The sequence below is a fragment of the Populus trichocarpa genome, chromosome 8 (assembly GCF_000002775.5).
Source record: "Populus trichocarpa isolate Nisqually-1 chromosome 8, P.trichocarpa_v4.1, whole genome shotgun sequence".
Classification (NCBI taxonomy): Eukaryota; Viridiplantae; Streptophyta; class Magnoliopsida; order Malpighiales; family Salicaceae; genus Populus; species Populus trichocarpa.
Window position 1 is genome coordinate 4,264,146 of NC_037292.2, and position 141,366 is coordinate 4,405,511.

At 35.1% G+C, this 141,366-nt stretch overlaps 16 protein-coding genes, 1 long non-coding RNA gene and 2 pseudogenes across 23 annotated transcripts; 13 read left to right on the forward strand and 6 right to left on the reverse strand.

Moving 5' to 3' along the window:
- The first annotated feature begins 2,563 nt into the window (after positions 1-2,563).
- On the forward strand, positions 2,564-5,129 carry LOC7488027 (gibberellin 2-beta-dioxygenase 1). The gene is made up of 2 exons (XM_002311194.4): positions 2,564-3,388; positions 4,628-5,129. The coding sequence occupies exons 1-2, from the start codon at positions 2,597-2,599 to the stop codon at positions 4,949-4,951; spliced, it is 1,116 nt and encodes a 371-aa protein (XP_002311230.4). The 5' UTR covers positions 2,564-2,596; the 3' UTR covers positions 4,952-5,129.
- Positions 5,130-8,979: 3,850 nt separating this feature from the next.
- On the forward strand, positions 8,980-13,054 carry LOC7494503 (xylan O-acetyltransferase 1). Its single transcript, XM_002311195.4, has 5 exons — positions 8,980-9,797; positions 9,896-10,067; positions 11,489-11,688; positions 11,786-11,944; positions 12,393-13,054. The coding sequence occupies exons 1-5, from the start codon at positions 9,205-9,207 to the stop codon at positions 12,739-12,741; spliced, it is 1,473 nt and encodes a 490-aa protein (XP_002311231.2). The 5' UTR covers positions 8,980-9,204; the 3' UTR covers positions 12,742-13,054.
- A 153-nt stretch (positions 13,055-13,207) lies between these two features.
- Positions 13,208-15,854, forward strand: LOC112328508 (xylan O-acetyltransferase 1-like; annotated as a pseudogene).
- Positions 15,855-17,077: 1,223 nt separating this feature from the next.
- LOC7494505 (xylan O-acetyltransferase 1) lies at positions 17,078-19,402 on the forward strand. The gene is made up of 5 exons (XM_002311196.4): positions 17,078-17,788; positions 17,887-18,061; positions 18,257-18,459; positions 18,573-18,734; positions 18,956-19,402. Exons 1-5 carry the CDS (start codon positions 17,337-17,339, stop codon positions 19,302-19,304), a joined length of 1,341 nt encoding a protein of 446 aa, XP_002311232.3. The 5' UTR covers positions 17,078-17,336; the 3' UTR covers positions 19,305-19,402.
- A 133-nt stretch (positions 19,403-19,535) lies between these two features.
- LOC7494506 (protein trichome birefringence-like 30) lies at positions 19,536-22,060 on the forward strand (annotated as a pseudogene).
- A 2,384-nt stretch (positions 22,061-24,444) lies between these two features.
- On the forward strand, positions 24,445-29,221 carry LOC7494507 (protein trichome birefringence-like 30). The gene is made up of 5 exons (XM_002311198.4): positions 24,445-24,960; positions 25,130-25,301; positions 25,518-25,723; positions 25,865-26,023; positions 28,672-29,221. Exons 1-5 carry the CDS (start codon positions 24,548-24,550, stop codon positions 29,006-29,008), a joined length of 1,287 nt encoding a protein of 428 aa, XP_002311234.4. The 5' UTR covers positions 24,445-24,547; the 3' UTR covers positions 29,009-29,221.
- A 1,638-nt stretch (positions 29,222-30,859) lies between these two features.
- LOC7494508 (anaphase-promoting complex subunit 1) lies at positions 30,860-51,040 on the reverse strand. 3 transcript variants are annotated; one of them, XM_052455183.1, is made up of 38 exons: positions 50,708-51,040; positions 50,330-50,393; positions 50,144-50,228; positions 49,320-49,603; positions 49,081-49,186; positions 48,824-48,984; positions 48,290-48,477; positions 48,112-48,181; positions 47,182-47,352; positions 46,123-46,625; positions 45,447-45,906; positions 44,859-45,197; positions 44,442-44,525; positions 44,032-44,124; positions 43,875-43,934; positions 43,476-43,574; positions 42,899-43,039; positions 42,472-42,552; positions 41,893-41,964; positions 41,376-41,447; positions 39,709-39,802; positions 39,545-39,627; positions 39,325-39,381; positions 39,156-39,233; positions 38,909-39,030; positions 38,660-38,820; positions 37,413-37,489; positions 37,220-37,333; positions 37,023-37,124; positions 36,192-36,332; positions 35,654-35,827; positions 35,296-35,359; positions 35,075-35,214; positions 34,827-34,984; positions 33,537-33,615; positions 32,708-32,806; positions 31,501-31,929; positions 30,860-31,354 (listed from the first exon to the last, which is right to left on the reverse strand). In XM_052455183.1, exons 1-37 carry the CDS (start codon positions 50,932-50,934, stop codon positions 31,531-31,533), a joined length of 5,502 nt encoding a protein of 1,833 aa, XP_052311143.1. In that variant the 5' UTR covers positions 50,935-51,040; the 3' UTR covers positions 30,860-31,354; positions 31,501-31,530. The 3 variants fall into 3 exon arrangements, with proteins under 3 accessions (XP_052311143.1, XP_024462831.2, XP_024462832.2); XM_024607063.2 differs by having other exon boundaries at positions 30,860-31,929; XM_024607064.2 differs by lacking the exons at positions 30,860-31,354; positions 31,501-31,929; positions 32,708-32,806; ... (1 more) ...; positions 34,827-34,984; positions 35,075-35,214 and having other exon boundaries at positions 35,654-35,796.
- Positions 51,041-55,509: 4,469 nt separating this feature from the next.
- LOC7494509 (probable protein phosphatase 2C 2) lies at positions 55,510-57,735 on the forward strand. Its single transcript, XM_002311200.4, has 4 exons — positions 55,510-56,278; positions 56,366-56,704; positions 56,816-56,995; positions 57,085-57,735. Exons 1-4 carry the CDS (start codon positions 55,820-55,822, stop codon positions 57,247-57,249), a joined length of 1,143 nt encoding a protein of 380 aa, XP_002311236.3. The 5' UTR covers positions 55,510-55,819; the 3' UTR covers positions 57,250-57,735.
- A 5,785-nt stretch (positions 57,736-63,520) lies between these two features.
- LOC7494511 (clathrin heavy chain 1) lies at positions 63,521-75,108 on the forward strand. The gene is made up of 30 exons (XM_002311202.4): positions 63,521-63,999; positions 64,366-64,570; positions 65,637-65,725; positions 65,848-65,926; positions 66,095-66,222; positions 66,779-66,877; positions 66,974-67,082; positions 67,319-67,398; positions 67,479-67,706; positions 67,793-67,858; positions 67,962-68,078; positions 68,197-68,394; positions 68,521-68,637; positions 68,817-68,876; positions 69,031-69,117; positions 69,281-69,364; positions 69,461-69,595; positions 69,675-69,737; positions 69,818-69,922; positions 69,998-70,110; positions 70,209-70,461; positions 70,566-70,702; positions 70,781-71,059; positions 71,160-72,162; positions 72,532-73,017; positions 73,127-73,297; positions 73,377-73,562; positions 73,941-74,063; positions 74,216-74,326; positions 74,532-75,108. The coding sequence occupies exons 1-30, from the start codon at positions 63,955-63,957 to the stop codon at positions 74,691-74,693; spliced, it is 5,118 nt and encodes a 1,705-aa protein (XP_002311238.4). The 5' UTR covers positions 63,521-63,954; the 3' UTR covers positions 74,694-75,108.
- A 3,736-nt stretch (positions 75,109-78,844) lies between these two features.
- On the forward strand, positions 78,845-81,340 carry LOC127903920 (uncharacterized). 3 transcript variants are annotated; one of them, XM_052455302.1, is made up of 3 exons: positions 78,845-79,233; positions 79,915-79,979; positions 80,323-81,340. In XM_052455302.1, the coding sequence occupies exon 3, from the start codon at positions 80,480-80,482 to the stop codon at positions 81,077-81,079; it is 600 nt and encodes a 199-aa protein (XP_052311262.1). In that variant the 5' UTR covers positions 78,845-79,233; positions 79,915-79,979; positions 80,323-80,479; the 3' UTR covers positions 81,080-81,340. The 3 variants fall into 3 exon arrangements, with proteins under 3 accessions (XP_052311262.1, XP_052311261.1, XP_052311260.1); XM_052455301.1 differs by lacking the exon at positions 79,915-79,979; XM_052455300.1 differs by lacking the exon at positions 79,915-79,979 and having other exon boundaries at positions 78,846-79,233; positions 80,429-81,340.
- A 149-nt stretch (positions 81,341-81,489) lies between these two features.
- On the forward strand, positions 81,490-84,028 carry LOC7472439 (transcription factor bHLH51). Its single transcript, XM_002311204.4, has 2 exons — positions 81,490-83,178; positions 83,513-84,028. Exons 1-2 carry the CDS (start codon positions 82,885-82,887, stop codon positions 83,996-83,998), a joined length of 780 nt encoding a protein of 259 aa, XP_002311240.1. The 5' UTR covers positions 81,490-82,884; the 3' UTR covers positions 83,999-84,028.
- A 2,884-nt stretch (positions 84,029-86,912) lies between these two features.
- LOC7472440 (transcription factor MYB73) lies at positions 86,913-88,005 on the forward strand. Its single transcript, XM_002311205.3, has one exon. The coding sequence runs from the start codon at positions 87,046-87,048 to the stop codon at positions 87,823-87,825; it is 780 nt and encodes a 259-aa protein (XP_002311241.1). The 5' UTR covers positions 86,913-87,045; the 3' UTR covers positions 87,826-88,005.
- A 1,731-nt stretch (positions 88,006-89,736) lies between these two features.
- Positions 89,737-90,363, reverse strand: LOC112328382 (uncharacterized). The gene is made up of 2 exons (XR_002983231.2): positions 90,089-90,363; positions 89,737-89,973 (listed from the first exon to the last, which is right to left on the reverse strand). It is a non-coding gene; the product is annotated as an uncharacterized LOC112328382 (long non-coding RNA).
- A 740-nt stretch (positions 90,364-91,103) lies between these two features.
- On the reverse strand, positions 91,104-91,598 carry LOC7472441 (RING-H2 finger protein ATL66). The gene has a single exon (XM_002312131.1). It carries the CDS (start codon positions 91,596-91,598, stop codon positions 91,104-91,106), a length of 495 nt encoding a protein of 164 aa, XP_002312167.1.
- Positions 91,599-96,045: 4,447 nt separating this feature from the next.
- LOC7462081 (ethylene-responsive transcription factor ABI4) lies at positions 96,046-97,132 on the reverse strand. Its single transcript, XM_002312132.4, has one exon. It carries the CDS (start codon positions 97,024-97,026, stop codon positions 96,046-96,048), a length of 981 nt encoding a protein of 326 aa, XP_002312168.4. The 5' UTR covers positions 97,027-97,132.
- A 17,488-nt stretch (positions 97,133-114,620) lies between these two features.
- LOC7462083 (alcohol acyltransferase 9) lies at positions 114,621-116,110 on the reverse strand. Its single transcript, XM_002312134.4, has one exon. The coding sequence runs from the start codon at positions 116,079-116,081 to the stop codon at positions 114,774-114,776; it is 1,308 nt and encodes a 435-aa protein (XP_002312170.4). The 5' UTR covers positions 116,082-116,110; the 3' UTR covers positions 114,621-114,773.
- Positions 116,111-124,117: 8,007 nt separating this feature from the next.
- LOC7462084 (trihelix transcription factor ENAP2) lies at positions 124,118-127,451 on the forward strand. 3 transcript variants are annotated; one of them, XM_024607863.2, is made up of 3 exons: positions 124,119-125,104; positions 126,342-126,409; positions 126,994-127,451. In XM_024607863.2, exons 1-3 carry the CDS (start codon positions 124,366-124,368, stop codon positions 127,009-127,011), a joined length of 825 nt encoding a protein of 274 aa, XP_024463631.1. In that variant the 5' UTR covers positions 124,119-124,365; the 3' UTR covers positions 127,012-127,451. The 3 variants fall into 3 exon arrangements, with proteins under 3 accessions (XP_024463630.1, XP_024463631.1, XP_024463633.1); XM_024607862.2 differs by lacking the exons at positions 126,342-126,409; positions 126,994-127,451 and adding an exon at positions 125,264-125,643 and having other exon boundaries at positions 124,118-125,104; XM_024607865.2 differs by lacking the exon at positions 126,342-126,409 and having other exon boundaries at positions 124,124-125,104.
- Positions 127,452-128,720: 1,269 nt separating this feature from the next.
- On the reverse strand, positions 128,721-129,357 carry LOC7472442 (LOB domain-containing protein 21). The gene has a single exon (XM_002312135.4). The coding sequence runs from the start codon at positions 129,312-129,314 to the stop codon at positions 128,823-128,825; it is 492 nt and encodes a 163-aa protein (XP_002312171.2). The 5' UTR covers positions 129,315-129,357; the 3' UTR covers positions 128,721-128,822.
- A 6,599-nt stretch (positions 129,358-135,956) lies between these two features.
- On the forward strand, positions 135,957-138,396 carry LOC7462085 (U-box domain-containing protein 1). The gene has a single exon (XM_024606817.2). It carries the CDS (start codon positions 136,121-136,123, stop codon positions 138,185-138,187), a length of 2,067 nt encoding a protein of 688 aa, XP_024462585.2. The 5' UTR covers positions 135,957-136,120; the 3' UTR covers positions 138,188-138,396.
- The last annotated feature ends 2,970 nt before the right edge of the window (positions 138,397-141,366 follow it).

Genomic DNA, 141,366 nt, shown 5'->3' on the forward strand with positions numbered 1-141,366 from the left:
ATAATTCTTATGTGATAAGAAAAAAATTATTCTTCGACAATGGAACTATCCTTGAACTCTTGATTTGTGTGCAAGTTATGACAAAAAGTGGTGAAGAAGAACGATAAAACTATTTTAAAATAAACGGATATAATTTTAATATATATTAAAAATAAAAATAATTTATTATTTTATTATTTTTCTCTCTCTAGCATCATATAAATTGTTGAACTTAAGACTAATGTTAACATTTAAAAAACGTTCAAGAAACAAAATAGGGGGGGGGGGGTTGTTAAGGATTTTTTTGTTAAAAATTAAAAAAATCATTTTAACTTAATAATTTTAAACTATTAACTAAAATTTTAAAATATAATTTATATTATTTTAAAATAATATTGATGTGATAATAATCATTTTATCATGGTTGCTGATGAGCCTTCATTGCTTGGGCCATGATACGTCCAAGTCTCTCTTCCCGAAAAAAATCCAAATTGTTTTTTTACTGTGATTTATCGATATTGGATTGGGCGAGGACCTTGCAAGGATCATTCTATTTGGCGCGTGCGCTTTGAATTTCTTTGGCGGTTCTATGTTTACCCTCCACGTGGGAGAGGTCTTTCTTTTCCATTGTTTTTGGGAATTTCTTTCTTAATGACGGTAGCAAGCATACTAGTGATAGAGTGTATTTTCTATTGATATAGCTGTTGTGGTTGTGGTTTGAAAAAAATTGTTTTATAAAAAGTACTTTTAGTTGAGGTTGGTTTTGAAAAAATAGATGTTTGGTTAAAACTGTGATTGAAATTGAGGTTGAACAAAAAGTAGTTTAATGTGTTTGGTTAAGAATGCTTTTGAAATTGAGGTTATAAAATAATTAAAAAAAAAATATATTAATATTTATGGTTTTTAATTTAAATATTGTAGATTTAACTATTGTTATTACATCGTGAAATAAATCATACTTTATATATATAAAAAATTATTGTTTCATTAAACTATCTACAATTCTATTACATATAAAATTCATCTGACAAAAACTACAGTTTCCATGATTTTTTTAGCGTGCAATAAAATTAGGTAAAGTATTATCAGGAATAAAATTGAGATTACAGTACGAATAAATTTAATTCACCTTAAACTAAATTTTTTTTTTAAAAAAATTATTATTTTTTGAAAAAGAAAAATGTTAACTGATTTTTTAAAAAAAAAACTGTTCAAAAAATCAGCATCCCTCCACACTGTTCACTAAAATAAATAGTGTGTAGGGATGCTGATTTTTTAAAAAAAAAAAAGATTTAAAAAACAAACACTGTTCACTTTAGTGAACAGTGTACGCGCACTGTTTACTAAAGTGAACAATGTGGAGGGATGCTGCATGGTGCAGCAGCAAGAAGCACATAGAACCTGCCTTTATTTTTCAGCGTTTCAAATGTGAAATTGGATGGGATCCATGATTAGTATTTAATGTTTTTTTTTGGTTACTAAATATTGTTGCATCTGTATTTTAAGTAAAATACAGGCGCAACAACGTAGACAAACACTATCATAGTGGAGTCAAAATGGGCATGGCCGAGACAGCAGAAAAGGCCACGCCACGGCCCATGATTCGGTGTCTCTTCTGCAATATCAATGCAGTCGATTCATCTGGACATGCGGTGGGAAATATTATACAGTTGATTTATTAATAATGAAACTTTACATACGAGCATGTCTCTGTCGGAGGCACACGAGTACTATATATTATGGTATTTATGACACACATATGGTACGTTTCAATAAACAAACAGCAAAGAATAGTTTTGTGTACCCGTGTAACCCGAACCTGCTACCACCAGAGGCCCGCAGCTCTCCGCACAACAAGCCAACAGCCTGCCACCACTATAAAAAAAGATCACGGGTTTGTTGGAGTGATAAAACGATGACTGTCATTTCACGAGGTGTGATGGGTAGAGATATGAGTTGTGATTGGGTTTCATTTTTTTTTCCCTTCTTGAAACGATTCAATGAAAATCCAATTAAAGACTTATCTCGCACCCCCCTTGATTGTGATTGGGTTTCATTTTTCAAACATGAGGTGTGATGGGCAAATTAAACAGTTGGCTAAGGCTGTATGTCACAAGATCGAACCTAATTTTTGACTATTTTCATGCAGCTACGTTTATGCAAGCTTTATTATTATTATTATTATTATTATTATCTGCCAATATCACGAATTAAACGCGACACATCCAAATATGTACGCTACCTTGTTTAATTAATCGGACCAAAAACATAAATAGGCCCAATATCCAACATGTTATGTCAACATCGATCTGCTGTCTTTTCTGGTTTTGATGATATTTTTTAATTTTATTTTTAAGAATTGTTTAAAAAAATAATTTTTTATTTTAAAAAAATAATTTTTAATATTTTTAATTAGTTTAATATAAAAAATAATTTCTTAAAAATAAAATAATTTTATTTTAATAGATTTTTAATAAAAAATATTATAAAAAATAACCACTAATAAACTCCAAAAAATAACACAAAAACCTTAGGCGTGGCATGCAACCAACATCCATATATAAGCAAACAACACATCTGCACATTATTCGAATATTTATCTTCTGTTCTCCATATCATGACCTCCTCAGCTCTAGAGCAAACAAAACATCTGTCAAAAATGGACAGCACGACAGCAGCCCCGCCACCAACGCCATCAGCACAGCCGAACAGCCAACTTGCCTCTTCAGCAGCATCTGCCGATATCCTCTCTCGTCTCCTACATCGCCTGCCCCCTACTCTCTCCCTCCCCACTCGCCGTTCCAGTCCTGCCACGTCTTTCCCTCTCATCTCTCTCTCTGACCCAAACCTTCAAGACCTTATATTCTCTGCATCCTCTCAACGCGGTTACTTTCAACTCACAAACCACAACATACCTTCCAAACTCGCGACCTCAGCGGAGTTGGAATCTGTTTCTCTCTTTGATCTCGCTAAAGATAAAAAAGAATCGTACTTTCCTAAAAACTGGCCTCTGGGTTTCGAAGGAGATGAAGATGGAAACGGCGAGTCGTTTTGGTTGGACGCTGAGTGTTCCACTGTTTCAACTGAGTTGGTTTTAGCTTCCCTGCGCGAGCTAACTCGGGCTCTAGAGAAACTGGGGTTAGAGGTAATTCAAATGCTTTCAAATGGAGCGGGGTTCGAGAATCCGCTAAAGGAGCATCCGACCAGGAATTATTCATTGTTATGTTTACATGGTGGTTTGGATGGGAATGATGACAAGCCTGGTCTGTCGGGTGGGTCTTATCCTTACATAGTCGGGTTGCAGTATCAAATTCGGTGCCAGAAGTATTCCCTGCTGACGGATTCGGGTTGGGTTACTGTGCTGCCACAGGTGGACTCAATTATGGTTACAGTCGGCGACATTGCTCAGGTGAGCTTTAATTAACCTCCTTATATCCATTCTAGATTAGCAGCAGTGGTTCAGAAATTTTAGGTGGTTTGTTACTGGTTACATTTGTTTTTGGGTCCAAATTACGGGTCGGGTTATCTTTGAGGATGCCCTAAGTAAATGGTCAAAGTGCTCCATACTTTATAAGTTAAAGCAAGCTCCAAAGTTAAAACAAACAGATGGCTCAAACTTTTGGGTAACTCTTTCATCATTAAACATGTAATTTTGAATTTCTGTGCCAATGATGGGAGTTACTTGGACCAATTACTCCATGTTACTTTAATGCATGAAAAATATAAATTTTAGGAGGCAGCACAGAGCTACACGTACATGCTGACTGGCTTGTGGGGCAGGAGTTTATGACAAAAACACGTTACTAAAGGCTTCGACGACTCCAGAAAACAAAATGCCATGGCCCATGGGATGGGTTGGAATGGACCAGCTTGAGCTCCTTACAGAGGATGCTCAATTCAAATATAAATGGTTTATTTAAACTATTTTTTTAATGTATTGTGGTATTTTTTTTTAAAAAAATATTTTATTAATTAAATCATTTTTTTTTACGCTGGATTCTATAAATAATTACTCTTAAAACTTAAATTTTATAAAAGCTAAAATAATTTTATTTTTATTAATAAAAACCTTTTTTTTTTACTTACATGTATCATTTCACAATGTTAATTTTTAATTAAACATATTTTTTAAAATTATAACTAAAAATATTTTTTAAAAACCTATTTTTTTTCTAACATTAATTTTTAATTAAATATATTTTTTAAAATTATAACTAAAAATATTTTTTAAAAACCTTTTTTTTTTTCTAAACTGTAACTGTAAAACCTATTATAATGCCAAACACATATCTAATGGAAGTCAGCAATTAGGCTTTATATGGGTATATATGGAGGCTTGGAGCTAGGAACCTAATCAGACTACGCTAAACCTATCCGGGGGCTTAATTAAGTTAGACCTTTAATGACCTTAACGAGTTTACCATTGATGCAAGCTATTTTCGGCACTCTGATCTTAATGAATAAAATACCAGTTCACGCTTTATGCAGCGAACATGTCTCATGATCTCGTCCATTTGCGTTGTGTACTTCAATAAATTGACACACATTTACGAGTAAAATATCATCTTTTATTGACTCACCTTATGCCCATCTGAGGAAGTCAGTTGTGTATATGTTTTTTTTCCCATTTGGCATGAACGAACGGTAGGTGTGGAGCAATGGCAAATTGAAGAAAGTAAGAGGAAGACCAAAGGCATGCTTGGGAGATTGTGAAAACTCGAGATGCATATCGATGTCACTACTAGTTACTCTTCCCTCGGAAAGTACAGTCTCTCCCCTCCTTCCTAAAGTGATTACTGATGGAATTAATGCAAACGAGGATGAAATCAGAGAAGATGAAGAACAAGATAATATTCACAGTGTATGTAAGACGGGAAGGAGATTTGGCTCGTTTCCTTTCGATGACTATGCTTGGAGAGTGTATCATGGACCTCTCCTCTTCAAAGACCCTCTTGACAAATATCGCATCTAGATTCATAATTTTTTTGGTCTCATTTTTCTTTCTTACTTTTTATTCAGAGAATTACATTGATGGTTATGTATTCCCATACTGTGTGTTGTTTTCTCATGTTGATTTTTTTTTTAATTCCTTGCTTTATGTTAAACGTGTCAAGATACTCAACCATTATGAATTCTTTTTTTGAACACCATTTATTGTAGAGTCGTTATCATCATGCTTGTAGTTTGTTTAACCTATTTACGTGGCTGGTATTCTATTATAGGATATTTTTTTTTATAAAAGAAATTGTATATAGATATTTTTTCAATGGATTTCTATAGTATAAAAAATTCAAATTTAAATAATTTTTTTTATACGTACATATAATCAAATAAATCTAGAATTATGTGTGTAAATAAATACATAAAAAGTCATCAACGATATCTAAAATTAAAACTTAAAAAATTAAGAGACAAGTGTAGATCAAGATATTTAATCTCGAAATACATAATATTTACTGTTAAAGAACCAATTTAACTCAAAAGCTTAAGCTATTAGGTGAGGTCCCATGATATGATTTATATTATTTTCTAACACACCCCCTCAAGTGAAAACCCTTTGGGCTTGAAACTTGCACATGTTCATATTACCTTGTGTTTTATTTTTTTATCAAATAAATGAAGGTGGTGAGATTCGAACTCGTGACCACTTGGTCATCAAGGCTCTGATACCATGTCAAAGAACCAATTCAACCCAAAAGCTTAAGCTATTAGGTGAGGTCCCAGGATATGATTTATATTATTTTCTAACATTTACCCGGTTGTTTTTGTTAAATTTATATATTAAAATAATTTTTTATTTAAGCAAATAATAATAGAAATAGAGAAACAAATAAAATTGATCAAATAAAATAAAAGGGGAAAAAATCATGCAAGGCTACACATATTAGAAATATTATCTGAAAATAAAAAAATTATTTTAAAAAATAAAGCCCATCAATACAAAAGATAAAAAAAATTATAGACGAATCAATAAAACTCTTCAAATTAAATGCATAACTAAAAAAATAATTATAATTTAAAAGAGGCTTTTCAAATAAAATAAAATAGAGAAGGGGTACTAATTTAAATCTAAATTAAAAAAATTAGAGAAAAAACCATAACAAAATCATTATTTAAAAAAAAATAGAAAAACATTTGGAAAAAAAACCCCAAAGGCCACGCGTTGCTGAGTCTGACAAGTCAAGTCAGCCCACTCGATTCATTTTGTTAGGGCCCACGTGCGGGCCTACCCTAGCTTGCCCGCATGATGGGACCTTTAATTTTTGTTTGTTTGCATCGTCCACTCTAATTTTTTTTTTGAAAAAATATCACACGATGCATCATCTGATTTGCCCAGATTCCAGCCGTTGTGGTGGCTAAAATATTGGGATTTAAGTTTTTTTTACTCAAAAACCTATTTTTCAACCCTTTTTTTTTTTTTTACCTCAAACACCTATAGAACACCATAGAAATCGTGATAAACCTATTTATGACCTAAAAAACCACCTAAAAACCAAAATCAACCCGAATTCAAAAATCAACCTGAGCCCATATATGTTTTTTCACAAACTTTAAATGTAAAAAAACACATAATATGAACTTTCCTCATCAAATAAAATCATTTAACATAAATATCGTCCATTTTGATGGTTTAAATAGGTGTCAACAACATTTTATTCTCTCTACCGCTGGAATTTGACAACCTCTCTTTCTCTCCTCTCTCAACTAGAAACTAAAAAATAATAAAAATAATTTGAAAAAATATTAAGGTACTGAAATTGCATAATTTTTAAAGTTCAAAGATCAAAGTATATTTTTTGCGAAACTTATGGCATGTCACCTATGTTTGACGTCTTTTCATTTTGGAGACACCAAAGTTTCGATTACGACACCACTTATACCATTAGAAAGATTTTGATGAGATAAATCCAATTAAAAAAATATCAATTATGACCCGAATGGGCCACATTTGAAAAAAAAAAACAATTGAGTCACCGACTACCTTTGGGAGGCAAGTATAGCACACTCAAGTTAATGTTGATAGCTTTTATTGTTACCATTAGATTCATCTCATAAAGATATTTTTATGATAATTAAAGCTTCAATGCACCTCCAGAGATTATTTTTTAATTTTTTCTTTCCTCTTTTTTCATGCATAACAAGTTTGAATATCGTGCTTTTCAATCGTAATATTTAAAAACTATGCTATTTCATTATTTCTTTTAAATTGTGTTATTTGATTGATTTTTTCTAAAAAAATGCTAAGGAATAAAAATAGCCGGAAAATCATATAAGAAAGTTGAGGAGCATTTCTACTCTTCTTCTTTCAAACCAACTTCCCAGATTTAAAGAACATTTTGTTATACATGTATATATATTACATATGTGTGGATATACATAAATAGCAAAACAAGTTTTTTTTTTAGGGTTATATATATTTAAATTTTCATTGATTTATTGTATATGTTCTGGCATCAATTATTAGTGACTAATTCGTATTGAGGAGATTCGAGATGCTACTGTCTCAGCATAATAGCTCCCTGTAATGGTTGAATTACTAGTTTGTCAACAAAAAATGTGATATAGTTATTACAAATAAATATGTTAGTATTTTTATATTCGTTTTCCTATGACCTTTTCCAAATTCTCAATCTTTATGCGAGCATTATCAACACCGGTGGGGTTGCTCCCCGCTAGTTCTGAGCAATTCGTTTGGAGTATGCATTGGCTTAGAAACTGACAGCAGAGGCCGTAAAACTCCATTGTTGAAGCTCTGTGCCAAACCTTGAGTACTGTTGCCTTAACTTGGAAAGAAAGCGTTGTAAGACCCAGAAGAAGAAAAGTGAGAAAGTACACAATATTATGATGTTGGTGTACTTACTACTATAGCGAGGTTCCTTAGCATTTACTTTTCTCACACATAAAGTTACTACTAAAACGGATTTGGTCTTGCCCCTGCAACAAAATCATCGTTAGTGAAGAGCCTTAATAATTCATCCACTGACTTGGGGTGGTTGTTGGTGACAAAGAAAGATATCACATGCTGCTCATCACGGGGGTAAAGTGAAGAGTAGAAGCTCAATGTTTATAATTAAAGTAGATAATTAACCAGCACCAACTTTAAACATTGACATTTGGAATAACGATTTGGTGCCGTTTGCCTGGATGACCACACAGTTGTCTATAGACTCTACACTGGGAAAATGAAGTTGAAACTTTCGGGAAGAGTTGGAATATTGAATAAATTAGTAATGTGATCATATCTGGGGTGGATCTTTCTATTCTAACTCGGCTAGGTAGAAAGAAAGAGGAATATTGAAATTAATTTTTTTTTTTAATTCATGTGGGCTTGAACGGCTCAAACTTAAAATCATATAGGAACAAGCCTTTTAATTCCAAGCTCTTATCATTAAACCAAGCAGTTGATGGTTAGAAAATTGAAATTAATTGAAAGCCTAGGTAATGTTGTGGATAATTTAGGTGAAAATTAAATTAATTGGCTGGTCATCTTTTATTGATTTATTAAGATTGTGCATTTTATATTTACTATAAGAACCTCCTTTTGTTCCAGCAGGCTGGTGTAAAAAAAATAAAAAACTAGATTAAACCGTCCTATCCTCATCTAATTGAATGGCGATAGGACACCGATTATTACTTCAATCATATTCTGAATCCAGTTTGATCATTTTTTGTGGCCTAATGGTCTAATCTTCAGGATGTCCAACGATAACCGACTTCCACATTATACTCGAGTTAATGCACATATAGCAAATTTAGATATACCCTATTGCACGCCACCGCTTGGTCCTTAATTTAGAATTGTGTTGGCCTCGAAGAGCTTAATTTACCTTGAAGCATCGACACCAGCATCATAATTTAAATCCTTGTCATTAACCATATAAGACCATATACTCACCAAAATTTTTGTTAGACAAAGACCAACTAAGAGACTTCGAAACTACTACTCCCTTTTCGTTTAATTCTCTCCGATATGTTATTTTTTGGAACGAGCTGGACAAAGTAGTTAGAAAAATGGATTCAGAAGGGGAAAAAGAATTGAGAGAGACAACTCTCCATCCACCAGAAGACTAACCGGTTACTTGAAGAAAAACCCATCTCACCAAATCCAATATTAAACAAACAAATTAAAGAAACTGATAGAACATAAGTTTTTCTCTGTCATATCTAGTCAATGCCTCTCTATATTTCCTTGTCTCTCCCTTCTCTTCTCTTACCATTCTACTCATGCAGACATCAAGGAGGAAGTCGCCTCTCCTCTCTTCAGTAACCATAGCCATGAAACACAGGAAGAACAACAATCTCTCTGTATTTGTTGTGGTATCCTCTATCTTTATCTTCGGAGTCTTCATGTACAATGAGGACGTGAAGTCAATTGCCGAGTTCCCATTTTCATGGCCTAAATCTCAAGAAATCCAAGAAGAGCTATCAAAAGGAACCACCCCAGTTCAAGAAACCCTCAAGAAGGACCGAGAACTCCCAGCTTCGGTTGGTTCAAGAACTTCACTGGAAGAACCTCAAGTTGATCAGGAGTTTGAAGAGAATCAAGAATCTGATAAATTGAAGTCTAGTGGATCAAAAGAAGATGAGGAAAAGATTGAATTGCCAATCATCGAAGAAGATGATGTTGATGTTGAATTGCCACCAGAAGAGTGTGATCTTTTCACAGGAGAATGGGTTTTTGACAACGAGACACGCCCTTTGTATAAAGAGGATGAATGTGAGTTCCTTACAGCACAAGTGACTTGCATGAGGAATGGAAGAAAGGATTCTTTGTACCAGAATTGGAAATGGCAACCTAGAGATTGTTCTTTGCCAAAGTAAGTACATATTTCATCAATTCCTGAATTTGCTTTACATGTGTTTTCTTGATTTTAGCTCATCTGTTTGATGGTTTTTATGTCTTCGTCTGTTTAAGGTTCAAGCCAAGGCTACTGCTAAACAAGTTAAGGAATAAGAGGCTTATGTTTGTTGGGGATTCGTTGAATAGGAATCAGTGGGAATCAATGATTTGTTTTGTTCAATCCGTAATCCCTCCTGGAAGAAAGAGTTTGAACAAGACTGGATCTTTAGCTGTGTTCAGAATCGAGGTACCTCTCCCCTGCTCCTGTTCTCTATCTGGAGACATCAAACAAATATACGGTGTTATATCATTGTCCATATTCACCTTCACTAAATCTTTTGACAAAATTTATTTAATATTTAAATACCTTTTTACTGCTATTAATGATGATTTATCATGACAATGAATCCATTAATTCATATTTGTTTCATGAAAAATAATATTTAAAATTTTTCTTGTTGTTTACTATTAAAAAATTAATCAATAAAAAATATTATTTTTCACTAAAAAATCTGATTTGATTTTTAGAAAATTTTTGATTAAAAACATTTTCTAAAAGTTGCAAAAAATTCGCAAATATCTTGTTATTTATTGATTATATCAAATTTGATTTTTAATTTTTTGATTACTATGTATTTTTTTTTTAATTTCATCCCTTATTAGAATTTAATTTAATTTGATTTTTATATCAATTTGATTTTCATTCTTTTAATTGTTACTTTTTATCTCTTATATTTTTTAATTAATTTTTTATCTATCATTTTTTGCTCCTATTTTTTATTTTTATTTATTTTATTTGAAATAATTTATGATTTTTTTTAATTTCATCATCTTTTAATATTTTTAGATTTCGTCTTAATTTTTTTATTAGTATTTATTTTATTTGAAATAATTTATAAAATTATTGTTTTTATTTTATATTTCTTCAACTTTTTTATCAATTAGATTTAGTTTTATTTTTTGTATAGCTATTTTTTATTTGAAATAATTTATAAAATTAGATTTTCCTTTCAATTCCATTCTATTTCAACTTTTTTATCCATCAAATTTGACTTCTAATTTTTTATAATTTTTTTTAAATATTGATAAGTTATTTATCAGTTTATTTTTTATATTATAGTAATATACTGAAAGTGTTTTATAATTTATTTTTTAATATTCTACTAAATATTTAAAATAATTTACTGTTTAGAAAATTATTTTTTGACAAAAATTAGAAGCACTCATCATGCATGCTTTCCTATAAAGATATCGAAGATACCAAAGAACGTGTAAAAGTGAAGATACTGCCAGTTGGCAGCGGAAATTTTCAGCTTGCTTTCATATCAAGAAAGTAAATTTGCAAAGCTTTTAAAAGTCTCGTGTCTGTATTTCTAGGTGAGTTGAAAATGATAGCGTCTCAAAGCTCCCAGATTTAACAACAATTAATTTTTTTAAATGATCATATAATTTTTTTTAAAAAAATTAATCTCCATATAACAATTTAATCTTTTGTTATCAATATTTCGAGTAAAACTGCCTGTTGGACATCTTTACATACTGTTCATGTCTGTCAAATTCATCTTTGGGATAATTGTTACAAATCACGTCTGGAACTCGATCCTTCCTTCTTATGACAGTACTATACTCATAATGCTTTGATGTTTTTTTTCCCCTCCTTCTCCGTAGGACTATAATGCAACAGTGGAGTTCTATTGGGCCCCGTTTTTGGTCGAGTCAAACTCCGACGATCCAAATATGCACAGCATCTTGAACAGAATAATCATGCCTGAATCAATTGATAAGCATGGTGTCGACTGGAAGAATGTCGACTACCTGATTTTTAACACATACATCTGGTGGATGAACACTTTCAGCATGAAAGTTCTGTAAGTTTATGTCCTTATAGATCTTGCTTTGATGATTTAGTGTTTCAACTCAAAATCATGCACGGAGTTGATTTGTTATTTGATGATATTGGGACAGACGTGGATCGTTTGATGAAGGGTCCACCGAGTATGACGAGATCGAACGGCCAGTAGCGTACAGGAGAGTTTTAAATACGTGGTCGAAGTGGGTGGAGAAAAATGTGGATCCCAATCGTACCACCGTCTTCTTCAGTAGCATGTCTCCTCTTCATATCAAGTAATGCTCATATCTGAATTTTTGTTACATACTAAATTTATTGCTGTTCGCCTTTATCTTGGCATTACTGTTGATTTTGAGGACAAAAAACAAAAAGACTGATAACTCCCAAGCCTTCACTTCAAATCCAACGTGGCTTTGATTAAAAAAATAATTTATGTTTTTTTTATTGCAAATAATAAAAAAGGCATTTTAGTTCAACCTCTACAAGTTTTCTCTAGTTGTCGATTAGTTCCAGTGGGTGGATTGTTGTACCAAATCCTCTAATTTGGCATTCGGTGATTCTCGGGTGGTTGATATGGGTCCTATGATCACTAATCATGATTTGACTAGTTAATAATTAATTAAGAAACTGCATTTATTCCATGATGGTTACTTTTCGGTTTTTCTAGTTGATCATTTTATTTTCTCTCTGCGATAACGACACCGATGGAAATGCATGGAACAGGAGCTTGGACTGGGAGAACCCGGATGGCATAAAATGTGCCAAGGAGACAGCCCCAATTCTGAATGTAAGCATGCCATTGAATGTGGGCACGGACCGTAGGCTCTTTGTGGTTGCAGCTAATATTACTGGATCGATGAAAGTGCCTGTCCATTTTCTCAACATTACTAAACTTTCCGAGTACAGAAAAGATGCACATACTTCAGTCCACACCATCCGTCAGGGCAAAATGCTAACCCCGGAGCAGCAGGCTGACCCGGAAACATATGCCGACTGTATCCACTGGTGTCTGCCCGGGTTGCCTGACACGTGGAATGAATTCATTTACACACGTATAATTTCTCGCACGTGACCCCTAGGAATTAACACGTGCAATGTTTTGTTTTCTACTTTGTAATTTCTCCTGGTTTCCTCTTTTTTTTTAGCCTCTCATAGCTTGAATTATAGGTCCGGACCGTCATCAACATTGTTCTGGAAATTTGTTCTGCTTCATTTGACAGATGTGGGAGAGGGAGATGATTAGGCATGCCAAATCCCGAGTAATTAGAGCAAAGCATGCCAAATTAAGTTTAAAAACGGACAGCTTGATAAACCCATTTGAATTGTATAATGAACATGTGGGTCGTGGGAAGAGAATAAAGAACAAATACAAACTTGTATGTGAAGTTCGAATGCATTCATGGCAACATTTTTAATCTTCCTTTTCTATGGCTGGCTTATGATTTCTCGCTGGTTGCTCGCATTTCTTTCTTGAAAAATATAAGAAATTCAGCAATAATTAGCCTCCACGGGATTGATCAGAGCAGTAAAAGAACAAATTAGCAGTCTTCATGTTTAAACCACAATTCCAAGAAAGAACGGGTGGAAAAGAAGCAACAAAGAAAGGAAAATTGTAATTTTTTTATAAAAATCAAATTTTTGTTACGATTTTACGTACAGTAAGCCAGAAGGCTTGGTCCCCCAATATGATGTATAGCATATGATTCAATCATAAAACTTTGTCATTTTTCTAATCTTGTCTTGTCCCTCGTTTTTCCCTACTGGTTAATAGTAACTTCTAATCAAAGTAAAACAAAAGCTCTTCCCTATCGCATTCTCTTTTTACTTCCATCCTGCCAGTTATAGGTTCCTGTGCTCAGCTATTCAGCAACACTAATCGAGTGCAGATCCAACTTTAATGGCTTACTTACACAACTATTTTCTTCTTGTGGTTTTCTTGATACTCCTCTTCAAGATCTTTTATGTGCAGTGAGAACATCAAGCCAGTATTAGCAGGGTCATTTTTGTTATCAAGAAGTGAACTTAAAGGAATCAGAGAGAAAGATGAGGAGGTTATATTGCCACCGAAGGACTGTGATCTTTTCACAGGGCAATGGGTTTTCGATAATGTGACTCATCCTTTGTACATAGAGGAAAAATGTGAGAAACTTGTCAGTATGTAGTATGTTTTCAAAAGGAGGTCATTTTTGTTAGTATGTTTTCGTAGATCAAGATTCAAAGCAAAATTGTTGCTTGAGAAACTTCGTACGTGGAAAGAGGCTTATGTCGTCGGAGATTCATTAAATAGGAACCAGTGGGAATCTGGTTTTGCCTGGTTCAATCTGGTGTCCCTTTGGCAAAGAAGAGCCTGAGCGATTCTGGCTCTGTATCTATTTTCAGGATCGAGGTATCTATCTCTTTCAACAAGCTTGCGTTTTCTTTCACTGGATTAGAAGTGAACGGATGATATAATTATGGCATTCTTTCCAGTGACTTCGCCTATTTAATTTAGTCAACTCTAAGCCTATCTTTTTTGTGAATAATTTTGAACCTGCAGCTAATTAATTTCTTCTTTAAATAATGTACCACCAACTAATTAATATGCACATCCATATTCAATGTTGCATTTGCATTTGCACGTGAAGGCTTATCAATTAAGAGATACAGATTTCATTCAGCTTCCATGTCTATTGAAGTCAAAGGTTGCATGTATACAATGCAATATACATAGGTCTCATGCACTTGTTTCTGTGGTTAATTAACACCCTCAGGTATGGTTGTTTGTTCCTCCTTTTGTTGATTTAGGAATATAACACGACAGTGGAGTTTTATTGGGCACCGTTCGAATAGAATTCAGATGATCCATTGAAGCACAGTGTATTAGACCGCATTAGTATGCCAGAATCAATCAAGAAGCGTGGAGACAAATGGAAAGGTGTGGACTACCTGATTTTCAACACGTAAATATGGTGGGTGAACTCCGATAATATGAAAGTTTTGTAAGTAAATCAGGCTTTTAGTCTTCTTAATTAAATGCGGAAAGAAAGTAACGAAGTTTGACATGTTTCCTATCTTGAATTTGATGGAACGCTGGAAGAAAGCAAGGAACATTCAATGAAGGTGCCACAGAATATGATGAGATAGAACGGACAGCAGCTTTCGGAAGAGTTCTGAGGACATGGGCTAAGTGGGTTGAAGAAAATGTAGATCCTAATTTAACTTCAGGCTACTTCATCAGCATGTCCCCTATGCAATTCAGGTAAGCCAAGTTCTTAAGGCTTATACTCCTTTTCTTTTCCTGGTAGTAGATATTAGTGAATTGATGTCTTCTAGTCTTTTAAACCACCTAGATACAGTGAAAGATCTGAAATGACGTTTAATATGGATGGATACATGCAAATGGAACATTAGGAGCTTGGATTGGAACAACCCTGATGGGATCAAGTATTCTTAGGAGACTATCCCAGTTCTCAACATGACCACTCCGTTGTATGTAGGTGCCGATCGCAGGCTAATTGTGATTGAAGCATATGTGACTCAATCGATGAAATTGCCTGTTTACTTGATTAACATCAGCACCCTCTCGAAGTACAGAAAAGATGCTCATTCCTCGATCTAGGCCTCTCGTCAGGGCCATCTGCTCACAAAAGAGCAGCAAACCAACCCGATGTACGCAGATTGTATCCATTGGTGTTCCCTGGTTTACCTGATACTTGGAACGAGTTCCTACACGCACCCATCATTTCTCACGCTTGACCCTTTAGCATTTTGCTTTCTCCAAAGTCTAAAAACCGGATAATAAACAAATGAAATTTTGATAGGTCTCATTTTTTTTTATTCTTACCTCGGAGGAAAGAAAATGACCACTTTGCCAAATTGGCAGTTGGCGCACATACAAAACAATTCAATCTGTTGCCTTGGGAGCAAGCAATTAGACTTTTTCATGTGAAACAATGTTCAGAAGGATTAATTGATGGCATGACAACTCCGGAACTACAGCCTTTTGTTCTTATTTTCCAGAGTAGTGAAGTGCAGTTTGGTCTCTTCAGCTGTGTTTATTAACTGACGCTCAATTACCATGTTTTCTCAATCTGGCAGTAAGCTCGATTTTGTACTAGCATTTACATTACAATCAACACTGCTGTATAATCAAATCCTTGTTGTAATATTTGTCACATATTCTGAATAAGCTATTTTGAAAGGAAAAAAAAACAGTATATCCTTGTAATCCTGCACGCTGTCAATGCATCTCAAGCCAGCAACCACAGTCCAAATCTTCCAAGACTCAGAAAACCTTATCAAATTATTGTTTTGGAAAGCGTTGTGCTGTATTTTTTAAATTTATATTTAAAAAAAAATTAAATTAATATTTTTTAATCATTTTAATTTATTGATATAAAAAAAATATTATTAAAAAAAAACACTTTAAAAAATAATATTTACTAAATTTACTGCAAGTAAGGTTCACTGCGTCACTTGTTGCTCCTAGTTGCTGCTTATTTCAATGGTTTTGGAAGAAACTTCTACATCGGGTATATTCCGTTTGGATATATATGTTTTATTTATTTTTGTGTTTTAAAAATAATTTTTTAAAAAAATATTATTTTTATTTTTTATTTGCTTTAAATTAATTTTTTTTAGTATTTTCTGATTATTTTGATGTGTTGATATCAAAAATAATTTTAAAAAAATAAAAAAAAATATTTGTTAATATTTTATCAAATAAAAAATAATTTAAAAAATAATTATAACCATACTCACATGTAAAATTTAGCACGATACCAGTAAAATATTATGCCACCACACGCCATTGAATAAGGTACCCTTTGATACAGCCATTTAAGATTTTTTTTAAAATTTCTTTTTAAAAATTCAATTTTTTTTAGTAGTTTTTTATAATCTTAATAGGAGAATGTTAAAACATACAAAAAAATCATTAATCAATTTAATATTTTTTTAAATAAAAATATCACTAATCACATTATCAAATACACTATGTCAGCATTTCAAAAAATCTGTTTAAACTGCCAGGATTAAGAAAAATATATATTGCATCTCAAGACATTATCTTATTTATTATAATGAATATGTTCATACGAGGCTATATTGTTTTTTAAAAGGCCAAGACTCGAATAGAAAATATAAAAATTATTCCAAGCCAGATTTACCCGTGTAGTTTATCTCCATCAACCTGAAGTGACAAATGGGGACAGAGGTTCCTGTCGGGGGACCACTTCTTGAATGCGACACCATCCCCTGTAACTTTTGTGGGGACGTCAAAGAATTGTTGAAATTTTCGTATATTAACGGGGGAAAATCCTGTGATTTTGTAAGCTAAAATATAATTTTATTAAATCCCTAAGCTTCACACATTGGAAATTTGGAATCACCAATCACGGGATCGCATACCTATCTTTTTAGTCCTCAAATTCAAGTCAACATAGAAAAAGTCATCAGAAAAGCAAAAACAATCCACGTGTTGATGAGCTTAGTGAGAAAACCTCAGATCAACTTCTTAAATTGGACAAATCAGTGAGTTTTATGTTTATTAACCAATGAATCGTGTGCCAGTATATTGTTTCACTCTTCACAGCAACTTGAAAGGAAACAAGACTGTCATTTCTATGGCCACCGCCATTGATTGTCTTTTTATGGAACTGAAGTGAGATCATTTTCAGAGAAGACACCATGAAGGATGGAGGTGGCCTTAGAAGCCAGAGCTGTAATTACCCCTCAATCTTGGTATTTTTTACTTTCTCTATCGTTGCGTGTGTTCTTTTCAATGAAAATTTTGTGGCACTCCCATATCCAAGATTCAAAGGGATCTTGGAGGAGTACCCAGCAGTTCAAGAAAATAGCAATATTGATGATGTTAGGCCCTCAGCAAAGGGTACTAAAGAAAATGTAAATATGGAGCTGGTTTCTGTTGAAGGAGATCATGAAGATGAAGAAGTGGTGTTGCCACGGAAAGAGTGTGATATCTTCCTAGGAGAGTGGGTTCTTGATAAGTTGACTCATCCTCTATATAAAGAAGAAGACTGTGAGTTCCTGACTGATTCAGTGACTTGCATAAAAAATGGAAGGAAGGATTCAATGTATCAAAATTGGAGATGGCAGCCCAGAGATTGCTCTTTGCCCAAGTAAGTACTCTCTTTACTTTCCTGATCAGCTCAGTTTCTAGTCTCTTCTAATTAGTAAATGATTGTATATATATGGTTTCTACTTTGGTCTAACTCAGGTTCAAAGCAACGTTGTTGCTGGAGAAACTTAGAGGGAAGAGGCTTATGTTTGTAGGAGATTCATTGAATCGTCAGCAATGGGAATCCATGATTTGTCTGGTCCAATCTGTGATTCCTCTAGACAAGAAGAGTTTGTCAAGCAGCTCAAGTTTTCTCAGTGTCTTCAAAATTGAGGTATCTCTTTACTCCCTCAAATTAAGATCACTTTTCATACCTAGAATAAATCACATCGACACAGATTTAGCTTTTGCTTTGTAATCCCTCAAATTAATGTGTAGAATGGCAGTAAAGGTGGTGAATTATGCCATTTATTAATCAAGTGGAGAATTTATCATCATTATATGATTTGATTCATCTGTAAATTTGAAGGACTACAACGCTACCATAGAGTTTTACTGGGCTCCTTTTTTGGTCGAGTCCAATTCGGATGCTGTATCAAATAGGAATGGCCAATCGGACCGCGTTATCATGCCCGAATCAATCTCAAAACATGGAGATGACTGGAAGAATGTCGATTACCTTATATTCAACACTTATATTTGGTGGATGACGTCTATTTATTCAAAAGTATTGTAAGTATCAAGTCTTTTTTTTTTCCCCTTTCAATCCAGCTTCTGTGCATATTTAATCAATAGTTTTAGCATAACCAAGAGGTTGATTCCCTTCTTGTGGAGTTATGGAAAAGGCGAGGAGGATCATTTGTTGAAGGCCCCATAGAGTATGATGAAGTTGAGTTGCCAATAGCATATGAGAGAGTTTTGAGGACGTGGGCCAAATGGGTGGAGGAAAATGTTGATCCCAAGCATTCCTCTGTTTTCTTCAGCAGCATGTCTCCTACCCATGCCAGGTGCAGCAATCTAACTCAGAGTCCTTGTTTTGGCACCAGATTGTTGTTCATTTCATACGTTTTGTGTTCTTTCTTCTTACTTTTTTCATCCATAATGCATCTTGCCCCTGCCAATTGCAATTTTCTTCTTGACTGCGTTTATGGATGCATTAGGCACTAAAATTTTATATGTTAGAATGATTTCAGTTTTAAGCTGACAATGTGCACGGAAAATGCAATAGGAACCTGGACTGGGACAATCCTGATGGGATTAAGTGTTCTAATGAAACTAAACCGATCCTAAACAAGTCCAAGCCATTCGATGTGGGAACGAACCGACAACTTTTTGCGATCGCAGTGAATGTGACTCGTTCAATGAAAGTACCAGTCAACTTCCTCAATGTAACCACACTGTCTGAATATCGGAAAGATGCACACACGTCCATTTACACAGCTATTGAAGGCAAGTTACTCTCGCCGGAGGAAAAGTCTGACCCACTCAAGTATGCCGATTGTTTGCACTGGTGTCTGCCTGGACTTCCTGATACATGGAATGAGCTGCTCTACACATATATCATCTCTCGTACTTGACTCCAACAGATTACATTCTGGTTTTTTCTTTGGTAATTTAATTTAATTGATTCTTAATGAAAGCATATAATTGCTATATAACCTCTGCAGTTTGATTATTTGTTGATGTTGAGTTAATATTAAAGGTAAAGATGTAATGAAATTGAAACAGCGCAATCAATATATGCTCGTGTGTATAACCCTTCGATTAAAAACATTTCTCGTTCCTCGTGAACTTTAGTTGAAATCGAAAAGGTGATTAATAAAAATGAGTGACACCTCAACTAAATGGAATTTATTGAGGTATAAAGATGTCATGCCATCCACTCTTAGCTGGTGATAAAGGCATCTTGTGAAGTATGAAATAATTATTATTTCCTTGTCTCTACAAAACAAATAACTTCAGTACTTGATTCATTTCTAAAAAAGTGTTCACTGATAATGTTAATACAGGATAATCTACAAGCTCATACGCTACAAAATCTTGGGGTCGTTGCAAATTTCGTAATTCATCTAAAAAATTCACAATTATCTATCAGAGTCTTCCTAATTAAGGCAGTTGTTGAAAGACCAGATTGCATACATTTTTTAAGAAAACTTGGAAACTTCAATGAACGTGAATAATATTGGAAATGCAAAACATTTCTCCATTAATTAGGGGTATGATACATAACATATATATGTTAATTACAGCTATTAAAGTAGATATACTAAACATTGATCACATTACTTTTGCACTTCTTTAGTTTCATCTCCATATCATTCATTCACAACTCAAGGCTTCAAATCCAATTGGAAACAGCCGCAATGAAGCATGTCAGTGGCAACCTGAAATATTGCCGTTCAATATCCATATTAATCGTTTCAGTAATTTTTTTGTTTTCTTTCCTTGCTTGCTATGTGTTCAAGGAGCATGTATACTTCAACTTGTTTTCATTCGATCGGAAAGGGCCAGCAGTTAAAGAAACTCCGAAGAATGTCAACAATGATCATAAAGTTGAAGCAGAAAGTGATCAAGATGTGAATTCATCAGTCCCTAACAGAAAAGCTGAAAAAACTATAGAACCATTAGAAAGTTGTGACATTTTCACAGGAGAATGGGTTTTTGATAACATAACACGTCCTTTATACAAAGAAGATGAATGTGCGTTTCTCAGAGGGGGTTACCTGCATGAAAAATGGGAAGCAGGATTCCACGTACCAGAATTGGAGATGGCAACCGAGAGATTGTTCTTTTCCCAAGTAAGGAAACATTTTTCTTTCTGTATATCATCTCATCGTTTTTTACTAGTATTCATGTATTCTTTGAGGCCTTTTGTTTTGTTTTGTTACTCGTTCATGTATCATCATCATGACACCAAAGGTATTAACAGGAATTGTCTCCCGGTCATAATTGCCACCCCATGTTCGCTTTCCTGGGAAAGATGCTAATTATTTTTATGCACCTCTGATCAGGTTCAGTGCAGAATTGTTGCTGGAAAAACTTGGAGGAAAGCGGCTTATGTTTGTTGGAGATTCAATAAATCTAAATCAGTGGGTATCACTATCTTGCTTGATCCAATCTGCCATTCCACCAGCCAAGAAGAGATTGAGATATTCGGACTATATCCAGGCCTTTATAATAGAGGTAATGATTAAAACGCAAATACCTACTTCCATTGGCAAGTCTTTTCATTTGCATGCAAAGAAGCCTGAAACCAAGAAAATCAATTTAATTGGGAAAACAAAGGAACATAACTTTTGTTGAGACAGAAAGTCAAGAATTACTAAATTACTCTGATTACTCTGCTGTTTTAATTATCTTTTTTCAGGAATGCAATGCATCCATTGAATTTTACCGGGCTCCATTTCTGGTTGAGTCCAATTCAGACCCTCCAATGTCAAGGGACGGGAAAAGGGACCCCATAATCATGGCTGGATCAATTTCAAAGAGCACTGGTGATAATTGGAAGCGGATAGACTATCTCATTTTTATACCTATATATGGTGGATGAGGTATCCCACCATGAAAGTATTGTAAGTACTAAGTTCAACCGTGTTTCCAATTCTCCATCTCTCTCTTTTAGATAAGAGTAATTTTCATCAGTTAATTTTACACTTGTGATTTGATGAAAAAGGCAAGGCGCCAACAATATTTATGATGAAATTGATCGGCATATAGCATTTGAGAGAGCTTTGAGGACATGCGCCAAATGGGTTGAGGAAAATATTGATCCTGATCGAACGAAAATCTTCTTCAATAGCATGGCTCCTCAACATGTCTGGTAATTTATTTTATGTATTGAGCGAACTTGATATCTTGTGTAGTCATCTTCTATCAATCAACAATAACTTCTTTATAAAAAGTATGGAATAAATTGTTTCTGCTCTTCAACAATTACGGATACACTGTCACTGTAGCCATCCACAAAACCTAGCTCACTTCATTTTCTATGGTGCTCGTGGGAGCAAGTTACTCTCTCCAGAACAAAAGTCTAACCCAGCCATGCACGCAGATTGTGTTCATTGGTGTCTCCCGGGAGTGCGTGACGCATGGACTGAATTATTGTACACATATATTGCTTTCCTCTCTTGAGCGACATCAGTTCCTTTTTCCTCCTACAGGTTTTTTTTTTTTCCTGTTATCTTCGTGTAATGTACAAGGTGTGTTACGGATTCAGTTCTCTTAGGAGAAGTAGATTAGAAATTGTCGAAATCAACTTTGTTATTACAATTTAATTTAGAAGAGCACATTCATGATCTGTTTGACAATTAAAAAGAGGCAAACTTTCAATTGATTTCCGGAGGAAAGAGGGCATTTTTTCAACTGCCCAGCTCATGAAATTTGGTAAGCAATTGATGTGACAAAGTAGCATAGAACCGCAATGAAATTGAATTTAACCAAGCATGTAATATTATGTCATCATATTCTAGACTGGTAAAAAAAATACAATGAAAAATCCCAGTTATAAGTAAAATCTCGACGGCTTATCATTTCACATCATCACATTCATGATTGGATTTTATTTTTATATAAATGTATATATCTAATCAACGCTTGAAGAAGAAGAAGACAAAAGTGTTCTAAAATTGAAGACATCCCAACATTTTTTATGGTCGTTCCTAAAACACTTTTGTCTCAAGGGAACCTATGAGAATGGGGAAAATGTAAAACGAGCCATTTAGAAAGCTTAATCCGACAGAAAAGTTATGAGGAATCTTTAATAATAATAATAATAATAATAATGTGGGCTTCTTTAAAGTAGATTTGTTGATGGGCAGGCTCACAAAGTACATCTATAATGGACCTGAAAGCATTTTGGATCATTGGGCCTACTAAAAAGAGATCTTATCGATAACCTTAGACATTCCCGAAAGTTCTACTAGAGCACACTCTCGGAGGCTGCTGCTAATCAAAAACCATCTTATTAAAAATCTCTGAAAACTGGAACCTTTAAAGCGCTGGCATAGAGATGCTGCCCGAGACAACTTGCTGCTTCATTGGCTGATCCAACCTCATGTTTTCGATCTCAAGTTTGTCCGAGGCTCTTGTTTTTTCTTAAATTTCTAGCTTGATAGCAGGCTTATTGGATATATTATTGGACTGCGAATCTAGGACAATCGATCCCTCCTTTAATCTACCTCGTTCTTAACACGAGTTGGATTTGATCTCAGATTGCTTAAGCTTTAAATTCTCAGATGGTCACATGTCCCGCACATTCTTTCTTCAAGGAGAATCTGTCGGGTTTTTTTTTTCTTTTAATATTGCACGATGAGAAAAATCCAAAACTTTAAATAGTTAATCATGACGCTCCCATGCGTAGACTTTAAGAGTTCTGAAGATTGGATAGGAAATACTCTACGCCCAAAATTATAACGTTGGCACGTGATATTGCTGCGTCGGCATTCTGGTAAATATGCTTGCCTTGCCTTGAATTGATTGCTATTTGCTAATTGCTAATTGCTAATTGCCTCACTGTGAGGTTGCTAGTGCTAGTTCCAAAGGATGCTATTAGAAGGGCAGCAATGAGACTGTCTGGGCCTGAATATTTTAATTAATCAAATAAATCTCATATCCATCAAAACAAAACCATAATGAGATAAGTAGCTTGTCTGCACCAAGGAGTTGCATCTCTATGATTTCAAGGAAGAAAAGGGTTTTTAATCTAGAGTAGTCAGTAGTAGTGCCCTGCGAGTAGCTGTCATGGCAAATTATATTCATTAGTCAATAATCACGAGAGTTGCTAGGAGCACAGCTTTGGTAGGTAAGGACATGAGACGTTCGATTTGACATTTATACAAATAGCATAACACATAAAGTATTGAGATTGACGCGTGAGCAATCGAGTTTATACGGACCATATAATCATTAGTAGAATCACAGCGTATGCAGTAGCCAAACACTTTAAACTTCAAAAGGATTTTTCATTTTAATTAACAATATTTCAAGATATTCTTATTTATATCTATTACAAAGTATTTAACAAGATTCTTTAGGTACAGTGGCATGCCAAAAGGGGAAGACTCGAATTAAATTAATGATCACAGGTCAGAGAAAGCAGTTCTACAGAAAGCTTAAGAGATTCTAGCTAACAGGAGGGCACATGGGAATTTCATGCATTAAAAGTAAAAGATAGAAACAAGCTTGTGAAAAAAAACAAGAGATTTACTGTGTGTTTGATAATGTACTGTAGAGTATTTTTTAAAAGTATTTTTAAATTTAAAATGAATCAAAAATAATTTTTTTATTTTTAACATTAAAACCATTAAAAACATCTAAAAAAACAACAATTTAATATTTCTTCTAATTATATATATTAAAACCTGAACAACTTGCTAAAATCAGGTTCAAGTGGAACACGGCAGGTCTTGCTTTCTCTCATCAATCAAAAATATATTTAGAATTAGTCAACACACGATTTCTTCCCCTTATAATTTTAATGGTGTTCGTTGGTTTGGAGGAACTGTGGAAAGACAAAGCTGCATCAATTTTATGGGCAAGGCTTGCCATTATTAAAGGAACGTGGATGCTAGCTAGCATTGCTACTAATAATCAAATAACTATATTTCCATTATGTATAAAAAAATTGTACATATCTTCACAGCACTAATAACTTATCATAAACGGGAAGACTAATGGTTGAAAAAAGAATAAGAAGGAAAACTAATGATACCGACATTAGTTTTTTTGCTCTTTTTTTTATTATTCTTTTTCAGCACTCTTTCATAATTCGTAGCGTATATAATTGGCCCCAAGGCAAACCCAGTTCCTCTAAACAGTCACGATGAAGCAGGGAAAATTTGGCAATCTGAAACTCCAACACTCTAAACTCGTATCAAGTACTGTAGCAATATTCTTGATCTCTCTCCTTCCTTGCTTTGTTTTCAGTGAGCACACAGATTCGGGATCAATCCCGTCCCACTTAAAGAGTGACAAGAGTCATCATCGAACTGAAAGAAAACAAGAAGACAAAGAAGTGTTTGTGTCAACCAAACAAGTGGAAAAGCTTCGATCGGAACCGAAGGATTCTTGTGATATATTCACAGGAAAATGGGTTTTTGATAACAAAACACATCCTTTGTACAGGGAGGATGAATGTCCTTATATCCAACAATGGATTTCATGCACAAAGAATGGAAGGCCGGATTCCATGTACCAGAGTTGGAGGTGGCAGCCAAAAGGTTGTTCTTTACCAAAGTAAGTATATTTATTTCTTTGTTAATTATAACTTATAAAGTATCATGATCAATATGAATTCATTAATTGTTTGTAGTTTATTCTATTAGTTATTCGTAATTGATACTCTTTAAGGAATGCTGCTGTTAATAAATAAATATGTAATATATTTTTTTTACGGGGGATGAAGGTTCAACGCAAAATTGTTCCTCGAGAAACTTAGAGGGAAAAGGCTTATGTTTGTTGGAGATTCGATACATCAAAATCAGTGGATGTCCCTGGTTTGTTTGGTTCAATCCGCCATTTCACCTGGCAAGAAGAGGACGACCTTTTCCACCTATAGCAACCGTTTCATCATTGAGGTAACACATACGTACATTATCGACCTACTTAAGCTTTTCTTTTTACTATATATTCATTGCCTTGGGACGAAAAAAGAAGAAGACGACGAGGACGACGAGGATAAGAGATAGAAATCAAGGGGGGAAGGAATTCAGGAGTGTAAGTTTTTCCATGAGGCAGTAATTAAGTAAGGGATTTACTGGCAATTACAGCATGATTTTTGTTTTCTTGATCAGGAGTACAATGCTACCATTGAATCTTACTGGGCTCCGTTTCTAGTAAAGTCGAACGGAGACCCTCCAAAAATGAGGAACGGAGCATCGAACATTTCAATAATTTCTGATTCAATTTCGGAGAAGGGACAGAAGACTTGGAAGAGTACAGACTATCTCATCTTTGACACGTACGCCTGGTGGATCAAGCATCCCACTGTGAGACTGATGTAAGGACTATATTATGCTATATATATATGTATGTGTACTCAAGAATAATTAATTCTTGAAGTCTCCATTTTTTAGATAAGAGTAATCTCGATCATAACAGAGAGCAAGCTAACTCTTTACCTGTGTAATCGATGACAAAGACGAGGACCATTTGACGAGAGGGCCAAGGAGTATGATGTAATCGAAGCACATGTAGCGTATGAAATATCGTTAAGGACATGGGCCAAGTGGGTTGACGAGCAAGTTGATCCTAGTCGTACCGAAGTTTTCTTCAACAGCATGGCTCCTCTACATGTCAGGTAAATAACAAGGAATTCCCTTTTTTTTATGGTTCAATACCTAGACGTATTTTATATTAGTTTAAACATTAATCTTAATTATTTTTTCCCTCAAATTATTTTAAAAAAAAGAAGAAGACTTCTATATCAGCCCAGTTTATTCAAGGGATAAATTCTCTCGAACCTTACGTTCAAATTCAAAAGGTAAACGAAGAAATTAAATCTCTTTAATCACCAACCTATCTTTGAAATTTTGTTTTGTATATCATTTATTTTAAATAAATACAAAATAGTTTTATTACTTTAATAATAATAAAAAAAGATATGATAATTCTTTCAACGCATGCAACGCACGTGATCAATATATAACCCACCTTGAAATTTTTAAAATTAGAAGTATTAACTTAAAAATTCATCAAAAATATAAGATTAAATTATAATCCACTCTTGGCCTAGTTTAAAAAAAAAATAGTGTCCTTAATTTGTTTGTCGGTTGTTTAATATTTACCTTATCAGCAAGAATAATATAAAATTATAGCCTTCCGTACAATTGACTAAATATAAAAATACACGATTAAAGTCAATAACTTTTAATCGACATGTGAAAGAATTAAAATTTCAATTAAAATAATTATACATGTACTAGAAATGATGTTTTCCTATTGAAATTGCATAATTGTAATTTAATATTTTTATTATTTTACATTTATCCTATTTATCATCTTTTTTTATCATTATTTTTTTGTAATATTTTTTTAGTTTTCTTTTTTTTCTTTAAAGCTTTTTTTTGAAAAAAAAATTATTTTTTATTTTTTGCACTTCGAATATTTATCACTCTACACTTGGCATATTTATGTTATTCTTTTTGTTCTTATCCTTTTTTTTTGTAATTTGTGTTAATTTTTTTTCTTAACACTTTTTGTTTTTGAAAAATCATTATACAAAAAGCTAAGAAAATGATGCTTCAATATAGCAATTACAATATTATTCCATTCTTCTATCGTATTAAAATTAGTTTGAGATCTTATATGTTTTTATTAACACTTATGATTTTTACTATATTTTATTATATGTAAGCATCGACTTTTTAATTCATAATTATAATTTTTACTCGATGTCAAAAAATATGTTAATAACATCTACACATTAATTTTTTTTGTTAAAAAAATTATTCGACTTGTGGAGAGACGAATTGAATAAATGCGTTAACACTTTATTTTTTGTATTTATTGGCATAGATGGTTCTTGATATATTTAACTAAATGCATGCATAGAATTTTTTATATAATAATTATATTTTAAAAAATATTAAAAAATTTACATATTTATTTTTATTCTTGCAAAAAAAATTATCCAACTCCAGCGAATCATAATCTATATGGAGTCTAATCAATTCATGATATTCTTGGAACGTGAATTTTTAAAGATATCTGCATTCTTTCTCCATGTTAATTCCAGTCATAGAGAATAAAATCTTAACCTTGAAAAAAAAATTCATACTCTCTAAATTTGATTCCTGTTGTCTGAAAATTAATTAAAATCCTCTCACTGTCGGTTCATACCTCTAAATTGATTCTTACGTACTTCCAAAATATGTATCATTATCCATTGAGTTTTAAACTCTAATTTCTGATATTGATAAAACTTGAAATCAAGTCTTGTTCTTGAAAATCAGTTCTTAACCTTTGAACTTGAAATCTTATCATTTGAAATTTAATCCCAACCACATTAAATCAATTAAAATATACCTTGAAATCAACTCCTATCATCCAATTGCTAATTCCTATCCTTTGAAAATCAACTTATATCCTCAAAATCTGAATTCCCACCTTATGAAATTGATTCCCATCACAGGTATTAACAATGTAGAAATTTAATGACAGCCTTTTTAACCTATAAAATTCGATTTCATCCGATATCAGTTCTTTTAATATTAATTTGTACATACCATCTAAAATTAATTTCTAGTCTGTCTATAAAATTTAATTTGACTCAGAAAACTATATTTGTATCATTTAAAATTGATTTATACTAATTGATAATAACTTACAGTCCCTTCAATATCAATTTTTTACATTGAAGTTGAATTCTACCTTATGAATTATGGTGTAAAATTGATTTCAGTCTTTTCAAAATCATATCCCATCCTCTAAATATGGATTTCTACCCCCTCTAATTGAATTGCTACCTTCTTTGTAATCGACCCATACCCTTTAAACGTTAATTTCTATCTTTCCGATGACCCACTAGTGATTTTATTCTTCTGATAACCCACCAATGAAAATTATTATCCTCTGAAATTGATTAATAACCTTTAAGAATGGATCCCTGCCATCTAAAATTCAATCACACTCTTACAACATCAATTTTTATCGCCTGAAATTGATTCATATATATCACCTAAACGTATAAGCATATCCCTTGATAGAGATTTATAATTCATTGTTTATACACACACACACACACACACATGCACGGGCTTTCGTGGTCCACAGCACAACGAAAGGGAAAAAGCAAAAATAAGTTTACTGTTCCTTTCAGCAACAGCATAATAATAACATGGATTGGAAATGGAATATCTTGATGGGGACTGTAACTCTTGAAGTTGATTAATTAGAAAGATTGGCGATGGCGGATTACAACTTACAAGTGAATGCAATGCGTTACAGGGCCTTGGACTGGAACAACGCAGATGCGGTTATGTGTGAGAAAGAGACTACTCCAATTCTGAACATGTCCATACCATTGGAGGGTAGCAATGACCATCGATATTTTGCAATAGCAGAAAAGGTGATCCATTCAATGAAATTTCCAATCAAGTTTCTCAATATAACCACCCTCTCCGAGTATAGAAAAGATGCACATCCTTCTATTTATAACAAGGTGCCCTCACCGGAGCAGAAAGCAAATCCAGCCAAGTATTCCGACTGTGTTCACTGGTGTGTCCCTGGGCTGCCTGATACATGGAATGAGCTGCTCTACGCATACATCACCAACCAATATTGATTTCTATGCCGTTTTCTTCTATACTAGTATTGGTGTTTCCATGAATTCTTGTTCATCATCATCATCACCTAATTATATAGTTGGCAGCTCATTAAAATGAGGAATTAAATTGCCTTTTATTTGAATATCCTGAAGCAAATGTGAACGGTGTATCTCTTAAGGGTATTGCTAAATTCACTATGAAATTTAATATTTTCACTGCTTGCTCTTCAAGATGGACTAGCGTGGCCTCTTCAAATCAACACTAATCTGGAATATTGTAAACATTAACGGAGAGAGTATATTGGCTATTTTAAAGAATAAGCAGTGATAATGACAAAACTGTCGTTGCATTTAGCAGCACCCCTCTGGCCCTCTCTTAATAATAATATATCTAGAATCTAGAATGTGTAGCATTTTGATGTTATTGCCGTAATTAATATCAATATCCTTTTATTTTATACTTATTTTGTTAATATGCTTGAAAAGTTTCGTTTGCCAAAGTTTTCATAGATTCCATAGCTGTGCAAACGGGGGATTTTCTAGTCGGGCTGCCAAGCATCACATCACCTGATTTGAATTTCGGCGTAAAAGACAACGCCCTCTGAAAATAGGGGGATTTTCTAGTCGGGCTGCCAAGCATCTTATCACCTGATTTGAATTTCGGCAGTAAAAGACAACGCCCTGAAATTAGGGGGATTTTTTAGTCGGGCTCCCAAAAATCATATTATCTAATTTGAATTTCGGCCTGCGACGCGCTAAGCGCCTCACCTGCACAAGAACGTTGAGAGCTTTTCGTTTTTGGGTCTGTGACACATCGAGTCCAAGCATTAGAGAATACTATGGGTTTTTTATTTTGGGCTTTCATCATGAACTTATCGAGGTTTTTTGGATTTGGGCCTCTGACACAATTTGTATGGTTCAATCTGCCATTCCTCCTGGCATGAAGTGCTTGGACTATTCAATTTCAGGCTATATCACTGCTTTCAAAATTGAGGTTCTCTCTGCTTCATACTAGGCGTACTCGGAAAGAAAGAAGAACGATAAAATTGAATGAATAACATTGTGAGCATACTGCAAAAACTATTCAGCTGTTCACAAGTCCCAAGTTTTTTCTACCAGCAACCAAGCTTCTATATCTCGAATTTTATAGCTTGACAGCTCAACTACCTTTTAGATTTATGTTGGCTATAACATTAGGTTGTCAGCGATACTTTTCGTAGCCTTGGAAAATCCTGAGAGCTTCATGGATTCAAATTTTGTTTGTTTTCTACGACATTCAAATTGGGCAAGCTACGTTGAACAATTGGCAAGTCCTTTCTCATCCCATCTGTTTTCGGCTGGATTTGCACCATAATGATCTTGATAGCATGTCCAATGCAGATAAATAAATAGTAGAAACAATCTCTGAGATAGAGACTCATTATTTTCATAACATGATCAAATTCAAAGAAAAACATCACTTATTAATTAAAATACTATACATTGAACAGGTAGAGAAGTAGTTGCTTGAGATCGCCCCACATGGCCAATTTATTGTTTAACTTGAATTTCCAGGACTATAGTGCTCCCCTGAAATTTTACCGGGCACCATTTCTAGTCGAGTCCAATTCAGACCCTCCAACCATGAGAGCTGGCAAATCAGATGCCATTGTAATACCTGAACCAAAGTCCAAACATGGACGTAACTGGAAGGATTAAGACCACCTAATCTTTAACATATATACCTGGTGGTTCAAGTATCCCACGATGAAAGTGTTGTAAATCCTATCCTATGTGATTTTCTTCTTCTTAAACTTTGGAGAGTTTTGCTAGTGATGTGAGAGATTCAAACCCATCTGTTGGCAAAATGGATAAACAAGACAAACTTCATAGAGGCAACGAGTTTATCCAGCTATTTGATTGAAATCATAAAAAGAAATTTATGCATTCAATTGGATGCTAATAATGTTGTGGAGGCAAAACACTGGAGATCAACGTTAATTTAGCAGTGAATTTTGTAACGAGGGGCCAGGTAATGAAGGAAATATAGGATGGGAGAGGGGAGGATTTCATCATTGGAGTTTTCATGTATGCTCTAATGTTGCTAATAACGACAAAAAATATACAATAGACTAATGCAGATAAATATAATCTACAAACAAATTTCACATTGAAAAACACCTCCGCGTGCCAAAAGGAGAACCTCTAGTAGGTTCCGTTTCGAGACAGGTGCAGTTGCTCCCCACTTTACTCCCTGAAGCATGATGAGCCGATATCAATTCTCTGCCATAACCACTTCGCTGGATGACATAGAGGTTCCACTTTGGTTAGACTTCCAGTTCCAACTTCTTGATGAACTCGTGCCTTTTTCCAACTTCACAAAACCTTGCATTTTGAAACAGCTCAAGAGCGAAAGAAACAAGAAACCAAACTACAGTCCCGTTTCTCACTTCCTGAAACCTAACGTCGAACAAATTTAAAAGTAGGATTTCGGAAGTTGCAAAACTGTGGAGTTGGACGCGCTACCTTACCTTCCTTTGAAAGAACACAGCATCCATACCTCATCCACTGACTTGGGGAGAAACCAATAATTTATCTATCTCACCAATTGCATTGATGTGAGTTCTTGGCAATAACAAACGCAGCAAGGGAACCGAAGATGCTGACACAAGCTTGGGCTTAACTCTCTCCATCGCTGTCTTGATTATGGACGATGATGGTACTGCAAACCATTGAAGATACCAAGATAGAAGCACAGAATTTTTCTCTCCCTCTGTTTGATCATTGGGCCATCTCCCAAAATTCAAGTAGTTGCAAAAATCAATTTTCAATCCCTCTGAACAATGTAGCAGCTCTTCCACCCGCTTTTTAAGTGATCCTAGAAAGACAGATTGAATAATGCTACCTCTTGGTGTAGTCAGTCTTCCACTGAGAAGGGCCTCGTTATAAGTTAAAGCTAGCTGCAAACAGAACAACATTATTTCAGTATTGTTATGCACAAACCCTTCCATCTAGAAGCTTCCAGAAACAGGTTCTGTAAACTCCATTAGTTTTGCTTTCTATTCTCAAAGGGAATCCCCTAATAATTTTTTAATGGCCTTTATGTATTTCTGATCTCTCCATCTTCTGGCTTATAAAAGTTTGGCATCATGGCCTATGTTATCTCTCATATTTCACTATTCTTGGGGCCCCACATATCATACCAATTTTATCAGGTCAAGCCTGTTTGTTGTGTTGCCGTCAAGTATATCATGTTAAACATAAGTTTGTTAGGTATAAGAACCCATTGTAATGTATACCAGCTTATGGTGATTGTCATGAAGTTCTAACATGAAGGAAACCTGATGAGACAATTCTGAATGACTAATTAATCAATTCAACCTTTAGCATGTTCTACTTGAGTGATTCCAATTATGTGATCTGCCCACTAACCCACCAACCCCAAACATTGGTCAGCTTTGGCCCCATGACCTAGATGGCATCCGCACTCGGTATGCTATACAACGTTGCAGGAATTCATGTTAGTTTCACATATCATTCACTTTCAAATGACAATAAATACAAGTTTCTTAAATACTGTGCCTCATCATTCTGCAGTTATATTCTAGGTCACAGCCAGATCTTTGTTGTTTAATCAAGGCATTATTTTGTGAAGCAAATGGTATGCAATCAATTATATGGAAGAAATGACCTAGTTCAATTAGTAGGTGAGATGCTAGGACTAACAAAAAAATTTACCTTTAAGCTAGACAAAGCGAGTGAATCTCCAAGAATAAAAGTACCATTTGTAACTTGGTCAGTCATTGAACCAATTGTAGTATATAATGATAAATATACCTGCAAGAATTTGAGGAAAATAACCTTATTAGAATGACAATACATCGAAGCAGGATCGTTTCAGCAAAATATTCCATTCAAAAAGACTTCAAATCAATCTGTCTGTCGACACCTTGCAAACACATACCTAGATAGAGTAAAAGATGGTTTAGGTACAGCAAAGTGTTTTCCATAGTATGGTGGACTGTGTTCCACAGCTCGTTGTTCTTGGGGCGCCTTATTTATTTATTTATTCTAGTATCTAACAGGCACTAATTGTGTCCAATAAATTGATTTAAAATTAGTTCTAGAAACAAAAAAGAAGCCATGAAATTTACAAGAGAACAGATCCACCGAGGAAATCAGTACAATATGCATTCTTACTGGCTCTTAATTTTCTACATGGTGAATTTTCCATTAAAAAATCATTTTATTTTATATTCTACTCCTATAAATCATGCATTCCAAATATTTTATTTAGTTGATGTCTAACAATACTTTATCTAGATAATTACACTAGAATTCAAAACTTAAAATTTTTAATACAACTGTGAAAGAAATTTTCCCTGCATGGATCAATAAAAATACTTGGATGAATGAACTTTTAAATATTCAAGATTTACATGAATGAAGCATCAATCCCGAATTTGCAATGATGGTTTAACAAAAATCAACTTATGCAAAAAGTTATCGATCGATAAGCGAGATTGTGTATATTACACTTAGGTAAGCACTCTCCTGCAATTATTACCTGTAGAAGAGCTGGTCTGTCTTTGCTAATGCACTCAAATAATACTTGCAAGCAAAATTCCTGGAATTCAACATCAGATCTGCAAATAGATGGATGACTAATGTTAAGGGGGTAAGATATTTTGGACGAAGTGATAAGGGTGTAAAAAGAAATTAAGGGATGAAGTGTTAAAGATATTTGCTAGAAAGTAGAAAAAATAAGGATAATAATAGGTCCTTATAAAGATAAATATATATATATATATATATAATTGTAAAAAATTAAATATCTTATATTTATAGTCTAAAATGGTAGAAGATGAAAGAAAGGAATATAAGTGTTAAATTAAAAAAAAAAAAAAAGGAGGTAAGAGCACAGAACTCAAACTTTTTCCCTCAAAATTTCTTTACCTCTCACCCCACTAGGTGAACATTTAACCCCTCTTTTGAGGTTAAATTTAAACCTCCATTAAAATTCCTCTCACCATCAAACTTGTACCAAACATAAGTAAATGGGGTGAGAAATTACAAGGGTAAGTTTTCGCCACCTTTACCCTCCTATCTAACATGTCCTTAGACATACAAGAAGCCTTGGATGGTTTAGGCACCAAACCAAGCAAGAAACTAACTTCTTACGCCATTTAATTTCCAACAGTTCAAACACTCCAGCACATTTTGCAGTCTTCTGAATGTTAAATTGAATTCTAAACCTAAGTCATTGTAAAAATCTTTCATGATAAAACAAAGCCTCTTCAGCTGTCCCAATAGCCTACATCTTAGCCTCTAATTCATTACCTAAAAGAGCAAAGGCCATTTCCTATTTTTTGTTCCCCCAAATCAAGGTCCCAAGAGGAGTAATCTAGACACAATTTTACCCTTATTGCATGTGGTTAAAGCATCCAAATGAAAAACCAACCAAAAATATATCCCTTGCTTGGCCATCCATATTTTTCTATGACAACTTATTTGCCCATCCCAGTATAAGAATGTGATTTGTATAAAAAAAAGTCCAAGTGATTTCCAGGGAACACCTCAATAGTTTCAATTTTCAAATTCCAAATTCAAACTTCGAGGTCTTGGTCAAATTTGACAGGGATAAAAGTGGGCAATGTTTCAAAACTTGAAGGACATGCCGACTACCAGATGCACCACTGGGACATTTCATTTATGGTACCCAACTAGATCCAAGATTGTGGTGCTACAATGGCTAAAATAAAATTAAGGTGTAGATCAAAGGAAGCATTAATGTATAGACAAGAAGAAAATACCACAGCCAACATTGACGCATAGATCTTAAGTTCTGCAAGCTTACTTGCAATTCCAAGACGGGTCACAGCAGAGCTGTGCAAAGGCAATTAAGCTAGGATCAGAAGAGAAGGCGCTGACTAGCTGATCAACTGTAACAGAACCTGGTCCACTATGGTCACTGGTACTTGGATCACCCACTTTTATATTCGTCAAACCAAAAACCTGGAAAAGGACATGTTGTTTTGATATCTAACATATAGTAAGGCACAGTCGAGGTAAGTGTCGAATCTGATAAAACAATGTTAAGACAACCTTGTGCATTGCTCGTGATAACAGTGATTGGCACCCTATGGGATCATCAACATATGAACAAGCTCCAACCTTCCGTTTGATGTAGATGACACCAGAATTAAATGGGTCATTCGTTTCCCCAATGCTCCACCAAGGTTTATCTGTCCATTAGTAACAGTGATCATATAAAGCATGTTAAAGTAATATTGAATAGCAGAAATTGTGCAGTGGCATACTCTAACCTTCAGGAACAAGCTCCATTACTTGAGGCCAATACCGAGGGCCACAAACACGTACACTCTTCAACTGCAACCAACATTAAACAACACATTAAGAAAAGAAACCATTCTGGAGCTTCGTGGAAGGAAAATCACTTGTGTTCAGGGAGTAGATAACCCTGCATCACTAAACAAAAACTTCATGTTCTTGTCCTAAACCATTCCAGGTGTGGATCTGTTTGAGCAGTCACAAGAGCAGCAGAAAAATTCCATGTCCAGTTCATGAGAGAGAGAGAGAGAGAGAGAGCATTTGCTACAGTGTAAAAGATAGAAAAGGATATTGCAAGAATCATAATGTCATCAGTGAATCTGCAAAACTTACAATAGCACGTTCTGGCAAAATACAAGGGGTAACTTCACAAAAACTTGTTTCTGAATAATGTTCAGTTTCCCTGACAGTAACTTCAACAGGGGCATAGACAGGCAGACCACTGTCAACATCAACAGTCTGAAGCAATCGAGCCTCTGTTGCAAGGACGTATAAATGCCTGAATGCCTGAAAAACACACCATAAGAGAAATAGATGGTACGACACAAAAGAGGAGCAACAGACTCAGACTTCAGGGCTTCCAATCACACAACATCTTTGTTTTACACTAAAACTAAATAGCCATTTTTTAACCAATTAAATAAAACTGACAAGCCATTTTTCTTCAAATATTTTCTGAAAGACAAAGCTTTACATTTAGTACCACAATCCCAAAAACACACTGATCAACCATGACCAGGCAGCATCATTTGGCACCTGCTAAATTTACTGTTTGAAGCCAGTAAAACTCTTACAACAGGTTATTAGGAGGTTTCCATCCTTCATGATGTTCACCATAATAGTTGTTTCTTATAGCATATAATCATGTTACCTGAAGGTGGCAACGATTATCATTTGGTACAGTGGGCAAACGTGGATACAGAGTAATAAGTAAAGCAGCAATCGAACTGTTGCTTGTGGAAAATGTCCGCATCCCTCCCCCGAGAAACAAAAAACCAATTGCCAAGCTTACCTAAATGCAATTCAGAAAGGCAAACATTAAGTTCGTTGATATTCCTAAACTTTTTATAAAAAATATATAATTAAAATACAGCAAGCTAACTGCTTTATTTATCTCTCAATTGAATTTGTTACAGAGGAGTAGATTTAATGGTAAATCATTTATCTCGAGCAAGAAGCACACATGGAGAATTTGAATGCACAATTTATCTTAAGTCACCAATCTTAATAATCAAATTAACCTTGCATGACTGGTGAACCGGAAGTCAAGAGCCTAAAGTATTTTGGAACTCTTTTGATAGTAATGCAGCTCACAGATATAATTTAAATATTTCATCGAGAAGTGATTGCAAATTGATTTATTTTCATATCATGCTAAGCTGTACAGGAAATTTAAAGGCAGGGAGCTAAAACCAATTTTGCAACTTCCATCCATATAGTTTGAAAAGCTGATTCCAGATACACTGCTAAAACTAAAAGCATCAGTGAATACGGGCACTTATCCACCAAGTTAGATAAATTTACATATTAATGGCCCACATTGTACAACCAGACCATGTTTAGCTGGCTCACATGACCGTAAGTTTTTAGCATGTTTGAGAAGCTCGTGTTTTTTAACCAACAAATAAGTTCAGATAGATTATGATGGAAAAGTGGAATATGACTGATCCATAGAGGCCAAAGGAAATCTCAGGAAACTTACAGCCATCTGAGTGCCATAATTAGCATGACCATCTGCAGAGTTGCGACTGCGGAGAAATCTCAATAATCGAAATGTTTGTAGATGTCCAGAACCAGCCATAACCTACTCTCCAAGAACACACGACAAACTTAAAATTTATTTTTCCTATATTACAGAGGATGGTGAGAAAACAACATCAATAATCAAATTCCACATACCACAGACAATGAAAGAACAATGAGATGAAGGCATATTTCCAAAGTGCCACGGTCAACATAACGAGACAATCCCTTTGGAAAGGCATTTCCACTTGTAGCACAAACATGCTTGATCTGCAAAATTTCATTAACTTTTCTATCAACAAACTAATAGATATTAGTACAGCACTATCACACATGGTGAATGTAGGACCTCATTTAGAAAGTAAACAGCATATTCATAGAGTAATTCCTGCGCATTCCCATCCTTTGTGCCAGCAAATCTCAAACCTGCCCATAATTAATGATAATAATGGTCAGGATTTACAGGGGGGGGGGAACAATACAAGAAAAGCAATGGGAAAAAAAATTCAGACTGGCATTAATTAACATGCCAAAAAAGATAAATGCAATAAGGAAAGTAATCGTGACAGACATTCAATTATGTCATTGTCCACGCACATAATTAAAAAAAAATTGTATGTGCACCCATAATTTCAATTTATATATCTTTTACGATAATTTTGTGTGCCCAGAACTCAACTTCAAGTTATTGACGATGAAAGATTATATGCACCAATCCAGTGTCTTCTGGACAATTTTCCTTCCGTCAAGTTGATCAACAAAAGCAAATATAAATAACAATTTAGTCTGAATGTAGTCAGCACAAGACAACCTTATGAAACTAAATATGGGCCAGTACTAAAGCTAGATTAACTATGCATTAGAGTCCACAGTCATTGAGTACCACTTAAGATCTATTGCAGTATGTGACAACAATTCTTCAAGTTTTACCATTTAACACAGAATGTTTACAGCAGTTCTGCCACCAGTTAGTCATAAAATCAAACTTCATTTTCATTTTATGTAAAGAACGGGCATTTTTCACAAATAAGAAGTCACCACAGAAAGTCCCAGCTTCAGCTGATCCCAGCTTTCCAATAAGTCTAGGCTACTACTCAGATGCTTGAACAGACTGTATTGATTGCTTATGCAAGTTCTGTACATTCATAATGGCAATCATTTCTAAAGCAATGGATGCATTGACTCACAAAACTGCATGCATGAGTTTCTGGATATATGATTTTTTGATCTGGAAATAATGATTTCCTTTAAAATTGAGGAAATGAATTAATATTGCCTTGGCTAGCCAAAACAAAGATTTTAATTGCACTTTGCAAGAGGTGGCTTTGTTGGTTTTATCTGTCACAGGAAGCTCAACTTCGACATAACTTGCTAAATTTTGATTTTTTTAAACAAAATTCTCTGTGCATCTGCATTGTCATTTTATGCTCAATAATTTCAAATTCTTCAATTTCTTAAAATAAAGCCACGGGCAAGTCCATACAGCAGATACCTTGGTGACCCAAAATGCAGGATCACATTTGATATGAAAATCATTTCAGGAAATAAGTCTTAGAAGAATAATCATCCAAATCTGATCAAACAACAATTACTTACCAAGAGAAATACACGCTCCAGCCACAATATTGACATATGCCTGGACAAAGGTTTCTGCATCCATTTCATCCATGTCATTAACATGATCTTCAAGGCCATTAACACCACTTTTGACAATATTAGGAATCTGGGACTGAATCCAATCATTGGATGGATGCACCCTGAATAAATGGTATGTGAGCTTTGAATCAGAGTCTTAATCACATAGAGATTAAGCTTAAATGCAGCAATTTACATGACTAGCACTACCTGCTCCACATTATCAGATTCCGAGCTATGACACGAAGCATTATGAAGTCAGGTCTCACATATTGCAAATCAAAATGGGTCTGAGGAATAGAAAGCCTTGATACAACTGCCTCTGACTCGGTCTGCAAGACAAGGAGAACCAAAATTCTTTATAGATGATACAGCCATTTGCAGGAATTTCTTTTTAGAATCCTATGATCCTTATTAATCCTAAAACGCACTTGTTGCACGTTTCAAACTAAAGTACCTTCAAAAACATTAATGCAAGAGCAATGATAGCTCCAGGTGCAGTAACATCAACATTGACTGCAGTTCCATCCATCATCTGTGCACAATAGAGAAACAGTAAGAACGATGTACTAGGGAAAAGAAAAAGGTCCTGGAAACATTGCTGTGCCAGAGGTAGTGGAGATGACCTGTCCAGCACCGTGGTTTTGTTCATCCATTGATGGTGTCAAGAAAAGGGGTCTTTCCTGATTAAGAATAGAACAGGAAAGAGAGAAAATCAAAAACTCAATTAAGCATTCCAAAAGTAAAATTGCTCAAGGTGTTCATTTTAGTTACACCAAATTTACAACACAATTATAGGAATCCATAACAGCAGTAAAATCATCAAGAGAGAATTAACAGCCCTACGTTATGCATCTCCTTGCCACCAATGTACTGGAACAATCGATCAACCAAGCTGTTCAAGAAACCAAGTGCATCTTCACCTCGACCTTCAGTTAGCATAACATAGTTATTCAAATGAAGTTCAGATTCTCAATATTTAATTGATCAAAGTATTAAATTATCCATACCCAAAGCAACAAGACCCAAAGAAAATCCTGCAGAAACAGCATAACCCTCTCTTTCAAGTACATTATCGCCTCCACTTCTACGGCCTATTTCTCCCTGCAGAAGTAATTTATGTAATCATAACTGAAAGGCATCAAGTGCGTGTGTTGTGTGCACGAGTGCGCCCACAAGAGAGAGGAGGAGTATCAGAGGACAGTTAAGAAAAGACTACACAACACTCCACACTTGTAGCTGAATGGGGCATTAACAAGAGTACTTTTCATTCACAAGAAGAAGGTTTAATGGCTATATCATTCATTGTCTTGCAATCCAAAGCAATTAGTTAGTACCACATAATTGAATAGTTCATATTATTAAAAACATTATTAAAATCAAACAATTGGGAGTGCACCAACCCACTCAATCAAATCCCAGCCCAACCAACCTCGCCAATTATTTGAGAGAAGGGGTAGGTTGATCAGTAGATTTGTGATACCCAACTGATCAAGTCATTGAAGATTATAAATTTGAAACACCTGTCCAATCCAACCTGAAACACCAATACAAAAAATTGGATCTTTTAAACATTCCAAAAAATTCAGGCTCCTTTTTCTATATAATTCCAATTCCCACACCTTAAATAGGAACCTAATTTCCACAGATCTAAGATCTCATCTGCCATCTCCTTAGTTCTTTCATCATCTCTATGTCTCTCTCAAAGAATCTCCTCATCTTTGAGGATATCTTGGTTCTCACGTCATGAGAGCACAAAACTCTTATTTTCTGTCTGGCTTTGGTGGTTTTCTCCTCTCGACTTCTTATGACATTTCAGTAATCTGTCCCTAACATACATTTGTTTTCTTTGTAATATGAATGTGGTTTGTATTGGAGAAATGAGCTGAACTGGAGAGTGGAAATCAGTGGCTGGTTTTGATGATGCTAGTTTTATACTTTAATGGTTGAACATTTTCTCAGTAATGCAGTAGGGTAAGAGAAATATGAAACTGGAGGTGGTTGTTTCTTCATTCTATTAGTGCTAATGGTTATCCATTTGTAACAGGCGGTTGACTTAGGATTAGAATTGGGGTTGTATGTGATTCACATAAGTAGCATTTGATGATGGAACCCGGGTGAAAAACTGGTGATTTCCACATTACAAGCAATGCAAAGTGGGCTTGTTTGGGATTGTGAAATACGAGAGAGAGAAATTTGCAGGATGCAGTTTAGCAATGCCAGGAACAATTATGCAGATACTCATCCAAACTGCCAACAGCAAATCAGATCCTGTTTAACCTGGCCCTACCAATTTAGAACGTTTGGACCATTTCTCGAATATTCATTACCACAAGTTTCAGAAGGTAAAAAATATAAGGTCAAAACCAATTTATCCTACTTGTGAACACTCCTAGTAAGAGTATTGAGCCAATAAGGCTAATGTGTGATGATATGTTTAGAAAGCACAGGCAAACAGAAAGGATCTAGTTATAATAGCCTCACTAGACTTGAGAGAGTACAATGAAGAATAGATGATTTTCTGCTGTCCAATTACACATGCCATACAAACTTCACTCACAATTTCCAATGTCATGAAAAATAATTTAGTGGTTGACCACATTAAGCAGAAAAGGAAATACATGAAACTAATAGTAAAAAAATGAATCTACTACCATAGCATTAAGTAAAAAGTTACCAAAAGAATCTGCATTGTCGGCGGGTGAACTGATCCCTCATAGAGAAGCCCAGCTGAAACTAGTGCTGCTGACTGGAATGCAACAGAATAGAATGTGAGGTCAAATCAATATTCCAACTACTGCCAAATAAATCTCATGACTATTTTTTACACCTTAGCAAATTGATCAATCATTCAAGACTCAATTTTAGCAACAACTGTAACCAAGAAGAGAGTCAACTGCAATATGATGAAGAAACTGGAATTCACCAACTACAGCAAGGAAGTCCACAAAATAAGCTTATCCCAATTTAGAACAGAGTATGGAAAGTGCTTCTCAAGAAAATAGTGTTCTGAAGAATTATTTTTGTATGCTAATGAACACATCTATGGATGCATCAATGCACACCTTTTAAGTTTTAGCAAACAATTAAACTTTGCCTTCCTTGTAGAAGAAACAAATATATTCATTTCCAAATGTAAAAAAAAAATCACAGATTATTTTATGATGTAATTCAAGTGAGACAGTGATAAATACCTGCACAAGGGTTGGTAACTCCAAATCCGGAAATGAAGAAGAATGCCGAGAAGGTATATGAAAATACAGAGACTGCCACACAGAGCAATTGAGTCAGTTTTGTGAATTAGACTAGTGAGTAAGTGACTAAGGAATATAGAGAAGAAGAATATTAAAGCAATGCTTAAAGTAATGTTCTATTCTCCACACGAACAAGTCACATCTACTAAAAAGTGTTTTAGTTGGAGCCCCTAGTTAGTATCTGAAAAGGTCACTAAAATATAGGACACAAAAGATGCAGATTGAATGTTAAGATGCCAATTGGCATCCACTGCAGGAAACCATTGCAGACTAGTTTATTGATTCTCATGCTTACAGAATTGTATACCAATTCAATAAAAAAATCATCAATCAAAAGAAATTCTGTCTTGGGGCAGAAGGCATCCTTCATTCCAAAACACAAAAGGCTAGGAAGACTTTAGCAACCAAAACTTCAATAGATGAAGAAGAGAATATTGAACCTTAACAGAATATCAGGTTTACATATGGTTTTTCATCATAAAAGAAAAAGAAATGAAGAGGTTTACATATGATTTTTACCTTTGATATTGCTGGGTGCATTGTTTTCCTGTAAGAAGCTGCCAGACCAAGCATTAATCCTACCGTTGTACTTTCATGCTCCTGTTGATATGAAGCAGTAAGAAGCAAAACTAGGCAAAAAAAGGACAAACATAAACAGTAAATATATAAACAAAATGATTATAGATGATGTTAAAGCTATAGAATAATAAGATAAAGTAACTAATATCTAGATCCTTGGGTAGCTTTGAAGAATGATATGACCAGCTTCATTTCATGAAGAAAGTGGTGTAGGGAATATGATTTTAAACATACAAGCTATCTCACTCCCCTCTCAACACCAAAGTTCGAACTGGTACAATTATTTGATTTGCTATCAGCACACTAATTACAAATTATGAACACAGCAAATTACAAGGCAAAAAAAGAGAGCAAAAGGTGGTCAAACCTGTGTGAAATAAGTGTATATGTCGCTAATCACTAAAACACGCAGATATCCATGTAATCCTAATGCAAGGAGGAGTCCAGCATGGATCGCATTTGGTTCCTCAGGTTTGTTGTATATTATCCATGTCCTTGACACTTTTCCCTGCATGTGAAAGGGAAAAATACTTCAAAACAAGTTTTTTAAAAATGTTTTTCAAGGTAAAATAGTATATAACACAAGTAATATGAAAAACAGCTGAGAAATAAAGGGAACCAGAAAATTGGAACAGTCAAATCAATAATAAAGAGTAATAAATATATGCCCATTTTTACTAGAGCAAGTGCATGTCACATTAAGCAAAATGATAAACTGCATTTTAATGTCACGTCAATAATAAAGAGTAATAAATATATACCTGTTTTTTTCTAAAGCAAGTGCATGTCACATTAAGCAAAATGATTAGCCACATTTTAATGTCATTAAAAAGTGAAATAAGAATTTCATAATGCAGAAAAACTTGGTAACAAATGGGTAAAGTAATTGATGAACTTGAACTAGGGGGAGAAAAACATGATCTCAAAAGGATACAAAAATAAACCTGAAGGGGAGCCAGCCTTAGTCCAGCAGCAACAGCATTGTGAAACTCTGACCAAGATTTAAGTTCTTGTATATTCCTTATATTTGGGTCTAGATTTACCTATCAAAAGAAAGAACATGCGAGACAGAAAAACAAGAAAGAAGGAGAAGATGTTCAGAAGAAAAATGATAAAGAGACAAAGCCCCGACTGCAAACTCAAGGAAAACAGAATAATTTATTTTTTATTATTTAGTATGTTAAAGTTCGTTCATCAAGATTCATCATAAGAAATGGAACTACCCAACCATTACAAAATGCTAGTTACGAGAACATAGCAGGTAACATGTAACCAAGAGAACAGAAACACATAGACAACAGAAGTTTACAAGTTTATTACTTAATACAACAACAACAACATACAGTTGCATTTTGTTGAGCCGGCAACCGACCTGCTAAAACAAGCTTTGGCACTGTGAAGGCCTGCAGAAAGAGATTAAATATGAAACAGAATTGCATCATCAAAAATCAATTTAGTTACAAAAGCCCAAGAAATTAAACAGTAAAACAGAAAGAATACCTCTGTTAAAAGGGTAGATATGGTTGCTAGAGTAAATGCCCCACGGCCAAGAGGAAGAGCAGTGGTCCTTTGTGCCAGGTGCCACAGTTGAGCCTTCACAAGCAAAAGGGAGAGAAGAAGACACAATAAGATAAGGATCTGAACCATAAGTAAAACAGGAACAAAGTAATAATAAAAGACTGCAGAACTTTTAAGGTCTTTCATCCTCATTACTGAAATTCTCCAAGTGCATTGTAGTGACGATAACTTTGAAAAATTCCCATGTGCAGCACAACACGTTAATCATCCAAACACATTGTTTTCTTGTAGTGGCATTTAGCATTTCAATCTATACAAGGAAGTTAATAACTACTAGAACACTTAGAAATAAATAATTTACAGCTTTCAAATAGACAGCAAGTGAGGTATACCTGCTGTATATCCTGGTCAGAGGCGCTGGGGTTAACAGATGTTTGGATAGCCACAGGTCTAGTGGAGCACAAGAGTCGTCTAACCTGGTTGAAGTGAAAATAGGTAGTAAGGAAACACAGAAGAGTACAGAACTTTTCATAATGCAACAATTACATGAGTGCAATTTAAGAAAACTGATTCAAAACCTAGTGCAACAAACTAATAGACTCTGCCGGATTCAAAATGATTGAATAGCATCCATGAACTGATGTAAAACTTCTTTTATCAGTAATGAAGTGATATAAGAATTTATCATACAAAAATTGCATCAGGAAGCATTTCAAACCTTAGGTGAACCTTAAATCATAAATCATTTCCCTGCACTTATAATTTGTACAGTTCAATATTGATGGGTGAGCTTAAGGGCAAGAGCAAACCTCATTCAACCGCTGATCTCGACCATACTGCAATTGAGTGCTGGAGTTGAAGATATGTTCCATACCATCCATCATAGACCCATCGGCAGAATCTGAATCTTCAAACTTGGCACTTTCCAGTCCAGTAGTATCAGAAACTGTAGAAGGAATTGTCACCGGATGCAAATGTAGCATGTAAGGTGTCGACATGGAGATCAGATTCACATTGGGTTGAGTTTCAAGTTCCCCAGATTTGCATGGCAGAGCTGAACGAGACAAAGCCAGATCCTCTCTACCAAGAAGAACATATGCAGCTGCAGACCAATCAGTTGGGGGGGATTCCCGGCACTTGTCTAGGGCCTAAAGGTGAGGAAATCATTAGTGTAGATAAAAGTAGGACCATCACCTTTTCCGAACAATTATTCCATAGATAAACCTACCACTAAACATAATATCCCAACTTTTCACTACCTTCACTTGACTTGCTAGGTCACTACGCAACAATATGAACTTACCATTTCAAAAGATAATACAGGAATTTACGAAGTTCTATGGATCTATTTGCTTGCAGAGCTTCCCATACCCAGCAAAGTACTAAAATCAACTTACATGTCGCAGAGGAAGGGATACACCAGAAGGTAGTGAGTCAAGCTGCTGCAGTCCAAATCTTTCCCCAACCATTGCCAAAACCGTGAGCTCCTCACTAGTGCAACATGAACCCATAGCAATATTACAGTAAACACCAGATGACAGCTTCTTGCCTGTTTGTTTACCACCACATAATAAACTGTAGAAGGAAACTATCTTTCTTGCCCAGCTCACAACAAAGTTTCCATCTTTACAAATTAAAGGTGGAAGATCATCCGTGTTAGCAGAACTACAACCATGTTGCATGCAGTTTTCAAGCCATCTGAATAAACTAGGAGGAGTTTTCTGGGAGAAAGGCATCTCACATGTCCCAATTTTCGAAATCAGACCAGGAAAATCACGAATATAATGATCCAAATAATTTCCCTCACCAAGAAACTTGGCAATATTGCATAAAAGAACTGCCACAAGCTCCAAGTCCCTACAAGCAAACGTTTTAGGCATAAGATGTTAATGAAACTTTTGAGTTATATACATCAAACAAATAAAATGAAAAGGTTGAGCCTTAGATTACTTATAAAATTTAAACTTCAGCGAGTCATTTAGCTTAGAATATACCAGAATGTCTTTGTTCAAAAAATATTTAAATTGACTCAAAATGTTTGCAACAATAGTCTAAATAATAAACTAGACTTACCGTTTGCGAAGTTTATCCAGTTTCAGACTTTCATATAATGCATGTAGACAATCCAAGCTCTCCTGTAATAGCTCAAAGTAAAATGAGTTTTCTGAACTTCGATTACCTTCCATATTTGATCCAAAGGAATCCATTTTCTCCGGATCAAAGGACAATTCTGATGAAGAAACCCTAGAGATAAAATTAAGTTTATGGTAGTTCTTGTGAAATTTGCTGTTAACAAGAAACTCCCAGGATGAATGCTGCTCTAAGTTCTCTAAGTCCGAATGCTTCTGAGAAGTGGCACTAGGCTTCCTACACATTTGAAGTATGATATTACAAAATGAGTTCCATTCAGAATCAACACTAGAATCGGCCCTAGACAAATAGTCAGAGTTACTATCTCCCCAGAGAAGAGCAAGGAAATGGTTATAGAAGCCAGAACTGAGCCCCTCAGCCATTGCTGTGATGCAATCATTAACTAATGAAGATGAAGGGCTTCTTCGTAATGTGCATCGAAACATCTGAAAACAAAAAATCAAGGGCATAATATTATTAACAGAGTAACTGTGATTGACAGAATTGTAGAAGGTTAAAAATTCTGGTGGATAGCAAGAACAAATTAACAGGGTCGGCCAATTAGCTAATCTGCATAATTAAATACTGTTACTGTATAGATAGATCTCATTGTAAAACTTCATTAACAAATACAATCACTATTGCAAGTTATTAAAAGCATGAACATGCTATTAGCAATATGAAGCTGCAACCAACTCAATTAAACTAATCCCAAACTAATGTGGGGTGACCATTAATCTTTTTACTCCATTCTACCAGCATGGGACTGTATGAAACTATACTGTAAATTATGAAACAATAATCCAGAACAAAATGTGCAGCATATAGGTAGGAGAAAAGTAAAGAAAACAAAAAAAGTTGCAGAGCAGCACAGCTAAACAACAAACATTAAAGTAGACGAGCATGCAAAAAAAAAAAAAGTGGTGACAATAACAATGGTAATTGTGATAAATGTACCAGAATTGGCTCAAAAAAGAACTTTCTGTGTACATATTAACAAACCTGGCCATTATTTAATATTAGATTAACACGCCCCTCCACTGCATCAGTCAATCCTAAAATCTTTGAGTCAAGCGGAACAGATGCAGTCTCTGAGAATTCCAAATTATGTGAAAGATGGCCTTTTCCAAAAAAAGACGGCAACAAATACTTACACAATAATTGCTTCCCTGACTGCAACATAACATGTGAGTTAATATTACCCATATAGCCAAATCATATGGAGAAAAGAACATGAATTAATTTTGCAAATCACTCATCACTGCTCTGACGAAAAATATTATCGAAAGACTGATAGACAACACATAGTGCAGTTCATAGAGCAAGCAATGTACCGGAATGTCTCAGAGAAGAAAACTAAATTTGCTTTCTGTTACTAAGAATGATGAGATTACTAAATAACATTTATCATACGCAAGGAATCTTGGTTAGTGAAGAGGAATTATTTCTCCTATAAAAATTTAAGTACTGAAAAACACACACACAAGTTGGACATGTAACAAATAGAGCTGCTAGGATAAAGAAAAGATTCAAACCCAACCAGTTGAAATTGGTTATCAATCTTCATAAACAAACTCTGAAGCTATATAATTATCAAGGGAAAGTGAGTCAAACTTCTGGTTGGGAACGCTACTACCCATTTTTAAACTAAAAACTGCCTGTAAAAATTTATTGACTTTTTGGCATAACAAGAAATGATGATGATGATGATGGCAGTATTGATTGAATATCTGTGTAAATGTTAGCAAGAAATCCCAGAAATACAGAGGAAAAGATATCACCTTATGCTGGACACAAGAAAATTACAGGGAGAAAGCATCCAAACAGACAAAAAGTTGCTCTTTACATGAAGAGGTATAGAAAAACAAATAAAAGCTAAACAGATTATTATGATGTCAAGATTAATGCAGGCCACCAGGGCATGCAGCTTACAATAAGGAGAAGCGAGTTGTCAGGAGCCAAAACAACAATGTCTGTATAAGGCAGGAGTCCTACTTTCACTCTGCAAAAGAAAGAGAAGCCAAAAGTGGAAAAGCGTGATTTCATAAGAAAAGATGATGACCTGGTCAGGATGAAGCATATAAAGACAGAAAAGAAAGGCCAACTCTACCTTGGGTGTGTAACACTCACAGGTGCAGCTGCAACTGCAGCAACACTCCAGCTCACATCAGGTTTGATATCAAAAATAATCTCATTATTAATTTCAAGACTTTGAAGCTTTACAGACAACAACTTCTTCTGTTCTTGAAGAAGAAAACAAATAACAGGAGCAGCATCATCGTCAGTCGCGAGAAAAACCTGTAACATGAAAAAGAAACAAATTGTGTAAGCACCATATATCATAAATTCCCAGAAGGAAAATAGTATGATAGACATCAAACTCAATTGAATGAAATGCTGGTCAGATACACCAGTTCAGAATAATGGCAAAAAATTGGAGGCAAACTCTATTTGGAAGAGCAACTCCAACCATGGTAGGCGAAATATCTTCAACCGAACTTTGATTTTTGAAGAAAGAAGGGGTTAAGAAAAATGAGTTGAAAAGAATAGTCGTGGTTTTGTAAGGGTTTTATTTTCTTTTCATTAGACTTAGGTACAGACTAAGTTCCGGAACCATAAGGTGCCAAGAACTGATGTAAGGCACCTTACTAGCAGCTGTCTGGGCACCCTTCCCCTGCCATATTCTACGAAAGGAGAAATTTTTATCTAATACATCATCAAGAGCTGCACCACTTAGACTGGCATTTTCGGCTTCAAAATTAGAATTGATGATTTCAGCAACCCACAGTGAATGCTGCATCTTCCCTGCATATAAAGCAAAATGTTATACATGATAGCATGAGAAAGGAGATAAAAGTAAAAGAGACATGGAATAATCCACTCAAAGGCAATACGAGAAACCTTTATTATATGATGCCATTAGAGGAATTCGATTGCTAGTCCAAATTGTTCTTTCATCAAAATCCTTCATTATGGTCAATTTTCCTCTTTCTTCAACATGCATCAACTGTGAAAGATCAAAGCAGTATAGTTTGTGATCATCACAGAATACAAAAATAAAAGGAACCTAACTACATAACTTCAAAAATGACAAGGCAAGCAAATTGTTCTTTTCATTCGGCAAAAGCAACTATACATACATGTGGCTCTTCCAACAGGTCCTTCAAAATGAGATGTGAGGACATTATAGCTGAATCTCCTTTGATCACATGATCAAATGTCCCCAAAACACCGAAGTTATGGTGTGGGCTGTGCACAATCTCTCGTTTAGCACGGGACATATCACACACACCAAATAAAGGGCTTGGGGATGACAAGTGATTTTGCATTGGGGAATTCTCAGAGGCTGACTGGAGTAGCAAACCGAATGGAAGAGGCCATATTGATGTGATAGTACAAGGGATGGGAATGGATACTACTTCACCTGTGTGTGTGAGAGAGAGAAAGAGTAAGAGATTGAGAATATCAGCTTAATTTCAGAAAACAAATATCAGCTCAACCGATGCAATGAAATGTCTAGGCTAAAAAAAAATTGAAATTCCTGGGTAAAGTACAACCAGATACGTATAAACTGAGCAGTACAATATGCTCCTCTCTAGTAGATATGCGACACTTTGTATTCATGGGCACTGGCTCTGAGATACCCATGTCAACACAAAAACAAAAAAGTGCACCACCAAGCAGCACAAGGCGATACAAAAATGACAATGATTATGTATATCCTAACAAACATTAATTTTCTTCTGTGTACAATATGCTGCATTTTTTTTTGTAATTGAAACAACTGGAGTGATTGCTTGTTGATTATGTTGATGCCCTGGGACGCCTGAGAATTAGATGATATGCACCAAGTTTTGCAATAGCATGCTAAACAGGAATGACTATTTCAGGAAAAAATAAAATGTTCGTTGAAAGAAAATATCATATTGCATTATCACCAAAAAAAACATCTCAGTCTTCTTACCTGATATGTTATATATTGTTAAGGAATCAGTAAGCAATATGCAAAGCAGAGCTTCAGAAAGATCACCCAGATGACACCAGCACGCCTGTAACATTATAAAGAAGTCGTGGTAGAGATCAAATACTGTAAAAGGGTATTATAACAAACATAATCTGATAACGAGCCAAATGTAGGATCACTTTGTACCATGATAACTGGGGAGGGCAACGTGAATCTCTTGAAAACTCTTGCACCAGTAGACCATATAATCCTATTAAGCCACCGGAGAGAGAGGAGATAAATAGGAATTCTATAAAAATGTAGCAATAAAAGCAGTGGATGATATTCGGGGGAAAAAAGCTATTAAATTTAATTTAGTTAGTTACAACATTACTGTAAATGGAATCAATTTCTGGCTAAGTAGGATGAACAGAATTAGACATCAAACTTCGATCAGATATGCAAATACTTATAACTCAAGAAAATAGGAGTCGTATAATTAAACAAATTGACCTAAAATCAACGGTAATCTCATTCCAAAAAAGAAATTTTTAGGAAAAAAAAGGCAGTATCAGTATGATGTACTTGTTTCCTCTAATGAAGAGCTCGTGGTCGCTGCGATCTCTGAGCGCGGAGCCGCATGTATCGGTTTCGTCGATTTCGTTGCGGTCTCGGGCGATTTCGGGATCGAAGAGGAAATAGTCGTAGTCATCAGGGTCGGTGTCTGGAGGTTTACCGTCCAGAGCTTCAGCAATCAGGCCAAATGGCTTGAACTCTCCAAGAACTGTGAGTTCACAAACCCTAACGGCCATTTAGAAAATCGAGTTGTGACTGAGTTAGTTGAGCGAGTGATGGAAATTTTGGATCATTAAACGTTTAGTTTCTCACTCCCGCTCTTTTTCGTGTTTTTACTTTTTAGTAAATGGTGTGGTTGTTCTTTTAAAGCCTTAAACCCTAGCGAACTAGATTATGATAACCCGACCCCAACATGACGAGCCGAACTCGCATGACCCGGTCCAGTATGTTTTGTGTTTGTTGGGAGTAAAAAATTGAGGTTAAATATTAATAGTACGTTCGTTTTATGTTTAACAAAAAAAAAATTAATAACTTCAAATTAATTTTTATATTTTTAGATCATTTTTTATTTACTAATATTAAAAATAATTTTTTAAAAAATATATATATAATTTTAATATACTTTTTAATAAAAAATACTTTGAAAAACAATTATTACTACAATATTAACGAGTTCTGAGAGATTAACAGCATGTTTGATAGTGTGTTTTCCACTATATTTAGATACATTCTAAATGTGTGTTTATCTTTAAAAAATATTGAATTAATATTTTAAAATTTTTTTAATGATTTTAATACACTTATGTCAAAAATATAAAAATAAATTATTTAAATATATTTTTAGATGAAAAATACTCTTAAAAAATATTTTATATTACAATACCGTACATTCACTAAGAGGGTATTTAACACAACTTTTGCCTATGCTTTTAGGTGCTTTTTGAAGATGTTTTTGAGTTGAAAAAATATTAAATTGATTGTTTTTAGTGTTTTTTAATGTTTTTATATTAAAAAATTATTTTAATATATTTTTAAATAAAATATTATTTTAAAAAATACTATATATCATACAATGAAGCAAGAAAACTATTAAAAGATAAAGTATTAATGATATTTGACTGGGGAGAGGTGAGAAAAATATATGTACGATCGAATAATTTCTAGATCAATAATCAAACAAATATAATAAAAATAATATAGGATAGTGTGGTCCATTTGCTTGAATATAAAAAATTGTTTGGGAACTCCTTTAAATTTTTTTAAAAATATTGCTAAAAATTATTTATATATATATATTCAAATTATTTTAATATGATGATCTCAAAAATAATTTTTAAAAATAAAAAAATATTATTTTAATATATTTTTAATTAAAAAATACTTTAAACCATAACAACTACTTAATTACAAGCCTAGAAAGAAAGAGAGAAGTTTTGAATTTGAAAGAAAAAAATAGAAACACGAGCATCAAAAATCATCCTTCAAAGTTTTTGCTGCTTTCCTTAACTTTCCTCCTCCTAGTTAAAGGGGGCTAAATGCCATATTAAGAAAGCGTTTGGGAACGCGATTCAACCTGTGTTTCTAGAAAATTTGAATTTTTTTATTTTTACTAAAATTTAATATGATTTGTACGTTTTGGATCGTTTTGATGTGCTGATGTCAAAAATGATTTTTAAAAAATGAAAAAAACATCATTGGCATGCATTTTTGCATGAAAAATTATTTGAAAAGCACCTGCAACCACACTGCCAATCAAGTTTTAAATATTGTAATTCTAGAATGTTGGGGGTAGTGTTTCAATAAATTTTAATTGATTAGTCGTCGCAGTGGATTGCCAAAAAAATCTTATCAAGGGTCAGTTTCGCAAGGCGGTTCAACTTAAAAAAAAATATTTAAAAAAAAAACAAATTTTTTTTATATTTTCATATTATTTTAATATACTAATATAAAAAAAAATTAAAAAATAAATACTACCACATTCTCAAACACTTTCTAAATAAACAATTTGAGTTAATCTTTTATGTTTTTTAGGTTATCAAAATCTTCTCAATAGAAAATCCATTGAGATAATTCTGTATATATAAAATATCAAACCAGAAAACTTGTATATATATATATATATATATATATATATATATATATATATATATATATATGTTAGGATTTATATTTAGGTTGTTTTAAGATTAGTTTAAAAGTTTTTTTATAAAAAATAAAAATAATTTATAAAAACAAAATTAATTAGGATTTCTGCTTATAATACTTCAATGGTAGTTTTAAATGCTTTTTTATAACAATTAAAAATAATTTATAAAAAATAGGATTTCTGTTTAGGTTACTGTAATGATAGTTTTTTTATATAAAAAAATAATTTGAATTTTTTTTTATGATACTTCAAAGGCAATTTAAATGTTTTTTATAAAAAATTAAAAAGATTATAAAAAAATTAAATTAGGCTTTTTGTTTAGATTGCTTAAATGATAATTTATTTTTTTATATAAAAAAATAAAAAATAACTAGAATTTCTGTTTTGAACACTTCTACGTTAGTTTAAATATTTGTTATAGAAAAAATAAAAAATGTTTATAAAAAACTTAATCAAGATTTATGTTTATGATACTTCAATAGTAGTTTAAATATTTTTTTATAGAAAAATAGAATTTTAAAAAAATATGATTTTTATTTATGATATTTCTATGATGATTTAAATGTTTTTTATAAAAAATATTATAAAAAATTAGTCAGGATTTATGTCTAGAATACTTTAAGGATAGTTTGAATGTTTTTTTAATAAAAAAATCAATTTGAATTTTTGTTTAGAATACTTCAATGATAATTTAAATGTATTTTTATAACAAATAAAAAAATATATAAAAATAATAATCAGGCATAGCCACCAAACTTAGAGCTATTGAGTCTAGCTTAACTACCAGATTCAAGGATCAAAATAATAAAAAATATTAATTTGATATTTTTTCAAGTAAAAAATTACTTGAAACATATATAACAGCAAGCTTGCAAATGTATCTAAATTCCTTTAAAAAAAAAAACAATGAAATGCTACATTCTAAAAGTCAATTTATTCACATCTACTAGTTAAATATCTAAACGACTTTTGCAGATCACTCCAAAATATTTTGTGCACCAAACATTCATCCATTTTCTGTGCATAAATGAATAATTGTGTTGATCCAAACTTTTTATTTAATATAAAACAATTTATTGATATTATTATTATTATTACTACTACTTCTTCTAGTATTGTTATTATTAGTATATTGGTTAAATTTGTGAATTAAATAAACCATGGTAGTCCAGGAATTTTCTCCTCCATCTTCTTTTAATGAAATTCATAATGTAAATAGTAAATACTTTGTCACGCGAGAAAAATGAAAGTGAAATTCATTTTCAAGCTGTATTAGAAGTCTCAACAAAATTTATTTGACTTGTCTTTGGGAACAAATTATGAAGAATACAATAGGTCTGGATAATTCAATTCATTTGATTTGATAATGCAATTTGTCACGTTATCGTGTACAATGGTTTTTTGTAAAAATAAAATAAATTTATAAAAAAATAAATTAAAATTTCTATTTAGGTTACTTTAATATAATTTAAAAGTATTATATATATATATATATATATATAAAATTATTTAGGATTTATGTTCGGATATTAAAAGGTAGTTTAAATGTTTTTTTATAAAAAATAAAAACGATTTATACAAAAAATAAATTAGGGTTTCTATTTAGATTATTTCAAAGATAATTTAAATGCTTTTTTTATAAAAAATAAAAAAAATTTATAAAAAAATTAATTAGGATTTATATTTTTTTATAGTTTAAGGGTAGTTTAAATATATTTTTTTATAAAAGATAGGAAAAATTTTAAAAATAATAATTAGGATTTCTATTTAGGATAATTATATAATATTTTAAATTTTTTTTTAGAAAAAATAGAAAATATTTATAGAAATAATAATTAGGATTTATATTTATAATACTTTAAGGGTAGTTTAAATGTTTTTTAATAAAAAATTAAAAATTTAATTAACATTTTGGTTTAGGATACTTAAAAGGTACTTTAAGTGTTTTTTTTATAACAAATAATTTTTTTTTATGAAAATATAATCAGACATAACCACTAGACCCAAAGCTATTAAGTCTGGTTTGGTCGCCAAACCCAAGGTCTTGGGTATGAAATTTTCGCCTAAATCCAGGGCTATGGGGTCTGACTTGGCCACCAGACTTGTGATCTTGGGTCTGGAATTGCCTCAGACCCAATATTACTGGGTTTGGCTTGACCACAAGAGCTAAAACTATTAGGATTAAAGGTATTTAAAATATTATTTATATTTAAAAAATTTTTATATTTGAATTTTTTTTTTATTAACCAATTGTGAAGCGTGGATCGCCATACTTAGTTTCATTTTCATTTAATGTTAATTTTTTTTTTTAATTTTTTACCATCGCTGTTCAAATATTGTCCAACCAGAACCAGCAACGTGTTCCTTGGAAAAGAAAAGAAAAGAAAAGGGAAGAAAATAAAGCACTATTTCTATTTATTATTTTTCTCAGAGGAAAAATAAAGCGAAAAGAACCAGTCTCCGACCAAGAGCCAGAGAGATTAACGTGTTTGATACTTTTAGTATTGAATGACTTAGTCGTCAAGATTAATAAATTTACCTAATGATAATGAAACCCACCCACTTAAGAAAACCTTCCCTTTCATTTTCAAGTATAAACACCCTCATCCATGGAGTGTGCAGAACACAACAACCTCTTTTTTCGCAAATTCAGCTAATCAACCCGTCCAAACTCCAAACTCTAGTCAGACACTCAATCCCTGCACGCTCTCTCAAAAAGAGCGTGACCACGTGAGTAATCGTCGCATTAAAAACAAGGAGAAGAAATCAACCCCTGGAGTCAACCCCAGGTCAGTTTCTGAACACGACGCCGTCACATACCATTTCAACATCTCCATAGGTATCTCAGCAGTACCGGCACATGCTCTGTTGATCACATCCTATCCTTAAAAGAGAGAAACCAGGGAGAGACATAAACAAAAGAAAGGCAAAGAGAAATCGGAAACTTTTTAAGCTTAAAAGAAAAACAAAAAGACATGTCATGCACTGTAGCATGGGCGATTCCAAACTCACCAGCATTTCAATCACCGAGACTTCCTTCAATATTTTGCAAGCCATCTCCATCTCCTAGCATCATCCATGGTCCACAATCCCCGGCACCATCATCGTCTTTATCGTTGCCACCGTCTTCTTTATCATCGTTTTCACCGGGGCTGTCCTCACCAAAGTCACCTTTATCTCTTCGAGTTAACAAGACAAAATTAGAATCAAAGACTGACAAGTTGTTGAAGAGGAAGAGGCCGGGAATATTAGATATACCAGTGGCGGGAGTTTTGGGGTTTGGTTTAGAGACCCCAAAAGGAAAGAAGGAGAAAGTGGAGGTTGTAGAAGTTGAAGGAGATGGTTATTTTGTCTGTAGCAAGAGAGGACGGAGAGGTGGGATCTTGGAGGACCGGTACTCTGTTTTTGTTGATGTTAATGGATATTCTAAACAGGTATCCTACCCTTATATTTTATTTTTGTAATGATGGATTTTTGTTGAAACGAAAAAACGGATTAAATGTATAATTCCTTGGTTACAGGCTTTGTTTGGTGTTTTTGATGGGCATGGAGGGCCAAAAGCGGCTGAATTTGCAGCCAAGAATTTGAATAAAAACATCATGGATGAAGTTTCGAGTAGATGTCAAGAGGGAACTGAAACAGCAATTAGAAATGGCTACTTGACCACAGACGAAGAGTTTTTAAAACAAAATGTTAATGGTGGTGCTTGTTGTGTGACTGCATTGATACACCAAGGCAACCTTGTGGTTTCAAATACTGGTGATTGCCGTGCAGTTATGAGTCGAGGAGGGGTTGCAGAGGCTCTCACGTCTGATCACCAACCTTCGCGCAAAGATGAGAAAGACAGAATCGAAGCCTTAGTAAGTAGCTACTTTGATTAATGGTGATCATGCCATTCAAGAAAGTGAAAGTGAACACTTACTAATGTATATCGTAGCTAAATCTTTTCTTTTGCTGTCATTTTTTTATAGGGTGGTTATGTAGATTGTTGCCATGGTGTGTGGAGAATACAGGGGTCACTTGCTGTAACAAGAGGGATTGGAGATGGACATCTAAAACGATGGGTGATAGCAGAACCAGAGACCAAAGTTTTAAAGATTAAGCCCGAATGCGAGTTCTTGATATTAGCGTCGGATGGTCTTTGGGACAAGGTAAATTCTTGCAATTCCAGATTCATCTAGGATGATCCTGGCCATTAATTACGTATATGGATTAAATTTTGATTTTTTTTCTTTTCCAGGTTACTAATCAGGAGGCAGTAGATGTAGTTCACCCCTCATGCGTGGGTGTTGACAAGCTAGATCCTTTATCTGCCTGTAAAAAGCTAGTCGACTTGTCATTAAGCAGGGGCTCGGTTGATGATACTAGTGTGATGATAATTCAATTAGATCGCTTTGTTCCATAACTTGCCTCTGGGAAAGGAACTTATGAGAAAACTGGTGAATTCTGCTGATCCTACAAGGTGTTTTTATAAGAAAGTTGCAGTCTCAGAAGCTGGAAGGCCAACTCTTTAAAATTCTATCTTCAAGTTGGGTGTTAGTTGAAGAAGGTGGTAAGTTTAGCAGATGATCGCATTCAAGAGGAGTTGTGGTAGAGGAATTATATGAGGGTCGGGTTCTTGTAAATTGTAGTATATGAAAAGCTAGTTCAACTGACTCAGTTTTCCATTGAAGTAAAACTGAAGTCGAGCCTCGTACTCGAGTGCTCAAATATGCATACATGATACATTAATGTTAGATTAATACAAGTCCTAATTATAATGTAGATATCCTAATATCGGCTGCTTTAGTTTTGGGATGAAATACTAGCGTGAGGCATGTAGGTACAGTTGCTGCTACTCACTGTTGACCTTTCAAATTGCCATTTATAAAGTTTTGAAAAGTTCGTTTTACATTATCCTTGCGGTGCAAGTCAACCAGTGGAGCATTTGCTTTTGTTTTGTTATTGGACCAGGTCAGTCTTTGTTTGGCAGCCACCCGCTAAGCTGGATGCCATTTTGACTGGTGTGTGGTTTCTAGACATTTTTGTTGATTTGTGGTGCGCCGATGCTCTCAGTTCTGAACTATTAGTCAAATCCTGTCTCAGCTCTCCTTGATTCGTTGGCTAGAGCAGCCAGTGTTCTTTATTTAATTTTTAAAAAATTTATTTATTTTATATGTTTTGAAAATGCATTGATTTTAAAAATAATTTTTAAAAAATAAAAAAATATTATTTTGATATATTTCAGCATGAAAAACATTTTAAAAAGTCATCGCAATCACACTCTTAAATATTGACTTAACTGCTTAAGTATAGTGTCTTTTCTAGATATTTCGAGTGTATTTAAGAGTGTGGTTGTGATTGTGATTATTTTTCAAAGTGTTTTTTTACTCGGAAATGTATTAAAATAATATTTTTTATTTTTAAAAAATTATTTTTAACATCAACATATTAAAATGATTTAAAAATACTAAAAAATTATTAATTTAAAGTAAATAAAAAAATAAAATAAAAATAATTTTTTTAAAAAAATACTTTTAAAACACAAAAATAGTTTAAAAGCACATTTTTTAATATAATAAAAGTATGTTATATAACATATTTTGCTAAATGATAGATCTATCATCCATGTAATCAAAGGTAACTAGTTTGATATCAAGCACTTGATTGATTTTGTACGATTAAACTAGCAAACCATGGAAAGACTTTTGCTACTCTTCAATAATTCTATGCTTGAATGTGGAATGTCAGCAGGGACTACTTATAATTAGCACCGCTTGGTTCGGCCCTTGGGCACAAACCGAGCTTCTTGCTTCATTAATTAATTCTTCGAGTGAAGTTATGAAATCTTTCATAGTCATGTAATAATAGTTCCAAAGTTGATCCCTGATTAACTTATATTTTTACCAAAAAAATATAGAATAAAAATAGATTTAAGAATAGAAATTTTATAAAAATAAACACGCTCCAATGAAGACGTGCTAGGCATGGCCCGAACCAAACCCGACATATTGGACTTGACAAAGTGTTAAGTCTCGGGATGCTAGGTCTATCACTAGCCATGCCCAGTCGCAATTGGACTTGACAGTGTGCCACGTTCTAGGAATGCTAGATTTGGCGCTGGCCAGACCTAGACGTGATTAAGCTTGACAATGTGTCAAGTCCCAAACATATCAAGGGGAATGACTATCCTTGACACATTCAAGGAAATGATAATCTTTCCTTGACATGTTTAATGAAATAATCATCTTTTATTTGACATGTTCATAAGAATGATCATCTTTCCTTGGACACAAACCATCTTTTATAGGTATTAGCCACAAGCTACCTTAATCTACTAGACATCAAGTATACTATCTTAACTGGAAAAAATAGATAAAATTATCATGATCAATTAATTAATTAATTATCTAACTTTGGAGCTCTATTCCTCCTATGCTTAGATTTTTGAGACATCATCTATCCTCCTTTCTCTTACCGTTGTTCGGGCAATTATCTACTTCATTGCTGAGGGATTATGACTGCAACGGGGCACCAGGTTATCAATTGGATATCGACTCTAACTTGGAGCTGGTTTAGTCCTTTGGATTTTAATCTGCACTACAAATTTGTCACTGAAGTGTTGTTTTCAGCTTAAAACTAAGCACGTAGATCGAGGGGGCTTGCTATCACAATGATTTCGGTTCTTAGACCATTAAAATTTGTTAGGCTACTGCAATTTACAATTTTCTTTTCTCCAAGTTCGAGCACTATCAACTGTCATCATGGTACAGTAACAGAATCGTAGATGATCTTCGTATGTGTCTCAGAAGCAGGATGCTGGCATTCAAGTTTTGCAACAACTCCTGCCCCGCAATCTGAAACCAATCACAGCCTTGTTTGCTTGGCTTGAATATCAAGTGAATACCAGTTTCTAAGTCACAGAGCAGCAGGTTTGTAAAAAGTTTAGCCTTTCCTTTTCATCGCCCGAAAAATGAACATCTCAGTTGAAGTACTCATGTATCATGCTACAACGACAAATAACCTGTAATAAACTTGGTAATTCAGATCGATAATAATAGTATTTTTATTAAATTAAAAGAAATTAATTACAAATATCTAATTGAAAAAATAAAAAAAATAGTTTTTGAGCTTATTTGAGGTTGTTCGGGCAATCCTAAGAGCATATTCGAGGTTGCTGACTCGATAAAAAGCTCCCGCGAGTTTTCTACTTGAATATAAAAGAAAAATAAATTCAAATTCAAATTAAATAATCTTAAATTTAAATAAGGTTAGTACTGTTACAATTTCACCCTCGTAAAAAAACAACCTTGCCCTCAATGTTAGGGTAGGTTACTTTAGAAAACATGTTTTGAAGTTGTTGATATATTTATATCCAAATCAAAACCTCCTTTTTGATATCTTCGTTTGTTTTGAGAGACAGCATGCCGAGCTTTGACATGTAATTAATGCCTTCACTGCATTTTTAGGAGTATCAATTATCCCCTTAGTAATTGTTTCGATATACCAGGTTGTGAAGTTGATGAAATTCCTTCCGGACTGTCATCAGCTGCAGGGGATCCAGGAGACAAGCGCAGTCCAAACCCACCAGTAGAACATGCAAAGATTGTTTTTCCAGCATTTCCAGTAGGCGAGTCATGTGGCGAGGAAATCAATGGCTGCGGGACTGTAATGCCATCACCATCTCCAATTTCCATGTTGTTAAGACCATTTATTGTACTCTTCAGGGAAATTGGTTGAGCTAACATAGGCTCATCCACATGTAAATCTTCACCTACATCACTGAATAAAAACCAAGAATCAACCTGCTTAGTGCTGGGAATGCTTTCAGTTGTTGGATGAGGCAGATAACGGGTAACTTCATTGCCGCCATTTTCTTGTCGAGCTTCAGTTTGCTGATTGTTGGTGTTATCACCATAAGTTGGCCTCTTCCTTTTAATTTTAATAAGATGATCTGTCTGGATTGACATGTTTTGTAATTGTTGAGCTATTTTTTTAGTTGCAACATTCGGTTTCAACACCCTAACTTGTCTAATTTTGATATCAATTTGTTCAGAAATTTTATTGAATTAAAAAAAATTAATTAAAAAGAAAAGATAAATAATAGTTTTGAGTATATTCAAGTTACTCGGTCTCCATCAAAATATATTTGAAGTTGTCCAGTTCTTTTATAACTTATTAAAAAGTCCCTAAAAGTTTTTCAATTGCTTTTTATATAGCCTAAAACTATACTTAAATAGAAGAGAAAAACAAATTCAAATTCAAATTAAAAAAGTTAGGTAACCTTAAATTTAAATAAGAGTAAATTAAGGCAAGGATGGTTTGGTAACCATTCCAGTATGCTCAAGGGCAGTTTGAGTTTTGATTTTGTAATTGTACAGGAAATCTTTTTGTTCTTTTGATGAATTATTGTAAATGAACTTATTGAGGACACGTGTGCCTAGCTTGATGACATTCCGTGCACCTAATTAACGCTCCTAAGGTTGTTGTCAAGCATCAATGGTTCCAATGTAGAAGGTAAAATTAAGATGCCTACGTACTTTGGACGCTGGTGGGCAGGATTGGACCGTACACTCATTCTCATTCCCCGGCCACATTTCCTTCATACCCCTGAGTGGGCTGAGTTAACAATAACAAGCCATAGCTGCTCTCGCTGAACTGACGCCAAGATTTGAAGTGAAGAAAAGGGCATCACGGGCAAGCTTTGAAGTGAAGTGAAAGAAGTTATTTTATTTTCAATCTTTTGCGTCTAGCTAGTGTGATGCTGTGAAATCAGAAGAACTCCGCCCTATCCTCCGCGTAGTTTCCGTGGCATCTTTGCAGGGGCCATGGAAAAAAAGAGAAATTAGCATTGCACCCGTTATGCGCAGGATTAAAAAGCCCAAGGCATCGGCGAAGTCCATCGGAAAATACACAGTTGATAAACACGCCTTCAATATGAGAACAGAGTCAAGCCCACGGTCCAAGTATGGATTCCACACAAAACGCAGAAACGTCGCAACGAGAGATATGTCCCCTAAGGCCCTAACAGTTAAGAACCCGAGCGCGTAGCTTCTGTTTTTATATAAATTTTCAAGAGTATATTTTTCTTGAAAAATATTAATTTAACATTTTTAAAGTTTTTTTAATAAATTTAATGTATTAATGTTAAAAATAAAAAAATAAAAATTATTTTAATATATTCTTAAATAAAAAACACAAACTACGACAATACTAAAGAGATATTTTTCAAGTTTTAGATATTCTTTCTAAGTGTAAATTTCGATTAAGATGGACACTAAACCCAAATCACTAAAATGAAGAAAATTATCTACCTTGTTTTGTGTAATGCTAAATGTGTGCTTGGAAGTATGGTAACGTTTATTTTTTAAAGTGCTTTTCATTTTAAAATACATCAAAATAATATTTAAAAAAATATTATTTTTGACATCAGCATATTAAAATGATATAAAAATATCAAAAAATATTAATTTGAAGTAAAAAAAAAGATAAAAAATTTTCAAATTTTTTCAAAACACTCTCAAAACATAATATCAAACATTATTTAAATACCAATAATTATACCGGACAAGGCTGGAATCACAAGAAAGAGGAGCACAATTTTTCCTTTAATTTTTCAAAATAACAATTCTAATCCCCAATGGTTCTAGTAGTTCAAAATTTCCTTTGTTTGTAGAAACTTGCTTCTCACATTTTTGCAAAACTATCTCTAACCATGGAAGTAAAGCGCTTTGCACGGGGGTGGGTTCTAACATGAATCGAACGAAATTTACTTGAAGGAAAAAGAGGATGGCAGAAGGGGAAAATGATTTCCGGCACGTCATCCACGCATGACGCTCTCATGCAATCAACTTGGTATGGCTTTATGTCAAGTCCAAAGGTGGTCACCGGAAGTGAAGCGAGGTCCCGGTTTTAATTCTTCCTGGCACCGTCACATTTTACTACACCTGACACGAGAGCGGCATGATTTTTTTTTTTAATTTAATGTGGGTGTCCGGGCCAGCTTGCGCGTACCTCGACTAATCTCACGGACCCTGAAATTAACGATCATATAAGCCTTTAGTGGCCATCATATGAGCAACCACATGGCTCGAACCTGAGATCACAGAGGAAGCAAACCTCTTAGTCCCAAACTCTTACCACTGGGCCACCACCTAGATGGTTATTGTGGGCATAAAAAGATACCAATAAATAATCGATACTCGTCTTTAATAAACATACATAATATACACGACGTAGCTAAACATTTATTCTCAATTATACGGCACTCCGTATATTGCTGGAGTAGACCTTAACATTTCTTCAACAGCTTAAAACAATTCAAGCAAAAAACCCCATCAGGAAAAAAAAAAAAAAAAAAGAGAGTCCATCCAACCAATCAAACCTCCAATTTATCAATCTAGTATCAAATAAAAACGTACCTGCAAATACAGTATACACGAAAGACATTGCATGCTCTGAGAGTACCAGATAATCCACTATACGAATTCTGGGCAGATCTTCTTCTTCTGTTTTTTTCTCCCTGAGAATCCATGCCAGTTAAAACGAACCCAATCGTCCTTTCCTTTTCCCGATCATGAACTCAATCGCCATTAAGATTTAAGAATAGAAAAATCTGAGGACATAATCTATATTAATTAATATTCACCTATAATCATGCCCACATGCGCCTGCAAGCCAAAAGCGAAAACAAGAGGGGTCGGGTCATGGACTCACGGGCGAGGTCCGAATCTGATGACAATAAAAAAAATCCCAGAAAGAATTTTAACTTTTTTAGTAACCAAAACGCACATCATAACACGTCTTGTCGTTGTTAAGCAGGATTTTTTTTTTAATCTGTCCTTTTCTCGTTTCTTGAACAAGAGAGATCTCCTGCTTCTTGTCTAAGTATTCACATTCCATTTCTTTTCATTCTTACTAGTCCATCTAGCTCGCAGTGACACACCTCCCTTCCTCTCCTCTAGATCTCTCTTTCTGTTCTTTTGATTCTGAAAAATATTCCAGGGTTTAATCGCTGCTCTAGACCTTGCAGCGATTTGAATCCCCAACTTTGCTGACTCTCAAGTCGACGGTTCAAGTTCAATCACAGACCTGATTAGCTGATTTTGAGCCGTCGATCTAATCAGCAACCATGGCGGCAGCTAACGCCCCGATCACCATGAAAGAAGTCTTAACTGTAACTACTCTTTCACCTGCTTCTGTCTATCCGCTCATTTTTCATTTCTTTCTGAATTTAAGCTCAGTTTAGATAAGTAATTGTGCATCAAACTGAAGTATGCATGCTTGTGATTAAAGTAACAGAGTGATCAATCATCTGTTGCTGCATTTTGGATCTAGAATGTGCTGATTTGTAATTTAGCTTGACTTGACATTTGAAAAGTAAGCCGGTGTTTCTAAAGATCTGATACTTTATTTCCATGTTTAGATCTATTGATTATATTATTATGGAGCTTGTTAGTGCTTAGTTGCTGTAATTATTTGAATTTTGTGTGATATGGAGGAACTGAGCTGGTGAATTTTGTGTGATCTGTTGTTTTTGCAGTTACCGTCTATCGGTATTAGCCCTCAATTTATTACGTTTACGAATGTAACGATGGAATCGGACAAGTATATATGTGTACGTGAAACAGCTCCGCAAAATAGTGTTGTAATTATTGACATGCACATGCCAATGCAACCGCTGAGACGGCCTATCACTGCAGATTCTGCACTCATGAATCCAAATTCTAGAATCCTTGCTTTGAAAGGTAGTGAATCATCTGGCTCTTCTATCTGTCGATAATGAATCATGCACATATCTGTTACTGTGATTGAATATTGGTATACATAACATTTTGTATTTTATTTAAATGCATGATTTTCTTTTTCTGGTAGTTTGTGGATAATCGCTTTATAGCAGTGCTTGAGAGCAGATGGCCCAAGTCCTTCTCCTTTCCAAAGTTTGTTTTTATTCCTTGGAAATGCATGTTATCTACTCTAAAGAACTCAACCAAGAGGTCTATACTGTCTTTTAAATTTTGTTCTCCATTCTCTAGATGTGCCAGACTGACCGCCAACTCATTTATCACATTTTTCCCCTCCGAAAACTAGGCAACAACTGGTGGAGTGCGCATTACTTACTATGTGTCTTCACTCTTATACTGCTTACCATTTCTTTTCACGTTGATTTTTCTTTAATCATACCAGAAACTGTGTTTATCATCAATTAACATCAGGTTAACATCAGGTTGAAACTATGTTGCATTTACATAGTTCTTGATTATACGAAATCTTCTATATCAATTGTAAAATTGTTTTCTTCATCTTTTCCGGTACTAAACTCTGTGACTGGCTAAAAATCATTGCCACATTAGGAACTAATGAAATTGATGCTTGACTCACCAAACATCATCCCGTCGAAGATTAAAAGCAAACAGGATATGTATGTATCTTTTAACAGTTCATTTTTTTATCCAACTTTATTCTGCAACCAAGCATATGGTATTTTAATGTAAACAGGGTACTATGACATGGAGTTCATTCATTGTTTTGATTGCCATCCTAGCTACAATGATAATGCGTTGATGGTGAATTTTAATCTGATTTGATCAATCAGACCTGGATGTCATATGCAGATTTCTTTGGTTCCTGTCTGTCTAGGAATTGTTTATTAAGCAACATGGAGAAGTTTTGATTGCTTTTAAATCATATTTTTTTCTTTTAATTGTTTGTATCACCCCCCTCCCCGCCCTTGTGCTACAATTTGAATATGGTTGCATGGGCTTTTATCTAGATTTGTTCCTTTTGCTGATGAATTGTGGGATTCTTTTAAAGCCCAACTTCCAGGAACTACTCAGGATCACTTGCAAATATTTAACATTGAGATGAAAGCAAAAATGAAGTCATACCAGATGCCTGAGCAGGTATTAGCTTTTCTAATCTTTCTCAGAACATCCCGTGACTTGCTATTTGATGGTTGGTATTATTTCCCACTGGTGCTGTAGTGATTTTGGTTATTTGAACTGTCTCTTTGCTTTATGCCTAGATTGTCTTTTGGAAGTGGATAACCCCAAAGATGCTGGGCCTGGTCACACAGACCTCTGTTTATCATTGGTCAATTGAAGGTCAGGATCCTTTTGCAGTGCTAGCCTTGTGGCATATCTTGCACTTCTTCTTCGATGGCTTTTTTAACTCTTACTTCCTTGGATGCTTTCTAATTCATGTTGTTATTCTGGCCAATATTATTTTCAAATTGTTCTCTTATATGAATGCAATTGCCTTGTTCTATTTAGGTGATTCTGAACCAGTGAAGATGTTTGAAAGAACAGCTAATTTGCAAAGCAATCAGATTATAAACTATAAATGTGACCCTTCTGAGAAATGGTTGGTTTTGATTGGAATTGCTCCTGGTTCACCTGAGGTATGATGCTGTCTATTTTAATTTAATTTTTTTTTTACCTGTTAAATCATGATCTCCTTTTCTTAAAGAAGATATCTCTTTCCATTTTCTTAGGGAGAAGTTTAGAGCTTCCATGATTAGGAAGAACTTTTTTTATGTTAAACAAAGGTGGCTGTAGTACTTCTATTTTGGATCTTCAGGACAGCAGGGGCTTCTGATGTGGAGCTCGTTTAATATCAAACTAGGTGGGGTTGGGCTAGCCAACATAGTGACCAGTCCTCTGGCTGGGGTGTTTGTGGTCTTGGTATCCAGGCTGCTACACTGAGCTGGTGTGAATTAGGGAAGAACTCTTTCTGACTGTTTTTTAGCTGTCTTGTTTCATCATTTCAAGTGCTTAATTCCCTCTGCCATTTTGCCTCACAGTGGTTATGTTGCTTGTTTATATTTTTCAACAGTCTTAACTCCTAGTCTGTTAGGGACAGCCTTTATATAGTTTTAGCGCATGAGGTTTATTTCTTTAAGAATGTTTTTATCAACCTGATGGTGCTAATGGTTTTGATTTCAAAAATCTTTACAGAGGCAACAATTGGTTAAAGGGAACATGCAACTTTTCTCTGTGGATCAACAACGTAGCCAAGCTCTTGAAGCACATGCTGCATCATTTGCGCAATTTAAGGTATGGGTGTCTCTGAATATAATCCTCAATTTTTTTTTGTGTTGCATTTATTGCCTTTTCATGACAGTCCTTTCTTCTATGTATGGTATTGAGCAGGTTCCAGGAAATGAGAACCCTTCCACTCTCATTTCTTTTGCCACAAAATCTTTCAATGCTGGACAGGTTACATCGAAGTTGCATGTTATTGAGCTTGGTGCCCAGCCAGGTTGGTTTTCTTCTCTGGTTCACTACTGCCATGTCTGTGGTTTCTCTATTTTCTTTTATCTATCTTTCTTTTGTTCCTCTTTGTGTAGTTTTTGAGCAACATGTTTAGAATCTGCATGACTTGTCTTTGTGTTCATGATCAGTTATCTTGAAATGACTCCCCCCTATTACCTTACCTTGCATCTCTGAGTTCTGAATCATTGATTCCTGGTTTTAAAATTTGCAAACCTGTTACAGGGAAGCCATCATTTACAAAGAAACAGGCAGATCTGTTCTTTCCTCCTGATTTTGTCGATGACTTTCCTGTGGCAATGCAGGTATCTGCTATACCTCTTTTTTCAAAATTCCCTTTATTGATTAGCAGTTCCTTGATATGTCATAATCTGTTAAATGTCAGATATCCCACAAATACAGTTTGATTTATGTGATCACAAAGCTTGGGCTACTATTTGTTTACGATTTGGAGACAGCTACTGCTGTGTACAGAAACAGAATTAGTCCAGATCCAATATTTTTGACAGCCGAGGCTTCAGTGGTGGGGGGGTTTTATGCCATTAATAGGCGAGGCCAGGTGTTACTTGCTACTGTAAACGAGGCTATGATTGTGCCATTTGTTAGTGGCCAGGTTTGCTCATATGCTTCTTTTCATTCTTTGTAATACTCAACAAAATGGTCTTTGGTTTTGGGTTAACTTGATTGTCTTTGTTATAGTTGAACAATCTGGAGCTTGCTGTCAATCTTGCCAAAAGAGGAAACCTTCCTGGTGCTGAGAATCTGGCAAGTCATAAGTTTCTCTTCATGCTTTTTTGTTTTTGCCAAAATTTACTTTGTGCTTCTCATTTGACAAGAACTCTGTTGCTTGTTATCTTGAGGATCTTAGGTTGTCCAGCGTTTCCAAGAACTGTTTGCTCAAACAAAGTATAAAGAAGCCGCTGAGCTTGCTGCTGAGTCTCCACAAGGAATTCTCCGAACTCCTGACACAGTTGCCAAGTTTCAGGTTTTCCCCTTGTTTTAATTTAATGCTAATGTTTTTTCTTCATGAATTTTACTCTCCATTCAAAGACTTAGATGAAATTAACCATAGCAAGTTGTTTCCATCCATTTTAAATGTGCAGAGTGTACCTGTGCAACCTGGGCAAACTCCTCCCTTATTACAATATTTTGGGACCCTTTTAACAAGAGGAAAGCTCAATGCATTTGAGTCGTTGGAATTGTCCCGCCTTGTGGTCAATCAGAACAAAAAGAACCTTTTGGAGAACTGGCTGGCAGAGGACAAATTGGAGTGCACCGAGGAACTGGGAGACCTTGTGAAGGTTTGGTTTGCAATAGATTTTTGGATCCTTAATTGTTGAACTTCTGATAGGATGCCTCAGTTTTTATTCAGAAAGTTCTCACTTGTTTTTGATGATCTCTTGTTATTGATCATGTTGCTTTTGTAGACTGTGGATAATGATCTTGCGCTGAAAATATATATTAAAGCCAGGGCAACTCCTAAAGTTGTTGCTGCTTTTGCTGAGAGAAGGGAGTTTGACAAAATCTTGATTTACTCAAAGCAGGTAAAGGACATCTTTTTTCCCCTTGCATAGCATAATTATATGTTATATTGATAAGAAGTTTCCTATTGTTTCTGTTATAACTTCCTTTTCAGATCGCCTCCTTTCTTTCTGTTCTTATTGTACTGGTTTTGATCAGTTACGGGGTCTGATGCTTTTTGTGTTCTCATTTGTTGCTTTAGGTTGGGTATTCTCCTGACTATTTGTTCCTTCTGCAAGCAATGCTCCGTTCAGATCCACAGGTATCGTGTCCCAGTGAGTTTGATTTGTATTTGTTTGGTTCCAGACATAAATGTTTTCTGTATGTGCTGGCCCTTCAATTTATTCATTGCATTATAATTTTTTTACGGGATTGTTTTAAATAAACTAAAGGTTCATCTTGATTGTGGACTGTAGGGAGCAGTTAACTTTGCTTTGATGATGTCCCAAATGGAAGGTGGCTGTCCAGTTGACTACAACACAATTACTGATCTGTTTCTTCAGGTTTGTTCTTGATTTTCACTTTGGTTGATATTCTGATTTTTAGAAAATGAAGATCATTGAAAGTCCTTTTTGATTGTCTCAAAGTTTATCGTACTGGCATTCTGTGCGAATAAATTCATTAGATTCCTTGTAACTCTAATGGATTTGTCCTTGCTTTTCTTAGAGAAACTTGATCCGCGAGGCAACAGCCTTTCTGTTGGATGTTTTGAAGCCAAATTTACCAGAACACGGTTACCTCCAAACAAAGGTTATTGATTGATTTAGTTTTACAAGAGCAATTTGATTTATTTTTCTATATGTTCACCCATGTTTGGCTTTGAAACCTTTTTTGTTTTTTGATCAGGTTCTGGAGATAAATCTGGTAACATTTCCTAATGTAGCTGATGCTATTCTAGCCAATGGAATGTTTAGCCACTACGATCGTCCTCGAATTGCACAACTCTGTGAAAAAGCTGGTCTCTACATCCGAGCCCTGCAAGTAATTGGCTTCTCTTTTTTCCATATTCCATGCATAACTATTGCTGTTCCCTTGAGTGAAAATTTTACCTCCTCTGCAGCATTATACAGAGTTGCCTGATATTAAACGTGTGATTGTGAATACACATGCAATAGAGCCACAGGTGTGTTCTGTCAAGTTCTTACATGTTATTCCAGGATTGGAAATGGCAAGCTTCTTATGAAAATGTGCTGTTCTTTGCAGGCTCTTGTTGAGTTTTTTGGAACTCTTTCACGAGAATGGGCTTTGGAATGCATGAAGGATCTTTTACTGGTCAATCTAAGAGGCAACCTTCAGATAATTGTTCAGGTACATCATGTTTCTTTCGAGTTGCATGTCAAGAGCTTTCACATATTATGATGCCAACTATGTGCATCTGTGCAGGCTGCCAAGGAATATTGTGAGCAGTTGGGTGTTGATGCATGCGTTAAACTTTTTGAGCAATTCAAGTCATATGAAGGGCTGTACTTTTTCTTGGGGTCATATCTGAGTTCCAGGTGTTATGTCTAGTGATTCAGAATCCCCCCCCCCCCCTCCATGTTAACTTGGTTGTTTAAATTTTTGATTTCCGTTTTTCCTGTGAATAATGGGGCAGTGAGAATCCTGATATACATTTTAAGTACATCGAGGCTGCTGCTAGAACAGGACAAATAAAGGAGGTTGAGCGTGTTACTAGAGAATCGAATTTTTATGATCCTGAAAAGACAAAGAACTTTCTAATGGAAGCCAAACTTCCAGATGCAAGGCCTTTGATTAATGTTTGTGACCGGTTTGGCTTTGTTGCTGATCTCACTCACTACCTCTACTCAAACAACATGCTACGCTATATAGAAGGTTATGTTCAAAAGGTATGTGTATTTTGCCTGCCATGTTGACTGTTCAAAATCATTGTCTATCTTATGAATTTGCTCAATTTTAGGTGTTTGGAAATTTGCATGTTTTCTCTTGACAGGTGAACCCAGGGAATGCACCTTTAGTTGTGGGGCAGCTGTTAGATGATGAATGCCCTGAAGACTTTATCAAGGGTCTTATTCTTTCTGTCCGTTCTTTGCTTCCAGTTGAGCCCCTTGTGGAGGAATGTGAGAAGAGGTAGCTCCCTGTCTACCCCTGACACTTGGTCATTGTTCCTTTTTATTTATTGTTCTAATTCTTTGCTTGTGGTTTCAGAAATCGACTTCGTTTGCTTACTCAATTCTTGGAACATCTTGTGAGTGAGGGAAGCCAAGATGTACATGTTCATAATGCTCTTGGTAAAATCATTATTGATAGCAATAACAACCCAGAACACTTCCTTACCACCAACCCTTACTATGATTCACGGGTTGTGGGCAAGTATTGTGAGAAACGTGATCCCACCCTGGCTGTTGTGGCATACCGGAGAGGACAATGCGATGATGAACTCATCAATGTCACAAATAAGAACTCTTTGTTCAAGTTGCAAGCAAGGTTGGTTGAGCTCAACTTTTTTTCTTTTTTGGTGTGTTTTTTTAATGGGAATATCTCATTCTCAGAGGCTCATGCTCATATACTTGTAATATGGTTTCAGATATGTGGTTGAAAGGATGGACGGTGATCTTTGGGAGAAGGTTCTTAATCCTGAAAATGAATACCGAAGACAGCTTATTGATCAAGTTGTATCTACTGCTTTGCCAGAAAGCAAGAGCCCAGAACAAGTTTCTGCTGCTGTTAAAGCTTTCATGACAGCTGATCTGCCCCATGAATTGATTGAGCTTCTTGAAAAGATTGTTCTCCAAAACTCTGCTTTCAGTGGAAATTTCAATCTTCAAAACTTACTTATCTTGACAGCAATTAAGGCAGATCCTTCAAGGGTCATGGATTATATTAATAGATTAGATAACTTTGATGGACCTGCTGTTGGGGAAGTGGCAGTTGAAGCTCAGTTATATGAGGAAGCATTTGCAATTTTCAAGAAGTTCAACTTGAATGTTCAGGCTGTTGATGTCTTATTGGATAACATCCAAAGCATTGACCGTGCTGTGGAGTTTGCATTCCGTGTTGAAGAAGATGCTGTTTGGAGCCAGGTGGCGAAGGCCCAACTCAGAGAGGGGCTCTTGAGTGATGCAATTGAGTCATTTATCCGTGCAGATGATGCTACTCAATTCCTGGAAGTCATTCGTGCTGCTGAGGATGCAAATGTATATCATGACTTGGTGAAGTACCTTCTCATGGTTAGGCAGAAGGCAAAAGAGCCGAAGGTGGACAGTGAGCTTATTTTTGCATATGCGAAGACTGATAAGTTGACTGACATTGAGGAGTTCATTCTCATGCCTAATGTGGCTAATCTCCAAAATGTTGGTGATCGCTTATATAACGAAACTCTATATGAGGCTGCAAGAATAATATTCCAATTTATAGCAAACTGGGCCAAATTGGCAATCACATTAGTGAAGTTGAAACAGTTCCAAAGTGCTGTTGATGCAGCTCGGAAAGCCAACAGTGCGAAGACATGGAAGGAAGTTTGCTTTGCTTGTGTTGATGCCGAGGAGTTCCGTTTGGCTCAGATATGTGGTCTTAACATCATTATACAGGTATTTTTTTTTATCAGCATTCTGTTGCGAATGAAATGATATCTGAGTCTATTTCTAGTTGTGTGGATCTATTAAAGTCAAACTTTGAGATAATTTCTTTGTTCCTGATAAACTTTTCAAATTAAATTTTAAACCCGCATCAAGATCCTAGTTGTCCTTACATTTATACATTTTAATAATAAGTTCTCTTTGGCATGGAAATGCATGATGTCCAGTACTTTTCTTTTATAATGAATTTAGCTTTTTCTTTCTTTCAAATTTTGCATTGGTACTGATATGTGCCTGTCTTGTTTATCTCAAATTAACAAGTTGATTTGTCCTATTTGTTCAATTCATTTCTCAATTTTGTTGTGGGTTTGGAATTTGTAGGTGGATGATTTGGAGGAGGTCAGTGAATATTACCAGAACAGAGGATACTTCAATGAATTGATCTCTCTCATGGAGAGTGGTTTAGGTTTAGAACGTGCACATATGGGCATTTTCACAGAGTTGGGAGTGCTGTATGCTAGATATCGTCCTGAGAAGCTTATGGAGCACATTAAATTATTCTCAACTCGTCTCAATATTCCCAAGCTTATACGAGCATGTGATGAACAGCAACATTGGAAGGAACTTACCTATCTGTACATTCAATATGATGAATTTGATAATGCTGCAACTACCATTATGAACCATTCTCCTGAGGCCTGGGATCACATGCAATTCAAAGATGTTGCTGTCAAAGTTGCTAACGTGGAGCTATATTATAAGGCTGTGCATTTCTACTTGCAAGAACATCCTGATCTTATCAATGATCTTCTCAATGTGCTGGCACTCCGTGTGGACCATACTCGTGTTGTTGACATAATGCGAAAGGTTTTTACGTGTGCTATGACATGTTATTTTAAGAAGCAGCAAATCATGAATCTCTTCTGATGGCTCTAACACTATTAATAAGTGATATATATTTTTTTATGGTTTTTAGGCAGGTCATTTGCTTCTTGTGAAGCCATATATGATTGCAGTTCAGAGCAACAATGTGTCTGCTGTGAATGAGGCTTTGAATCAAATTTACATGGAGGAGGAAGACTATGAAAGATTGCGTGAATCCATTGATTTGCACGATAACTTTGATCAGATAGGCCTTGCACAGAAGGTGAGGTGCATTGATATTATTGTTTTTCATTATTGGTTTAAACTGTCTTTGTAATCCATTTTGGTACTAATTTGCCCAGGTTGAGAAACATGAGCTTCTTGAAATGAGACGTGTGGCTGCATACATTTACAAGAAGGCTGGAAGATGGAAGCAATCCATTGCATTGTCAAAGAAAGATAACCTATACAAAGATGCCATGGAGACAGCATCACAGTCTGGTGATCGTGAACTTGCAGAGGAGTTGCTGGTTTATTTCATCGAAAAGGTATCAACTGCTGTGTTAGACTATACCTTTTTCGCAATGCATAAATGATATGGCATCTTTGTAGATGTGGCTGACTGACCATTTTTAGGAAGTCCATTTTTTCCTTCCACAAAAATTAGGGTGAGTTTGCTTGGTTGCACTGAGGGGTGTTATGTTACCTTTTCTTGGTGCGACACTTCACGCGAAATGATTCCACCTCTTGAACATCCCAAGTTTGAGGGTTCTGATTTATGGGAAGGACAAGACTTCTTAGGATTTCAAAAATCGATTATTTTTATGTTGTCTCCTGTTCTTACACCCCTATATTTGCCATGTCATTTGGGCACTCTTAAATATTTTTTTCTGAGTCATTGACTGCTTTTATTTGTGATTGTGTAGGGCAAGAAGGAATGCTTTGCATCATGCCTCTTTGTTTGTTATGATTTAATTCGGCCAGACATTGCCCTTGAGCTTGCCTGGATGAATAATATGATCGACTTTGCCTTCCCATACCTTTTGCAGGTGATTTCTTTAGCTGCTGGGTCTCTAATCTCTAGCATGTGTTTGTTTGCATCCTATGAGCAAGCCAACCTTTTTCTGCTACTTGGCCATCATACCTGGAAGTTAGAAGTTTATGCATGATGATTCACTTGTCTTTATTTCTTTTCTTGCAGTTTGTTCGTGAATACACGGGCAAAGTTGATGAACTTGTGAAGGACAAAATTAATGCACAGAATGAAGTCAAGACCAAAGAGCAGGAAGAGAAGGATGTCATTGCTCAGCAGGTAATTATTTTGCATCCTATTGCTGTCAAAGGGATATGGTCTCAGAGGTGGCACATTTAGTGTTACAAAAAACATCTTTGAATTGGGTTTATCTGGAAGAGTTGGTCTTCCTTAAACGTTGAGTTTTATGTCCTACTTAGATGGGTTTTCTCATGGTTTTTTATTGTTAAATATTACATTGATCGATTCATGTGATTTGTTGCAGAACATGTATGCTCAGTTACTTCCTCTTGCTTTGCCCGCGCCGCCAATGCCTGGTATGGGTGGACCAACAATGGGAGGAGGTTTTGCTCCACCACCACCCATGGGTGGAATGGGGATGCCTCCAATGCCACCTTTTGGCATGCCACCAATGGGCAGCTATTGATACGCAAACCACCATTTTTTTTGTAGAATTAGCTGGAAATTCCCAGTTGCTTCAAGAAAAGAAGTATACTAGTTGTTCGGGCATTTGATATGATGGTTTTTTCTGGACTTTGGTGCCTTCATTCTTTCTTTTAGCGTTTGTTTTGATGGGATGGAGGTGTACTTGAAATCATGAAGTTGCCAATTTTCCTTGGTCTTAGGTGTGTGGATAAGTGTTGTAATATTCTTTTGGTTGGAGTCATTTTTTGGCTGCTGGTAGAGAAGCAAGCTGAGGATTTCCTGTATCTATATTATTTTTTCCCTTGCGGTCTAGAAGCTAGCCCGAGTATAGTGCGAATTGTTTCATACAAATCATAAAACCACCTACGTAGGTAATTTGTAATGGTTTTTTGTTTAATTCCACCTTTCTTCTTGTACTTAGAGCCTGTTTGGCTAAGTGTTTGCGGTAGTGTTTTTATTTAACAGTACCAACATATCGTTTGGTTACAAAATGAGCTGCTATTTTCATGCATGGATCCCACCTTTATTTGCGTTCAAAACTCAATTTTGCTGAAGCAGAAATTAGATGCTTTTTGTTTCTTGTTCATGCAACTGTGTTTATAAACACAGTATAAAATTGTTCCCATCTTCCTTCCTTGACCAGTGCTTCGAGTATGGGTGGATTTTGTCCAAATGAGAAAACCATGAGGGCTGTTCTTACCTGGGTGTGCCGCTACTGGAGGCGTCGAGGGAGACAACTGGGCTGGCCTGCTGAAACCATTTTCCTTCTGTTCAACCACAAGGGCTGTTTCTAACAGTTTTCCTTTTGTTCTTCCCCTAGTCTTTGTAATTGTTGATGCACTTGAAGATGATGATGACGGTGATGGAAGGCTAGCCTATTGAAACCATTTTATTCTCTTTTGTTTTTTCTTTGTTCTTCCCCTAGTCTCTTAGGTGCTCTCCTTGTCTGCGTGGAGAGTAATTCACTCTCCATTGTTGTGAATAGTGGAGAGTGAATTCATTCTCTGCAAAAAAAAAAAAAAAAAAGTAAAAATATTTAATATTTAATTGTATTTTATTCAAAAAAATTAGTGTTTAATATTATTTAATAATACTACATAAATTAGAAGAAGATCACATGATGACGTGATATTTGCAGAATTTGATCATAATTTCAATTTTGTTTCTAATGATGTTTTACCTGATTTTGTTGCATGCTCAAAAAACCATGAAAACTGTAGTCCTTGTCCGATGAATTTCGTACGTGATGGTATTGTAAATAGTTTAATGAAACAATAAAAAATATTTTATATAAAGTATTATTTATTTCATGACATAATAGCAATAGTTAAACCGACAATATTTAAATTAAAAACCATCAATATTAATATATATCTTTTTTAGTTATTTTATAACTTCAATTTAAAAAGCATTCTTAACCAAGCACATTAAATTACTTTTTATTCAACCTCAATTTCAATCACAGTTTTAACCAAAACATATATTTTTTCAAACCAACCTCAACTATACTTTTTATAAAACAGTTTTTTTATAAACTACAATCACAACATCTACCACAATACCAAACACACTCTTAAACTGTTTTCCATTAAATTTTGGTGCTTGTTTTTTTTTGCGACCACGTATTCTTTACATTACCTGTTTGTAAAGGTTTATCCGTTTGAATCTTGAAATCCAGATTAACGATGTTTTTATATACGTCGGCCTGTCCCATCTTTTCTTTTGGGTCTGTTTGGGAATCGGGTCTCTTTGAAAATGTGATGTAAATTGTATTTTTTAAAAAATTTGGTTTTTTATTAAAAGTTATTTTTTAAATATTTTTAAATTGTTTAGATATATTAATATTAAAAATAATTTTTTAAAAAAATAATAAAATACTATTTTAATATATTTTTTAAATAGAAAACACTTTAAACCAAACGATTACAACTTACAATTCCGAACACACTTTTCATTCCATGACTCGTCCGACAATTCTTAGTAATCCTACTATTTGTTTCGCTACGATTGCAAATTTCTGAACCAACCGTTAAAACGTTGGCGTGAGCTTCAGTTAAAACAGACCCGCTTGAGGCTCTTCCTGCTGGCTGGTGATTTTTGTAACATCAGATGGTACTATTTGTTTTTCTCGCTCAATGCTTTCTCAAGTCGTACCAGGGATCAGGTGGTGGCAGTCTTAAGTACTGCTGTTCTGAATAACTCGAGCTTGGGCTGTACACACGCACGTGATCACTACCTGTGGATGCGTGTGGGTATTGTGAATGCAATTTGTCAATTTTTTTTATATATAGAAAAGAAGAAGAAGAAGAAGAAAAGTTCGAGTCTTGTGATTGCTCATATGATGGCCACTAGAGATTTACATGATCATTAATTTCAGGGCCCGTGGGATTAGTCGAGGTACGCGCAAGCTAACCCGGACACCCACGTTAAACTAAAAAAAAAAAAGAGGAGAGATGATGCATGCAGATATTGTTAATCATTGGCAGGGATATCGATAGATCCTAGGGTGTTTTCTACTATGATAATTGATAAACAAGTTGTGTGATTGCTTTTGTTGTGTTGAGCATATTATTGGTCTAATAGCTTTTCTTAGTTAATAAAGGAGTTTGGATATGAATGATTTATTTAAAATATATTAAAAAAATATATAGTTTTAAGATATGAAAATTATCTGATTACTAAAAACCTAAAATAATAAATAGATAAAAAATTTCAACTCTTTCAAAGATAAGATTGTAATGAAGAGGTAAAATTATTTGTTTTAAATTGAATACAAAATCCCACTTTTGTAGAATATATATATTTTTAGTTTTTTATTTTTTTTCATTTCCTTCCTACTAAATGACTGATTCATCAAGAAAAAAAGAAAAGGAGTGACGGCAAGCATGAAGTGTACGAGAACATCCGCATACGTGTATTTGAATTAAATAGAGATCATAAAAAAAAAAGTGATGTAGGGGAATATCTTTCTAATAAGTCCACATTAATTCTTTATGTTTGTTCAGCTTATATATATTTTGACTAATTTTATAAACTCTGAAATTAATTACCATCCATATTTATTCTTTAATCAATAGTTGATTAAAAAATAAATAGCAATACAGTCTTTATTTTGACTGACCACTGTATTCTCTTAAATTTTAAATATTTTTTTTAATTAAAATATTTTTTTTATGTTTTCATGTCGACGTGGTAATATTAAAAATAATTTTAAAAAAATAAAAAATTTTATTTTAATATATTTTTAAATAAAAAATACTTTAACCCACTGTTATTACTTCAATTTCAAACACACCCTGGTCTAAACGACTGAGGTGGGTGGTAGAGTAATGACAACTGTTGATTTCTTTTGCAGTTTGGAGAAAGTGACACTGTTGGATGTATTTGTTTCAAACAACAACACTATCATTGCCAGTTTCGGTAAAAAAAGAGAGAGAAGTACAGGAAAATATTCTGATCTCGAGCAAAAAATGTTCAACACATTCTTGCAAATTGCTCTTCCCTGCTCTCTTCAAAACAGTAACTTTTACATGGAGTATATATATTTTACATGCAGAAAACCCCCTTCCGATCAAAACACACTTTACTGGACTTTGGCGAGAGTTTTGGGAGGTTCCATCACCGGAATGCATGCCGTGATAATGAACACCGTGTAGATAGTTACATGGTCGCAGGCGCCGTACCAATTGGTGGGTTTCAAATGACCCGTTGATACTTTTCTTTCTGCTACCATGAAAATGCTTTAAATGAAATTACATTACCGAGGTAATATTGAGTTTTTCATGAATCTCAGAAATGAGATTGAAATTCACACACAATTCTCTTTAATTACTGGCAGAATGGACGGAAATGAACAGAGGCCGGAAATTTAAATTACATTGAAGTTGTGGGGGGTGATTGGGATGAAATCGAGACTCGGCCAAATTAAAATTCAGCCAAGATATATGGTCACAAGAAATTGAGGTAATTTTTTTAAGAAAATAAAAACATAAAACAACTTATTTTTTTAAAAAAATCACAGGTTTCTTCCTATGATGTGAGTATCATGATATAAAAATATTTTTTAATTAAAAATATATTAAAGTAATATTTCTTATATTTTTAATATTATAATATAAAAATCATTAAAAACATCTAAAAATATATCATGAAAATTCTCTTCATTGCACTGGCTGCATTAATCAATGAGCCGCCAAGTTAACCTTCCGAATCGGGCAATTCTTATAACAATGATGATAGTGTCGTGTCAGCATAATAGAGGTGCAGTTTGCCACACTTCCTGGGTGGAGTTTACAGATTTTAATAAGCGGGAATTGGACGGTGGATTACACGCTTTGTAAAAGAAAGTGGTGGTAGCAAATCAGCTAATCTCCTTGGGTTGGTTACAAGGTCATCCACTCTTCTTCGCACAAGCACAGCTGCTGGACTCACTGAAATCACGAAACTCTCTGTGTCTATTACTGAATGATACAAGGTCGGGACGTAAAACGGAGGAGACGATGTCAATTTCTCTAAATTCTGCTGTTGGCTTCAACTCAACGGTAATCTCCTTTCTGCTATTTGGCTCCTCAAGATTTGCCGTCTTATTTACTGTTATCTCTTTTGGGGTTTCTTCATTAAGTTCTTGTACTAAAACTGTACTGCTGCTTTTATCTTTTCTCCTCAATGTTTTTGCTTTGACAGTACTTCTTGCTAATTGCCTAGGTTTCTTTGAGGTACTTGAAAAAATTAACACTCAGATTAGAGTTCTAAAAATAATTAATTTATTGATTTATTAATAGTTGAAGAATGATATTGCTAATTGGGCTGTCCTAATAACGATTGAACGGGAATCTTGGCCTCAAATTATAATTGATGTAGTAACTCATTGATTTATTCAGTTAATTCAATACCCATTTTCATCATTCTCTTGCAAAATGAAACACGATTTTCCAGTTGTCTGGCTAAAGATTCTATGAAGATCACAATTTTATGATATCAAAGTTAATTTTTTGGTTCGCACTATTAAGTCTCTTGTGACATTCATCTCTAATTCTCCATCCCTTCTTGGTCTACTTCCTATTAGTATTTCAGTAACCATTTAATTTATGGAGAATAATAGTGTGTTGGAAAAAAGTGTATAGTCAATGCTTAATGAAAAACTCCTTTTTTCTTCTTTTTCTTCCCTTTCTGCACGGAAACATGACCTGTCTGAAATTAATCTTCTGCAATGTTTCTCCTAGCACTTGAAATAAGGTGATTTTGCTCGTGAAAGTTCATTGAAGCTATTCGTAAAAAAAAGTAACAGGTAGTTGCTCCATTTGTGCTCATTTTTTCTGTCATCCCCCCACCCCCCCCACCCCGCCTACGTTCTAGTTAAATGAGCCTGGGATATAATTATCCTGATCCTGCAAGATTTGCAATTGCGAGTTCTTTTTTCTGCATCAGTGATGCTTGGTGCTTTTCTTTTAATTCTGTTTCATGTTGATCTTTGATAGTTCAAGGACCTTTATTTTTATCAGTTATAAGGGGAAAAAAGACATGGTTCTAATGGTTCAAGTTAACTTTTACTCTAATAAAACAAATTTATACTTTCTTTTATTTTTTGTTTTTATTTTCTTATTTCTTTCTTTTGCATACTTGCCATTCAGCAGCCTTAATATCTATGCACTGGATTATTTCAATTGATGCGGTTTAGACATTTTTGGTGACTGTTATTTCTCGAGATTATTTACCGAAGTTTTTCTCCGTTAAAAGCTGCAAACCAAATACCATCATGTGTCTAGACCAAAGGCCGCCTCCTTGGGTATGCTTGCTTCAAGGATACAAATAAATGGAAGAAGAAGAGGGTTATTTGTTTCAGCTGTGGATAATGATCGTCTTGTCACAGACACCGGCGTTAAGGGTCATGGAGGTGCTGAGAGCTCAATTTATGACAATCAGCTGTCAGCAGTGAATTCCCCAATTGAGGATTCTCCAGTAGGAAACAATGTTGGTGAGGAGTCAGGACCTCAAACCTCTGGAGCTTCCAATAGCTCAACAATTTCGGTGGATATGAAGTCTAGGCCAAAAAGGTCGCCTCTAACAGCAAGAGAGAGACTAAAGGCTGCGAGAGTTATCAGCCGTTACACAGAATCAAAGACATCAAAATCAGAGATGGGCAGGAAAGTATTGGATGCCCTGAGAGAGAGTGACAAGGGCAAGAAAAGATCTGGCCTTCCAGAAGCTCCTGAAAACTTGTTTGATGACAGCAAGCGAGGGTTGCCAAAGGAGGGATGGACCTTTCAATTTCCAGGGGGTTCAGAACTCTTTTTCATTGTCATTTCATTTGTTTTGATCAGCACAATAATGTTTGCAACGACTTATATTGTCTGGAAAGTTGGTGCAATCCATTTTGATGAGTATTAAGGTGGAATTTGGTGGGATTCCGCTATTTAGGTGAGCTACCTCTTCAGATACATCCATAGAAAGATCACAAACTATTTGGATTCAGGTATTTGCACAAGTTTCTTATATTTGTTAGTAATTTCATGTCATTTAGACAAGATACATGCATGAATGTACAAAGAATTGCTTGGCTGGCATTTATGTATCAAAGGAAAATGTATCAGGATGCCCTTTTGGTTGTCTTACTCTTACATGAATGACATAGTTTCAAATTTTATTTTATTATTTATTTGATGATAATGATGCTTAAGCTTAACCGATATTATATCGTCATTCTGTATGTTATATGTACATAAGCGGGCTGATCCCATATGTGATGTTTTTATAGTGTAGAAGGAGCATCTCTTTGCCAGTGGCACACAAGTTTTGATCTTTTTTGAGTGCTATATTATAACGTAGCATCCAGTTGTGTCGTTATTTGTGTCCTTAACCGTGATGTCCCCCCCCCCCCCCCTCTCTTTTCCTGTTCTTTTAATAAATTGCCGTTATTTCTGACCAAAATCCAAGTAGATAGGCTTCCAACTTGATACATTATTGTGCTTGGCAAAAACGTATCTGGTTATATTCATTTCCCGATACGCACCTGGATTTGGGCACATTTTGTTCGTGTTTTTGGTGGCTCTTCTTAAGTTTGGTGAGTTTGTTGAAGCAATCTTTTAGGGAGGAAAGGAGAAAACGAGGAAAACACTGCACGGGTAAGCTTTAAACAGAATAACGCAGAATTATGGACACCACACAATCCTGAGAGACAGAATTTTGAACGTGAGTGGTTGATCAAAGGTCGTATCAATCTTTAACCCTCTTTATGGTGAGTTGCAGTGTTTGTGTGGGGCCACTGTTGATGGTAATCGTAGGGCTCTTGTTTGCTTGTGCAGGACACAATGACAGTCTTTAACACTGAACAGTTGAAGGTGGACAAAACAAGCCACCAAAATGAAAGGTCCTTAGATTTTCTAGATGATCCAGCTGAGATAGCTAGAGAGCTGAAAGCAAAACAGAAGTGAATGATAGATATTTGAAATCGAAGACACCAGAGCTATCATTTAGTTTGTTTCGTTGCTAAACCCTATCCCTCCATTACAATTTGCAGCACTTGAACAAAATTGTAGATGTAAAGACATGAGATCAAGGATACGATGCATGACAGGACACATAAACATGATGCCAGTTTCAATCAGTAGAGCAAGTGGTTGTGGGCTCAATGGTACTTCATTCTTTAAGAAACTTACACAAGGACAAGGAAATAGAAACCAACTCATGGATAAGTAGTAGGAAATAAAACAACTAATTATTACTCAAGTGCGCGGAATCTGAGAATTTTAGCGTCGCAAGTCTGTAGTGACAGAATGATGCACGGATAATCACAAAACAGAAACAGAGTGATGCCCTAGATAGTAGATAGGTAGATCAACTACCACAGTAAGGTCAATCTATGATTTCCCACCACCAAAGCAGTTATTTATGCTTCATCTGAATTTGATTTCACCAAACTGTTCCTTTTCAGTACGATGTTTTAGCCACACGGAGTTACTTTGTTTGGCATGAAGTTATCCAAGTAAATTCATGTTGAGGTGACAGCCTAATATGGCCAAACATGATTTTCATCTGACCATTAAAGTTAACTAGACATCACGCCAATCACCATCACGATATGCAGATCACACATTATTAGTGCAGATACAGTAGCTGTACAATGAATGCAGGATAAAAAGAAGGAAGAGTCATAGCTTAGATTTTACAAAGAAAGCTTGCTTTTTTGCTTGGACATGGAAGATCACTTCTCTCCTTGTTGGCCTGCTGCTCCTGCAGAGGCAAACTGGGTTCAAACAAGTGCTGCAGTATATGATGAGTCCTTTTTAGTGCCATGCCCATCTCATGCCTCTGCTTCTGCCAACTTTCAAGTTAATGGATTCCCTTCGTGGTCTATACCGATTCAGGAGGCTTCGGAGAATAAAGCTGCTTCTAATTCCAAGAGTCATAGCCAAGCTGAGAAGCGGCGCCGGGACAGGATTAATGCACAGCTGGGAATTCTTAGGAAACTCATTCCCAAATCAGAAAAGGTACACAAACCCCTGTCTTAACCTTACATAAACATGCGCTAATCAACATAACCTTAACGGCCTGGCTAGATATTTCTGTCAATTACTCAAGGATGTCCTCTTGTAGCATCAAATAAGGGAGCGAATTTTACATATTGCTCAACACATACCCTCACTAGTAACGGTTTTTGGTTTCAATCCCATCAATCTTTATTAATGGTATAAGAGAGATCATGCATCTAAATTATTTACCTCCTTTGACAAAATATGGTAAAATTAGTATAGATTTTGCTGATTCTGTATTAGATTTTCACTGACAACAGAACTTGAGATGAATCAATATTTCCTTGCACAGATGGACAAGGCAGCTCTGCTAGGAAGCGCGATTGATCATGTGAAGGATCTCAAGCAAAAAGCAACGGAAATCAGCAGAACTTTCACAATCCCAACTGAAGTTGATGAAGTAACGGTTGATTGTGATGTTTCTCAAGCTACAAACCCTTCTAGCACCAACAAAGACAAGGACAGCACGTTCATCAGGGCTTCTGTTTGCTGCGATGATCGGCCAGAACTGTTTTCGGAGCTCATTCGAGTGCTCAGGGGCCTTAGACTAACCATTGTTAGAGCCGATATTGCCAGTGTAGGTGGAAGGGTTAAAAGCATACTAGTACTTTGCAACAAGTGCAGTAAAGAGGGAGGTGTTTCAATCAGCACTATTAAACAGTCACTTAATCTTGTTTTGAGTAGAATTGCTTCATCATCAGTGCCATCAAATTATCGTATTAGAAGCAAGAGGCAGAGGTTCTTTTTGCCTTCTCATCTGTCACAGCAATATACATAATCAGATATATTGAAATTTCTTTTTTTCTAATGGTACGCCTCTTTCCTTTCTAACCTGATGCTTTCTCTCCCATGCCACCATTCCAAGAAACTCTGGTGGCGGTGGCGGTGGCGCAGGCATAGAACGCCAATTATTTTGTGGATTCTCACTTTATTTACAGAGAAAAAGTGGAGTTCAATTTCCATAGAAGGGATCCTTTTTGCTTCCCATAAAGCAACTTTACGTCCCCAAAAAAATCAATTGCAGGTTGGTACCCCGTTAGTTGAAATTATTGGATATTTTTTTGAAAGAATTTCGCTCACTCCTAAGATGTGAAAGAAGCCGCACCAGTCATATCAATCCCCGGATAACTTTTTTTTTTCCTAGAGCAGAATCTTTCGACTCCATGCTAGTCATAATTGTGTTGAGAAATCCATCAATTAATTTGGTAAGTGATGTATTTGTCAAATAAGAAAAATGAAGAATGGCATTTGCTGATGTTGGCGTTATTACTGAGTCCCTGAACCTTGTTTTTATACTGGAAGTTCGGAATATTTTCTTTTCTTCGTAAGTGAACGTTGTTCGGTTTTTTTATATAAGAATTCTAGATCCCTTTGGACTCTATAATTTTATTATTAATTAAACCAGGGATAAATTCAAGGGCCTGGTGGCCTTGTGCCCCAAAGTTACAAAACTCCAAGAAAAATCCCTAATTCTGGGAAATGTCTCTAGCTCTAAAGTAAAATTTAAACCCCCCTAACCAACAATCTAGTAGGTGAATCAGTAGTAAAAACTTGAAATTAAAGGGTTTGCTCCTCCTGTGGTCTCAAGTTCGAGCCCTATAGTTGCTAATATGATGACTACTGGAGGCTTATATGGTCGTTAACTTCAGGACTCGTGGGATTAGTCGAGGTATGCACAAGCTAACTCAGACACCCACGTTAATTAAAAAAAAATCTAAACCCCCCCACCTAAATTTTCATAACTATTATTTTCTTGATGCAATAGTGTTGATATTATAATATTTTTTTTATAAAAAAATAGTAATATCATGAAATAAGTACTATCACTACTACTAGTAAGCGAATTTGATCCCACCCCTTGTTGAGAGAGATGCCAACTTTGGTAAAATTATTGAACAGAGAATTATCATTTAATTCCCGAAAAATAGGGTTTTTAGGACGAGTCCAAGAAACTAGGCTAGCCCTATTTCTTATTATATATCACATAAAATCCTACAAATCAATTCAAATGTAAATTGTGAACTATAAATTAATATAAAATTAGAAAGAATAATATAAATTGATAGAATAATGTACATGAGATGCAGCTGTCAAGATGATGAAGTTTTAATTACAGACATTGTGATTCATGCCATGCGAACACTATGGAGATCGAAAATGGAGTCAATATGTGGGCCAGCTCGCACATGTGGTTTCTTATCAAATATCAGGATATCATATGAAATATTAGCCGATGGAGTCATAAAGTCCCCCCTGCTTGCTTTCTAAAGCTGGATGGTTGGAAAAGCTAGCCGGGTCCTTTGCTGCAATGATGAAACGAACGAACACGAAGCCTTGTCCCTTTTTCAGTGTAGAATTGTAAACAGTTCCAGATCTGGGGATCAAGATTTAATTATGATAATTGTTTTTATTTTATTTTAATATATATAAAGGGTTTTCATAATTACTGGAGAATTTACACGTACGAGCATGGATAGATTATTGTGTGCGCATATCTTCTAGAAAATGGAATCTAGCAAAGGCAAGAAATAATGTCAAGAAATAATGGCTTTAATTATTTCTCGTAGACTTGCTAAAGATTGAAAATGAAAAGGGAAGAAAAAGAAGTCAGCTACAGTGGCTAATGTCTTTGTAGTTCTTTACAAAGTTGTAATATTAATCTTCGTTAATTATTAAACAAATATAATGACAATTGATATTTTTATTTTTTTGGCGCGTTAGCTTGAAGATTATATAAAATTCAGGAAATAAGGTGTAATTTTTAAAAGAATAGAGATAAAGTTAAAAAAAAAAGAAGAGTAAAACGACATGATTTTTTTATATATATAATTATCCCCATATTTATTTATATATAATTAGTCAAATTTAAAGTATATATGTTATTTAATGCACAATATACCATGACATTTGTTAAACTTAATATTCCATTTATTTAATTATAGAAGATATCATGGTAATTAAATTGTAGAGCACCATTATATATAAATACCTTTTTTTGCCGATTATTATTATTGGTAGAATATTCAACAAACAAGTATAAAAAAATAAGAAATTAATTCTCATAATTAACATCTATAGAATATTAATTATTGATATTTACTCTTTTCAGAGCTCTAAAATAATGTATCAACTATAGCGGTTAAAAGAAGAAGAAGAAGAAGGCATAACTAATTAATATTATAATAACGGCAACATGTGAATTCCGTTGCAACTCTCTCTTTCTCTCGCACAATTCAGTTCAGCTAACTCCCTTGATAAGCGTGTGCAGTTCTTTGACAATTCGTTGGTCTCCCTCCTCAAGCACTCTCTCTAACCGCCGGTCGTTATTATATTTAATAATTTCCAAGATAAACACAAAAAGAAAACCTAACCGCCACAGTTTCGGAGCCCTAATTTCAGCCATTGAATGCAAGTATTAACCTAACCGTTCAGTTAACAAATACTAATTTCTTTCTCTTTAAGAACATCCATCTCACCCACGTACGCCACCTTCAAAACAGAAAGTACTCTTCTATGATCAACAACTTATAAAACCAAATTAAACAAACATTAATTATCAAATAAATTTTATTTTATTATTTTTTTTAAAAGAAAGGGGCGTGTAACTAGCAAAATAGCCATGGCAACGTGCGGTTTTACGGCTCACACACAACAACCCTCTCCTCTTCTTATAAACGTTATTATCTCTCTCTCTCACTCTCTCCACATTAATTCTAACCTTCCTCCTCCATAAATAAACCTCCCACGAACGAACGTACTCAAAACAAATTAAATATAAATATCTAAATTAACAACTTATTTTATTTGACCTCTCTCATCTTCTTCATGGGTTCTGTTAATGGTGGTGATCACAGGATCAAAGGTTCTTGGAGCCCACAAGAAGATGCCACTCTGATCAAGCTTGTGGAGCAACATGGACCAAGAAACTGGTCTATGATAAGCACTGGTATACCAGGCCGGTCAGGGAAATCTTGCAGGCTAAGGTGGTGCAATCAGCTTTCACCCGAGGTGCAACATCGCCCATTTACGCCAGCGGAGGATGCCAAGATCGTCCAGGCACACGCCATCCACGGCAATAAGTGGGCTACGATTGCCAGACTCTTGCCTGGCCGGACTGATAATGCTATAAAGAATCATTGGAACTCTACTTTACGTAGAAAACGTGGGAGCGTGTCATCTGCGTCATCCGAGTCGAATTCAGTTTTCAAACGCTCGACTTTGGAGGTGTCGGTTGTGTCTGAGTCTGAGTCTGATTCAGGGTCCAAGAGACAGTGCTTGCATGCTTCGCCGGGGCATAATAGTGTTAATGGAGACGTGGGAGTGGATGGGCCTGAGACGTCCTTGACATTATCTCCGCCGGGAGATGGTTTTGTTTCGATGGCTGTGGCGGAGAAATTGAAGGAGGGTGTGGCAGTAAATGGCAGAGAAAAGGATCTTGGCGAGTCAATCATGAAAGATGCTGAGAAGATCAGATGTACAGAGGAGATGGACGAGGATTGCGTGAGGGCTCTCATACAGAAAATAATACAAGAAGAAGTTAGGATTTATTTTGATAGATTAAAGACTCGAAATGGAGTTACAATTGGATCTCTAAAGGATATATGATCAGAACTGCATCGATCCTTGCTGCTTTTAGTTTATGTTTTTTTTTAAAATACAAATAGGACTAGTCGTTCCTATTTTTATTTGATGCCTAATTAATCAACTGGGCAGTCCTAAGTTGTCGCCAGCCTGGCTTGTTCTTCATGTTACAGTTTTATTTGAGATCACAGTTTTGATCTCGTATTCTGCTGGGCAGTCTACCCTAATTCGTGCGTTCTGTACAGGTGTTGCCCTAATTCTTGCTACGCTCGAAAACGGAAAACCTACTGTCTTTGGAGAACGTCAATGAGATATGCCATCACAGTCAGTCAATACCACGCAAGGCTTTTCAATTAATAACATTTTTTATTCTGACAAAAGAGTCAAGATGTAGTTTGAACTAAAAAAAGAAGAAGGTGCTTTTCAATTATTTTAACGTTAATATATCAAAATCGTTTAAAATCACAGAAAACCATCCTTTTTACCAGTCTAAAAATTAATATTACCAAATGCATGCTCGTACTCACTCCCAAGTGGGAAATGAGGGATGAACACCAATTAAGCTACAGTCATCAATGCAATCCTCAAATAGGTCGATTGATTCCTTTCTGATTAAGAGTACGTGCTCGCGTCCGGTTTAAGGTTTATGCAAATATTAAGACACTGAACACTTTTACTACCCACCTCGCCCCAACACCCATTCATAGCCTCGGCGAGAACAAGACATCCATTTCGATTCGGAAACAACATTCGAATGGTGTAACATGGAACAGAAGATGCGAGGTTGCTCTCTATATGTAACAGTTCACACGTTACAAAAATGACAGCCTTGTTTTGCAAGTGCCGCATCACAGGCTATCATATTAACATTGTGATTATCACAAGACAGACAGAAAACAAAAGGTTATAGGAAAACGAGCAGAGCTTTGTTTTTCAAGATTTTACTGCTCGTCTTAAAGCAAAATATAAAAATAAAAATAATTCAGATTTTAAAAATTTTAAGAGTGAAATGATCTTTTATAGACTTGCTTATTGTATTTAAAATAATCTAAAATATTTTAAAATTAACTAACTTTGATAATTTTTATTTTATACATAATCACCAACAAAAATTTAATTACATAGTTAACAATCATTAATACTTTAAGATGTATTCATCTTAATTATATCATTTAATAATTCTATTTAATAAAAATACTACACAATGCCTTCATTACTGTTTCTATTTTACCTCTAATATTTGTGTTTTTCAAACAAAAAAATCATTTCTAAATCAATTCATTTAGGTTTTTTTTTTAATATTTAATTTAAGTTTACAATCAACACAATTCATTATCAAACCTAAATAATTTGAGCTACATAACAGGCATATTGGGAGCCAATCATTAATCTTATATTGTTTTTTAAAATGTTTTTTCCTTGAAAATACATTAAAAAAGATTTTTTAATTTTGATTACACATCAAAACCATTAGAAAAAATTAAAAACAATATCAATTTAACACTATCTAACCCCTTTTCATTTGAAACGCAACCAATTGCATGTAAACCATGTCCAATCGCAGTGACAAACTGGCTATTAACACATAGCCACTCATGTAAACCACAATAAACATTAAAATCAGGGTATCCTCTCATCCTCCCCATACTGAATCATTGCAGCACCAAGTTAATCACAGATTCCAGCATCCTCGGTAATTCCCAAGATTGGCAAAGAGCACTTGCGAAAAATTATTTCTGATAACTTCTTCCCTAGTAATCCATACCTAGATACAGCGAGCACCTACACTGACATTTAACTACACCCCAGTGAATCAACAACAATCATCACTATACCCTTGTGTCTAGGGGTCTAGCAAACAGAACTAGTGCCAGTCCGTCGACTCCAATTCAAACAAGAAAAAGAACAGCAAGAGATCATCATAATAACACAGCATTGAAGCCCAATAAGCAAAAACAAAATCCCATTTCCATCCAGTTTGAAAGTCTAACAAAATCATGAAATTTAAAACGGAAATAATCTACTCAGTTGAAAGTAGTACTGATAACTGAAACAAGAAATACTAAAACGAACGACAACTTTCACTATTATTGATAAAATAGAAAACTACTTGGATCTCTGCCTCATCTTTCGGCGCTTCCTTTTCAACCTCCTCATACGCTTCTTCTTCCACTGTTTGTTCAAATAAACACAACAGAAACAATCGATCAATTTTGTACTAACTAAACAAGAATATATAAGATGCTAATGAATTCGTTAATTTGCTGAGAGAAGAAGAAAGGATTACCTTGGCTCTCATGGTGACAAAGTATCCAAGCTCTGTGTTCCTTCTTTCTTTTGATTCAGAATCCTAGAGGCAGCGGAGAATGATAGAGAGAGCTGCTACGTTTAGGGGCTTCGCCGGTATTTAAATACTAATGATATGAAACCCTAATTTTATTGGGCTATGTTGCCGAGATGGGCTCAACTAGCTAGAGGACTATACCTCGAATCCAATTAGGCCCACTTGTGAATGTAATCTAATCAACTTTGGAGAGCCCGATAAGCCCACATCTAATACCGTTACAAAAGTGTACAGGAGGTAAGAAATGCCATCTTACGATAGTGAGCCCAAATCCAGGACCAGGAGTCAATAGTTAGAAAATATTAATGGAGGACTCAAGTTGTTTCAATTTCCAATTTGTTTTTTGGGAAAGTTTAGGTGGCCGCATTTATAGGATTGGTAGATCAAGAGCAGGAAAAAAAAGTTGAAAATTGCCTTGCTGATCAACCACGTGAATCTAGTAACTGAAGCCCATTCTGCTAGGTAGGCATTTCATTTCTAGCAAGCGGTATGTTCAGTAATACACCAGTTAGCAGTAGAATTTCTGCTAAGAAGTTAATGTTGGCTATAAATGCTGAAAAAGATATAGAAATTTTTTTTTTCTTTTTTTTTTAAACTGAAAATGATTTAGAAATTTTCGTCATTTTGGGCTTCGGTTTGTTTAAAATTTTTAAGAAAGTGTTATAACAACTTTGTCTGGGTTATGAATATATTTATAAGAGCTAGAACTTTTTTGCAGATATGGAACGAGAATTTACATATAATTGATGGGAAACAAAAGAGGCTTATGTGATCACTCTGTTCGTAACCGAGCTGCGAATTTCTCAATTTTATCAGTGCAAGAATTACAAGATATCTTGCAATATGTATTGATTGCCATCTGTTCGATGAATTTTCTCAAAAGCATTCGTGATTTAATACAACAATCTAGTTCATTTAAAGACATAATCTACAGAAATAGAAATCTGGGCTGTGTTGTTTACTCTGTTATGATCGATAAAACAGCCGATTCAGCTCGGATAGAAGCTCTACAGAGTGGGCAACTTGACTGAGTGACAAGCCACTTATCGACGCAGTCACAATGAAAACAATGCTGACACTGCGGCAAAACTTTCAGCCTATCACCATCTTCAAACACACCAAGGCATATACAGCACTCGCTTTCGACTGCAGTGCCATTATTACTGGTACCCAAATTTGATTTGTGCAAAGTTATCGGCAAAGCCTTGATGATCGTGGATTCGAGGCCTCTTGGAGGAAGGCGAGGCGCGTGGTGCACAGGAAGCCTAGAGGGAAGGTTATGCCGCGTGTTTTCAAGGCAGACCCAGCGGGCGTAGATGGAGAGTAGGGCGATAAGGATGATCATGGAGCCGACGATCAGTACATAAAAGAGAGCGCGGCCACGGACTTGGAAGTCATTTTCGTCGAGTTCTTCGTAGTGCCAGTGGAATGGTTGGGAGTCTTGTGATGCCATCTAACTTGCAAGTGAACTGGTAATGGTGATGAGGGTATTGATGGCCGTGGAGGTAGTAGTGGCAGCAGGGTAGTGGGAATTTGGCCAAGAGAAAAGAGCTGGTTCGGCCTTTAAAGTGTAGTTCCAAACCACTTTCAACTGTTGTGGACTTTCAAATGGTAGCGCGTGGCAGGCAGTACACTGGCTTTAAGTGAAGACCTAACAAGTGAGAAGATTGATGCAAAGAGCAGCGATTGTAATTTTATTGAATATTGATCTTAACCGATTATTTTTTTAATTAAGTGATTTTTTAATATCTATTTTATTGGATGAGTAATTAATAAAATATAAATAATTTTAATCTCTCTCTCTCTCTCTCTATTTTAAGTTAAATAATAAACAACATTTAGATAATAAATACATTTATAAATATCCAAAACAAGTTTAATAGAATATAAATATTTAATTTTTTTATTCAACCAACAATGAATAAAATATAAACATAGTAAAAACTAGATCCATAAATATTTATTATAATATCTAAGAGCTTTTTTCTAGCAAATAAAATATTTGTCATTATTCTTTATAAAATCATTATATAATAAGGAAATGCATTCATCCTATATCTCGACATGAAGCTAAAGCCTAGGAAGGGAAATTATATAAAAAAGATAGGGGCATGTGTATTTAGAGTTTGATGTATGCTGAAATGAGAATAATAAATGGAGGTTTAATTTATTAGTTAGTCAAATCTTTTTATTTATACATGTTGGGTAATTCATACAAAATTTCATACATGTTTTTATGTAGAAACTCAAAATTTCGAGTGATGTGTGGCTTTTGTAAACAACAAATAAAAACAAAAATAAGTGGTTTTCTTTTCAATTCGAACTTAACTGAGATGAATTATAATCGAACTTTCTCCATTCGAACTTATATGAAATCCTAGTTAGCCTCTACATCTTTAATGGTGTTACCTTAAACCTCGTTAAATGTCATAACTTTCTTAGTTCTTTCATTAAATTCTTTTTTTTTTAAAGTGAGTGTTCAGGCTAACTTGCACGTACCTCCACTAATCCCACGAGCCCTGAAGTTAACGACTATATAAACTTTCAATGACCATCATATTAACAATCACAGGACTCGAACTTGAGACTATAAAAAAAACAAACATTTTAGTCTAAAGTTTTTATCATTTAACCATGTATATAGTTACCTAACATCAAATTCTTATTTTCCAACCACCAAGCTTTTGCGCGCAAGATTGCCAATTACACATGACATTAATTGATAATTATACGCCTCTCACGCTAATTTTCTAGCTGAAAACCAGGGAAAAGTTAACGGATCAAACAAAAAAATTGAAAATACATATACTTGATTGAGAGAAGCGAGAAGTTAGGGCACCAACCATGAAAAATTCCCTTTGAGCTTTGATGAAATCGCAGTGGAAGGGAAATCGGCCCATTGAGAAAGGGAAAATGCCTCACCAGACCTTCCTCAAACAGGCCTCCGATATTTGAAAGGCCCAATCCTAAGAAGTATCCAAAACCTTGTCGGTAAACATTTCATGTTAACTGAGAGCATTAGAAAAATTATATGGAAACAAACAAATTCTAGGAAAATACGAGTGTTCATGTTCTTACATGAGAGAGTATACTTCTTCTTTTTTAACTCTAGTTTAACTCAAGTGCTAAGAGAGATGGAAAATCTTAACTGCCTAGTTAGCGAACCAGACACGAAGAATTAATCTTGTGTGCTGAAATCAATTTCTGAAAGACCGGAAATTCAAATTTTATATTTTTTTAAATGTGAAAGGTAAAAAAACTGTTGGATTTACATGGAAATGGTTACCAATAATTCCATGCAAGGATATTATAGCCCAAGAGCTTCGCAATAGTGCATGCATAGCAACTCAAGCATTGCATTCGGAATTGCCGGGGACATCCAGAAATGGCCGATCTCTCTTAATAATCTTTTTGCATGCATACCCACATGCAAGTACTGTTGAGGAGAGATTATTTTTCACACAAAATCAAGTAAATCTGATAGAATTAATAATTCTCACGCATTAAGGTTAGCTATGATAGGATCAAATTCTAGAATAACACAGTAACTCACAGCTGACTCTTACTATTTTTTTTTTTGTCTGGTCTTTGTTCTCTTTTTTTCGTTGCAGCAGCCGTGCTTTTATGGCTTCTTTTTTTCTTCTCTCTGTTGATGCCCTCTTTTCTACTTCTTTGGCTATCTTCTTATTAGCCAAAAGGTAATAAAATCTCAACTATTATTAAAAAAACAATTGCACTTATCTGTCGTGGGACGACAACCACAGGTCCTATTTTATATAAATACAGAAACCCTTCAGGTCCTATGGAAACAAGCCTGCTTATGAATCTAAGTATTTCTTTGAAATTTAAAGTTGTTGGTGTAATTTCTCATGATTTGTTTCTGAATTATGTTTTCCGAACAAATTAAGATTCACTGGGTCAACAATCAACATGTACCACGAACACCCAATAACAGGATAAAAAGTTCTAAACACAGGAGGAGCTGGATAAAGCATCACCATACAGTCCATGAAGCATCAACTTTTTTCCACCACAGCATTGTGGATTAATTACTAGTTTAATGTTCCAACATATGTATATGTTGATTCCCTAGTTAATTTATATATTCAACGTCCATCTTTCTTTTATTACTATATACAGAAATGCAATGTATAGAAGAACTCTATGATCCTTACGAGTCCACAATTATCCCCTACATAGAATCTCATCATTCTTAAGATGGTTCGTTATTAGCACGACAGCAACTCTTCAAACTTTCCTTTGGCAACATCCACATAGAATCCTCAATGGGAATCTAAACGTTCTCCTCCTCTTCTACATCACTAATTAATGCCCGTGTTTTTTCCATCAATAATTAATATTAATACTTCCCAACATTTGTTGCTTCCAAAGGTCGCCCATATTTTATCTGATGAGTATATAGGCGGTAGACCTGTGCACCACGAAGACTTAATTAATTGCATAAAGGTGAGAAAACAAACATCTCCATTAACCCAAAAATTTAAGCTATTCTTCCAATATGTATATTTTGAGGACTATCTTTAATGCAGATAAAACCAGAACAGCTCCCATGATCATCACGATAATCAAGAAGATGAATTTGGAAACTAAAACAAAACACGAACCAAGACATAAATCCATTAGATCTAGATTAGATTAGGCACCACCTATTGTTCTTGATTAGGAAAATGATGTTTGTAGAAGCTACAACGAAGGACAAAACCTCAAGAAAAACAAGGATCATAAACACAAAGCATGCACCATCTGTCCCCAAACCCTTGTCAAAAGCACTCCCAGCGATTGCAACTCATCAAAACCCTAATTATCAAATTCATTGAAGTATGAACACTATTTGGATGTTCTAAAAAGGAGGAAAGAGTGGAAATAGCACACCTGATAAGATCATAACAGGAATGTCGAACCGGATGCTATTGCCCAAAGGGAAAACTCATTGAAGTATGAACACTATTTGGATGTTCTAAATTTGAACACACATGCAACGTAATTTAATCACGTCATTGTTCATAATTCACAAATTTATTTTCTAAATAAATCTATTCTTGCGGTGTCATATTAATTTGATATAGTAATTCTGGATCTATAATCAATTCCAACGAATCCATTTGATAATTTTTTAAGCCTCTCGAGAGATTCAACCATATAGCTCGAGTAGTGATCCTGATAAAAAAAAAAAAAGTTTTTCAAACTTCCTACTTATGTGTGATCTATGCCAAATTAATCAGCACTAATTGTATGAGAGTCTTGAGGATTGAAAATGGTGACTGCAAAAAGAAATTGGAATAACAGCTGATCCTACACTTCAAGGTGTTTCGGTGTAAACAAAATTACAGAAACTTACCTAACATAATAACTCACAACTGCTAATGCTTAAAAGCAAGGGACATTCTCATGAAATGTAATCAATTTTCTCATAACTAATTGAAGAAATAGAAAATTTTCTCTTTTTAATTCGTTTTTTTTTTCATAGCGAATCAATAAAATCTTTCATTGTGAATCTGAATTACCTGGATAAGAAGCCTTTACCTGAGATCTCTCGCGGACTTAATTATGAAGCCAACATGTAAAAATAAGTCTAACAACATCTCTTGCCAACAAACCCTAGATCTATTGATTATAACCTTACTTTCAGAAGAAACGCCGATCTTTCAAATTTCTTTCATCTTAAGAATTCCATCTCTAATAACCAGATTAACCCCCATTAACAGCACCCGAATCCAGTAAATATAATTAACCATTGGAAACAATGGAAAGAGAACTAGCTAGATTAAGTTATACCCAAGACCAAAACTTGCACGTACGTACCGGCCTTTGATGGATTAGGCCTCCCTTGAAATCTGTGGTACACCAAAAGAAATCCTCATGAAAATCCCCACCAGCTCTCAAAAATCAAACAAGAAAGGATCCTCATCGTCCCAAATACTAGGCGGCGGGTACTCATCATCATTCCACACAGATGGAGATCCAGCTCCAACATGCATTGCTGGATCCTGAAGATGACCCACCGGTGCAACAATAGGTTGAGTATTCCTACCAGACAAAGAGAAACTCGAACCGACGGAACCCACCAACGAACTAACATCATTGCACGCATGATGCTGCGGCAGACAGTGACTATGATACGAGGGTGTAGTTGATGTGGCTACACTAGAACTATCAAATATATTATTTGGGTTGCTTGTATTAGCCCCGTATTGATTAAGATAGCGTTGTAACATAACTTGCTGGTGATTTTGAATTAGCATGTCATTATTACTAAGACATGGTAAGGCCGACCCAGCAACATTATTCGAATGATAATTAACCCCGGGTGGCGTAAATCCTGACGAAGCTGCCGTAACAGAAGGAGAAACCATTGAATTTGTGAGAGAGAAAGTGAAAACAAACCCAGGGGGACGTGGGAGCAAAGGGCGAAGTGTCTGGCTCGAGGAAGAGGCAGAGTTGAGAGAAGTTGGTTCTGATTGAGCAGAAGAAGAGGAACCCGAGGGTTGGAGATTGAGTTGAGCCCTAGAACCATAAAGGATGATGGCAGCTCGATCGTAGGCTCGTGCTGCGTCCTCTGCTGTGGCAAACGTGCCAAGCCATTTACGGGTTCGTTTTCTTGGCTCACGGATCTCTGCTACCCATTTGCCCCAGCTTCTTTGCCTAACTCCTCTGTATCTAAATTTGCCGTTGTCTGGTCCTCCTTTGCCTTTGCACTTCCTGCTACTGCCACTGCTGTTGTTGTTACTGTTTGTGTCACTTGTTGTGGTGGTAGTGGGGGTGGTTGCGGTGGTGTTGTTATCAATGTTTTTGTCATTGGATGATATTGTGGTGGCGGTGGTGGCGGTGGGTTCTTGGGGAGGGTGAGATGAATTGTCCATTAGAAAGTGAATGGCTTTTAAGACTTTATTAAGACTGAGAGGGCCTCGTTCTTTGGCTATTGATCTGTCGAAGTATAGAGGAGCCTTCGCCTGTGTGATGATTTGAATGTCACGTATGTGAATGGTGGATGAGGGCGGTGGTCTCTACCATAAATGCATGCTATTTATATTTTTGTATTCGGAGAGAGACAGAGAGTCGCTGCTTACTACTCAAGTAAACAGGCACCACTGTGGAATTGGAAGCATTTGTAGTATTTTATATATTGTGATTTTAATTCTTCTTTTGCGGATTTTTTTTTTAAAGCTTTCGAGTTTTTCTTGGAAATTAAAATTACTGAGCTAAGCTCTGATTCTGCCTAAGGAATGCTCCCAAATGATCTTAGTGTGAATGTGGGTTTTTTCTTTGAGCAACTAATTAATTCTGAATGTGGGTTTTGATTCTTGATTCTCAATCTCTTGAAATAAACTAAAATAGTCTTAGTTGCGAATGATTTATAATAATTTATACGAATGATTTATCTCTAATTAAAATAGGTATTGGTGATTAATTCACTCTAGATGCATCTTTTAGATGTGAGCTCTGGGTTCTTTGTCTATTTTTTTCCTTTCCTTTCCTTATTCTATTTTTCTATCATCGATCATATATGTGTGTGTGTGTGTGTGATATCATTGACATTGACGTCTACACAAAGTTATGCCTTGCAATCAGAAAAAAAAAAAAAAATCTAGCGGTGAGATAATAACAAAAATATTACTTTCTAAACCCAAAGATTTTTCAATGAAATATTGGTTTTTGCAGATTATATATGTATATATATATATTGCTTATTCATGGTTAATGTTTATTAGATAAAAAATCTAAAATGCGTGGGCTAAGTATCGTGGAGCCAACATTGTTCACTCACACACAAAACAGTAGATAGGAATGTATATTTGATAATTCATTTTGCTTCTTAAAATATTTTTATTTTGGATGATTTAATTCTAATTGAAAATCAATTGTTTTGGATATCTTAGATAAGGGTGGAATTGGAAGAATAAATACATAAATTAAAAAGACGTTAAGTATGGGTGGTGTGCCAAAGAATATGTGAAAAATACACTTAGATCCTCAAATTTTAAAAATAATACAAATTATACACTTTAGGTCCCTTCAAAAAAAATTAATAATAGTTTTGGTGCAAGAGTTTATTTGTATTATTTTTCAATCTTTGGTTAGAAAAGGAGATATATAGAGAAAAAAATCAGCTATTCTAGGCCATCAAAATTAATTTTCTTGGTGTCCACTTTACATGAGATGAGAGAGATTTAATGGTAGTTGTTTAAACCCACAATGTTACTTGAAAAAATAGATTTAAGTCAAGGAAGATAATTCTAACTCGGTTTGATTTCATGTTTTTAAACTCTTTTTTAGGTATATTGAGTTGATGGGGGTGTTTCAAATGTGTTAGTGAAATGTTTATTGGGTTGAAATGATTTAAATTTGAGTTTGTTTTAACAAAAAAGACGTTGTTTTAATTTTCTGATCGCCACTGTGATGGCCAAAATTTAGGCTAGCATGTGACATGTCATTTGTGTAATTTTTTCTGGATAAACCTGTCATCCACCCCTTCAAAATAAAATAAAATAAAAACAACCCTAGGTGTGTGGGCCTGGTCTTGAAGGCCCACCCATGCATGGGCCTATGGCCCAGTGCTAGGGCTATTTTTTGGCCATCTTTTTTTTAATATATATATATATATATATATATATATATATATATATATATATATATATTAGGTATAAATTTAAGATAAAAATAATATTTATCCAGTTGAGTTCATAATCTGAATCATAGTTTTGATAAGTTAAGCTATAATACCCAGATTATTTTTTTCTTTTTTTATTGATACTTGGTTTTATGTTTTTTTGTAAAATAATTTTTTATTTTATGTTTCAATTGGTATCGCTCATCTGTGATTTTTTAATTTTTTAATTTATCCTTTTTTTAGATAGAGATTTTTGTACAAATATTTTGTGTGTATTTAATTTTTCAAGAGGTTTGTTTATTTCATCTATAATTTTCTTTTTATCTTTCGTATAGACTAACTTGATTTTTAAAATAATATTTTTTAGATAATATTTATGATATGTACAACCTTGCATAATTGTTTTTTATTTTTATTTTATTTAATCAATCTAATATGCGTGTTTATTTCTGTTATAGTTTGATTAAATAAAAAATATATTTGAATAAACAAAATTTAACGAACACAACAAGGTAAATTTCTCGCCTTGCAAGATTAAATATCTTCATTTAATTACACCTATCTTTTTATTTTTTTTTTAATTTTATTTCTAGTTATCATTAAAGACTTTATTTATTTATTTATTAATACACTTAGTTCTCAATTTATTTGATTCATACTTCTAATTTTTTTAACTATAAAAATACATTAAAACACACACACACACACACACATATATAATTTTTTATAAAAAAAAATATAATATCAAACCCATGACGTAACGCCTAACAAATAACTAGTAGATATCTCTTCAATGAAATCTAGCTTGACACGAAAATGACACGAAGAGGAAAAGGTTTATATATAACTTTTCAATTGTCACCATACATATCCTCAAACTTAGTGGCTAGGAAAAGGTTCACGACAAATCATTCACATCTAAATTTATTATAAATTACTTGGTAATAAACTCCTTAATTTGAAGCAAAACTAGCTAACATATAATTATTGCATAAACTTAGCACTCTTATGAGAACTTAAGATCCAGAATTCGCAAGAAGTGGCCTTGAATACTTTTTTATTATTAATTTCAAGGTTTGATCTATCGATTGAAAACTTAGTTACTTGAATTATGTTTAGACAGATATGCAAAGCATCCGTTACTAATCACAAATGCAATTTAAATATTATCTATATGAGGTGGATTTGATAAAGTTGTCATTTTAAGCCAAACTAATGCTCTAAGCACTCTATAATTTTACTTCTAATCGAACAAAAACATATGTAGCTCCCGTTCCTGTGGGGGGAAAAGATCTACACAACTCCAATGACTGTGGATCTCGACATCGATTTCATGGTGCAATTTTTCATGCATATGTTATATACTCTACAAAACCGCAGAACAAGCAACTCCACGCATATGTATTGTATTTAGCTGCAGCTCGTCAGCACCTCGATCGGCATTTAAAAGCGAAAAGGGACCGCTGCTAAACTAGTTAATTATTACAAAAAATCTGGAGACAGTACTTCAACGGGCCGGTTAAAAATATTTGATCCAATAATTTCACCTCTTGAATCGAGACGTTCTTCCTTCTTGGCTGAAACCCTGTTGATGCTTATTCTTCTTCCCTCTCTGTCGTCGCCGCTTCATGTTTACTTCTTGAGGAACTTGCTTCATCATGAGACTAAATCTGCATGATCAGAGATCCAATGATATATAAAAGCACAGTAAGCATTGAAAATTCTCTCTTGAAAGCGGTGGGTTCGTGTTTAAAAATAAAACAGGAGGAAATTGAAGTCAGGGTCCTGCTTGGTGGATGATCGACGACCTAATTCTCCGGTGTCTAGGTTTTTACTGTTGTTAAATTACAATATACTGGAATCCAGGATTAACATTGGACCGATTTATTAACTGCCGCTGCAAGACTCTTGCGGTCTTGCCACCTGACCAGATGCTTGCACCTAGGCGTGCATAAAGTGCCATAGCATCTTCTGATCTCATCACATTGCATATTATATTCATCAGATGCTGCAATCATCCAGCTCTCTGTATTCAAGAAGATTCGTGACGATGGGATGGCAAATTTACCAGATTAACAGGAGACTTTACATCATCCAATCCATGGCTTTTTATCAGATTCGACTTGGGTCAAAGCAGGGTGGATAAAAGTCCAACTTGATTCCCCTCAATTCAGATACGAGGAAGGGTAAACAATTGATCACTTGAGCCATCACACGAACTATACTTAACATGATATTCTCACTATATTTTTAATTTTTTTTTATCAATAATGTAATTATTACATATATACCTTTTAAAACAAACCCAATTATTGAAGCTTTATTTATTAACTAAACTTTGTTCAGTAAATAAAAAAAAAAATCTTTGATTTTTTATACATAATTCTTATTCCAGTATTATATTTCAACCCGTATAAGAAAATCAATTTTAATTTATAATTGGATTTTGATTTTATAGTTATAATTAAACATATGATAATAATGATTAATCAAGAAGATGCATAAATAGATGTTAATGTCTTTTAGTGTTATATGATGTAATTAAACTGGGTGCAAAGCTGACGTGTTCATTTTAATGTCCATATGGTAGATCACTTAGCAGATATGGTGTTTTGTTCATCCAGCTTCTTCTGTTCTGGTGTCTCTTGGCTCTCTGTCCACTGGTTTTCAAGCTCCCTGTTTGCTTACTTCTCTGCAATCTTCCTTAGTTCTTTGATGTCTGTAAGTTCTTTTGCTCCTCCTGTGCGCCTAGCTACGCCCAGGTGTTTTGCCTGTATTCACATGCTTATCCAAAAAAAAAAAAAATCACTTAACAAATAATATAAACACATGATCCGAAATTATATACAAATTATATAATAAAATCACTACACCTAGGTGATTTGATATTTTTCATATTTTACAAGAAAGACTCACTTCTTTATGTACACCTTTTTTAGAATACCGTTTCATAAAGTAATAATATTTTTAGAAAGATTTAAAAAATATGATTCGGATCCGTTATCTAATGGTTGCAAGTAGGGGGTATTTTTACTATAATAACAATTGTTCTTTAAAATAATATTTTTTTATTTTAATTTTTAAAAATTATTTTTTATATCACTATGCCAAAATAATTCAAAAATATTAAAAAAAATTAAACAAAAAAAATTCAAAATTTACCCGTTGAAACACAATATCAAATTGGGATATGTTAATAATATTTCTTGGCCTGCGGCCTAGTAATAATTTTATATTTAGCTTGATGAATTATGAGAGGCATGTTAAAAGTAATATGTCTCTTGCGTAATTGTAACAAGTTCGTGGAATCTAATTTAATATTAGACCTTTACAACCACCTTCAAGGCTGCAAGATCACAGGACAGTAATCATGGCAGCAACAGCCCCAAATCACAGCCTGCAGTTACAACTGAAGTTTCGACATATATTTACAATCAGATTACAAGCAATAATTCAAGGAATCCTAGCTCTAATATCATAACTACACAGACCACAACTCCAGCAAGATCACAGGTGATTCCAACAATCACAGGCTTTTACAGATCCAGGACGACATGTTGTCACGGCATATTCCAGCATATGACAAACTTGTTATCCTCCCTGTGAATCACATAATATTTTGCTGGTTTATGCTGCAATATGACAAGGTGGTGTGATTAATTTTAATTAATGGGTTAAGAGCCATCGACTAAACAGCTAATTAGCAAAGGAAAGACTGTTTTTTTGGTTTCAGAAGACTACTTTACCTGGTCCTCACAACAACGTACTAAAATATTGCCACGAAATATTTAATACAGATTCAACATTAACTCTATGGCAAAGCAAGGTGGGAGAGTTTATGGTTAATTTTGCATGTAAAGACGAGGCGTTAGCGGGTAAGAGGGGGTTAGCCACTACACTAGAACTGTTGGAAGAAGATATGCGTAGCATGTGGTGGCCACTGGCTAGCAAATGCCTCGTAACTCACAGAGGCGAAGGTATTAAAGTGTAAAGAGGGTGAGAGAGAAGAAATTGTCTGACTCGATGCTCTGATGAATGATGCCCTGGGCGACTTTTTCTTGTTCCTTTGTCGTCTGACATTGGTGGGTTCGTAATGTTGGAGGGGAGCTGTTCCATTGAGAGCCCATTTTGGTGTTCTCTCCAAAGCTAATTATTTCATTTTATTTTTTTTTGTGAAGAAAAATACCTTTAGATTAGATGGCATGAAGTTGTGAATGTTATGTTAATTATTGTTTAATTACAAGAAACGAGGCTAAATTCCCAAAAGAGAGGTGTGTCTCATGCGGGGTAAAGCATCCTAGCTCATCTACATCAGCATATAACAAAGGAGCAAGACCATGTGCATGCGTCCCAGCAGATAATCATGCCAAATTTGCTAGCGGATTACCTTCAGGCAAAGTATGCCCAGCAACTACCCGTCAAAGCTTGCGAAGGAGAGCCCTAATCTCGTCAAAATAGGCTCACCGACCAAAGTATGAGATCCTAACAGAGCTGAAACTACCACGACAGAATCAACCTCCAATCCCCCCCGGTGATATCCCAAATTTCAATCCATGAAACGCTATCCAAAGTTCCGCTTGGAGAGAGGAACAAATGCCCATGTTCACTACAAAAGCAACCACTAATTTGTCGCCGGCATCCCTAGCTAACCCACCTGCAGCAGCCCTTCCTTAATGCACCTGACATGATCCATCAGCTGGTCTTTCCCGACTTACCAGGCATTTTTCTCAAGTACTGTCACGCCCCAAATTCTTATTATTCAAAAAGGCAAGCTCGACCTCTAGGACATAATCAAGAATAACTCCCACAGGATCACGAACAAAGACCTCAGTGTTGAAACATCGATCATTCCTCCACCTCAATAGCTGCCAGACCGTTACTCCAAAAAGAAGCCGCCACCGAGTCACATCTTGATTATTAAAATCTGCTTCCAGATTACGCAAAAACCAATTCTCAGATTAACCTTGAGAAAATCCAACCCATTTATCTTGATCTACCAGCCTCTCCCAAATTGTTCTAGCCCGCCAGCAATGGCGAAAGACGTGAATCATATTCTCCTTTATCTGTGCACAATCCAAAAGGCAAGGGTTCGATCATAGACAAACGTTTATGGAAGTACCGAAGCCCGTTAGTCAGTAATTTCCCATAGCCATCGACCATAGGTGAGTCCAAATGAGCCGGGAACCCTCCCATTTCTACACTAACTGCCAAATCTTATCACTCTCCAATCCACCATCGTCCAACAAAAAATCATTTGCAGACTTAGTAGAAAAGAGTCCACAATAAGTTAAACTACAGCTCAACCGATCTTCAAGAGCTTCTGAAGGATGAGGAAACATAGCTGTTACACGTGATACAATTTCCACTAGCAATATGTGCTCATCTACCATGTGCAAAACTAGCCAAGGGTTTAACAAGACCCACGACCCATCTATCAGCCCAAAAATACCCAAGAGCCATTCACTTGCTTCTCTAACTAATTCAGAAACTCCACAAATAGCACGCCGAAGAGGAAAGGCACCTGGCTGCGCTCTCAGTTCCGAACCTAGGAATCCAGGCATACCATACTTTTTAACAGTACTCTCACCCACAAAGCATCAGTATCAGAAAAATCACCAGCTTTCCACCCCAGTCGCATAATGTGTTGGGCTATTTCCAGAACTCAATCACACACAATTTACGTGGTTCGGCAACTTGCCTACTCCACGGAGCTACTGGTTTGTATTAATCAAGCTTAGAAACAATACAAACAACAAAACAAGGAGGAGGAGAAAATCTTCTCTACTCAACTCAAGCTCTCTCTCTCACGTTTTTCTCTCTGTGTTTTCACTCTTCTCTGCGTTCTTCACTCACCAACATTGCAGCTCTTCACTGAGCATACATATATATTAAGCTAGGAGTGAAGGGCATAAATCATGCCATGATTTATGCCCACCGTTTGCCTCCACTTGTGCTAAGTGGAGATTAGGTATTCCCACTAAGCACATAGTGGAGGTGGGACATTGCTTGTCTCCAAATAGCTAACAATCTCCCACTTGGAGACAAACAATGAAAAAATATCTTTTATCCTTGAAGACCAACTGAAGTTTTGCACAACTTCAGTTTATCAAGTGTAACTCCTTTGGTTAACATGTCAGCTGGATTCTTGCTTCCACAGACCTTTTCTAGCATTAGTTGCTCGTCATCCAGCAGTTGTCGGATGAAGTGATATTTGATCTGAATATGCTTCGTCCTGGAGTGAAATGCTGGATTCTTGGCAAGGAAGATTGCACTCTGACTGTCGCTATACAAAGTACCTTTTCCATTCAACTTGCCCAATTCCTTCAGGAAACTCTGTAACCATACTATCTCTTTTGCAGATTCTGAGACTGCAACATATTCAGCTTCTGTTGTTGAAAGAGCGACAATCTTTTGCAAGGTAGAACTCCAGGAAACAGCAGTACCTCCTAGAGTATACACATATCCTGTAGTGCTCTTTCTGCTATCAACATCTCCTGCTAGATCAGCGTCTACAAAACCTTCAAGTTTCAAACCACCAGCTGTGAAGGTAAGACATGTCTCTGATGAACCTTTTAAGTACCTCATGATCCATTTGACCGCCTCCCAATGCTGCTTTCCAGGATTGCTCATATATCGGCTTACAACTCCCACTGCATGGGCAATGTCTGGTCTGGTACAGACCATAGCATACATCAAAGAGCCGATAGCTGAGGCGTATGGAATCTTATCCATGTATCCACATTCTTGCTCAGTTTTTGGTGACTGATCTTTGCTGAGCTTGAAATGATTCCCCAGTGGTGTACTTACTGGTTTAGTATTATCCATACTAAACCTGCTGAGAACCTTCTTGACATACTCTGTTTGTGAAAGCTTTAGTACACCTTTGTCTTTATCTCTGAAGATTCTCATGCCAAGTATTTGTTTAGCAGCTCCCAGATCCTTCATTTCAAACTGTTTTGACAACTGCTGTTTCAGCTTATCAATCTCCTCAATGCTGGATCCTGCAATCAACATATCATCTACATATAATAGTAGAATGATGTAGGAGTTGTCAAAATGTTTGACATAGCAACAATGATCAGCTTGGCATCTTGTATACCCGGAACTGCACATGAAGTTGTCAAACTTCTTGTACCACTGTCTTGGAGCTTGCTTCAAACCGTATAGGCTTTTCTGTAGCTTGCAAACTTGATTCTCCTTTCCTTGCATTGCAAACCCCTCTGGCTGTTGCATGTAAATATCTTCCTCCAAGTCACCATGAAGGAATGCTGTTTTTACATCTAACTGTTCAAGATGTAAATTTTCTGCAGCTACTATCCCCAGAACAACTCTGATTGTTGTGAGCTTCACAACTGGAGAAAATATCTCAGAGTAGTCAATGCCTTTCTTTTGTTGAAACCCTTTGACAACAAGTCTTGCCTTGAACCGTTTACTTCCGTCATGCTCAGTCTTCACTCTGTAAACCCACTTGTTTTGTAAAGCCTTCTTCCCTTCAGGCAGTGTGGTTAGCTCCCAAGTCTTGTTCTTCAGCAACGAACTCATCTCATCCTTCATGGCTAACTCCCACTTGCTTGAGTTTCCATCTTGTAAGGATTCTTCATAAGTTAGCGGTTCACCACCATCTGTCAACAAAATGTAATTCAGTAAAAGTGTGAACCGTTGCGGGGGCTTTATCGTCCTCGAAGACCTGCGAACAGCTGGTTCAATTTGCTCCGCTTCTTCTTGTGTAGTAGCGGGTACAGATATGCTTGAGTCTTCTTGTAAAGGCTCTTGATTGTTGTTCTGCTCAGTAACATCGGGAAGGCCTTCTAATCTTATGAATTCAGATCCTTGTGGCCTTGTATCTGAATCAGCCTTATCTGTTTCTGCACTTGATCTGTCTTTGTACAGAACTTTCTCATTGAAGATCACGTTCCTGCTTCTGATAATCTTTCTATTCTGATCATCCCAGAACCGAAAGCCAAATTCTTCATCTCCATAGCCGATGAAGAAACATTTCTTGGATTTGGCATCCAACTTGTTGCGAGCATCAGAATCTATATGAACATAGGAAACACACCCAAAGACCTTTAAATGAGAGAGTTGTACCTCTTTTCCTCTCCATACTTCCTCGGGCAATCTGAACTCCAAAGGAACTGATGGTCCACGGTTGATCAAGTAAACTGCAGTATGAACTGCATCAGCCCAGAATGTTTGAGGTAGCCCTGAATGCAACCTCATGCTTCTAGCTCGTTCATTGATGGTCCGGTTCATTCGTTCAGCAATGCCATTCTGTTGCGGTGTGCCTGGAACGGTCTTTTCCATTCTGATACCATTGACAGCACAATACTCCTTGAAACCTCCATCAATGTATTCTCCTCCGTTATCGGATCTCAAGCATTTCAACTTCAGACCTGATTCAGTCTCAACCATAGCCTTCCACTTCTTGAATGTTTCAAACACATCAGATTTATTTTTCAGAAAGTAGACCCATACCTTTCTGCTGAAATCATCAATGAAAGTCACATAATACCGAGAACCTCCAAGAGATGCTACTGGAGACGGTCCCCATAAATCTGTGTGTACCAGCTCTAGCTTTCTTGGTCTTAAGGTCCTGCCAGCCTTCAAGAAACTGAGCTTCTTCTGTTTTCCAAGAACACAGCTTTCACAAATGTCTAGATCGACATTTTTTAATTCTGCCAGCTTTCCCTTCGACTGAAGTATCTTCATCCCCTTTTGACTCATATGGCCGAGTCTACAGTGCCATAGATGTGCTTGATTTTCTGCTTCAGTAGAGGCAATAATGTCTGCAAATCTTGTGGTCATATACAGGGTGCCGGTTTTCTTTCCACGAGCCAAAACCATTGCTCCCTTTGATACCTTCCACATACCTCCAGAAAAAAGGATTGAATGACCACTATCATCAAGTTGTCCGACCGAGATCAGCTTCTTCTTTAGATCAGGAACATGCCTTACATTTTGCAAGTTCCATATAGATCCATTCATTGTCTTGATTTGTACATCTCCTATACCCACAATATCCAATGGTTGTCCATCGGCCAGATAGACTACACCGTGATCTCCAGCAATATAGTTTTGCATCATTTCATGGTGTGGTGTACAGTGAAATGAAGCACCAGAATCAAGAACCCAATCATCAACAGGACTATGCACAGCAAGAATCAAAGCATCTTGTACCTCGTCTGTAGTGGCGTTTGCAGAGTCAGCTTCAGGTTTTTTCGGTTTTGTGCAATTCCTCATGAAATGACCAGATTTGCCACAATTCCAACATTCAACCTGCTTTCTGGGTCCGAACTTGCTTTTACTTCTGTATCTTGATTTGGATCTGCCTCTGGATAAGCCTCTATCCTGTCTCCTCCCTCGAGTGTTAATGTTGAGAGCTGATCCTGAACTTGAACTTTCACCTGAGTCTTTCCTTCGCACTTCTTCAGCTAAAATCAAGTCTCGGATGTCATCATATTTCAGTTTGGATTTTCCAGCTGAATTGCTCACGGCTGTCCTCATACCTTCCCAACTGCTTGGAAGTGAAGCTAGCAAAATGAGTGCACGGATCTCATCATCAAACTCAATCTCAACAGATGACAATTGATTTGTAATGGTATTGAAGTTGTTGAGATGTTGTGTCACAGAGGTGCTTTCTGTCATCTTCAAGTTGAACAACTTCTTCATCAGGTGCACTTTGTTATTTGCTGAGGGCTTCTCATACATCCCAGACAAAGCTTCCATTAGTCTTGCAGTGGATCTTTCTTTTGTAACATTATGAGCAACTCTTCTCGATAAGGATAGCCGGATAATGCCCAAAACCTGTCTATCAAGAAGTTGCCAATCTTCTTCTGGCATATTTTCTGGTTTGCTCCCCAACAGAGGAAGATGAAGTTTCTTCCCATATAAATAGTCTTCAATTTGCATTTTCCAATATCCAAAATCTGTTCCATCAAATTTTTCAATTCCCGCAGCTTTTATTTCATCTGCCATTTTAATATGTCTCGGATTTAAATCTGTCAAATCTGACCTTACAGATGTGTCCGGAACGGCCAAAACTATTGGAAACGACACTGAGATCACCCCAATCGGACTTCGGATGGCTCAGATCTTAACAGTCAAAGTTTTAGGTCAACAGACGGTGCTGATGAAGCCACGTGTCAGGCGGAAATAGTGTCTGCGAAACACTGAATCAAAACCCACTGTGATGACGTGGATAGATGACGTGTCATCCACGTCAGAACTCCGGACCCACCTTAGATGACGTGGCAAATGCACGCACTTTTTTGGCTGACGTGGCAGGTGATGACGTGTCTGCTGACTGGTCTGATGACGTGGCGGATGACTGTGCAGAATTGCTGGCGTGGCTGATGACTGGCTGCTTGCGTGGCGGGTCAACCCGGTTCAGTTGCAGACAATCGGGTGAAGACGACGCGTGGAGAGCGTGGCGCGAGTGGTCGCGCGTGGGCAGTGCTGTCGTCGGCGCGTGTTGGAGCGTGCGGTCATGCAGGACGTCGGTTCTTCGCCGGGTTTTCACCAGTGAATGCGTCTCTACTTCCTCTACGCGATGGTAATGTCAAAAACACGTTTTGAGAACTTTGATTTTTGAGTTTGGATCAAACACCCTCTTTTTCAAGAACAAGCTCTGATACCAGTTGTTGGGCTATTTCCAGAACTCAATCACACACAATTTACGTGGTTCGGCAACTTGCCTACTCCACGGAGCTACTGGTTTGTATTAATCAAGCTTAGAAACAATACAAACAACAAAACAAGGAGGAGGAGAAAATCTTCTCTACTCAACTCAAGCTCTCTCTCTCACGTTTTTCTCTCTGTGTTTTCACTCTTCTCTGCGTTCTTCACTCACCAACATTGCAGCTCTTCACTGAGCATACATATATATTAAGCTAGGAGTGAAGGGCATAAATCATGCCATGATTTATGCCCACCGTTTGCCTCCACTTGTGCTAAGTGGAGATTAGGTATTCCCACTAAGCACATAGTGGAGGTGGGACATTGCTTGTCTCCAAATAGCTAACATAATAAAGCATCATTCATTACGCGTAATTAAATCCTTTGGTTGACGAATCTTATCCAAACTAACTGCATGAATCTTCTAGTGATTCGCCATTGCACCTCACAAGAAATTATATCTGATAAGCCGCTCCACCGCATCACAAATGGTAGGGCGACCTTTCGAATACATAGCCCCATCATCCTTCAACGTCCTTTCATCCATGCAGACGTCAGGCATGGAATCAGTAACAGATTCCTTACAGATATGTAATCTGTTTAAATTTTATACTGATGCACTTATTATTATTCAGACTTATACAGATATGGTTGAATTGATGGTCCATATAGCCATTTCCTCCCCTGCATTTCTAAGAATTCTCCTTACAATGATTCTGATTTTCAATTCACCTGTTATTTTCTCTTTTTGGAAAAAAGAAAAAGAAAAAGAAGAAGCGAAATGTCACGAATTCGTGACCTCGCGAATAGATAATTTCCAATAATCCACCCATAAAACTGCACAAAATTACAATCTGTTGTTGTGTCTGTCTTGTTGCGTGAGCACGATGACCCATTCATTATGCCTAGCATCAGTGCTCTTTTTAGGCAACGATGGGAATGCGTTGAACACAATCTTTAAAATTTTTAATTTTTTTTAAAAAATTAAATTAATACTTTTTTAATATTTTTTATTATTTTAATTTGCTAATATAAAAATAAAAAATTATATCATATTAATATTTTTCCAAACAAAAATTATTTTAAATTTTTTTAATTCCATACAAGTTTTTCACTTCCGAACAAGTTTTTTTTGAAGAAGGGAAGGCAACAACATAAGAGATCTTTAGAAAATGCGATTCTATACAAATTTAAATTTTTTTTGGCTTGAATTTAATTTTTTTATACTTTTAAATTGTTTTGATGTATTAATATAAAAAATAATTTTAAAAAAATATTATTATTTTAATTTATTTTTAAATAAAAAATATTTTTAAAAAACCGCTATTATATTTTCAAATTATTACTCGTGCCGCACAACACTGTAGAAAAAATTCGAGCTCCATATGGACGTGTGCTAAAAGAAGTCCATGTCTTTCTTAACTGTTAATTTCACAAGGGAAAGAGATATGGATGGCCCAGTATAGGTGAGCTTCCCTGAACTGCCATGTCCATTTTGTTTTTCAATGATATTCGGCCTCATTACTACCGCAAAAAGTTGTTAGGAGTCTGATTGGCCCACGAGCAACCACCAAAAATAAGCTTTTTTTCGTTTTTTTTTAAAATAATCCCTCAACAATCGAATTTTTTATTTTTTTATCTTTTAATATTAAATTATTTTAAAAATTATACTTCATATTTTTATTTTTTTTTAAGTAATTTACCACTCTCATGGATTTAGGTTTTTTTTTTTTGTGATTTTAACCCTTAACGTTAGATTTCTTGAAAATTCAACTTCATGATTTTTTTTATTTGTTTTTTATAGATTTACCATTATATCATGATCATGATCCGGATCACGGTTTTAATAGGTCTATTCAAGTTAACTCAAGTTATCTTTTGGGCCGCTTTTTTTAATTGATGAATTTTATATTTCAGTATTGAGATGCTTGGAAATTGGGTTTATTATTTTTTTTCTATAAGGTTATCTCAATCTCATGGACTAGGTAGGTTGATATGAGTTGACTCTGTTTATTTTTTATCATTATTTAATTGAATTTTGTAATTTTTTTATAGGGTTATCCCGAGCTCCTAACTAGGGTTGTGAGTTTGACAAGTTGATCCGAGTTGATTAAGTTTATTTTTTTTGTTATTTTTTTAATTTTTTTTTCAATCTCACCCTCCAACAACTCAATCTTTTTTTTAATTTCATTCTTTAATATTAGGTTATTTGAGAATTAAGTTTTGTATTTTTTTTCAATTTGGTTTATGTGGAGTTATCTTGGTTTTATAGATTTAGTTTTTTTTTCTCGATTTCAACATTGAATATATTAGGGATGGAGCTTCATATTTTGTTTTTCATTTACTTTTTACAAAGTTATCTCGGTCCAACGACTCACATCACTAATTGAAGAAGTTGGTTTGGATTGACTTGGGTTATATATTTTTATTCTTTTTTTTATTTCACCCTTCAACATTGGGTTTGAAAATTATATATAGTAATTGTTTTTTTATTTTTTTTCGATAGGGTTATCTCAATCTTATAACCCGGGTTGCATGTTTGACATGTTAACCCAAGTTGATTCGAGTAGTTTTTCTTATCTTTTTTTAATTTACTTTTTTTTTAAATTTGTCCGGTTGATTAAGAATCGACTTTTATAATTTATTTTATTTGTTTTTTATAGGGTTTTCATGGTCTGATGACATAGATCTCGGATTTGACAGATTAATATTAGTCGATCTAATATATCATCGTTTTAATATTTTTTTAAAAAATATCATGTAATATATTATTATGTCAATATTTAAATAAAAAAATAGCATCAATTATGCATTATATTTTTCTTACATTAAAAAAAATCAATCTCGCTCCATCGTGTATCAATAATCTAGTATATGTCTCGGCACTCTTAGTTGCTTGCAAATCTTACACGAAGATTCGCCTAAGGGAATATTTAGGTGGATCGGGCAAAAGATAATCTTGTTTATCTTTTTAATCAATAGGGACTGGGATGTTTATATTATAGTAAGTCAAATTGATAGTATTTGCTTAATCATTATTGTGGGCATTTCGTGCAAGAACTTGTTACAATTTCAATTGAATATTATGAATAGATCCTACATGAAAGCCTTCCTCATGTTCAGTCGACGGCTAACTTTAGACGGGACTCAAAATCCATGGCTACTCATGAACAAAAACATCTCTACTATACATGTGTGGAATCAATCATAGTGCCTCTATCAACTTCTCAAAAGAAGGTTCTTAAAATGATCAAATCAATAAGCAACATGTGTTGGATATGTATACATAACCCTCATCCTAGCTATTACTTGTGTTAAAAAAAAACTTATACCCTGTTTATTTTTGCGTTTCAAAAATATTTTTGAAAAAAATTAAATTTTTTTTGCTTCAAATTAATATTTTTAATGTTTTTAGATCTTTTTGATGTGTTGATATCAAAAATAATTTTTAAAAAATAGAAAAAATATTATTTTAATATATTTTCGAGTAAAAAAAACCTTGAAAAATAATCGCATTTTCAAACATGCCCTTCACCAGATACAATTACTAAGGCACCTTTCTAATAATCATGGAAACGCCTATATATATTATATATTTTGAGGAAAAGTCCCACGTCACTCTCCCTTATACCAAACCATCTTATTTCTCAAATATACACTTGTTATGCCATTAAACTTGGAAAAATGTTCGTATGAAAAACTTGTACTGTATTCGATCTGAGTTTTTTTCACACCACTACTGCGATGTGATCAAGTACAAGATATTTAGCATGACATGTACTTGACTTTTGCGATTACAACGTAAAAAAAGCAAACGTGAAATAAAGAAAAAATTGGTGAATGGGAGGTTTGTTTGATGAAGATGCGTTGTTGATGACATAACAGCAATTGTAATATTAAAGAATGGAATGTGCTCTTCAATGTGAAGAAAAAATAATTAAATTAACTATAGCTTATTTTAAAATGGAGAAAACACCAATTTAGGTTAAACTAAGTATCCCATCACCATATAACTTCTACAAATACTATCGTATTTCAACCATAATATCAGACACATTTCTGTATTGCTTGGTTGATATATACATGCACTTGATTTAGGCTTAACTGATGTTATCTCAGACCTTAATTTTGTTGAATGAGCATAGTTTTCGATCGGTTTAAGCTAAGATCTTTAAATTATGAGTCAAGCGATAATTAAGTAATTAATGTGTTAAACAAGCTAAAAAAATTATACATTCACACACTTTAGCTACCTAGGGCCTTCATGGTGTGAATCAAGAGACAAACTTCAGTTGATCATTAAAATGAAATCTCACAAATTATGATTTACACAGGCAAGATAGTCTATTAATTAGTTGTATATATTCAGTAAATTATTTCAGTAACTTATTTCCGTGAAAATAGATACAAAGTATAATTCACTTCAATTTATTTATTAATGATGAGAATCCAAAAAAATCTAAGTAGTTTAGGAGTAAGGTTTATGTATTGGATAACCTGTTAATCTTTTGGTTCTAATAACCTGATCTACTCTTTTTAATTAAGGTGATTGGTAATTTGTACCCGGTAGATGAAGATAACTAGTAACATGTACTTTTTAAAATATCTTTTTTATGGATGCAAGAACTTTTAGATGTTTAAGCAAATATTTTTTTTTAAAAAAAAAATATACAATTATATTTTAGAGAAATAGACTTTAAAAATATATGTGTTAAAAATATTGAGAATGGATAGAATATTAACATAGAGATTGAAGGATTTATAAGGTATTTATATTTTATAAGTCTTGTATTTTAGTGGAGAAGAGAGACTGAATTACCATGAAAAAATAAAAATCATTAATGTTTTTTTTACACATATAGAGATATAAAGATAATATAATACAAAAAAATAATTGAACTCTATGGAACTTGGCTCTTCCCTTGATTATGCATAAAGAAACCTAATTAAGACTGTAGGTTTTAAAATTTTCAGGATTTTTTTGGTCCGTTCAGTTATTATTATATAATGGTCTATCAAGAATTACTTTTTAAAACGTAGAAGAGCCAAATTCCATTCATATTGAACGGGGAGGTGAATGCAGGCAATAATGGTTAAAAGTGAATAATTTCTCTAGACCCCTGCGCTTTGGCAATCTAAACTCGGGCGTGACCACCACACCCCTCAAAAAGATAAAAAAAAAAGCTAACGATTAATATTTAATACTACTACAAGTACTGTTCTTATTAGACCAGGATTGGAATTAATGATCATCAGTTCAAAGAAGCGAAGAGTGTCAAAAACTAATAAAACAAGTCAACGAAAGAGCCCAAACTCCAACTGTCCTCAAGAACATGGACTCTTGACCAGATACTCATACTTGTCAACAACGCTTGCTGGGACAGCTACCGTCACTTTAACAGCATCCGGTTGATTATAAACAGGTAAAACCAAACAGTACCTATCACTACATATTGGACCCACATGAACCGGCTTCCCTATTCCAAAGTCAACCCTCTCTAACCCTAGCCTTGACCATTGCGATATGATCAACACTCCAACTGAGTCAGGACAAGCTCTTGACTGGCTCACTGATTCTATCACTGATCTTACGTACTCGTTATCCACTCTTTCTTTAGCTCTTTTTATTAACATTGCCGAATAACCTAAACCCTTCTCTGCCAAATCTTTAACAGTTGTTTGCGCGCACCCTAGAACAAATGCATTGCCGTAGTACCCACTGGGTACACTAGGTTTGACTCGGTTTCTGATATTTATGCTAAAAAGAAGCTTCAAGATTTGGTTTGATGGTAAGTTTAGAGCTCTGGCCCAGCTCCTCCATACATGAGCTGATAGTACCTCGTAAGACGTATATGCTAACCCAATAGGTGTACTCGTTGACAAAGCGAGTTTCTTTAACTCATTTAGCCATCTTTTATCAAAAATTATGGAGGTGGGGGTGAGTCTTTCATTAGAGAAGCGACTTGTAAAACCACAGAGGTCTGGAACTCGGTTGAACTCGAGATGAGTCGCTGAGTAACAACGAGAAGAGTTTGTGGGATAAAAAAGGTGGCGATCCCAAATTGGCTTGGGTTTCAAATCATCCACTCGGTTTCGACTCGTGGCTAACTCAGCGAAAGAGTTGAGAAACTCGGCACTACCAATTCCATCGCAGACACTATGGTTAAGACCAACACCTAACGTGGCATCTCCACCTCTGAGCCACGTAAGCTGGACAACAAGAGGTGGGGCCCCTTTAAGAACATCTGCCACGCTGACGGACAAGAGCTTCCTCCATTGTGTCACGTACCGTGGGGCCCTATCAAAGTCGTTAATCGTGTGATCAGAGACAGCCTCCATAAACACCGCTCCTTGGGCTCGACACACAACCTCCAGGCTTGAACCATCGAGCTTGGCCCTGACACGTCCTGCGAGTGGATAATAAGGCACCAAAATCTTAGCTAATGCAGCTTTGACACGAGCTGTGATTACACCTTGGTCTAAACCTGGACGAGCCTTGAAAACAAAGAGGTACTCCACAGTGAAACGTAGAAAAAGCTGAGAATCAAGGGCTGAGAGAGACAAAACACAACTTGGGGTTGGCTCAGATGGTTTGATCACTATAACTTCTTTGACATGGACAGAGTTTGCCATATTTTGCACTTCTTTTTTTTCGTGGTTGTTACAACTTACATTTTGAGAAGAGGAGCTGCCTTTGGGATATATAAGGGGGGAAAATTGGTGCCTAGTGTAGTGCCTACCTATTAATTATTGTTTCTTGTTGTTTTTAGCATTGATAATAATATTATTGCCGCCGTGTGTATCTTTTCATTGTCTAACGTGAAAGATTTGTGCCAAGATTCTCCGGGCATAACTTTATGGAAAAATTATATCAAAACAACTGTTAACAGCTTGCCTTTTCTTTCAGTCTGTTCGGCGGAATTGATAGCTACCTCTCTCTCTCTATTTCTCTAATATCTCACTTTTTTTTCCTTGTTGGTTCCCTGGATATCGTCAGTTTTCTTTTTGGGGTAGATTATGAGTTGATGGACGTGGACGCTGATACCTGTCTACCTAGTTGCTAACGTCTACGCAGTATCCATTTACAACGAAAGATTAACGTATATTATTAGGCTTGTTTGCTTGCTAGTTGCATGCATCAAGATGATCACAAGCTTTTGGAGGTGGGTTCAAATGAATTTTAGGAAGGATGCTGATTTTAGTCTTTGGAGTTCTTTGTTGGGACATCGGTGGACCCATTAAATCAAAAAACCAAAGATTTGGAACAGTATTTTACAAAGACGCACAGCTTTGGTTTTGGACCCCTGCTTGGATAGGTATTGTCCCACCATGTCAATTACTTTGGCTTTCTGCCTCTCTTGATTTGGTTCAAATAGTGCTTGCAGATGATGGATTAAAAAAAAAAAAAAGAAACACAATTTATTAACGATGATGACATATATCAAATGAACATATAATAGCAAGAACGAAGATGTCTTTCTTCAAATATTAGATGGGTGTGTTATTTTTTATATAATTAACTAATGTTAAGCTTTTTAATTATTCTTAACTTAGTATTAGTATTAGAATTTCTGCTGAGAATATCTTTATGAATAAGATTAATTGGATAAAAAAATAATTTTAATATTTAAATTAACCCTCTATCCATCACCTGAACCCATCCTTGAAGAGTTATGGTAAATTTATTATTTTTAACAGCAAAAGTTAGTAAAGCTCACGTACGGTTGTATACAAAGCAAAACATGTGTGAATGCATGTGTGATGGTATTAATCAGTGTTTTATGCAACACGCAAACATTTGTATCAACGTACTGTCAAGCCAGTATTTAAATTGATCATCCGTTATTCAAATTAAAGGGATTGGAATCATAATTAAAATTAAATTCCAGAATTTCGAAGCTGTAAAAAATCAGAGAGTTGAGTATGAAGATTGTATCAACCTTGTCATTTGAGCTTTTGTATCAACTGGCAAGCCATACAATAATCACATAGTTTGGAATAATTAATCTCTAAGTAATTAAAATAATTATATATGTTAAAGAACCATCTCAAACTATTAGATAAGATCTCAAAATATAATTTATATTATTTTTTAATACATTAATTATTTTAAGTAAAAAAATTTCGAACTTAAAACTTATACGGACTCACACTATCTTATATTTAGATTTTATTAAATAAAACGAAGACACGATAAGATATAAATTTATGATCACTTTATTAACAAGACTCCAATACCATCTCAATAATCATCTCAAACTTAAACTAATACATAAATCTCAAGAGATTATACTAGGCAAGCTAGCTCTTGTGGTCTGAATTACTCACAAATTCAATTAACTCTACCCACGCTACATACACCATGGCCTATTGTTAATTGATAGGGGCCAGCTACAAGATAATTGAATTATTGGACCTCATATCTTGCTAGCCTGCAATATAATGGCACTATAGTTTCTCGAAAAATAAATAAATAATGGTACTAGATAGTTGAGAGAGGGCATCAAGAAGCAATATATGCGAGGCACACTGGTTTCTGTCGGGGCCGCGGACCCCAAATGTCTCTAACGGTGATTAAAGCATTTCGGACGCCTATGACTAAGCAATACACTTGGACATGTTGATAACTATATAAATTTTCTTCCACTTTATTTTCACCTACGGAAAGAATAATATCTAAAGTATGTCCCATCCTTCCTTTTTTATTGTCCTAACCTAGATCATAAATAACGAGACAAAAGCAAAATCTAGGATACCAGCTAACACTTAGCGATACGTGTCTGTGTATATGCTTGCTAAATGCTAATACCGTTCTAATTCTTTCTTTCTTTCTTTCTTTGTTTTTTTTTTTTCCTTTCTTTACCCGGTTTGAGTCCTTTTACGTGGGCTAAAAAGAAAATGTATCATAGACCATTGCACAGTACATGCACGTTCACGGCAAATGAGCATGTGAATGGACCTAATCTATCGGTTCTTTCCTGGTATATTTAACTAAGTTGATTCCTACCGAAACGAGGAAGATATTGAGTGGAACATGTATACAGATAAAGCAGTCAAGATTCTGGGATGTAATTTACTGTTTTATTGCTAGGAATTATGATAGATTAAGGGTGTGGGGATAAAAGGGTGTTATTAAAATTTACTAATATCTCTTATATATTAATTAGGATTTACTATAAATGTATACACTTTATGTAATTCTAATTTTATAGACAGTTAATGAAAATACAGTTCCTCATTTATGAAAATCTATAGCTTCTCATTTATGAAAATCTAGGCATGTTATCAAACCATGTTAAATCTCTGTATTTTTTTTTATCTATCTCTTTTATATTATTCATTATTATTGCCGCAGGTATCATAACAACCAACAACTATACATCACCAATATCTAGTCAAGGCTACTGCTGATACTTTTGAGAACCCAGCAGCTAATTTAACCTTGTAGATAGATTCCCCAAACCAATTACAGGTATGCTTTTGCAAATTTGACTCCCTTATGTTGGACCGTGGAGGACGTATTGTCTAGAAGATTTGTGGCATTGGCTAAGAAAACAATGTCGAAAAATTTTCTTTTCTGGACAGGCCATGCAGATTTTCTGCTAGTGCTAGCCAAAGAGGGCACCCTCAAGCTTCCTTTATTCCCATGGTAGATATGGACTATATATCATTATTTCCCTCTTACAAGCTATATCTATTTATTTTGTTAAGAGAATTTTATAAATAATCCCTAGATATTAGGTTTTCAGGTGATCAGAAAAGATGCACATCGCTGAAATACGGAAGCTGCCTTTTATTTTTCTATTTTTTGATGAACGAATAAAGCTGCTTTTTAATTTTCAGCTAACAAAAATTTTTAGCTGTGGTTTATAAGTGTTAACTGTTATCGTGCCTCGCTTATGATAATTTTTCCGGCCTGCCGATGTTGTAAGGATCTTTTGGAAAACCGCTTCATATATAGCACTTCACCATCAAATACACACACATATGAGCAAAAAAAACGCGAGTAAAAGAGGCTATAATTGAAAAATCATGACAAGGACCCCATTTATTTAGGTTTGTTTGGTTTTAGGTTAAAGGGGTTACAGGTTAAAGGATTAATATATTTACATATAAATTAAAGAATTAAATTCGAATTATAGTTTCCATGTTTCCTTGGGCATCTTGTCTTTTGCCTAGCTAGCTAGTATTCTGCAATATGAATAAAAAAGGGGATAAAAAAAGCCATAGAAAATAGAAAAACAACAACGGCCCCAAGTATTACAAATTAAGCTACGTACGTTAGTTTGGGAGGTCTGCGTCCACATTTATATCATTGAGTCAATCAGTATGCGCTACTTCTCTGTGTATATATACATATACATATACATCCTGATTGCTAGACGACAGCGCCGTGCCATTGATTTCAAACCTTTGAATACCAAAAGTAGTATTGTACTTCCATGAAGATCCGATGAACCGTGATAAAATTCTCGGTGACTTCTGTTCCAAGTTTTATATGTGATCTGACGCTGACACGTGTACAATCAACAACGTTGAGTTTGAAAGAATATTATTGGCTTATAATTGTATAGTTAAGAATGCTGAGGATTCGATCAGTTGCTAAAGCCAGCGATATGGGACAAGGACAAAAGGTGCTTGTTACAAAGTCAGTTTATGTGGTTTCAAAAAAGGAGCGAGATACATGTGGCTTGCCACGTTTTGATGACATAAATAAATTTTGAAATGTTTAAGGGTGTACGTTAGTGGTTTTTTTTTTTTTTTTCCTTTTTAGCCAAAAATCGATATGATGGTGCTGGTGATTAGAAGGGGAGGAGACTAAATTGACCATTATTTTTTTATTTTTAGTAAATGTGGATATCCGGATTAACTTACGCGCATCTCGATTAATTTTCCTAGACTCTAAAGTTAATGATTATGTAAACCTCTAGTAGCATTGAGATTTATGACACTCGAACTAGTAATTTTCAAAAAAAACAAACTTAAGACCTAATTAATTAAACTATATCTCTCAACTATTTGAAACTGAAAGTTGTGGGTGTTTTTTTTATTTTTTCCACCGCCAACTAGTTCGTACCCACTGCTTGCTGCTTGATGCAGCACAAAGTAGCTACTGCAAATCTTTTATATATATATAAAAGAAATTAAACCCTTAACGTTCAGATGAAAACCAAGAGGCACTATCGGTTAATTAACCGAATGCCCATTTCAGGGGACAACGTCAGCACTTAGATGAACTGAAGTTTATCAGAATATACCGAGTTAAGAAAAATTAAAGAAGTTAAAATACATTGGAGATGCTAACAGAATATATTCCTAGCTGTCTTTGTAAATCTATAAAGTGTGTTGGGTAGCTGGGCATCTGCAAACAAAAACAAGAAGGCATTTAGTTGAGTGACAGTGACAGTATGCATGACATAACTAGAGATTCCTTTGTCCTATCCTCACCTATCACCGCAAATATTTAGGCCATGTTTGTTTCCTGGAATTCACTTTCCGGGAAACCACTTTCCAAACTTTCCTGTGTTTGTTTGCCATTAGGAAAGTTGGTCAACGGAAAACACTTTCCGGTCAACGGAAAACACTTTCCAGTCAACGGAAACACTTTTCGGTCAACGGAAAACACTTTCCAGTCAACGAAAATACTTTTCGAATTTGGTTTGGTTTTCAGGAAAGTGTTTTTCCTTTTGGCTGTGTTTGTTTTCCGGAAAGTGATTTCCGGGAAACCACTTTCCAAACTTTCCTGTGTTTGTTTGCCATTAGAAAAGTTGGTCAACGGAAAACACTTTCCAGTCAAAGGAAAATTTGGCTTGGTTTTCAGGAAAGTGTTTTCCTGAAAAATTTGGGCGGAAAACACTTTCCAGAAGTTGTGAAAAATTTAGAAATGTCATTATTTGCTGATTATATCAAATTTGATCTTCAAACTTTTGATTGCTATATATAATTTGTTTTGAATATTTATTTTTCAATTCCATCTCTTAAAATTTAATTTTTATATTAATTTTGGTCCTTATTTTTATAATTGCTATTTGCTTTTTCCTTATCATTTTTTATTGAAATTTTTTATCTATCAAATTTGGTCCTCATTCTTTTGATTGTTACTTATTTTATTTGAAATAATTTATGAAATGTTAATTATTATTATTTTAATTTCTTCACCTTTTATTTTTTATTTTTATTTTTTAGATTTGATCTCTATTATTTTGATTATTATTTATTTTATTTGAGATAATTTATGAAATTATATTTTTTTTCAATTTCATTCTCATTCAACTTTTTAATTTGTAAGATTTGTTCCTCATTATTTTAATAAACTTGAAAAAAATAAAACATTAATAAGTTATTTTCCAGCTCATTTTCCATGACATAACCAAACACTGGAAAGTGTTTTCCAACTTACTTTCCATTACACTACCAAACATCGGAAAATACTTTCCCGGAATTCACTTTCCCGGAATTCACTTTCCCCTGAATTCACTTTCCAAAAGGAAACTATTTTCCAGCAAACAAACGGGGCCTTAACTTCTTTGCAGAAACTTTGGAGAGAGGTAACGAGGAGAATATCTTGCATGCAAGGAATTGTACAAGGATGATCATATCAATGTAAAGGAAAAAAAATAAATAATAAATTATTTCGAGGCTAGAGATAGGATGGGGTATTATTTTAGGTCAAAACCAAGGGCCTATGGGACCAAAGATGTTGCAAATCTCTAAAGTTATACAAATTAATGTTTTAAGAAACACATTTGATTAGATAAGAGCATTAAATATGAGGCTCAATCTTTCTTCTTCTTCTTCTTCTTCTTCTTTTTTCTTTTTTTTTTGGATTTGCATGATCTGCATGCTTATGCTTATTTCTTGATCCTGATCAACTTTCGTCTGTTTCCTTTTTGCCAGCTGGGTTTGTGATTGAACCCAACACACGTCTTTTCACAAAAGCATATATCGACAAGATATACTTAAGAAAAAAGATTCTATAATTTAATCATAATGTCGTTACACTAGAAAAACTACTGTTTCTAATTGTCTGCCATAAAAGACACAGCATGATGTCAGGGTGCGGGGAAGAAAAGGAAAAGGTTACCCGAATTTGTGTAAATTTTTAACCCAGTTGAGCAGGTAATTAAGCAGGATTATATACAAGGTGTGGAGGGATCATAGATATAATAATTAATATTATACTTGAAAACAATAGTTTGGCTTAATTGTAGTTCTGTTTTTGACATAACACTACCAGAAAATTGATAAATACAAACGGAAATACCGAGGGAATATTTTTGTCGGTAAATTTCCGAGGGATTTTACCGACGGAAATATTCCCTCGGTATATACCGAGGGAATTACCGTGGGAAAAAAAATTAAAACAAAGCAAAAAAAATGATGACGTGTCATTTTTACTGACGGACAAAACATTACCGATGAACGATTCACCGACGGATCATTTCCGTCTTTGATTCCGTCGGTAATATAATTACCGATGGAATATGTGTCTTACACCGACGGAAAAATTCCGTCGGTAAAACTGTTAAATCTTGTAGTGTAATTTCAAATTTTTATATCCCCAAAGTTCATGAGAGACACCCTTAGTTCGACAATATTCCCAAAGTGGTTTGTATATAATTGAGATTAATTTTTTTTACACTAACTTAGAACGAATCTCTCACATCAGTCCAACTTATTTATAACAATTTAATATTTTTTTTAAATTCTGATTTTAAAATCTAAATTAAAAAAAAATTATATTTTTTTAATCAAAAGATCAGCCTTTCAAATACATGATACATGTGCTACGACAAATATATAGTGATATTTTCTTTAAGAAAAGTGCATTTGATTAGCTTTTTAAGCTTTTTAAGGTGCATGTTTGTTATTACGATATGTAATATTTTTTAAAATAATTTTTATTTAAAAATATATCAAAAAATTTAATCCAACTCATAATCGAGCAGAACAACATATGTGACGAGTTGTTTGAAAAGAGGAAAGCAAAAAACTTAGCATAGATGAGTGACCCGTCCATCTTGGATAACGTCTTTCTGAGCTTGTTTCCTAAAATCCACGTGCAGCTATCTATTGCTTTTCGACTGTTGTTGGTTTATTTTTCACACCTCAGATTATCCCTGGGTTTACAACATCTTGCCACTATAAAATAACCCACCACTACCAGTTTTGCTCAGGCCATTGACTCCGAGTTAAGACAGGTTAATTTGACAGACAGACCGAAATCTCTTTTATGGCCCAACTGCGATCTGTCCATGATCAAACAATTCTGGCACTTGGTATATATGGAGAAATCAAATCGAACCACCCAAGAGAATAGTTTATTATGAGATCTACTAGCGGTGGCTATTGAACATCGCTGCGAATTGCGATTATTCCACCTCAATCATGTATGAAATTTGACGGTCGCAGCTCGCAAATATCAACCAGAATATTTTGGTGGTAATCTTTCTCTTCAAATGAAACGGGAGAATCAACCGCCATGGTCTTGAAAAGATGGTAAGCCTCAAGGCCCAGCCCCTACTCCTAAAATCATCTTTCTCGAATGGCTACATTACCCAAAACTCTTAACATCTTACATCATCAAGGCCCAAAAAAGCTCGAACCAAAACCACTACCGAACATCTTTACAAGTTTCCACTTCCAACAATGCAAACCTATGTGCAGATGTAATAGTCTGATAATAATAATAATAATATTAACAATCCAATTATTGATGTCCAAAAACAAAAACATTTCCCGTCCAACCCCATTACGGGAGCTGACGTCACCGCCGGTCACAATGCACGGCCATCACCCTCATCCATATCCTCTTTCCTTTCTCCTTCCAATCCTACAATTCCTTCTTTTCTCTTATTACCCTACACTCCCCTCCCCCTCCGGAGCACTTTAGCACCCAAAACCACCACTCCCTACCATGGACCCCAGCCCCTCCGCCGCCATAACCCGGCCTCACCACGGTGGCCGCGAAGATTGTTGGAGCGATGGCGCCACTGGGACACTAGTCGAAGCCTGGGGTGACCGTTACATAAATCTTAACAGAGGTAACCTCCGTCAAAAAGACTGGAAAGAAGTCGCTGACGCCGTCAACAACCGTCAAAACGGCGTCAAACCTAGAAAGACCGACATCCAGTGTAAAAACCGAATCGACACGTTGAAGAAAAAATACAAGATCGAAAAATCCAAGCCCCCTCCGTCGACTTGGCCGTTTTATTATCGTCTCGATTCTCTCCTCGGCACTAACAGTAACGCTACTAACACTTTCAAGAAACCTACCTCCGTTACTTTCACGGTGAAGTCAAAGACAAAGCCTCAAAATGATGTTTATCCAGGCTTGGCAAGTTGTGGGGAGAGCTCTTCTGACGACGACGATATGGCGTGGTTTGATGAGAGAGTGAAAAAGAAACGGCATAGAATGGAGGATGTAGATTTATCTGATGGGGCTGCGTGTAGGGAATTAGCGAGAGCGATATTGAAGTTTGGAGAGATATATGAGAGAATTGAGAGTTCGAAACAGCAGCAAATGATAGAGTTGGAGAAACAGAGAATGGAGTTTACTAAAGAAGTTGAGTTTGAAAGAATGAATTTGTTTGTTGATGCTCAATTGGAGCTCAAAAAGAAGTCTTTCAGCCGCGATAAATTTGCTTCCAGTTCAGGTTTGTTCAATGAAATCTTGGAAGTTGTTTATCTTTTCTTGATCTGGGGTTCGCTGATATTGAGTTTTCTCATCTTGGGTTGTTGCTAATGTGATTGCTTGATTATTTTTTTTCGTGGCTTAAATTCTTCCATTTGCATGTATTGGAGTTGTGCTACAGGTCTAGTGTATCAGTCTCGCTTGTGGTTCTGTGTCAAAAGTCTTTTAGCGGTGCAAAGATTTTCTCATTTTCAGGAGAGCCCTGCACCCTTGCCTTTATGGCCAACCATTAGAGTGTAAAAACTGGATAGTTTGCATTTGAACATATTAGTGAGGGGCCGCAGATAAAATGGTTACTTAATGAATTGCCGATGGTTGTACTTCTTAGTTGCTAGGTGAAGTGAATTGAGGAAATAAGAGTAATTTGGGAGTTAGAAATAACTTTCATGTCAAATCTTTGTAATTCTGCCCATCGTATGTTTAGGAGAGCAAGGGATGTGGATATTCAGGACCGATTCTCTTCAGTTAACTATTTTGGTAAATTTGTAGTTCACACTGAAATTTGTGATTCATGGATTTTCCCCAACAATCAAGGGTAGAGGAGTTTAAGTCATCTAATGTGGGTTTAAGGGTGGTCAAACTTAGTCATTTGACTCAAATCAGGCTCAGGCTCAGTAACTCAGCTAATGTGTGTTTGGGGGTGGTCACTAGTATGTTTGGTAACTAAGTATGTTTTGTAACGTTGTAGTGGATGCTTTTTAAAATGTTTTTCATTTCAAAACATATTAAAATAATATTTTTTTATTTTTGTAAAATTATTTTTAATATCAGCATATCAAAATAAAAATAATCTGAAAATATCAAAAAATATTAATTTGAAGTAAAGAAAAAATAATCATTTTTTTTCAAAAACGCTACAGAAACACAATGCCAAACACATTGGACATGAATTAGATTCAGACAACATGTTATAGGTGACTTGGTTGTACGTCTGAATGGGCTTAATATTAACAGAAAGAGTTCCCTTTGGGATGAAGGTGCAAACTGCTGAATCTGTAAAATTGGACTTCCACTAGTCTTTTAATCTGTCCCATTGCGAAACCTGCCTGAGTGGGATCTTTGTTGCAAGAAATGCTCTAATGTTTTTTAAACAACGGCTTCACAATTTACTCCGTGCTCCTGTCCTGCAAAATATTGATTCATTGCTCTGGTTAGTTTGATGAGCTACTAATACCATTTGAAGTTGTTGATGAGCTTAGAAGACTCAAATTTGACCGATGTGTTTGGTGTCCGTGCTGGTGATCGTAATGGGCAATGTTTCATACCTGTGAGTTTCTATGCCAATCTTGAATTTTGCCTCACCTCTTCCTGCAATCACAATGTTCTCGTTTCATCATTCAGAATCAGAAACTGTTGTTCAACTCTTGGCTCTCTGTGTACTCATGTTGTGTAACTGAAGAAAGTCAGATCAAGCATTTGATCTCCAACTATGAAATTTGAAGTACGCTGTTCATGCATACACATGAACCATGATGTATTTCTTACTTTTTCGATGGAAAAATTTGAAGTACTCTGTTCATGCATGCACGTGATTATTTATTGATATACAACTTTATCATATTTGATTAAATAGAGCTAAGACATTAGCTTTAATCAGATTGGATTTGGTACAGAATTGTGGTTAAGATGGGTTTTGTTTGAGCATTGGATCTGTCTCCCTCTCATAGCGACACTCAGACACATGCATGTGCTTGGGCATGCACGCATGTATCACAAAAATTGTTTCTTCTGTATATATAATAACTGGGTTCACAATCCTGGCTTGATATCCTCTTACTGTGTCAATGTTGGTTCTAGACTTTAAATTGTATTCCGGTTGGGATTTAAATGATTTTTGGACACTTTGAACAGGGAAGAAGTTGTAGTTGATATTGCTCAAAAATCTAATTTTCAAAAGGGGACTCCAGTGTGTAAATCTCCATGAAAGCCCTCCTTTGATCTCTAGCTGAAGAGTGGAAGTCCTCGACCACATCATCCCGAGTCTGTCACATCTTCAACTGATTCAACTTTGAAGCTTTTAAAGAATGATCATGACCAACCTCTGCCGTATTCATGGCTGTAACATTATTCTGCATGCATCATAAGTTGTTATGCTGAAGATTTTCTGTACTTTGTAATCTTCCAAACTGCAACCTGTGTCATCTCCTTACATTCTTAAGCATCGTATTCTCCATTCAGTGATAAATATATGATCAGCTTGTATCTCAGCAAAGGCACTCCGTGCTGATTGAGCTTGTCTCTCTTGCAAATGATGTTCATGGGACACCAGAGGATAAAAAGGGCAATGAATGATTACCTATTACTGTTCATATCTTTACTATTATCAAACTTGGTTAGATTTTATGAATGATGTGGAAATTGAATTTCTGTGGAAGCTTTGGCTGTGGCCTCTGTGAATAGGTTGTTTGCAAACACTGAAACAAGGTAACTTACATGCCCACTCATATGATCAAATTGTTCTGTGAAGTTATTTATGGACTTTCTAAAAAACAAAGTAATACTTTATTGTTTTTGGAAAATTAAGTAAGAAAAAAATTCTTGTTCAAATGTAATATTTTTTCATTTATTTTTTTTAAATAGTATTTTAATTTTTTAAATTGGAAAACACATTTTAGGAGCTTTTTATAGTATTTTTCTTACAAGTTTTTTAAATAAAAAAAACGAACAATACAATTTTTTTATATATACATGTATTTTTTAGAAATGTAAAATATTAATTTTTTTTTTACATTTTTATATTTAGCCGGTGTGATAAATTTAGTTTTTATTATAGATTTAATATATAAAAAATCATTTTTTTAAACTAACAAAATGTAATTTTTCTATGATAATTTTTAATTTTAATGAAATAATATTAATTTTCTACAATCATCATGAATATAAAATATTAAGATGAATATTATAAATTATACTTTCGATATTTTTGTGAAAAATAATTGTAATCATTTATGAAAAAAATAAATGCATACATTTTTTAATCTTTTCTTATTAAAAATCGGAAAACTAGAAAGCTTTTGGAAGCTGGGTGGGGTCCTCCCGATTCTGGCTGAGGGGAAGTGCTGTTAGTGTGTATGAACTCACTTCCCTTCAAAGCCTCAACGTTAAGCTTTGGATTCGCATTGCACCAACTATAGTGGATGGGCATGTTGTGGGGTTGGTTGCATCATTAGCCAATGCTCGGGCTGGCTGATTACAGGAGGCTTTCCATGATGCTTTAATGCGCGACACTGTTGGCTCTTGATGGAAATTCTAGTCACTGTACCGATCAACTCAGTACACTACGACGGCTCAATAGTCTCTGCTATCCAGTCTGATCATATGCCGAGGATTGCTCAATAGTCCCTGCTACCCATTGTAGCCCCTGCTATCTGGTCTCATCATGCTCAATGGTCCGTGATATCCAGTCCAACGGAGAAACGATGACAGCAGGATAGCCAGGGCATACGGGGATGTTATTCATGGTTCGATTTGGTTGGGTTTTTTCTGAAATTAATCGAATAATCAGCAGAAACTAATTAAGCAGTACATAAGAGAGTACCACCAGCATTCAGTTCAATTACCATCCACGGTTCCAACAATTCAAAGAAATCTTAATTCTTGATTGGGAACTTAACCTGAAACGCAAGTTCTTCAAATTTACAATACATGAACAATAGGAGAGCGAAAAACAGAATAATCTATTAAGATATAAATGGGAATTGGCTGAAATCATTCATGGTATCGGATGAACTCTGGTTAAAACTGTCAACCAATCCACCACAAGCAGGGAATTCAGCCAAGGTTGGTATCATGCTACCATGATCATTCAAGATAGGAGGAGAATTGGCAGCATACCGAGCTAGACGAGCTCTAGCAATGGCAAGATCAACTTGTAGCTCAACCATTTTTCTTTGCAACAGAGCGATAGCACCAATGCAACCGTAGACAGGGTCTGTAAGCCTTGCCTCAGCCTCATAAGCTAGAGAATTCACCGTGTCTTCACGTTGCTCTTCGGGCACTTCAATCAGTATCTTGCTCACATTGCTTGCACCAAAAACCTTGTGTACTCTGGCAAACTTTTTAGGTTCATCTGAGCGAAAATATGGAGCAAATATGCAATTGGGAGTGCATCTTCTTTTCAAGAACTTACAAGCTGCACATGAAGAGCTTGCACGAGGCTCCTGATTTCTCATGTCTTCATATCACGTCTACTTCTGCAATGTCCTCTCCTTCCTGTCTACCTCGTATAAATAGGCTCGCGCATAGGGTTAAAGTAACAGTTCTGTAGGTAGGTTTTCTAATTGTAGGTTGGGTTTTTAGCCTCTCAGTACAATTGTCGTGCCACCAACGTAGGTCACATGTTCGAGTACATGCCTTGCAACCCCAAATATTTTCTTTCAAGTCACTAGCAATAGATGATAACCACAAAACTGCACGTGTTTTGCCTCAGGTTGAAGTAAAAAAAATTTTAACTTCAAAAAAATGAACAAGCAAGCATTATTAATATTTTTTTATTTAAGTAAATTTTCAAGAATCAACTTGGACATGCAAGTTGACTCATGTTATGTTACGGATAGGATCAAATAGTATTTTAATGTCAAAAAAAAAATATCATGTTTTTTTATATCAAGAGATTTGTTTTTTAATTTAAATAGTAAAACTAATGTACACATTTAATTAAATAAATTGAAAATCATATGTATTAATAAATAAATAAAATGTTGCCAACTAAAGATTAAACCAAAAAATTAAAAGATAGAAACTCAAATATTTAATCTTGTATTATGGATTATAGACCCAGATAGGTCTAATAATTTTATTTCTTGAAATTAATTATTCATTTAATTAGAGAATAACAAAAATAAATACGTAAAGGGATGTTATTGAATAAAAATAAAGGAAACAATTATGTAGGTTTGCATAAAAGAAGCCCTACTAATATTATATAAAAAAAATTATTACAATCTTATTAAAAAACCAAGAAAAAATTAAGTGATACTTTATTAAAAAATCTGATTAAAAAACACTTATTTTAAGTAATTTAAGTTAAAATCAAATACCCCAGACCAAGGTGTCTGGCCCAACAAAAAAAAAAAGTTCATGCGTGAAAGCCTGCAAGAAAAGGCCTATTCTTATAGGTTTTTCTTTTTCTCTTATCTAGGCAAAGAGTTCACCCTAATTTTTTTTAAATAAATAAATAACATAGACGATGCATCATTTGTTTATCTAGTTTTTGACCATCAGAGAGGTGGTTAGAAAATTGGACAGGAGTTTTTTTTTTATCAAAAAATCTATTTTTCATTTTATTTTCACAAAAAAAAAAAACCTTAAAACCACAATAGACCAATTAACCAGCCTAAAAAATCAAATCTAAAAATACAAAATCAAATTAGGAGGAATTCTTCTCTCAACCATGATGAAGGTTCAAAAAACATTTTAATAAGACTCTTTTCATTAAATAAAACTTGTTGAGATAAATATTGATTTTTTTTAATGTTAGAACATGATCAATCGATGCTTTTTCCTCTTTTTTTTAAATAATTTTTGGATGAGTTTCTCTTTCTTCTCTCAAGACGAGGAAAAAAATAAAAAAAATAAAATTTTGAATCAAAACAAAATATTTAAAAAGTTAAAGGACTATGATGAAAGAAGGAAACAAAATAAATGGACTAGAATATTTTTTATCATGAATTCTAGATTAGACATGCTATTTTTCCATGTTTTACCTTTTTTATCCCTATTTTTTTGTTTTGATTGGTATGAAAAATGATAATATATATATAAAAACAATATGCGGGGCTATAGTGAAAACCCCACCACTTTTAGTATTACTTGTAATTATAATGTTATTTTTTAACCAATTCTCTGCGAAATTTCACAGACAAGCAAATTGGGGCCTGAATAATATAACGTGGGGGCAACATTATATTTCTAGTGGTAGTTCTTGATGAGACATGATGGTTCATCAACAAGGATGGGATATTTCATTGAATTTGATTGAATAAGAGAAACTTCACAGGAAAAAGTAAACACCCTTCAAGAAAGTTGGCCCTATCCACAAGATGGAAAACCTGGAGGCTGAAAAGACCAGTTGGGCATCTACATCGGTTAGTGGAGGTGGAGCCGAGAGAAAATATCACCACAGAGACAGAACCATAGACCATGCCGGGTTGCTCCTCGATATAAAGCTTTTTCCCCTTTCATATTTCAGGAAAAAACCTAATATGGCTACCTGTGCTCTCACAAAAAGGCAATAAGATTTTGATCCAGTTTTTGATTCAGAATTTGTTAAATGAATGGATCTAGAGAGTAGCAGGGAACCGAAACTTCTTGCACGAGACGCATTTCCTAATCTAGGCAATGCTTTAGGAGCAAATTGGGTAGGTTTATCCATGCTGAGGCACATTACAAATTACTACTGGCAATGCTAGAGAGGCACAATAACTTTCATTAAATTTCCAGAGTGATGGAATTATGAACTAATAATTTTCGTTTTATGTTTCATCCTTTTCTATCACGTCAAGGAAGGCATGAGTTACATAAATGTCACGTCAAACATTTTGTGGTAGGGAGTTGAAAAGGGAGCATATGATAAAGCTCCCATTCCCCTTCAAGAGGTCCACTTGTTTAATGCCCGTCGTTTTCCCAAGAACAAAACCCGTCAAGGGAAAAGCGTGTCTAGCATCGTGTTTCACGCGCCACCACACGACTCTATCACAGCCAAAATCACGGACAGGCCACAAAATCAATGGGCAGTGCTTTACACGAGCTAAATCGGAGGATGGGACAAGTTTGATAAAGAGGGATAATGGGCCGGCCAGAATAGTGTAATGATCACAGATAGTAGAGGTCCACTTTTCTTGATTTTTTTGGGTATTGATGTGTTGTGTGGGGGACGCTATTGCAAAATTCTCCCCCGCTACCTCCCCTCCAGAAATAAATAAATAATTGCAGTGTGATAAAGCACTTGCACTTTTTTTGACATGACTTTTAGGAGCACCACCACTTGCAGCGGGGTGATCGTGTTCACCACCTCAACCATATATAAAAAAAAAAAAAGTGCTTCAACTCTTTGCCTTATGCTATTTTGAAAAAAATTATTTTTTTATTTTTTTTAATTTAAATTAATATTTTTTAATCATTTGGTGTGTTAATATCAAAAATAATTTTTTAAAAATAAAAAAAATATTATTTTAATATATTTTTAAATAAAAAATAAGCAATGCAATCACCTTTATATAAAATATGAAAGATACTTTGCGAGAAGCTATGCAATTCTGAGCATGCGGCAATCACTTCAGACATCTAAGTTTAGCTATTCAGATATTTTGGTTATCTTTGATCTGGATTTTCTTTTTTAGTGTTAATAGCAAGAGTATCCTCGGCCTCAGGTCAGACACTGAGACTCCCTCCGTAAAATGTCAAGTGATTCAGGTGCGTGTTCATGTGAAAGTTTCTCTGCATCTTCTCTAAATCTGAGATAAGGCCATAAGAAACAAGCCCCCTGCTGGTTATTAGCTGCTAGCTTCCACCTCCCTTAAAGGGGATTTTTTTTATCTGATTGTTGTGTGTATTTGGAAGTATAATAAAGATTGTTTTTTAAAGTTTTTTCTGATTGGAAATGCATTAAAACAATATATTTTTTATTTTTTAAAAAATTATTTTTAATATTAACATGTAAAAATAATATAAAAACGTAAAAAATACTAATTATAAAAAAATTAATTTTTTAAAAATATTTTTGAAATATAAAAATAAATAAGCCGGAGCTACACATGCAACTCTTTGACCAGTGCTGGCCCAGTCCAGACAATGGGGGCTAAAGGCTCTCATTTAATTGGTGTTACGACGAGCTAACGCCCACGTGTTTTTCTTTACCCAGTCCATTGGTTTTTGTCTACCGTGGGATACCCTAGTTAGTTGCTACTTCCCTATTAACTGACCTGGCACTCACCAGAATTTTATTTTTTTATATCACGCCCCAGGGTGTTTTTTTTTTTTTTTTTTGTGGGTATAAAATTTAAGACAGAATCTCCGAAGTACATTGATAAGATCAATACAAGCATCCTCCGATGATTTTTCTTGTCTTTTTTTTTCCAATAAAAAAAAAAAGAGTATTCTCAGCACATAATTTTTGAAGAATTGTTATGATTATACATTAGTTAAATATCGTTATATTACTTTCAAGAGTTTTTCCAAGTTTCTTGGTTGTGGGTATGCGTCTACTGTCTCATACGCTATCGCCAAGCATTTTGGCTTGCACCAAATTCAGATTTCTAGTAGATTAATTAATGGATGGAACAAAATCAGAGATGAGAAAGAAATTAAGTATAAACTAAAAGATGAGGAGTTTTACTCTAACAACGCTTTTTATTATTATTATTATTTATTATTAAATTTTTTTATTGAGTTATTACACTCTCATAATACGGATTATATATTTAGTAGGTTAATCCGATTTAGCGGGTTAACTCTTTCGACTCGTGCTTTTTTTCTTAATTAATTTTTTTTTTCCAATCTCATTTTTTAATACTAGGTTGATTAAGAATTAAACTTCATAATTTGTTTTGTTTATTTTCTATTATGTAATCTTGGTCTCATGACTAGGGAATAATGCTTAAAGAATTAACCCCGAGTAGACTTGAGTCGTTTTTCGTGTTTTACTTTTAATTGAGTTTTTTTCTTCCAATTTCATTATGAAACACCAGGTTACTTGAAAATTAAGTTTCATAATGTATTTTGATTTATTTTTTATGAGGATATCTTAATTTCACAATCAAGGCTGTTGTTTTTTATACTTTAACCCTGATTACATTGAGTTGTTCCTTTTATTTTATTTCTAAAAGATTATCTTAATTTCATGATTCGAGTCATGGGTTCTTCAACATTAGATTTTTTTTATTAGATTGTCCCCGTCTCATTACCTATATAGTGGGTTTGGCGGGTTAACTCAGTTGACTTAGTTTTTTTAATTGATATTTTTTTTCTCAATTTCATCATTTAATATTGTGTTTGATTGAAATTAGATTTCATGATTTATTTTGGTTTGCTTTTTATTAGGTTATCTCGGCCTTATGACTTAGAAATGATGCTTAACGAGTTAACCGGAGTTGACTTTGCATATTTTTATGTTATTTTTTTAATTTTTTTTTTGCAAATTTCATCTTGCAACATTTGTTCCGACAATGACGATTGAGATTGAGCTTCGTAATTTATTTTGATTTACTCTCTTTGGAGTTATCTCAAACTTTCAAAGTCATAGATTTAGTAAGTTAACCTAGGTAAAATCAAATCATTTTTTTATATTTTTTTCTACGAGGTTATCTCGATTTGATGATCCGGGTCATAGATTTGATGGATTGACTCAGGTTATTTTTTATGTTCTTTTTTTAAATGATTTGTTTTCTATGAGTTTATCTAAGTTTTATGACCCGAGTCGCATGTTTAACTGGTTTACTCGGGTCACTTTTTTAAGTCCCTTTTTAATTGATTTTTGTTCAATTTCATACTTCAACATTGGTTTAATTAAGAATTAGGCTTCATAATTTTATTTTGATTTGATTTCTATACAGTTATCATAATCTTATAACCTGAACCGCGGATTTAACGTTTTAACCTGGATCGACTCAAATTAATCCAATATGTTGTTATCTTAATATTAAAAAAATATGTAATCTTTAATTTTACTTAGTCAAACTATATTTTTATGAGTTATGTAGATTATTTTTGACTCACAAATTCATTCGGGTTATATTAGATAAACCTTCATATGATTTTAAAAAAAAATTCTAGAAAAAAACAATTAGTAGCATCTAAATATTTTTTTAAATTAAAAAAAAAATTAATCAATGATTGAACTAGATTAAAAATGTTAGACCTGATTCCCCCCACAACCCTATACCATCAGAATCCAATTCATAAGCAAGAGTCGGATTCAGGATCGCATACATCCTCATGCTTTCTACAGCTCTCACATATATAACGATTGTTCAGAACATAACCTGCCAACAACAAAGAAATTTTAATTTGAATTAAATGAGATCCTAAACACTCTGAGATTAGTATCCTGCACCCATACAAAATCAATAAAGAACTGTTGCATGTTACGTAGAAAAATTCATTACACACCACAATTACAGACAAAAATAAAATAAAATTCTGGAAAAAATATATATATATATATATATATATATATATATATATATATATATATATATATATTTTAGTTTAACGTGGGTGTCCGGGCCAGCTTGCGCGCACCTCGACTAATCCCACGGGCCCTGAAATTAACGACCATGTAAGCCTCCAGTGGCCATCATATGAGCAACCACAGGGCTCGAACCTTAGACCATAGAGGGAGCAAACCTCTTGATCCCAAGCTCAAATTCTGGAAAATATTCATTTTGTTGGTTAAGGTATATATTTCTTCTCCCCCCTTTCTACACCCCTTATTTTAATCCTTTTTTTCCCCTTCTTCCAGGTGAACTTATTCTGAGGCAATTAAGAGCGAAATAAAATGATTATAAGAAAATGAATCCATTTTGTGGCCAGTTTACAAAGGGTCAAGTTGCAGTGCTTAAAAATCCGTAATTAAGTCAGTGTAGTTGCCCCCAAGCCTCAAATTAGCTACCTAATCAGACACGCTAAATTTGGACACACGTATTTGCAAGCAACCAGCGAGGCTTGTTCAATGCAACTCATTTTGAATATTTATAAAATTGGCTGGGGAATATCAACTAACCCACTGAACCCTGTGCTTCTTCCAAGTGGCAGCATCCCAACAAGTCCCCGTTCTCTTCCACTATCCTTCCTGTTGTCTCTTATGTTGACTGTACAAAAAGGAAACAGTAAAAAATGCATGCAAATAATCTAATATTTTCTTGGGAGCTGAAAATCAGAGGGAAGACAGTTCCTCCAAGTGATCTAACTCGTAACTAAGAGCTTCGACTTGATAATAAAAATGAACAAGAACTGTTCAACTCAAATAGTGTAAGAGGCCATGGATGTAGTTCTTCCTCCTATCATGATCTCCTCAGGTTTAATGCCAACTGGGTCTTTGATGAAATCGTTGATTCATATATCCAATGAAGTTGCATCAGTGGAAAAGCTTCCTTTTTCACAGTTTAGGAACATTTCAACCATGATAAGGAGGATCAAGTTTCTTTCTTTTTTGTTTGAAGATATAAGGGAAACAAATAGCCCACTTCCTCCATCTTCCCTCCTGTGTCTCACCGAGCTCTTTTCTGTGATCCAAAGAGTCAAGCTTTTGATTCAACGGTGCAAGGGTGGTAGCTCTCTTTGGGGTCTTATACAGACAGAGTTTTTATCTAATCAATTCCATGCGCTAGTGAAGGAGATGGGCGGGGCACTTGATATTCTTCCTTTAAACTTGCTTAATTTAAGCACCGACACAAGAGAGCAAGTTGAACTTCTTCACAAGCAAGCAAAGAGGGTTGATTTGCTTGTTGACCCTCAAGAACTTCAAAGAAGAGAGGAGCTTCTACAAATAATGGCCAGCAATAATCAGAAGAACAGCAGGAACAAGGGATTCGTTGATTTTGTCAAAGTGAAAGAAGTTTTCAGCTGCATTGGTTTGAGAAGTCCATTGGATTATGAAGAAGAAATTTCGAAGCTTGAGGCAGAAGCGGAGAAGCAGGCTGGCACGGGAGGACTGATTGTGGTTTCCAATATAAACAATCTCATCTCTCTGGTAACATATTCCAAGTCCGTGATTTTTATTGACAGACATAAAGAGGAGATCAAAGAAAACTTCAAGCAGCTGTCTGCGTCCATGAATAGAAATCAGGATGTTTCTTCATCTTCTCAGTCAATACTTCCAAATATACCAGATGAATTCCGGTGCCCTATTTCCCTTGATTTGATGAAAGACCCTGTGATAGTTGCATCTGGGCACACTTACGATCGCAATTCAATTGCTCAGTGGATCAACTCAGGGCATCATACGTGTCCTAAGAGTGGGAAAAGACTGATTCACACTTCCCTGATACCTAATTATGCACTGAAGAGTCTGGTGCATCAGTGGTGCCAAGATAACAATGTCCCATTAATAGAGAATTCAACTTCTTCTTCCTCAAAATTTGAGAGAAGCAGCAGCAAGAGCAAATTAAGTGAGAAAGCTATTGAACACATTTCTGCTACAAAAGCTGCCATGGATGCAGTGAAAATGACAGCTGAATTTTTGGTCGGTAAGCTAGCAATGGGATCCCCAGAAATTCAACGGCAGGCGGCTTATGAGCTAAGATTATTAGCAAAGACTGGAATGGATAACCGCAAGATAATTGCTGAGGCAGGAGCCATACCCTTTCTGGTGACATTACTGAGTTCCACTGATCCAAGAATTCAAGAAAATGCAGTCACTGCCTTGCTTAACCTTTCCATATTTGACAACAACAAGATATTAATTATGGCTGCTGGTTCAATTGACAGCATAATAAATGTTCTTGAATCAGGGAAAACTATGGAGGCAAGAGAAAATGCAGCAGCAACAATCTTTAGCCTGTCGATCATAAGCGATTGTAAGGTGACTATAGGAACCCGTCCTAGAGCATTCTCCGCCTTGGTTGGGCTTCTGAGAGAAGGCACAGCCACTGGAAAAAAGGATGCTGCAAGTGCACTATTCAATCTGTCAGTCTATAATGCTAACAAGGCAAGTGTTGTTGTTGCTGGGGCAGTTCCTTTGCTCATTGAATTATTGATGGATGACAAGGCAGGCATAACAGATGATGCCTTGGCATTGCTGGCTCTGCTTTCGGGTTGCTCTGAAGGGCTGGAGGAGATAAGACAGAGCAGAATTCTTATGCCTATGGTTATAGATCTCTTGAGATTTGGATCCACCAAAGGGAAGGAGAACTCGATAACTCTGTTGCTGGGGCTGTGCAAAGATGGAGGAGAGGAGGTTGCAAGGCGTCTGTTAATAAATCCGAGAAGTATTCCTTCCCTTCAAAGCTTGTCCACAGATGGTTCTCTAAAAGCCAGAAGAAAAGCTGATGCATTGCTCAGATTACTGAATAGGTGCTGCTCCCAATCCCACAATCCTGTTGGATAAAAAGAGAAAGAGAACATACAAAAAAGAGTGTAAATTTCTGGAAATCATACAAATTATACTGGTGTTCACTTGTTACTGTAGTTTACTCTCAAAGCTTCATTTGAAAGAACTTACACTACATGTTTGTAAATCGTCCCTCACACGGGCTACCTTGCACCAAAAAGAATCAATAGTAAAGTTTCAATGCGAACCATGGCGATTGCTTTCAACCTTCATAGCTTTCATCCTCATGACACTGGCTCAGAACCAACCTGGCATAAAATCAAATGTACTAATCCCGAGCTGTTACAATTTTTAGAGTTGGTGCATTTTGTGTAAGGATATACAAAGAAATAGCAAGTTAAGTTGCTCGATTTTCAAATTGATGAAACTCAGAAATCAGAGCAGCAGCAAATCCAATTAAAGAGTTGAATTGAAAGCTGTAGTAAAAATTAGTTTTCAGGCAGCTTGAACAAGCGAAAGTAAACTCCAAAGATGCACTCAAAACAATTGGTACTGGTCAGTTCACAATGAGTTAATAACCAATATACTTGCAACGAAGAACGTTTCAATCTTTTATATCAATTCTTAGCTGCGATCACTTCAATCCTCTCCATAGCTTTGTCTCAGCAGCACCCACGGCGCTTTTTTTTTTTTCAATGTTTTCTTTGGTTCTCTCGTCATATATACCAGTAAAGCCTGCGACTTACCTACAGTAGCTGATGTTAGAATCAAATATAATTCAATCTGGAATAGAAAAGAGCATAACCACGTTACAAAATTTAGATAAATCAAAGATTCAACTGCAGCTGATCGGAACTCTAAAAATAACTATAAACCAATTCAATATATTTTCTCATGGAAAGAAAAAAAAGGTAAAAAGAGAGAGATATGCACAATTATAAGATCCAACCCCGGGTTCACCTTGCATAAGATCCGGGTTGACCCGAGTGTTGACCTATAAGTCAACAGGTCAACCCAAGCTATAATTTTTTTTAAAAAGACGAAATGACAGTATTTTGGTAGAAAAAAATTGTTCGAGGTAAAACTCGGCTCGGGCTCGGGCTGGTGCGTCATCGAGTTGATTTATTAGGCTTTATCAAGTTTTATAACTATGGAAATAGTACTTTTATTGCTTGAATTCTTACATTGTTTGTACACTGGATGTACATTATTATATCACAGAAGGGAAAAAAGTGTGTATTTATAATGAAGAAAGTTACAAGAGCTAGCCGATACGGTGCAGGCTTTACAAGACTCTAATTCAAAGCATTACTGCAAAAGGGATCCTATGAGTAAATGGTTTAACTTGTGTTTAACCAGTTAATACTACAAAGGTGAGCTTTCCAGTTCATTTGTGAACCATGATTCATATGGCACCAGATCGAACGACTGTCAACTTTTACATCTCTACCAATTCCAACTAAATATGAGCGACATTTATCTTGTAATTCCAGTGCCAGATTCCTCCATCCATTATATATGTTTCTAAACGGACTTGCAGACCGGTGTCGAATAAAAATCATATCGGTGCAGCTTGATTATTAAATGCCTCAATAAAGCATTACAAGCTGATTTTCACGTAAAAATCAACAGGACATCATGAGTTTCATTATAGTTTCCCTAAACCTATGTCACCTAAATCTGGACAAACCAAAAAGCAATGTGCATGTTTGAGACCCGTGTACCAGAGAAAATTGACCAAGATAACTGTATGATCTCCGAAGTTCTAAGTTTTTCTACAGTATAAAAGCAAACACCAGTACTCTCCTGCTTTCCTAGTAGACTAAAAACTACATAACATGGACACCTACTTGGACAGAAGCTGGCATCTTGTAACAAAATGACCTCAGAAAGTAGTATGCAGCAAGTCTTGGCCCCTTTCACTCAGAAACAATGCCAGATAAAGGGGGAAACCACTACGTTTTATCAACTGTCGAAGAGAATAACGGTCTTGTAAAACATCGAACTGTATAAATGCAGTCTATTTTAATATACAAAAGCATATCATATGTGAGCGTGCACAGACGCAACACATGTATGAATCTCAGGATGGTTTGAATGCTCATTGACTTTTAAGGACTAGAAAGCAATTATGAAAAAAGATCTAATCGGATGTCAAATCCTATGTGATCAACTGCAAAAAAGAGTTAACCATCTATCCGCTGCGTTTCGTAAGTATTTAAAAATCATACGTGATCAACTGCAAAAAACAAAAAGGATCAATTTTAACCAAACAGATTTTAGATTGTGAATTTTAATTTGCATGTTAAGTTTAAAGCTTTTGAGGTATATTTCATATTTTTTACGATTGCTTAATATCTTTATTGTAATCATGAATACCACAAAGGTTATCCTATGCGGGAGGGCGTAGGTTGACGGTGGTGGGTCTGCCATCGAATGGGTGCTTGCCGATGCAATTGACAGAAGGCAGTAACAGCAATTGACAGAAGGCAGTTTGTTACCCAGCAGAACCCAGATAAGTATCGTGAGAAATAATCCAGACCTTTTGAAAATTGTCACTTTCAATGCCTGTTTTCTGAATTGGACAACGTTTGGAGTGTTCTTCAATAGTTTGAAGCATAAATTTCTTTCCGCCCTTTTCGTTATCTTATTTGCAATGGATTGTTGCCGGCCTACACAGGCCTGGATGGACCTAACCTGGATTTGGGCAAAATATTGTATACTGCCATACAGGCTCGAATTTGACTTGATAGTAACTGTAAATTCACAAGTTCCCGCGGGCCCAAGTCTACTGCTTTCAGATACGAATATTTTCTCCGAGCCTTCCTTGAAAAAGTAGAATTTCAGATCACTTCAGAGTTCACATCAAAGCAGCATTCAGTAAGGTTTTAATTTTAGTTTCTTATTTAGCTTTAAGTGAGGTTGGTCGGTCTCGTTTTAATTGGCCATAAGGAAATTATAATTATTAAATAATCGGTAGTATCATGTTAGGAAGCCTTTTCTTCTGTTCTAGCCCTGGCGGGCAGCATGCTTGCCACTTCTCCTTGAGGATTTCAGTAATGTCATCACATTTTTTAAATTCCCAGTGTGATTTCGTTTTTCAAATCCTTAAATTACTAAACAATAATTATCATAAATATCAAATATGTTACTAAATAGTAAAAATTATTTGGACTTAAAACTTATATTTACATAGGCTCACATTACCTCATGCTTAATTTTTATCAAATAAATAG

Excerpts from the sequence above, each read along its gene's own strand:
- LOC7462081 (XM_002312132.4), bottom strand. The coding sequence starts at position 97,026 with ATGGACAATTCATCTCACCCTCCCCAAGAACCCACCGCCACCACCGCC.
- LOC7494505 (XM_002311196.4), top strand. The coding sequence starts at position 17,337 with ATGAAGGATGGAGGTGGCCTTAGAAGCCAGAGCTGTAATTACCCCTCA. Across the intron at positions 18,062-18,256 it reads TCAGTGTCTTCAAAATTGAG|GACTACAACGCTACCATAGA; the intron begins GTATCTCTTTAC and ends GTAAATTTGAAG. Across the intron at positions 18,460-18,572 it reads TCTATTTATTCAAAAGTATT|GCGAGGAGGATCATTTGTTG; the intron begins GTAAGTATCAAG and ends GTTATGGAAAAG.
- LOC7494508 (XM_052455183.1), bottom strand. The coding sequence starts at position 50,934 with ATGGCCGTTAGGGTTTGTGAACTCACAGTTCTTGGAGAGTTCAAGCCA. Across the intron at positions 49,604-50,143 it reads AACAATATATAACATATCAG|GTGAAGTAGTATCCATTCCC; the intron begins GTAAGAAGACTG and ends TCACACACACAG. Across the intron at positions 44,125-44,441 it reads CTGACCAGGATATACAGCAG|GCTCAACTGTGGCACCTGGC; the intron begins GTATACCTCACT and ends TTGCTTGTGAAG.
- LOC7494511 (XM_002311202.4), top strand. The coding sequence starts at position 63,955 with ATGGCGGCAGCTAACGCCCCGATCACCATGAAAGAAGTCTTAACT. Across the intron at positions 65,927-66,094 it reads TTATCATTGGTCAATTGAAG|GTGATTCTGAACCAGTGAAG; the intron begins GTCAGGATCCTT and ends TGTTCTATTTAG. Across the intron at positions 66,878-66,973 it reads CATCATTTGCGCAATTTAAG|GTTCCAGGAAATGAGAACCC; the intron begins GTATGGGTGTCT and ends GGTATTGAGCAG.
- LOC7494509 (XM_002311200.4), top strand. The coding sequence starts at position 55,820 with ATGTCATGCACTGTAGCATGGGCGATTCCAAACTCACCAGCATTTCAA. Across the intron at positions 56,279-56,365 it reads TTAATGGATATTCTAAACAG|GCTTTGTTTGGTGTTTTTGA; the intron begins GTATCCTACCCT and ends CCTTGGTTACAG. Across the intron at positions 56,705-56,815 it reads AAGACAGAATCGAAGCCTTA|GGTGGTTATGTAGATTGTTG; the intron begins GTAAGTAGCTAC and ends ATTTTTTTATAG.
- LOC7488027 (XM_002311194.4), top strand. The coding sequence starts at position 2,597 with ATGACCTCCTCAGCTCTAGAGCAAACAAAACATCTGTCAAAAATGGAC. Across the intron at positions 3,389-4,627 it reads CAGTCGGCGACATTGCTCAG|GTGTGGAGCAATGGCAAATT; the intron begins GTGAGCTTTAAT and ends AACGAACGGTAG.
- LOC7472441 (XM_002312131.1), bottom strand. The coding sequence starts at position 91,598 with ATGGCATCACAAGACTCCCAACCATTCCACTGGCACTACGAAGAACTC.
- LOC7462085 (XM_024606817.2), top strand. The coding sequence starts at position 136,121 with ATGGATGTAGTTCTTCCTCCTATCATGATCTCCTCAGGTTTAATGCCA.
- LOC7462084 (XM_024607862.2), top strand. The coding sequence starts at position 124,366 with ATGGACCCCAGCCCCTCCGCCGCCATAACCCGGCCTCACCACGGTGGC. Across the intron at positions 125,105-125,263 it reads TAAATTTGCTTCCAGTTCAG|GTCTAGTGTATCAGTCTCGC; the intron begins GTTTGTTCAATG and ends GTTGTGCTACAG.
- LOC127903920 (XM_052455300.1), top strand. The coding sequence starts at position 79,192 with ATGTCAATTTCTCTAAATTCTGCTGTTGGCTTCAACTCAACG. Across the intron at positions 79,234-80,428 it reads CTGTTGGCTTCAACTCAACG|CTGCAAACCAAATACCATCA; the intron begins GTAATCTCCTTT and ends CTCCGTTAAAAG.
- LOC7494503 (XM_002311195.4), top strand. The coding sequence starts at position 9,205 with ATGCAGACATCAAGGAGGAAGTCGCCTCTCCTCTCTTCAGTAACCATA. Across the intron at positions 11,689-11,785 it reads ACTTTCAGCATGAAAGTTCT|ACGTGGATCGTTTGATGAAG; the intron begins GTAAGTTTATGT and ends ATATTGGGACAG. Across the intron at positions 11,945-12,392 it reads ATGTCTCCTCTTCATATCAA|GAGCTTGGACTGGGAGAACC; the intron begins GTAATGCTCATA and ends TGCATGGAACAG.
- LOC7472440 (XM_002311205.3), top strand. The coding sequence starts at position 87,046 with ATGGGTTCTGTTAATGGTGGTGATCACAGGATCAAAGGTTCTTGGAGC.
- LOC7494507 (XM_002311198.4), top strand. The coding sequence starts at position 24,548 with ATGAAGCAGGGAAAATTTGGCAATCTGAAACTCCAACACTCTAAACTC. Across the intron at positions 24,961-25,129 it reads AAAGGTTGTTCTTTACCAAA|GTTCAACGCAAAATTGTTCC; the intron begins GTAAGTATATTT and ends CGGGGGATGAAG. Across the intron at positions 26,024-28,671 it reads ATGGCTCCTCTACATGTCAG|GGCCTTGGACTGGAACAACG; the intron begins GTAAATAACAAG and ends AATGCGTTACAG.
- LOC7472439 (XM_002311204.4), top strand. The coding sequence starts at position 82,885 with ATGGAAGATCACTTCTCTCCTTGTTGGCCTGCTGCTCCTGCAGAGGCA. Across the intron at positions 83,179-83,512 it reads TCATTCCCAAATCAGAAAAG|ATGGACAAGGCAGCTCTGCT; the intron begins GTACACAAACCC and ends TTCCTTGCACAG.
- LOC7462083 (XM_002312134.4), bottom strand. The coding sequence starts at position 116,081 with ATGGCAAACTCTGTCCATGTCAAAGAAGTTATAGTGATCAAACCATCT.
- LOC7472442 (XM_002312135.4), bottom strand. The coding sequence starts at position 129,314 with ATGAGAAATCAGGAGCCTCGTGCAAGCTCTTCATGTGCAGCTTGTAAG.